The 121896-nt window shown below is 39.2% G+C and overlaps 1 protein-coding gene and 113 non-coding genes across 114 annotated transcripts; all 114 read left to right on the top strand.

Annotated features, from left to right (window-relative positions):
- Nucleotides 1-13263: 13263 nt before the first annotated feature.
- crybb1l2 (crystallin, beta B1, like 2) lies at nt 13264-20947 on the top strand. Its single transcript, XM_059329595.1, has 5 exons — nt 13264-13446; nt 14947-15065; nt 17157-17289; nt 18366-18508; nt 20776-20947. The coding sequence occupies exons 1-5, from the start codon at nt 13351-13353 to the stop codon at nt 20945-20947; spliced, it is 663 nt and encodes a 220-aa protein (XP_059185578.1). The 5' UTR covers nt 13264-13350.
- A 1589-nt stretch (nt 20948-22536) lies between these two features.
- On the top strand, nt 22537-22609 carry trnar-acg (transfer RNA arginine (anticodon ACG)). The gene has a single exon. It is a non-coding gene; the product is annotated as a tRNA-Arg (tRNA).
- A 387-nt stretch (nt 22610-22996) lies between these two features.
- Nucleotides 22997-23068, top strand: trnah-gug (transfer RNA histidin (anticodon GUG)). Its single transcript has one exon. It is a non-coding gene; the product is annotated as a tRNA-His (tRNA).
- A 216-nt stretch (nt 23069-23284) lies between these two features.
- Nucleotides 23285-23357, top strand: trnar-acg (transfer RNA arginine (anticodon ACG)). Its single transcript has one exon. It is a non-coding gene; the product is annotated as a tRNA-Arg (tRNA).
- Nucleotides 23358-23744: 387 nt separating this feature from the next.
- trnah-gug (transfer RNA histidin (anticodon GUG)) lies at nt 23745-23816 on the top strand. Its single transcript has one exon. It is a non-coding gene; the product is annotated as a tRNA-His (tRNA).
- A 216-nt stretch (nt 23817-24032) lies between these two features.
- On the top strand, nt 24033-24105 carry trnar-acg (transfer RNA arginine (anticodon ACG)). The gene has a single exon. It is a non-coding gene; the product is annotated as a tRNA-Arg (tRNA).
- A 387-nt stretch (nt 24106-24492) lies between these two features.
- trnah-gug (transfer RNA histidin (anticodon GUG)) lies at nt 24493-24564 on the top strand. Its single transcript has one exon. It is a non-coding gene; the product is annotated as a tRNA-His (tRNA).
- A 265-nt stretch (nt 24565-24829) lies between these two features.
- On the top strand, nt 24830-24902 carry trnar-acg (transfer RNA arginine (anticodon ACG)). The gene has a single exon. It is a non-coding gene; the product is annotated as a tRNA-Arg (tRNA).
- A 387-nt stretch (nt 24903-25289) lies between these two features.
- trnah-gug (transfer RNA histidin (anticodon GUG)) lies at nt 25290-25361 on the top strand. Its single transcript has one exon. It is a non-coding gene; the product is annotated as a tRNA-His (tRNA).
- A 226-nt stretch (nt 25362-25587) lies between these two features.
- On the top strand, nt 25588-25660 carry trnar-acg (transfer RNA arginine (anticodon ACG)). Its single transcript has one exon. It is a non-coding gene; the product is annotated as a tRNA-Arg (tRNA).
- Nucleotides 25661-26047: 387 nt separating this feature from the next.
- trnah-gug (transfer RNA histidin (anticodon GUG)) lies at nt 26048-26119 on the top strand. Its single transcript has one exon. It is a non-coding gene; the product is annotated as a tRNA-His (tRNA).
- Nucleotides 26120-26793: 674 nt separating this feature from the next.
- Nucleotides 26794-26865, top strand: trnah-gug (transfer RNA histidin (anticodon GUG)). The gene has a single exon. It is a non-coding gene; the product is annotated as a tRNA-His (tRNA).
- A 216-nt stretch (nt 26866-27081) lies between these two features.
- Nucleotides 27082-27154, top strand: trnar-acg (transfer RNA arginine (anticodon ACG)). The gene has a single exon. It is a non-coding gene; the product is annotated as a tRNA-Arg (tRNA).
- A 1146-nt stretch (nt 27155-28300) lies between these two features.
- trnah-gug (transfer RNA histidin (anticodon GUG)) lies at nt 28301-28372 on the top strand. Its single transcript has one exon. It is a non-coding gene; the product is annotated as a tRNA-His (tRNA).
- A 265-nt stretch (nt 28373-28637) lies between these two features.
- trnar-acg (transfer RNA arginine (anticodon ACG)) lies at nt 28638-28710 on the top strand. Its single transcript has one exon. It is a non-coding gene; the product is annotated as a tRNA-Arg (tRNA).
- Nucleotides 28711-29394: 684 nt separating this feature from the next.
- Nucleotides 29395-29467, top strand: trnar-acg (transfer RNA arginine (anticodon ACG)). The gene has a single exon. It is a non-coding gene; the product is annotated as a tRNA-Arg (tRNA).
- Nucleotides 29468-29615: 148 nt separating this feature from the next.
- On the top strand, nt 29616-29687 carry trnah-gug (transfer RNA histidin (anticodon GUG)). Its single transcript has one exon. It is a non-coding gene; the product is annotated as a tRNA-His (tRNA).
- Nucleotides 29688-29952: 265 nt separating this feature from the next.
- On the top strand, nt 29953-30025 carry trnar-acg (transfer RNA arginine (anticodon ACG)). The gene has a single exon. It is a non-coding gene; the product is annotated as a tRNA-Arg (tRNA).
- Nucleotides 30026-30412: 387 nt separating this feature from the next.
- On the top strand, nt 30413-30484 carry trnah-gug (transfer RNA histidin (anticodon GUG)). The gene has a single exon. It is a non-coding gene; the product is annotated as a tRNA-His (tRNA).
- A 226-nt stretch (nt 30485-30710) lies between these two features.
- Nucleotides 30711-30783, top strand: trnar-acg (transfer RNA arginine (anticodon ACG)). The gene has a single exon. It is a non-coding gene; the product is annotated as a tRNA-Arg (tRNA).
- A 1620-nt stretch (nt 30784-32403) lies between these two features.
- trnah-gug (transfer RNA histidin (anticodon GUG)) lies at nt 32404-32475 on the top strand. The gene has a single exon. It is a non-coding gene; the product is annotated as a tRNA-His (tRNA).
- Nucleotides 32476-32691: 216 nt separating this feature from the next.
- trnar-acg (transfer RNA arginine (anticodon ACG)) lies at nt 32692-32764 on the top strand. The gene has a single exon. It is a non-coding gene; the product is annotated as a tRNA-Arg (tRNA).
- A 387-nt stretch (nt 32765-33151) lies between these two features.
- Nucleotides 33152-33223, top strand: trnah-gug (transfer RNA histidin (anticodon GUG)). The gene has a single exon. It is a non-coding gene; the product is annotated as a tRNA-His (tRNA).
- A 6500-nt stretch (nt 33224-39723) lies between these two features.
- Nucleotides 39724-39796, top strand: trnar-acg (transfer RNA arginine (anticodon ACG)). The gene has a single exon. It is a non-coding gene; the product is annotated as a tRNA-Arg (tRNA).
- A 387-nt stretch (nt 39797-40183) lies between these two features.
- trnah-gug (transfer RNA histidin (anticodon GUG)) lies at nt 40184-40255 on the top strand. Its single transcript has one exon. It is a non-coding gene; the product is annotated as a tRNA-His (tRNA).
- Nucleotides 40256-41219: 964 nt separating this feature from the next.
- trnar-acg (transfer RNA arginine (anticodon ACG)) lies at nt 41220-41292 on the top strand. The gene has a single exon. It is a non-coding gene; the product is annotated as a tRNA-Arg (tRNA).
- A 387-nt stretch (nt 41293-41679) lies between these two features.
- Nucleotides 41680-41751, top strand: trnah-gug (transfer RNA histidin (anticodon GUG)). The gene has a single exon. It is a non-coding gene; the product is annotated as a tRNA-His (tRNA).
- A 227-nt stretch (nt 41752-41978) lies between these two features.
- On the top strand, nt 41979-42051 carry trnar-acg (transfer RNA arginine (anticodon ACG)). The gene has a single exon. It is a non-coding gene; the product is annotated as a tRNA-Arg (tRNA).
- A 387-nt stretch (nt 42052-42438) lies between these two features.
- On the top strand, nt 42439-42510 carry trnah-gug (transfer RNA histidin (anticodon GUG)). Its single transcript has one exon. It is a non-coding gene; the product is annotated as a tRNA-His (tRNA).
- A 964-nt stretch (nt 42511-43474) lies between these two features.
- Nucleotides 43475-43547, top strand: trnar-acg (transfer RNA arginine (anticodon ACG)). Its single transcript has one exon. It is a non-coding gene; the product is annotated as a tRNA-Arg (tRNA).
- Nucleotides 43548-43934: 387 nt separating this feature from the next.
- trnah-gug (transfer RNA histidin (anticodon GUG)) lies at nt 43935-44006 on the top strand. Its single transcript has one exon. It is a non-coding gene; the product is annotated as a tRNA-His (tRNA).
- A 226-nt stretch (nt 44007-44232) lies between these two features.
- trnar-acg (transfer RNA arginine (anticodon ACG)) lies at nt 44233-44305 on the top strand. The gene has a single exon. It is a non-coding gene; the product is annotated as a tRNA-Arg (tRNA).
- A 387-nt stretch (nt 44306-44692) lies between these two features.
- trnah-gug (transfer RNA histidin (anticodon GUG)) lies at nt 44693-44764 on the top strand. Its single transcript has one exon. It is a non-coding gene; the product is annotated as a tRNA-His (tRNA).
- Nucleotides 44765-45029: 265 nt separating this feature from the next.
- trnar-acg (transfer RNA arginine (anticodon ACG)) lies at nt 45030-45102 on the top strand. Its single transcript has one exon. It is a non-coding gene; the product is annotated as a tRNA-Arg (tRNA).
- Nucleotides 45103-45489: 387 nt separating this feature from the next.
- trnah-gug (transfer RNA histidin (anticodon GUG)) lies at nt 45490-45561 on the top strand. Its single transcript has one exon. It is a non-coding gene; the product is annotated as a tRNA-His (tRNA).
- Nucleotides 45562-45787: 226 nt separating this feature from the next.
- On the top strand, nt 45788-45860 carry trnar-acg (transfer RNA arginine (anticodon ACG)). Its single transcript has one exon. It is a non-coding gene; the product is annotated as a tRNA-Arg (tRNA).
- Nucleotides 45861-46247: 387 nt separating this feature from the next.
- On the top strand, nt 46248-46319 carry trnah-gug (transfer RNA histidin (anticodon GUG)). The gene has a single exon. It is a non-coding gene; the product is annotated as a tRNA-His (tRNA).
- A 984-nt stretch (nt 46320-47303) lies between these two features.
- Nucleotides 47304-47376, top strand: trnah-aug (transfer RNA histidin (anticodon AUG)). The gene has a single exon. It is a non-coding gene; the product is annotated as a tRNA-His (tRNA).
- A 148-nt stretch (nt 47377-47524) lies between these two features.
- Nucleotides 47525-47596, top strand: trnah-gug (transfer RNA histidin (anticodon GUG)). Its single transcript has one exon. It is a non-coding gene; the product is annotated as a tRNA-His (tRNA).
- Nucleotides 47597-47812: 216 nt separating this feature from the next.
- On the top strand, nt 47813-47885 carry trnar-acg (transfer RNA arginine (anticodon ACG)). Its single transcript has one exon. It is a non-coding gene; the product is annotated as a tRNA-Arg (tRNA).
- Nucleotides 47886-48272: 387 nt separating this feature from the next.
- On the top strand, nt 48273-48344 carry trnah-gug (transfer RNA histidin (anticodon GUG)). The gene has a single exon. It is a non-coding gene; the product is annotated as a tRNA-His (tRNA).
- Nucleotides 48345-48571: 227 nt separating this feature from the next.
- Nucleotides 48572-48644, top strand: trnar-acg (transfer RNA arginine (anticodon ACG)). Its single transcript has one exon. It is a non-coding gene; the product is annotated as a tRNA-Arg (tRNA).
- Nucleotides 48645-49031: 387 nt separating this feature from the next.
- On the top strand, nt 49032-49103 carry trnah-gug (transfer RNA histidin (anticodon GUG)). Its single transcript has one exon. It is a non-coding gene; the product is annotated as a tRNA-His (tRNA).
- Nucleotides 49104-49828: 725 nt separating this feature from the next.
- Nucleotides 49829-49900, top strand: trnah-gug (transfer RNA histidin (anticodon GUG)). Its single transcript has one exon. It is a non-coding gene; the product is annotated as a tRNA-His (tRNA).
- A 226-nt stretch (nt 49901-50126) lies between these two features.
- Nucleotides 50127-50199, top strand: trnar-acg (transfer RNA arginine (anticodon ACG)). The gene has a single exon. It is a non-coding gene; the product is annotated as a tRNA-Arg (tRNA).
- A 387-nt stretch (nt 50200-50586) lies between these two features.
- Nucleotides 50587-50658, top strand: trnah-gug (transfer RNA histidin (anticodon GUG)). Its single transcript has one exon. It is a non-coding gene; the product is annotated as a tRNA-His (tRNA).
- A 725-nt stretch (nt 50659-51383) lies between these two features.
- On the top strand, nt 51384-51455 carry trnah-gug (transfer RNA histidin (anticodon GUG)). The gene has a single exon. It is a non-coding gene; the product is annotated as a tRNA-His (tRNA).
- Nucleotides 51456-51681: 226 nt separating this feature from the next.
- Nucleotides 51682-51754, top strand: trnar-acg (transfer RNA arginine (anticodon ACG)). The gene has a single exon. It is a non-coding gene; the product is annotated as a tRNA-Arg (tRNA).
- Nucleotides 51755-52660: 906 nt separating this feature from the next.
- trnah-gug (transfer RNA histidin (anticodon GUG)) lies at nt 52661-52732 on the top strand. The gene has a single exon. It is a non-coding gene; the product is annotated as a tRNA-His (tRNA).
- A 439-nt stretch (nt 52733-53171) lies between these two features.
- Nucleotides 53172-53243, top strand: trnah-gug (transfer RNA histidin (anticodon GUG)). Its single transcript has one exon. It is a non-coding gene; the product is annotated as a tRNA-His (tRNA).
- Nucleotides 53244-53457: 214 nt separating this feature from the next.
- trnar-acg (transfer RNA arginine (anticodon ACG)) lies at nt 53458-53530 on the top strand. The gene has a single exon. It is a non-coding gene; the product is annotated as a tRNA-Arg (tRNA).
- A 385-nt stretch (nt 53531-53915) lies between these two features.
- Nucleotides 53916-53987, top strand: trnah-gug (transfer RNA histidin (anticodon GUG)). The gene has a single exon. It is a non-coding gene; the product is annotated as a tRNA-His (tRNA).
- A 677-nt stretch (nt 53988-54664) lies between these two features.
- Nucleotides 54665-54736, top strand: trnah-gug (transfer RNA histidin (anticodon GUG)). Its single transcript has one exon. It is a non-coding gene; the product is annotated as a tRNA-His (tRNA).
- Nucleotides 54737-54962: 226 nt separating this feature from the next.
- trnar-acg (transfer RNA arginine (anticodon ACG)) lies at nt 54963-55035 on the top strand. The gene has a single exon. It is a non-coding gene; the product is annotated as a tRNA-Arg (tRNA).
- Nucleotides 55036-55422: 387 nt separating this feature from the next.
- Nucleotides 55423-55494, top strand: trnah-gug (transfer RNA histidin (anticodon GUG)). The gene has a single exon. It is a non-coding gene; the product is annotated as a tRNA-His (tRNA).
- Nucleotides 55495-55710: 216 nt separating this feature from the next.
- trnar-acg (transfer RNA arginine (anticodon ACG)) lies at nt 55711-55783 on the top strand. The gene has a single exon. It is a non-coding gene; the product is annotated as a tRNA-Arg (tRNA).
- Nucleotides 55784-56170: 387 nt separating this feature from the next.
- trnah-gug (transfer RNA histidin (anticodon GUG)) lies at nt 56171-56242 on the top strand. Its single transcript has one exon. It is a non-coding gene; the product is annotated as a tRNA-His (tRNA).
- Nucleotides 56243-56928: 686 nt separating this feature from the next.
- On the top strand, nt 56929-57000 carry trnah-gug (transfer RNA histidin (anticodon GUG)). Its single transcript has one exon. It is a non-coding gene; the product is annotated as a tRNA-His (tRNA).
- A 439-nt stretch (nt 57001-57439) lies between these two features.
- On the top strand, nt 57440-57511 carry trnah-gug (transfer RNA histidin (anticodon GUG)). Its single transcript has one exon. It is a non-coding gene; the product is annotated as a tRNA-His (tRNA).
- Nucleotides 57512-57725: 214 nt separating this feature from the next.
- On the top strand, nt 57726-57798 carry trnar-acg (transfer RNA arginine (anticodon ACG)). The gene has a single exon. It is a non-coding gene; the product is annotated as a tRNA-Arg (tRNA).
- A 385-nt stretch (nt 57799-58183) lies between these two features.
- trnah-gug (transfer RNA histidin (anticodon GUG)) lies at nt 58184-58255 on the top strand. The gene has a single exon. It is a non-coding gene; the product is annotated as a tRNA-His (tRNA).
- Nucleotides 58256-58932: 677 nt separating this feature from the next.
- trnah-gug (transfer RNA histidin (anticodon GUG)) lies at nt 58933-59004 on the top strand. The gene has a single exon. It is a non-coding gene; the product is annotated as a tRNA-His (tRNA).
- A 226-nt stretch (nt 59005-59230) lies between these two features.
- Nucleotides 59231-59303, top strand: trnar-acg (transfer RNA arginine (anticodon ACG)). The gene has a single exon. It is a non-coding gene; the product is annotated as a tRNA-Arg (tRNA).
- A 387-nt stretch (nt 59304-59690) lies between these two features.
- Nucleotides 59691-59762, top strand: trnah-gug (transfer RNA histidin (anticodon GUG)). Its single transcript has one exon. It is a non-coding gene; the product is annotated as a tRNA-His (tRNA).
- Nucleotides 59763-59978: 216 nt separating this feature from the next.
- Nucleotides 59979-60051, top strand: trnar-acg (transfer RNA arginine (anticodon ACG)). Its single transcript has one exon. It is a non-coding gene; the product is annotated as a tRNA-Arg (tRNA).
- A 387-nt stretch (nt 60052-60438) lies between these two features.
- On the top strand, nt 60439-60510 carry trnah-gug (transfer RNA histidin (anticodon GUG)). The gene has a single exon. It is a non-coding gene; the product is annotated as a tRNA-His (tRNA).
- A 226-nt stretch (nt 60511-60736) lies between these two features.
- Nucleotides 60737-60809, top strand: trnar-acg (transfer RNA arginine (anticodon ACG)). Its single transcript has one exon. It is a non-coding gene; the product is annotated as a tRNA-Arg (tRNA).
- A 387-nt stretch (nt 60810-61196) lies between these two features.
- Nucleotides 61197-61268, top strand: trnah-gug (transfer RNA histidin (anticodon GUG)). Its single transcript has one exon. It is a non-coding gene; the product is annotated as a tRNA-His (tRNA).
- Nucleotides 61269-61484: 216 nt separating this feature from the next.
- Nucleotides 61485-61557, top strand: trnar-acg (transfer RNA arginine (anticodon ACG)). The gene has a single exon. It is a non-coding gene; the product is annotated as a tRNA-Arg (tRNA).
- Nucleotides 61558-61944: 387 nt separating this feature from the next.
- trnah-gug (transfer RNA histidin (anticodon GUG)) lies at nt 61945-62016 on the top strand. The gene has a single exon. It is a non-coding gene; the product is annotated as a tRNA-His (tRNA).
- Nucleotides 62017-62242: 226 nt separating this feature from the next.
- Nucleotides 62243-62315, top strand: trnar-acg (transfer RNA arginine (anticodon ACG)). The gene has a single exon. It is a non-coding gene; the product is annotated as a tRNA-Arg (tRNA).
- Nucleotides 62316-62702: 387 nt separating this feature from the next.
- Nucleotides 62703-62774, top strand: trnah-gug (transfer RNA histidin (anticodon GUG)). Its single transcript has one exon. It is a non-coding gene; the product is annotated as a tRNA-His (tRNA).
- A 216-nt stretch (nt 62775-62990) lies between these two features.
- Nucleotides 62991-63063, top strand: trnar-acg (transfer RNA arginine (anticodon ACG)). The gene has a single exon. It is a non-coding gene; the product is annotated as a tRNA-Arg (tRNA).
- A 387-nt stretch (nt 63064-63450) lies between these two features.
- On the top strand, nt 63451-63522 carry trnah-gug (transfer RNA histidin (anticodon GUG)). The gene has a single exon. It is a non-coding gene; the product is annotated as a tRNA-His (tRNA).
- Nucleotides 63523-63748: 226 nt separating this feature from the next.
- trnar-acg (transfer RNA arginine (anticodon ACG)) lies at nt 63749-63821 on the top strand. The gene has a single exon. It is a non-coding gene; the product is annotated as a tRNA-Arg (tRNA).
- Nucleotides 63822-64208: 387 nt separating this feature from the next.
- trnah-gug (transfer RNA histidin (anticodon GUG)) lies at nt 64209-64280 on the top strand. The gene has a single exon. It is a non-coding gene; the product is annotated as a tRNA-His (tRNA).
- Nucleotides 64281-64496: 216 nt separating this feature from the next.
- On the top strand, nt 64497-64569 carry trnar-acg (transfer RNA arginine (anticodon ACG)). Its single transcript has one exon. It is a non-coding gene; the product is annotated as a tRNA-Arg (tRNA).
- A 387-nt stretch (nt 64570-64956) lies between these two features.
- trnah-gug (transfer RNA histidin (anticodon GUG)) lies at nt 64957-65028 on the top strand. The gene has a single exon. It is a non-coding gene; the product is annotated as a tRNA-His (tRNA).
- A 226-nt stretch (nt 65029-65254) lies between these two features.
- Nucleotides 65255-65327, top strand: trnar-acg (transfer RNA arginine (anticodon ACG)). The gene has a single exon. It is a non-coding gene; the product is annotated as a tRNA-Arg (tRNA).
- A 387-nt stretch (nt 65328-65714) lies between these two features.
- trnah-gug (transfer RNA histidin (anticodon GUG)) lies at nt 65715-65786 on the top strand. Its single transcript has one exon. It is a non-coding gene; the product is annotated as a tRNA-His (tRNA).
- A 216-nt stretch (nt 65787-66002) lies between these two features.
- trnar-acg (transfer RNA arginine (anticodon ACG)) lies at nt 66003-66075 on the top strand. The gene has a single exon. It is a non-coding gene; the product is annotated as a tRNA-Arg (tRNA).
- Nucleotides 66076-66462: 387 nt separating this feature from the next.
- Nucleotides 66463-66534, top strand: trnah-gug (transfer RNA histidin (anticodon GUG)). Its single transcript has one exon. It is a non-coding gene; the product is annotated as a tRNA-His (tRNA).
- Nucleotides 66535-66760: 226 nt separating this feature from the next.
- Nucleotides 66761-66833, top strand: trnar-acg (transfer RNA arginine (anticodon ACG)). The gene has a single exon. It is a non-coding gene; the product is annotated as a tRNA-Arg (tRNA).
- Nucleotides 66834-67220: 387 nt separating this feature from the next.
- trnah-gug (transfer RNA histidin (anticodon GUG)) lies at nt 67221-67292 on the top strand. Its single transcript has one exon. It is a non-coding gene; the product is annotated as a tRNA-His (tRNA).
- Nucleotides 67293-68017: 725 nt separating this feature from the next.
- On the top strand, nt 68018-68089 carry trnah-gug (transfer RNA histidin (anticodon GUG)). Its single transcript has one exon. It is a non-coding gene; the product is annotated as a tRNA-His (tRNA).
- Nucleotides 68090-68315: 226 nt separating this feature from the next.
- On the top strand, nt 68316-68388 carry trnar-acg (transfer RNA arginine (anticodon ACG)). The gene has a single exon. It is a non-coding gene; the product is annotated as a tRNA-Arg (tRNA).
- A 906-nt stretch (nt 68389-69294) lies between these two features.
- Nucleotides 69295-69366, top strand: trnah-gug (transfer RNA histidin (anticodon GUG)). Its single transcript has one exon. It is a non-coding gene; the product is annotated as a tRNA-His (tRNA).
- A 439-nt stretch (nt 69367-69805) lies between these two features.
- On the top strand, nt 69806-69877 carry trnah-gug (transfer RNA histidin (anticodon GUG)). The gene has a single exon. It is a non-coding gene; the product is annotated as a tRNA-His (tRNA).
- Nucleotides 69878-70091: 214 nt separating this feature from the next.
- trnar-acg (transfer RNA arginine (anticodon ACG)) lies at nt 70092-70164 on the top strand. The gene has a single exon. It is a non-coding gene; the product is annotated as a tRNA-Arg (tRNA).
- Nucleotides 70165-70549: 385 nt separating this feature from the next.
- Nucleotides 70550-70621, top strand: trnah-gug (transfer RNA histidin (anticodon GUG)). The gene has a single exon. It is a non-coding gene; the product is annotated as a tRNA-His (tRNA).
- A 677-nt stretch (nt 70622-71298) lies between these two features.
- Nucleotides 71299-71370, top strand: trnah-gug (transfer RNA histidin (anticodon GUG)). Its single transcript has one exon. It is a non-coding gene; the product is annotated as a tRNA-His (tRNA).
- Nucleotides 71371-71596: 226 nt separating this feature from the next.
- On the top strand, nt 71597-71669 carry trnar-acg (transfer RNA arginine (anticodon ACG)). The gene has a single exon. It is a non-coding gene; the product is annotated as a tRNA-Arg (tRNA).
- A 387-nt stretch (nt 71670-72056) lies between these two features.
- trnah-gug (transfer RNA histidin (anticodon GUG)) lies at nt 72057-72128 on the top strand. The gene has a single exon. It is a non-coding gene; the product is annotated as a tRNA-His (tRNA).
- A 216-nt stretch (nt 72129-72344) lies between these two features.
- trnar-acg (transfer RNA arginine (anticodon ACG)) lies at nt 72345-72417 on the top strand. The gene has a single exon. It is a non-coding gene; the product is annotated as a tRNA-Arg (tRNA).
- Nucleotides 72418-72804: 387 nt separating this feature from the next.
- trnah-gug (transfer RNA histidin (anticodon GUG)) lies at nt 72805-72876 on the top strand. Its single transcript has one exon. It is a non-coding gene; the product is annotated as a tRNA-His (tRNA).
- Nucleotides 72877-73102: 226 nt separating this feature from the next.
- trnar-acg (transfer RNA arginine (anticodon ACG)) lies at nt 73103-73175 on the top strand. The gene has a single exon. It is a non-coding gene; the product is annotated as a tRNA-Arg (tRNA).
- Nucleotides 73176-73562: 387 nt separating this feature from the next.
- On the top strand, nt 73563-73634 carry trnah-gug (transfer RNA histidin (anticodon GUG)). The gene has a single exon. It is a non-coding gene; the product is annotated as a tRNA-His (tRNA).
- A 216-nt stretch (nt 73635-73850) lies between these two features.
- Nucleotides 73851-73923, top strand: trnar-acg (transfer RNA arginine (anticodon ACG)). Its single transcript has one exon. It is a non-coding gene; the product is annotated as a tRNA-Arg (tRNA).
- A 387-nt stretch (nt 73924-74310) lies between these two features.
- trnah-gug (transfer RNA histidin (anticodon GUG)) lies at nt 74311-74382 on the top strand. The gene has a single exon. It is a non-coding gene; the product is annotated as a tRNA-His (tRNA).
- Nucleotides 74383-74608: 226 nt separating this feature from the next.
- Nucleotides 74609-74681, top strand: trnar-acg (transfer RNA arginine (anticodon ACG)). Its single transcript has one exon. It is a non-coding gene; the product is annotated as a tRNA-Arg (tRNA).
- A 387-nt stretch (nt 74682-75068) lies between these two features.
- On the top strand, nt 75069-75140 carry trnah-gug (transfer RNA histidin (anticodon GUG)). The gene has a single exon. It is a non-coding gene; the product is annotated as a tRNA-His (tRNA).
- Nucleotides 75141-75356: 216 nt separating this feature from the next.
- On the top strand, nt 75357-75429 carry trnar-acg (transfer RNA arginine (anticodon ACG)). Its single transcript has one exon. It is a non-coding gene; the product is annotated as a tRNA-Arg (tRNA).
- A 387-nt stretch (nt 75430-75816) lies between these two features.
- trnah-gug (transfer RNA histidin (anticodon GUG)) lies at nt 75817-75888 on the top strand. The gene has a single exon. It is a non-coding gene; the product is annotated as a tRNA-His (tRNA).
- A 226-nt stretch (nt 75889-76114) lies between these two features.
- Nucleotides 76115-76187, top strand: trnar-acg (transfer RNA arginine (anticodon ACG)). The gene has a single exon. It is a non-coding gene; the product is annotated as a tRNA-Arg (tRNA).
- Nucleotides 76188-76574: 387 nt separating this feature from the next.
- On the top strand, nt 76575-76646 carry trnah-gug (transfer RNA histidin (anticodon GUG)). Its single transcript has one exon. It is a non-coding gene; the product is annotated as a tRNA-His (tRNA).
- A 687-nt stretch (nt 76647-77333) lies between these two features.
- On the top strand, nt 77334-77405 carry trnah-gug (transfer RNA histidin (anticodon GUG)). Its single transcript has one exon. It is a non-coding gene; the product is annotated as a tRNA-His (tRNA).
- A 687-nt stretch (nt 77406-78092) lies between these two features.
- On the top strand, nt 78093-78164 carry trnah-gug (transfer RNA histidin (anticodon GUG)). The gene has a single exon. It is a non-coding gene; the product is annotated as a tRNA-His (tRNA).
- Nucleotides 78165-78851: 687 nt separating this feature from the next.
- On the top strand, nt 78852-78923 carry trnah-gug (transfer RNA histidin (anticodon GUG)). Its single transcript has one exon. It is a non-coding gene; the product is annotated as a tRNA-His (tRNA).
- A 216-nt stretch (nt 78924-79139) lies between these two features.
- Nucleotides 79140-79212, top strand: trnar-acg (transfer RNA arginine (anticodon ACG)). Its single transcript has one exon. It is a non-coding gene; the product is annotated as a tRNA-Arg (tRNA).
- A 387-nt stretch (nt 79213-79599) lies between these two features.
- trnah-gug (transfer RNA histidin (anticodon GUG)) lies at nt 79600-79671 on the top strand. The gene has a single exon. It is a non-coding gene; the product is annotated as a tRNA-His (tRNA).
- Nucleotides 79672-79897: 226 nt separating this feature from the next.
- On the top strand, nt 79898-79970 carry trnar-acg (transfer RNA arginine (anticodon ACG)). Its single transcript has one exon. It is a non-coding gene; the product is annotated as a tRNA-Arg (tRNA).
- Nucleotides 79971-80357: 387 nt separating this feature from the next.
- On the top strand, nt 80358-80429 carry trnah-gug (transfer RNA histidin (anticodon GUG)). The gene has a single exon. It is a non-coding gene; the product is annotated as a tRNA-His (tRNA).
- A 725-nt stretch (nt 80430-81154) lies between these two features.
- On the top strand, nt 81155-81226 carry trnah-gug (transfer RNA histidin (anticodon GUG)). The gene has a single exon. It is a non-coding gene; the product is annotated as a tRNA-His (tRNA).
- Nucleotides 81227-81950: 724 nt separating this feature from the next.
- Nucleotides 81951-82022, top strand: trnah-gug (transfer RNA histidin (anticodon GUG)). Its single transcript has one exon. It is a non-coding gene; the product is annotated as a tRNA-His (tRNA).
- Nucleotides 82023-121896: the final 39874 nt, after the last annotated feature.

Here is a 121896-nt window from a genome sequence, read left to right as displayed (position 1 = left end):
CACAGAAGAGACAAAATGACAAAAAAAGAAAGAAAAAAAGACACAAAAACCCCCACAAATTACCAAAAAAGACATGAAATAAATAAAAAAGACACAACAACAGACACAAAATTACCGAAAAAGACACAAAAAGACAAAAAAAAGACGCAACATGAGCAAAAAAGACACAAAATGACCAAAAAGACACGAAAAAGACACAAATGACCAAAAAAAGACACAAAATAACTAAAAAAGACACAATAGACACAAAATTACCAAAAAAGACACTAAAAGACACAAAATGACTAAAAAAGACACAAAATGACCAAAAAGACACAAAATGAGAAGACAGACTAACCCCCCCCAAAAAACCCCACAGAAGACACAAAATAACTAAAGAAAGACACAACAGACACAAATGACCAAAAAAGACACAAAATAACTAAAAAAGACACAAAATGACCAAAAAAGACACGATTCAAAAATGGACAAAATAGCCCAAGACTCCAAAGAGTTTACTCATGAATTTTATTGTAGGGTATACAGCATTATCTGCTGGGAGACCCTCAACATGCTGAAGCAGCAACCTCCTGGTCTCCTGCCAGCACTGGAATATGTAGATTTGGTGCAATATTGGCCCCTTTCTATGCAAATTAGTCTCTTTTTGCCAAAACAGTCCAAATTACAAAGATCAGTGCTAACAGCCAGGTGTAGTTACAGTTAACCCTCTGGAGTGTCCAAAAGCTCCAAATCCAGACTTGTTGACTCCATCCAGACTAGAAAACAAAGCAGCGTGGAGTCCTACTGTAAATTTGCCTCTAAAGTTCTGGCTGTAAACTCCATGAGGCCAGTTTCAGTTTGATGATGATATACCAAGTAAAACTGGAGACAAGCTCAAATATATTTAGTATAAAATGATAGAACTGGATGTAACCCTCTTATATGTTTTATTTGACACCTTTGTTCACATTTGCAACATTTAAAATTATTAATTGAGTATGATAGTATGATATATAAAAAAAACACAAAATGAGAAGACAGAATGACCAAAAAAAAAACCCCACAGAAGACACAAAATTGCAAAAAAAGACACAAAAAGGACCCAAAAAAGACACAAAATTACAAAAAAGACACAAAAATGACCAAAAAGACAGAAAATGAGAAGACAGTATGAGAAAAAACAACAACACAGAAGACACAAAATCACCAAAAATAGACACAAAATGTCTAAAAAAACCCCCCCACAAAATGAGAAGACATAATGACCAAAAAAAAAGAACACAGAAGACACAAAATGACAAAAAAAAAGACACAAAATGAGAAGACAGAATGACCACAAAACAACACTGAAGACACAAAATGACCAAAAAAACATCAGCATCTTCATGAGTTTCCAGCTCAAACTCCCATGCACCACCCAGTTCTACTACAGCATTCCTGAAATATATATGAAGAGAGAAATGAATAAATAACTAGATTCTGCTGCTCCTGAGAAGGTTTCTGATTCAGTCTGGCTCCTGTTGTCTCCTCAGCTGATATATGCTGTATGAACCTGGACTGAGCACAATAACTTTTGGACGAGTCGATGATTGACACGAAGCAAAGTTATCCTTTTGTGTCTTGTGTGAAAATACACATATTAATCTTTGAAAACTTACTTTCTGCTGCATTAAAATGTGCTAAATCTGATCTATGAAACAGAAAAGCACGTCTGTCTCAATTGCATATCAGCTTTGGAGTAAATTAAGAGCTAGACCCTTTACAACTGATGCACTGGCCTCAAGAGTATTTATACTTTGGCACATGCACACTGTAAAAAAAATTCCGTTGCTTTTACAGAAAAAAATGGCAGCTGTGGTTACCAGAATAATTCTGCAAAAAATACAATACAAATGTAAACAACTTTACACCCTCCCTCTAAAGCACTGGCTTCAAACTCCAAGCCAGAAGTCATAGTATAAACATATAGAACTAAATGTTTTCCTCATTTTACATCTTATATGTTATATTTGTACTTTTGCATTTAAAAATTCTGCATTGAGCGTGATTGTGTTTTAAAAGGTACATTTTTTTTTGCATAATTTGCAAAATCAGATTTTATGTTGGAGGTTTTTTTTTCTTTCTTTATTTGGCTTCAAAATGTTCATCTAGTAAGTCAAAGTGAAAAAATAATTATCAGGTCATATAGGTGAGGTTGTGCGGAAAAAATGATACCAACATGGCGTGGTGAACATTTATAAGTGGCAGAATGAAAAGTATGCAAACAATGACACTATTTAGTAAATTATGGTCCCATTTAGAGTAAAATAGAAGATAAAATATGCTATAGGGTGTGGCTACCTGGTGACCAACAGGTCGTTACCATGGCAACATGTCAATCAGGATAGATGTAACAATGCGTATCCATGGCACTATGTTTTGAACGTGTTTTTTGTGTTTTAGTCTCAGCTGCAAAAATGTATATATGTGTATTTGCACTGTAATATCATTAAGGTAATATTCTTTGTGAATTAATCGCTATCAGCGACTGCCAACCATCCTTTGTGAATTCTAAAGCTAACGAAGGGACAATGAAGCTTTGTGAAGCATTTGATTTACTTTTTGACCCCACTAGATGGTCTTGGCTTAAAAAAAGGCTTTAGTTATGGTAACTGAGTGTGTTTTTAAACCCTTTGTTGAATAAAGAGCCCCATCTAGTGGGCTCCGTAAATAAAGCAAATACTTCATGAAGCTTTGTTGTCCCTTCACTAACTAAAACTATAGGTCCACAAACCAGTGGGTGGCATTATATGATAGTTTGTCCACTTCTTATATACAGTTGTTATATACTGTGTCTACAGTCTATGAGCTAAGAATAAACTTAATAAAGTTTTCTGAAAAAGTTTACCTTCATTTAACAGACATGTAGTGTATGAGGACGCATTTTTAGTCCTTATATCATGGGTCTCAAACTCGCGGCCCGCGGGCCAATTGTGGCCCTCGTGATGATATTTTGTTGTGTGTGGAAGGTCCCTTTAACTCCTTTTTTTTGGTAATTTTGTGTTCTATTTTTTTGTAATTTTGTGTCTTTTAAAAAAAAAAAAAAATTGTGTCTTTTTTAATAATTGTGTGTCTTTTTTGGTAATTCTGTGTCTTTTTTGGTAATTCTGTGTGTTTTTTGGTCATTTTGTGTCTTTTTTGGTCATTTTGTGTCTTTTTTTTGTAATTTTGTGTCTTTTTTTGGTCTTTTTTTTTGTAATTTTGTGTCTTTTTTTGGTCATTTTGTGTCTTTTTTTTGTAATTTTGTGTCTTTTTTTGTAATTTTGTGTCTTTTTTGGTCATATTGTGTCTTTTTTTTGTAATTTTGTGTCTTTTGGGTCATGTTGTGCCTTTTTTTGTAATTTTGTGTGTTTTTGTGTCCTTTTTTGGTAATTTTGTGTCTTTTTTAAGTAATTTAGTTTTTTTCTGTCATTTTGTGTCTTTTTTTTGGTCATTTTGATACTGCCTCCAGTGGCCCCCTGGTAATTTGAGTTTGAGACCCCTGCCCTATATGGATTGATATACTGATGGATAAACAGATGAATGGACTGATGGAGTGACCAACGGACAGATTTTCTGTTTTTTTAGTAGCATTGTCACACTAAACTTCTTTCCTTTACCCTTTAAACTTGGTTTTGCTCAGACAGAATGATGTCACATTGTCAAGTATTTTTGACTTTCATTTCCTCAGCAGAAGATCACAGACACAGAACATAAAACACCTGTATATTAAAGGCCTTTATGTGAAGTGTCAAATCTAATATCTCACTGCAGGCGCAATGAAGTGCTGTCTATCTATTCCTGGACACTGTGAAAGGAGATGAGTCAAACTTGAATTAAATTTGAAGGTTTTTTTATTCACACACTTCAGCCTTGCACCAGATTCTTATCAAAGGGCTTCTTTGAAGGGCAGGTTTTAATAGTTCACATGGGAAATTTCTCGACTTTTCTTGTTCTTTTTCATCTTTTCCCATCAGATCAGCTGCAGTATATTTTTACTCTTACAGCTAAGCAAACACGCTGTGATTCTATACAACAGGCTGCTCATTCTAAAAACACTGATCATCTACAAAACATGAAGGCAACAAGATAACCTTTTGGAATTATGTTCATGTAAGGCAGGGGCCTCAAACTCAAATTATCTGGGGGCCGCTGGAGGCAGTATCAAAATGACCAAAAAAGACACAAAATGACAGAAAAAAGACACAGAATTACCAAGAAAAGACACAAAATGACCGAAATAGGACACAAAATGACTAAAAAAGACACAAAATTACAAAAAAGGACACAAAATGACTGAAAAAACGCTAAATTACTAAAAAAAGACACAAAATGACCAAAAAACACACAGAATTACCAAAAAGACACAAACTTATTAGAAAAAGACACAAAATGACCCAGAAAAGACACAGAATGACCAAAAAAGACACAAAATTATTAACAAAGACACAAAATTATTTTGAAAAGACACAAAATTACCAAAAAAGACATGAGATTATTAAAAAAAGACATGAGATTATTAAAAAAAAAGACACAAAATTACCCAAAAAAGACACTAAATTACCAAAAAAAGTAATTAAAGGGACCTTCCACACACAACATGGTAAAGTGCCATTCATATAAAACTCACATTAAACTTTCATATCAAGGTGGGGGCCACAAAATATCATCACGAGGGCCACAATTGGCCCGAGAGTTCGAGACCCCTGATGTAATGTGAATGTGAAAAAGGTATAGTGCTATAAAACACATTCCAAGGATATAAAAGATATACATATACTGTATTGCAAATATTATATATATGTAATTTCAAAACTTTATTTGTTACAGTCTTTGAATGTTTCTTTCTAAACTACTTTATGCTGCCATTTTTCCTATAGTTTCTTTAGAAAAAGAGACCGTATATTTCAACTAGGGCTGGGCGATATATCGATATATAAAAAAGATATCAATATATTCTTAAATGTGATATGGAATTAGACCATATATTGCATATATTGATATAGTTCTTTTTTTTCTTTCTTTATATATAAATGCTGCCCTTACTAGGGTTTGTCATATTTAGTTCTTTTGTAATGTTTGTTATTCTTTTCTCATATAAATATATTTATTTCAGAAAAAGATTGGCCTATTTTATTTCATAGGGTATTTTTTTATTTAAGATCATTTTTTTAATCTAAATGTGCACTTCATGGAGCTTTGATTAAAAAAAAAAAAAAAGGTTGTCCTATTGTTATTCAATATTTATGTTCACTTAAACAAACGGTTTCAATAAAACTACTTGTGACATGTCATATTTGACTTGAACTGAACATTTGCTCTCACTTTGTGATTAAAATATCGGGATATATATCGCATATCGATATTCAGCCTAAATATATCGGGATATGGTTAAAAATGCATAGTCTTTTATACTACCAGTGTGTACGCAGTGTTATTTTAATGATCTATTATATGATTTAAAGGTATGTTATGTGACATTTCTGCATTTAAGTTTCTAAAAATGGTTAGACGTGTTGATTTGTCATCCAGTTTTTGAACCACATATTTACAATTCACATTTAAGATCTTGATCATTTTCATCATGTTACTATATATTATAAGTGGATGAAAAATGTAGATTTACATTGTATATCTTGATCTTTAGTTAACATAGAAACTAGCTGAGCAAACGTAATGACACGAGATTATTAAAAAAAGACACCAAAATTACCAAAAAAGACACAGAATTACCAAAAAAGACACAAAATTATTAAAAAACACACAAAAGTATTTAAAAAAGACACAGAATTACAAAAAAAGACACAGAATTACCAAAAAAGACACAAAATTATTAAAAAAAGACACAAAGTTATTAAAAAACACACAAGATTATTAAAAAGACACAAAAATTACCAAAAAAGACACAGAATTACCAAAAAAGACACAAAATTATAAAAAAAAGACACAAAGTTAATAAAAAAGACACAAAAATTAAATAAAAAAGACACAAAATTACTAAAAAAGACACAAAATTATTAAAAAAGACACAAGATTATTAAATAAGACACAAGATTATTACAAAAGACACAATATTACCAAAAAAATGGTTTGTAATTTTTGGTAATTGTATGTCTTTTTTTTTGGTATTTTTGACATGTTTTTTGGTAACTTTGGGCCTTTTTTGATAATTTAGTGTCTCTTGTTGAAATTTCACCCCCCTTTTTTTTTTTTTTTTTTTACATCTTTTTTTGGTCATTTGGTGTCTTTTTCTTAGTCATTAAATGTCCTTTTTTAGATTTTTTGTTGGTCTCTTATGTCTTTTTTCTGGTAATTCTGTGTCTTTTTTAAGTCATTTTATGCCTCCTTTTTAAAATGTCTTCTTGGGTGTTCTGTTGGGAAACATTTAAGGTTCATTGTTAGTCATTTTATGTCTTTCTTTTTGGTAATTTTGTATCTTTTTTTCTTTCTTTTTGGTAATTTTGTATCTTTTTTTCCTTTGTTTTTGGTAATTTTGTATCTTTTTTTCTTTCTTTTTGTAATTTTGTATCTTTTTTCCTTTCTTTTTGGTAATTTTGTATCTTTTTTTTCTTTCTTTTTGGTAATTTTGTATCTTTTTGTCTTTCTTTTTGGTAATTTAGTATGTTTTTTCCTTTCTTTTTGGTAATTTTGTATCTTTTTTTCTTTCTTTTTGATAATTTTGTATATTTTTTTCTTTCTTTTTGGTCATTTTGTATCTTTTTTTCTTTCTTTTTGGTAATTTTGTATCTTTTTTTCTTTCTTTTAGGTAATTTTGTATCTTTTTTCTTTCTTTTTGTTAATTTTGAATCTTTTTTCTTTCTTTTTGGTAATATTGTATCTTTTTTTCTGTGTTTTTGTTAATTCTGTATCTTTTTTTTCTTTCTTTTTCGTAATTTTGTATCTTTTTTCTTTCTTTGTGGTAATTTTGTATCTTTTTTCTTTCATTTTGGTAATTTTGTATCTTTTTTTTTCATTTTGGTAATTTTGTATCTTTTTTCTTTCATTTTGGTAATTTTGTATTTTTTGTTTCATTTTGGTAACTTTGTATCTTTTTTCTTTCATTTTGGTAATTTTGTATCTTTTTTCTTTCATTTCGGTAATTTTGTATCTTTTTTTCTTTCTTTTTGGTAATTTTGTATCTTTTTTTTTCTTTATGGTAATTTTGTATCTTTTTTGGTAATGTGAATCCTTTTTATACGTCTGCTAAAAGAAAGTTTATTTTTTATTTTTATCAATGTCCTTTTAGATGTCGGGGCGTGGTTGAATCTAGTCACGTCAGAATAACCTCCTCCAGTCGTGAATAGGAGACAGGATGCATAAATCAGACGTACTATGTCCCAGGGTTCCCACTGAACTTCTCCTGGCCTCAATCAAATTTCACTTTAGATGCAAGTGCACAATTCAGCTCTTCCCTCAGTCCTCCATTGACCTTTTGCCTGATGCTCACTTGAGCCCGACGATTCAAGGGAAATTCAAATTGCAGGATTAATGAGGCCACTGGATCCAAGACGAGTCGTTTTTAGCCTCTGGAGCTCATCTGGTGAAGAGCTGCAGCTCTCTTCTCCGTCGTGAACCCTTGATGTTACAGATGACGTGACCTCTGAGATATATTCGGCCACTTTGCTTTCTCCCTTGAGCACATTTTAGAATAGGCGCCTCATGGATGAACACTCACCCCGATATTCTACCAACCCACGCTAAAAATAAAAGGCAGAGGGCTTTAATTTAATAGCAGGGGTCTCAAACTCAAATTACCCGGGGGCCACTGGAGGCAGTATCAAAATGACACAAAAAAGACACAAAATTACAGAAAAAATACACAAAATGACTAAAAAAAGATGCAAAATTACAATTACAAATTACAAAAGAGACACAGAATTACCAAAAAAATACACAAAATTACTAAAAAAGACACAAAATGATTAAAAAAGGACACAAAATTACTAAAAAGAGACACCAAAATTATTTAAAAGGACACAAAATGACCAAAAAAAGACACAAAATGACTGAAAGAAATCACAGAATTACCAAAAAAGACACACAATTATTTAAAAAAGACACAAAATGACCAAAAAAAGACAGAATTACCAAAAAAGACACAAAATTATAAAAAAAAGAAACAAAATGACCCTAAAGACACAAAACAATTTAAAAAATACACAAAATTACCCAAAAGATACAAAATTACTAAAAGACACACAAGATTATTTTAAAAGACACAAAATTACCCAAAAAGACACAAAATGACCAAAAAACCCCACAAAATTACTAAACAAGACAAAATTATTCAGAAAAAGACAACATTACTAAAAAGAGACACAAAATTACCAAAAAAAGACACAAAATTACTAAAAAAGACACAAAATAAATAAAGAAAAATACATTAAATGACACAAAAAGACACTAAATGACCAAAAACCTCCACAAAATTACTAAAAAAGACAAAATTATTCAGAAAAAGACACAAAATTACTAAAAAAGAGACACAAAATTACCAAAAAAGACACAAAATTACTAAAAAAGAGACACAAAATTACCAAAAAAGACACAAAATTACTAAAAAAGACAAAATTATTCAGAAAAAGACACAAAATTACTAAAAAGAGACACAAAATTACTAAAAAGAGACACAAAATTACCAAAAAAAAAGACAAAATTACCAAAAAAGTAATTAAAGGGACCTTCCACACACAACACGGTAAAGTGCCATTCACATAAAACTCACATTAAACTTTTATATCAAGGTGGGGGCCACAAAACATCGTCATGAGGGCCATAATTGGCCCGCGGGCCGCGAGTTTGAGACCCCTGTTAATAGCCTTCTCCCTTAGTGATGACGAGGTTCAGATTATTGTCCATGCAACACTCTGAACCTCTTTGCTCAGGTTATTGCTTCTCTCCTCTTATTGCTTCTGTTATTGTTTGTCCCAGCGCCTCTTGATTACAGCGCTGATGGGAATAGTGTTGAATAATTTTGTGACAGGCTCTTAAAAGTGAACCTGGTCAGCCTGGCGGCCATTATTATCTAACTACTACTAGGGTGAGGGCTTTGCCTCTAACAGCACTCTCATTTAGTTCATGGATTCATGTCAGAATCAATATTAGGTCATTTTATCTGCCATCATTCGACATCATTTGATTCCAAACACAAATAATGTACAAAGCAGCTAATAACTTACTTCCAATTAATATACAAAACTTCTTTAAGGGTCGAAACGGGAGATGGGACGAGATATCAAATAACTTTTTTCTTTTCTTTTTTTTTTCTTTCTTTTTTTTCTCTTTTTTATTGTGCAATAATACAATACAGTGAATTAGACAGACAGGGATTGAATATCAAACAACGCCAATAATGGTACCCCTGTCTGTGTGTGTGTGTGTGTGTGTGTGTGTGTGTGCGCGTGTGCGTGTGTGCGTGCATTTTTCAGTTATAGATCTAGCAGTTAAGTATTAATATATGATAATAAATATTATGTATTATTATTAGACAGAGAAAACGTTACTACTAAAATGTAAATAGAACTAGAACATTTCCTCTGGTGAAATTGTGAAAGGGCCACACTGCCAGTGTGTGTACACTATGATGAGATTCTTCAGAGATTTCAAACAATTAATACTAGGAATGTTGTCATACTATATAATATACAAGGAGCACACCTACAACAAACATTCCTTTTCAAGTATTTATTTATACAGCAACCTATGACCTTTAACCTCAAAATGTGTGTGTGTGTGTCTGTGTGTGTAATGTGTATCTGGAGGAGTGTGCACGCTTACACGCGCAGTTGTGTGTGTAATTAAAATCACATAACGTTATCGTGTGTGTGTGTGTGTGTGTGTGTGCGTGCGTGCGTGTGTGTTTGAAGCATGTGCATCTGGAGGAGTGTGCACGCTTACGCCTATGTGTGTGTGTGTGTGTATCTGTAACTGGAATCAGAGCAAAGATCAAAGGCAATCAGAGCAGAGCAATCAACAGAATTAACTGCCACCAACTGCCAATGTTCCGGAACAGAGGTGGACAGACTGGAATTTCTGGCCTCGAACAGAAAGCCTTTTTGGCAAAACCATAATACCTATCATTGATCCGACTTCACTTTGAGTGTCCTGAGTTCTTCCTGAACGTCTACATATGTTTTTTTTTTTAAGAAAAATGAAAATATAGCTTTGTTAGAGCGATCTAAAAAAACTGTTACATCTCCCTTTTTCAGAAATGTTCCTGCGTTTTTAATATGGGAGCCAATGAGGCTGTTGGTGCATGTTGGTGGCGCATCTGTGCATCCTACGCCCAAACTATAACTCTGACAGCTTTACCAGAGGATTGTGAGTGAGAAGACAAATTTTCCTATGTTTCTATGTATAAATTATTTCTGTAGAGTGGAATTTGTGGCCTGGAGCGCAGTTTTACCACCAGTGACAGCACCTCTGGCTGCTGTCACTGTACCGGAACATTCAGGTGGCAGTTAATTATGTTGATTGCTCTGCTCTGATTGCTTTTGATCCTTTGATGTGATTCAAGTTACAGATACACGCACACACACATGCGCGCAAGCGCGCACACTTCTCAAGATACACATGCTTCAAACACAAACACACACACACACACACACACACACACACACAGGTAAGGTTATGTGATTTTAATTACACACACACACACACGCACACAGGTAACTTTATGCGATTTTCGTTACACACACAACTGCGCGCGTAAGCTCACACACACCTCCAGATACACATGTTTCGCTCTCTCTCTCTCACACACACACACACACACACACACACACACACACACACACACACACACACATTTTGAGGTTAAAGGTCATAGGTTGCTTGTTGTAGGTGTGCTCCTTGTATATAATATAGTATCATAACATTGCTAGTATTTAGTACTAGTATCTATCTATCTATCTATCTATCTATCTATCTATCTATCTATCTATCTATCTATCTATCTATCTATCTATCTATCTATCTATCTATCTATCTATCTATCTATCTCCCTGTCTCTCTCTCTCTCTCTCTCTCTGTCTCTCTCTCTCTTTGATGATGGGGGTATTTCTATTCTGTGGGGGCTGTGGTGAGCTCAGCGACTTTGCTTCTGTCTCTATAATCCCTCTCTCTGAGCGCCAGCGTATAAAAGCCCTGAGGGGCCTGGCCCACTCTCACACAGACCACCAGTCTCACCCTGAGTCTACTCCATACGCACACACTGCCACAGGTAAGACAGTGGACAAAAAAAACCCATACAGAACGAGCAAAGAACAGATAGAGAGCAAAAATAACCTGGTATAATACCTAAAAACAAGAAAAGTCTGCTGTAGTTTGAGCTCAAGATATGATAGTCAAACATTGTTGGTGAAATGTGAATTTATTTTTTGGACAAATCAATAAATCTCTTATACTCAGAGTTTATTCTGAGTATAAATTCTGCAAAAATAATGTTTAAATCTTGAGTGGTAGAACCTTAAATATAACTTTAAAATGTGTTTAATTTGGCAAAAACAGCATTTAAATGCATTAGAGTTTATTCTGAGTATAAATTATACTAAAATATTGTTTAAATCTTGACTGCTGGAACCTTAAATATAACTTTAAAAATGTGTTTAATTTGGCAAACATAGCATTTAAATGCATTAATGTTCCGTTTTTTTGTTTTTTTTCCAAAAATGTATTTCATTCATTAGCTGTCAATAAATCTCTTATACTGAGAATAAACATTACAGTTTATTCTGAGTATAAATTATGCTAAAATAATGTTTAAATCTTGACTGCTGGAACCTTTAATATAACTTTAAAAATGTGTTTAATTTGCCAAACACAGCATTTAAACTGCATTAATGTTCTATTTTTTAAAAAGTTTTTTTTAAAATTCTGGCTCAAAACTTAAAAGTTTAATACATAAATGTGTTTATATGTATGTTATATGCACGTGTTTTACTGAAGAATTCATTTGGGCTTTTTTGATGGTTTTTTTTGTCGGAAAGGGTTTCAAATTTTATTCTAAAATGGGCGAGATAATAACTTGTGTGGTGAAGTTTGATTTTAATTTGGCTTTGTTAGGGATGACATGTATGAAAATAATTAGGTTTTGGGGTGTGGAGGTTTGTATTTATTCCTACATTGTAAATAATCGCTGTGAAATCTACAGTTATTTACTGTATTATCCACAGTTCCTCACTGTGTTTGATTTTTACAGTATAGTGCTGTATAATTTACAATAAAAGTCGGTCCTTGTGACAAAATTACAGCCGTCAAAACATTACTGTAGAAAAAACACAGTAAACAGTGTAGTACTGTGAAAAGTAAAGTAAACTACTGTATTTTTCCATTTTTATCATAATTTTGATCAGAATCAGTCCTATACAAATGCTGTTTAAATAATTAACTTACAGTTTTTCATACAGAACACAGTATGGAAATCAATTGTAAAACAGTTAATATATTAATATTATTTTGTTTAGTGTATAGAGTAATCACTTGAAATTACTAATTATTTCTATAAAAAGTAATGATGAAATGATTATCAAATTAACAACATTGTTTACTGTGCTGTATTGCCATAAACAGTTCCATTAAACATCACAATGTTTAACTGTTTTTTATTCTTACAGTAAACTAATCAGTACTGTAAACACAACTAAAAAATCAGTGTTTAAATTTCTTTTTACAGTATAAAAAAGTACTGTAAATAAAAATACAGTAGTTCTACTGTAAATAATAATTACAGTAAGTTACTTGTTAATTGCTGCCAATAAGTTACTGTTAAAATCACAGTAAATTATTTACAGTGTAGACATTAAACTAACCTCTTCAAGAGACTATAGGGGTGAGCTAAACCAAATTTAATCTAAATTTCTGAATAAAGTATTATTTAATATTATTTCTGATGACTTTGCATTTAAAGAGGCACAAGAAAATATTATAATAAATAATTGAAACAAACTGTCTATACCATGGGTCTCAAACTTGCGGCTCGCTGGCCGATTGCGGCCCTCATGACGATATTTTGTGGCACCTTTAAAGGTCCCTTTAATTACTTTTTTTGGTAATTTTGTGTCTTTTTTGGTAATTTTTTATCTTTTTCAAAATAATTTTGTGTTTTTTTTAAATAATTTAGCGTCTTTTTTAAAAATAATTTTGGGTCATTTTTTTAAGTGATTCTGTGTCTTTTTTTGGTCATTTTGTGTCTGTTTTTGGTCATTTTGATACTGCCTCCAGGTAATTTGAGTTTGAGACCCCTGGTTTAACCCCTCCTTCCCGCCCTTATTATTATTTTTAAACAGTCCATAAATGTGACAATAAAATTCAAAACTGATTTAAATAATTTTTTTTCTTCTCTTCTCAGTCATCATGTCTGCCGGAGGAGAGAAATCCAAGTCTGCTTCCCAGACTGACGGGAAGGCAGCTCAGAACAAGATGTCTGAGATGGGCATGATGTCTTACAAGGTACACACACACACACACACACACACACACACACGCCCCACATGTATAGCTGCTGATCAAACATCACATATAGACCATACGGCCTTCTGCACAGCGTGTGAAGCAGCTGGCTTCACATTAACAGTTTACCTTCATCACGAGCTGCTGCAGCTCAGTGAGGGGGCGGCCCACAACTACAACACATAGAAAAATATACCAGGGGAGGCTCCTGCACTGAAAAAAAAAAGAAATAAATAACTAGAATTAAGCAAATACATACATTTTTTTTTCCAGTGCCTAGATATTTTTTAGATATATAGATATATTAGAACTTTTTTTAAAGAATTCTTACAAATAAAAATGTACTTACTGCACTGGCAGATAATTTGACTTGTTTCGAGCATGCATTTGCTTAATTCTAGTGATTTATTTCTTATTTTTTTGTCAGTTGGTTTTTGCAGTGTACATGCAACTAAAACTCTCAACTGGAACCAATATTTTAGGTAAAAACTCATCATATTCAACGGTTGAATAGCTTCAAAAGCATAAAAAAGCTCATGATGCCAATCCTAAAAACAAGTCTTTAAACAATAAGATATATAAAATAAGCACATAATAATAATAATACTAATAATTTAATGAACACTGCAAAAAAGGTGTTTCTAAAAACCAGATAAAAACACTAAATCTGGAGGAAAAAACAACAACTTTTGATTTAGAAGTGTTAGATAATGTATCTTGTTTTAAGAGTTAATTTATTATTTCACATTTTTTGCAGTGAGCACATAAAGCTATGGTCAGTAGGTAAATTATACTCAAAACAATATAGTTAAGATAACATTGCTAGATAGAAGAGCAACACATTCACCTCATTCTCCTCTCAATCTTTGTATATTTTACAACCTGGTCTCACAGGAATCCGTGAAATAGCCACAGATTTGCTTAACTCAAAATCCGTGGAATAGCCACGGAATCACTCAAATTTCCGTGAAACTGACACAGATTTTGCTACAATGCAAGTTAATGACAGTCATATCCCGTGGCTATTCCAACATACAAAGTGATTATGTACATTCACTGAGTGAATATTTAGAAAATAAAACATATATTTCTCGCTAGAAATGTGATCAAAATCCATTTTTATGCAGAAACTAAGTCAAAATATTTCACTAGAAATGAGAGAACTGTCCGCCATGTTTTTTGTTCTGACCGCCGGGACCTTGAAAGTCACGTGACTTGGAACAAACCAATAGGAAAAAATATCCATGGAGTAGCCACGGGATATGACTCTCATTAACTTGCATTGTAGCGAAATCCGTGTCCGTTTCACGCAAATTTGAGTGATTCCGTGGCTATTCCACGGATTTTGAGTTAAGCGAATCTGTGGCTATTTCACGGATTCCTGTGAGACCAGGTTCCTATTTTAGAAACACAGTCTTTCTATCTTATTTCTGCTCTCCTCGTGTGTTGCATTGACTTTGAAACCACCTCTAACTCTCTTTACTTCCCTCCAACCACCAGATGTGTGTGTACGACCAGGAGAACTTCCAGGGCCGCTGCATCGAGATCAACGGAGAGTGTATGAATGTGTGTGACATGGGGATGGATCGGGTTCGCTCCCTGCGCGTCGACTGTGGACCGTAAGTACCTGGAGCTGCACGTTAACAGACATAAACACCCACCTGTCAGTAATCACACCACTGTACCGACACCCACACTCCTCTGAGCTCAGGAGATGGTTTACAAATTATACCTCTCCATTATGTGACACTTCACATGTGAAGCAGGAAGCTGATGCTTTTATCCTGAGAGATCAGCAGAGAGAGCAGCAGCACAATGAACTTCACTACAGGAACTAATATCAGGACAGGAGCTAATATCAGGACAGGAACTAATAACAGGACATGAACTAATATCAGGACATGAACTAATATCAGGACATGAACTAATATCAGGACAGGAACTAATAACAGGACATGAACTAATATCAGGACATGAACTAATATCAGCACATGAACTAATAACAGGACATGAACTAATATCAGGAATATCAGGACATGAACTAATATCAGGACATGAACTAATAACAGGACATGAACTAATATCAGGAATATCAGGACATGAACTAATATCAGGACATGAACTAATACCAGGACATGAACTAATATCAGGACAGGAACTAATATCAGGACAGGAACTAATATCAGGACATGAACTAATATCAGGACATGAACTAATATCAGGACAGGAACTAATACCAGGACAGGAACTAATACCAAGACATGAACTAATAGCAGGACAGGAACTAATATCAGGACATGAACTAATATCAGGACATGAACTAATATCAGGACAGGAACTAATACCAAGACATGAACTAATAGCAGGACAGGAACTAATATCAGGACATGAACTAATACCAGGACATGAACTAATATCAGGACATGAACTAATACCAGGACATGAACTAATACCAGGACATGAACTAATACCAGGACATGAACTAATAACAGGACATGAACTAATATCAGGACAGGAATTAATAACAGGACGAAGCAACAAACAGCAGTGCTGAAGTTTTCCACCTCAACATATTAATCAATCAATTATGGATCAAATGTATCAATGTGGACCAATGAGAATAAAATACCAATTAAGGAGATGAGCTCTGGATGGTATAAAACACTGCAAATTATTTGTTTCTTACCAAGATAAAAAAAAACCTTTAGATTTAGAAGTGTTACATATTTTTTTTCAAGATCAGATTTTATGTTTTCTTTTGTTTCTTTTGGGTTTTTATCAAGTTAGTCAAAGTTAAAAATTAATTATCAGGACATATAGGTGAGGTAACGCTGAAAAAACTGATACCAACATGGTATGGTGACAATTTTTTTACTGATTTTTAAAAGACGTAATAGCCAAATATTTCAGAGGGTTAACATAATAACTAAACGGTTTACACAAGAGGAAAAATTCCAATGTTTTCTGAAAGATGAGAAGTTTCTCTTTACAGCCAATATGGTGTCATTAGGGTAATTTCAGGGTAACATCTCCCAGAAGCTCACAAAGCAGGAATACACACACTCAGCAGTGGATAAATAGAAACACTGGATTATGTCTGAAAAAAGTTGACAAAGATGAAAAAGAAGGACATTTTCACTATAATTTTAGTTGGTTTTAGTTAGTTTTGTAACCACAAAATACAGTTTCAGTTAGTTATAATTTTAAGAAAAACCTCTTGTTTTTATTTTTATTTCAGTTAACAAAATGTTTTTACAATTCTCGTTTTTGTCATTTTGTTATTTTTCGAACAAATAATCGAGTACATCAGGGATGGGCAACTGGAGGCCCGGGGGCCACAGACAACTACATGCATTTGAGCATGAAGCCTTAAAAGTGCAGTGTAAAAATGCACAAAATGACTTCTCGCAATTAATGTTGGTCTGCTGTTCTTGCACTGAAAAAAAGAAATCACATTAAGTGGTTATATTATATTATATATAATATAATATATATATATATATATATATATATATATATATATATATATATTATATTTTCAAACTTCAGAAAGCTCATAAAGTTTTGAGATGAATAAATAGATATTTGGGTGTAAAATCACCATGGTGCTCTTTCATAAGGCTATGAACTGCTTGTCCATCATCCTCAGAAGGTATTATCTGCCTCCCCTCTTGCCCTCGTGACCTTTCCTTCCTTCATTGCCTCCTCAGCTTCGTGGGCTTTGAGCAGATGAACTTCTGTGGAGAGATGTTCATCCTGGAGAAGGGCGAGTACCCCCGCTGGGACTCTTGGAGCAACTGCCAGAAGAACGACTACCTGCTGTCCTTCAGGCCCGTCCGCATGGTAAAACCTGCTGTCTGTCTGTCCTCATAGGGAACAAGTAGAATAGAATAGAATAGAATAGAATAGAAATGCCTTTATTGTCATTGTACATAGCACAAAGAAATTAGAGTGCAACTCCCATAGTGCAAAAGAATAAATAATTGAATGGCAAGAAAAAAATACTGAATATAGAATAAATATATAATAACATGTTGTGTTTTTTCAATAATTTTAACATCTATTTCTGGTCATTTTGTGTCTTTTTTAGTCATTTTAACATCTGTTTTTGGTTATTTTGTGTCTATTTTGATAACTTTGTGTGCTTTTTGGTCATTTTTACATCTACAGTCATGGAAACATTCTTGATAATAGCCAAAATCATTATGAATAAAACCATGTTGTGTTATGTCACTGCGATAAACCCAAGACTAGGAAAAGACTGATATGAAACAATGCAGATTCTTGTTTAACCATTTTTACATCTATTTTTGGTCAATTTGTGTCTTTTCTGATCATTTTAACATCTATTTTTGGTCAATTTGTGTCTTTTTTTAGTCATTTTCACATCTATTTTGGTCATTTTGTGTCTTTTTAAAAAATCATTTTAACATATATTTTTGGTAATTTTGTGACTTTTTCGATAATTTTAACTTCTATTTTTGGTCGTTTTGTGTCGTTTTAGTCATTTTTACATCTATTTTTGGTAATTTTGTGTCTATTTTGGTCATGTTGTGTCCTTTTTGATCATTTTAACATCTATTTTTGGTCAATTTGTCTCCATTTTGATAATTTTGTGTCATTTTTTGGTAATTTCTACATCTACAGTCATGGAAACATTCTTGATAATAACCAAAATCATTATGAATAAAACCATGTTGTGTTACGTCACTGCGACAAACCCAAGACTAGGAAAAGACTGATGAAACAGAGCAGATTACTACCTTAAACTTAACGATGGAGATGACTCCTGTAAAACTCCTAGATTTACTAAAGATTTTCTGTTTTTATTCTGGGACTGGGAACATCTTTTGGTGTAAGTCATCTTCTATTTATCCTTGTTTGTTTCCTCCTCTTTCTCCTTCACCACCACCTCGTAGGACCCTGAGAAGCACAAGATCTGCCTGTACGAGGTCGGAGAGTTCAAGGGTCGTAAGATGGAGATCATGGACGATGACGTCCCCAGTCTGTTCTCTTACGGTTTCACCGACCGCGTGGGCAGCATCATGGTCAGCTGTGGAACGTGAGTAGAGTGGCGATATTTCACGAGTTGTTACACTTGACGACAAGTCACAATAATTGTTGGAAGTAACTTTTTTATGGGTAATCTTCCTAAGACTTAGATTGTACAATTGATACCACTAAACTGAGCCAAAATACATTTAGTTAACATTTATTTAATATGCTGCGATTCGGTTTAATTTAAAATAATGTCTACTGTCTTACTCCAGTCTTTATGCTAAGCTAAGCTAACCAGCTATTAGCGTATTTATTGCAGAGAATAATCCGTCCTGCCACGGAGAGAGAGGAGCCGTCCACTGCTGGTTTTGATGATTTTACATATTTATATTTTGGGGTAATTTTACTTATTTCTGGGTTCATTTTACACATTATTTGGGGTAATTTTAAAAAATTTTTTCGATTAATTTGACATATTTTTGGGGTAATTTTACATATTTTTTTCAGTAAATTTTACATATTTTTTCAGTTAATTTTACATATTTATTGGGTAATTTAACATATTTTTGGAGGTAATTTTACATATTTTTTTGGTTAATTTTACATATTTTTTTGGTTAATTTTACATATTTTTGGGGTAATTTTACATATTTATTGTGTAATTTTACATATTTTTTTTGTTAATTTTACATTTTGTTTAGTTAATTTTACATATTTATTGGTTAATTTTACATATTTATTGGGTAATTTTACATATTTTTCCATGGAGCTGTAACTCCGTCTGATCAAATCCTTTTTCTATTTCTAGCCTCTAACTGTCAAATAATACATTATTCAACAGTGTCAACAACAAACATTTACACCCTGCTTTTGTAACAGCTTCACAAAAAAACCCCACATCTCCATGTAGAGCCGAATATGTCAGACAGTCTCGGTCACAGTTTGTCGTCATTCTCAGACTAGCAGAGACAGCAGCATATTTACCAGCGATGTGAGAGCTGTGGAAGCGAGTTCAGGAATAGAGGTTTTTCATCAGCAGCTTGCCGAGGGTGTCATGAACGTCAGCAGCTCAGTGTGTCTGACTCTGTCGGTGTTCTCGGAGGTGTGGCGACAGCAGACACTGTTTCTTAAATGCTGTGATTACTTCATTCGCCGCACTCCCCGCTGTCTGAAACATCTGTGGTGCAGCATCTGACAGCATGACAAACAGATCGATGTCTTAATCTGTTTGCTGTTTACTCTCCCTCTACATCTGTGCCACTGCTATCTTTCTCTCACATTTTAATCATCTGTTACTTAATATTTCAACCTTGTGTTTTTAAGATAAACTAATTTTCTGCTAATTATCTCAGATCAATTTTGCACCACTTTCTTCTGGAGTCTGGGGCTATTTTGGCTGTTTTTAAATCCTTTTCATTCTGCCTGTATATAACACTTACGTAAATGTTCACCACGGTATGTCGGTATCTTATTTTTATCAGCACACCCTCACCTTTATGATCGGATAATTATTTTTTCACTTTGACTTACTGGATCAACATTTCAAACCCAAAGAAACACAACAGAATGTTGCACAAAACACAAGTTGCATATAAGACATAAAATGAGAATAACATCTAGTTCTATATTTTTATATTAAATATATTTGACCTTATCTCCGGTTTTACTTGGGCCCCGTTTACACGAAGGGAAAACGCAGATATTTCCATGCGGTTTGGGCTCTCATTTACACAAAACCCCCATTTTTATCACAGAAAACGATTATTTCCAAAAACTCCGGGCAAAGTGGGAAATTTTGACGTATGGACATTGCCTGCCAACGTCACCCCCGCCAATTTTGGATCCAACCTGGGCAAACTGCGGTCTGGTGGACAAACTTCGAGAAAGAAGTCGTCCTCCCGGAGGAATGGCATGAGATGTTGTTGTTGTTGATTCTGAGGATTCTGATTGGCTTGCATGGCTTTATCCTTCTTACTACACTGTAGGGACACTAATAGGTTTGGCATAGTTATAATGGTGCTCAACGATGTATTTATGCGGGTTGATGTAAATGACAACTGTTTTGAAAATGGATGGGGGGAAATATTTGTTTCTCTAAATACCCTGCTATGTATAAACGTGGCCTTGGCCTATCATCATCAAACAAAAACTGGCCTCATGGAGTTTTAAGCCAGTGTTTTAGAGGGAAGTTGATGGCAGGGAAACACACTTGAAACAACATTTGATAATGTTGGCGTGATTGGTGACTCCAGAGGGTTAAAAGAAATTTCAGATTCCACACACAGCTTCACACAAATTGATATTCTCTTCTCTTCCTCTGTCTCTCCCCAGCTGGGTGGGTTACCAGTTCCCCGGCTACCGTGGCAGCCAGTTCCTGCTGGAGAAGGGCGACTACAAGCATTTCAATGAGTTCGGAGCTCGCTGCCCCCAGATGCAGTCCATCAGGCGCATCCGTGACATGCAGTGGCACCCTCACGGCTGCTACACCATGTCCTCCAAGTGAAACCCAGCGAGGGCGAGGAAGAGAGGGATCGGAGGAGAAACTGAGGCCGAGGGTGGGCCCAGGGATGGAGGAGGAGGCAGTGGAGGGAGGGCGAGGAAGGAGAGAAGGAGGGAGAGGGTGTAATATTTTCTCCTCTGTTCCTAAATCCCCTACCGGTCTGAATACAGGATGGAGGGAATACACTAGGCTGTTATTTTTAGTTGTTGGAACATTGTAATCTGGTGAGCAATGAAAAGTTATTCAAAGTGAAGAAGATAATTACACGGGCCGTAGAGACTGGATCGGATCATAAAGGCTCTCTCCATTTTTGTTCTCCATCTCCGTTTGTCAGCTCCTTTCTCCCCACTTCTCCTTCTCTCCCTCCCTCTCTCCCCCTCACACACTTCACATTAGAGCCTCACTGAGGGTGAGGGGGGGTGGGGGGGGCACCAGTTTTTGGATTTGTTTGTGTTTGTGTGGTGGGGGATCTGAGATGGAAGGAAGCCAAAACAACAAAAGAAGAAGTGGTGGTTATTTCTCTCTGTTCAGATCCTGCAGGCACATAAACCCCTTAACCCCAATTAATAAAGCATCTCACATCCTGCTCCACTTGAAATGACTTCTTATTTGACAGATACGGCTGTGATATGTATGTCCCAGAAGCATGGTTGTGATATTTCCGGCAGATGTCGGGGGGTGTACATTCATCAGGTGAACAGAAATACAACTTTAACCATCTGGAGTCTCCAAAAGCGCCAAAGCATGGCTTCTCCATCACATCCAGACGTAAAAACAAAGCAGACCAAAAAAAGACAGAAAAATGACTTAAAAAAAGACACAAAATGACCAAAAGAAGACACAAAAAGACACAAAATAACCAAAAAAGACACAAAAAGATACAAATGATGAAAAAAGACACAAGATAACCAAAAAAAGACACAACAGAGAAAAATTACCAAAAAACACAGAAAAGACTCAAATGACCAAAAAAGACACAAAATGACCAAAAGAAGACACAAAAAGACACAAAATAACCAAAAAAAGACACAAAAAGATACAAATGTTAAAAAAAGACACAAGATAACCAAAAAAAGACACAACAGAGAAAAATTACCAAAAAACACAAAAAAGACTCAAATGACCAAAAAAGACACAAAATGACCAAATAAGACACGAATAACCAAAAAAGACACAAAATTACCAAAAAAAGACACAAAAAAGACACAAATGACCAAAATCGACACAAAATGTACAAAAAAGACACAAAATAACTAACCAAAATTTGACCCTGAAAAAAGAAAGAGCTGTTGGACTGTCATTTGTTCGACTAAATATGGGACACCCATTCAGATAAAAGACTAGTACCTTTGAGGATTCGAATCCGGGTCACGGCAGCAGCGTGAACCTCTGCTTGTTTCTCCATCAGTTGTGCCATTTTACATAGCTTTAAACTGGACAGCTGAAGCAGAAAGTCCTGTAAAAGGTCCCATACTCTCTTACTTGATCGGCCATTTGACTCTCCTACTCTCCACAAGTCAGACACTTTGAACATTTGTGTGAAAGATGAACTGCTCCCACTACCCGGCTGCATTTTGAGTTCATCAAATGTAGGGCTAGTGGCGCAATGGATAACGCGTCTGACTACGGATCAGAAGATTCTAGGTTCGACTCCTGGCTAGCTCGTACAAGTCTTTAGCTTCAAAGCACTTGTGCTGAATATGAAAAGAATTCTCGTCCACAATGGGTATGTCAAATTAGCATCACAAAAGAATGAAATGATTGGACAAAGTCTCTAACATGTGATGAAATTCCTCTGCAGCCCTTAGCTTCAGTCAGTCTAAGGTACCATAAAGTCACATTGGATTTTCTGATTTTACACCCTTATTATGAGTTTTTTCAACAACCAAATGGGACCCTGAAAAAAGAAAGAGCTGTGCTCGTAAAACATATGTTGGACTGTCATTTGTTCGACTAAATATGGGACACCCATTCAGATGAAAGACGAGTACCTTTGATGGCCAGAGCTCCAAATATGCGATCACAACACCAAGGCACTCAGCGTCTGACATGGCCGTGATCGTATAGTGGTTAGTACTCTGCGTTGTGGTCGCAGCAACCCCGGTTCGAATCCGGGTCACGGCAGCAGCGTGAACCTCTGCTTGTTTCTCCATCAGTTGTGCCATTTTACATAGCTTTAAACTGGACAGCTGAAGCAGAAAGTCCTGTAAAAGGTCCCATACTCTCTTACTTGATCGGCCATTTGACTCTCCTACTCTCCACAAGTCAGACACTTTGAACATTTGTGTGAAAGATGAACTGCTCCCACTACGCGGCTGCATTTTGAGTTCATCAAATGTAGGGCTAGTGGCGCAATGGATAACGCGTCTGACTACGGATCAGAAGATTCTAGGTTCGACTCCTGGCTGGCTCGTACAAGTCTTTAGCTTCAAAGCACTTGTGCTGAATATGAAAAGAATTCTCGTCCACAATGGGTATGTCAAATTAGCATCACAAAAGAATGAAATGATTGGACAAAGTCTCTAACATGTGATGAAATTCCTCTGCAGCCCTTAGCTTCAGTCAGTCTAAGGTACCATAAAGTCACATTGGATTTTCTGATTTTACACCCTTATTATGAGTTTTTTCAACAACCAAATGGGACCCTGAAAAAAGAAAGAGCTGTGCTCGTAAAACATATGTTGGACTGTCATTTGTTCGACTAAATATGGGACACCCATTCAGATGAAAGACGAGTACCTTTGATGGCCAGAGCTCCAAATATGCGATCACAACACCAAGGCACTCAGCGTCTGACATGGCCGTGATCGTATAGTGGTTAGTACTCTGCGTTGTGGTCGCAGCAACCCCGGTTCGAATCCGGGTCACGGCAGCAGCGTGAACCTCTGCTTGTTTCTCCATCACTTGTGCCATTTTACATAGCTTTAAACTGGACAGCTGAAGCAGAAAGTCCTGTAAAAGGTCCCATACTCTCTTACTTGATCGGCCATTTGACTCTCCTACTCTCCACAAGTCAGACACTTTGAACATTTGTGTGAAAGATGAACTGCTCCCACTACGCGGCTGCATTTTGAGTTCATCAAATGTAGGGCTAGTGGCGCAATGGATAACGCGTCTGACTACGGATCAGAAGATTCTAGGTTCGACTCCTGGCTAGCTCGTACAAGTCTTTAGCTTCAAAGCACTTGTGCTGAATATGAAAAGAATTCTCGTCCACAATGGGTATGTCAAATTAGCATCACAAAAGAATGAAATGATTGGACAAAGTCTCTAACATGTGATGAAATTCCTCTGCAGCCCTTAGCTTCAGTCAGTCTAAGGTACCATAAAGTCACATTGGATTTTCTGATTTTACACCCTTATTATGAGTTTTTTCAACAACCAAATGGGACCCTGAAAAAAGAAAGAGCTGTGCTCGTAAAACATATGTTGGACTGTCATTTGTTCGACTAAATATGGGACACCCATTCAGATGAAAGACGAGTACCTTTGATGGCCAGAGCTCCAAATATGCGATCACAACACCAAGGCACTCAGCGTCTGACATGGCCGTGATCGTATAGTGGTTAGTACTCTGCGTTGTGGTCGCAGCAACCCCGGTTCGAATCCGGGTCACGGCAGCAGCGTGAACCTCTGCTTGTTTCTCCATCACTTGTGCCATTTTACATAGCTTTAAACTGGACAGCTGAAGCAGAAAGTCCTGTAAAAGGTCCCATACTCTCTTACTTGATCGGCCATTTGACTCTCCTACTCTCCACCAGTCACACTTGGTTGTTGGTCGGCCATTTGACTCTCCTACTCTCCACCAGTCACACACTATGACCTACTAATGTGAAAGACTAGCTGCTCCCACTACCCGGCTGCATTTTGACTTTAACAAATGTAGGGCTAGTGGCGCAATGGATAACGCGTCTGACTACGGATCAGAAGATTCTAGGTTCGACTCCTGGCTAGCTCGTACAGGTCTTTAGCTTCAAAGCACTTGTGCTGAATATGAAAAGAATTCTCGTCCACAATGGGTATGTCAAATTAGCATCACAAAAGAATGAAATGATTGGACAAAGTCTCAAACACGTGATGAAATTCCTCTGCAGCCCTTAGCTTCAGTCAGTGTAAGGGACCATAAAGTCACCTCGGATTTTCTGATTTTACACCCTTATTATGAGTTTTTTCAACAACCAAATGGAACCCTGAAAAAAGAAATAGCTGTGCTCGTAAAACATATGTTGGACTGTCATTTGTTCGACTAAATATGGGACACACATTCAGATAAAAGACGAGTACCTTTGATGGCCAGAGCTCCAAGTATGCGATCACAACACCAAGCCACTCAGTGTCTGACATGGCCGTGATCGTATAGTGGTTAGTACTCTGCGTTGTGGTCGCAGCAACCCCGGTTCGAATCCGGGTCACGGCAGCAGTGTGAATCTCTGCTTGTTTTATGTTGTTTCTCGATAAATTGCACCATTTTACATAGCTTTAAACTGGACAGCTCAAGCAGAAAGTCCTGTATTAGGTCCCATACTCTCTGACTTGATCGGCCATTTGACTCTCCTACTCTCCACCAGTCAGACACTTTGAACATTTGTGTGAAAGATGAACTGCTCCCACTACGCGGCTGCATTTTGAGTTCATCAAATGTAGGGCTAGTGGCGCAATGGATAACGCGTCTGACTACGGATCAGAAGATTCTAGGTTCGACTCCTGGCTAGCTCGTACAAGTCTTTAGCTTCAAAGCACTTGTGCTGAATATGAAAAGAATTCTCGTCCACAATGGGTATGTCAAATTAGCATCACAAAAGAATGAAATGATTGGACATAGTCTCTAACATGTGATGAAATTCCTCTGCAGCCCTTAGCTTCAGTCACTCTAAGGTACCATAAAGTCACATTGGATTTTCTGATTTTACACCCTTATTATGAGTTTTTTCAACAACCAAATGGGACCCTGAAAAAAGAAAGAGCTGTGCTCGTAAAACATATGTTGGACTGTCATTTGTTCGACTAAATATGGGACACCCATTCAGATAAAAGACGAGTACCTTTGATGGCCAGAGCTCCAAATATGCGATCACAACACCAAGGCACTCAGCGTCTGACATGGCCGTGATCGTATAGTGGTTAGTACTCTGCGTTGTGGTCGCAGCAACCCCGGTTCGAATCCGGGTCACGGCAGCAGCGTGAACCTCTGCTTGTTTCTCGATCAGTTGTGCCATTCTACATAGCTTTAAACTGGACAGCTGAAGCAGAAAGTCCTGTAAAAGGTCCCATACTCTCTGACTTGATCGGCCATTTGACTCTCCTCCTCTCCACCAGTCAGACACTTTGAACGATTGTGTGAAAGATGAACTGCTCCCACTACGCGGCTGCATTTTGAGGTCATCAAATGTAGGGCTAGTGGCGCAATGGATAACGCGTCTGACTACGGATCCGAAGATTCTAGGTTCGACTCCTGGCTAGCTCGTACAAGTCTTTAGCTTCAAAGCACTTGTGCTGAAGATGAAAAGAATTCTCGTCCACAATGGGTATGTCAAATTAGCATCACAAAAGAATGAAATGATTGGACAAAGTCTCTAACACGTGATGAAATTCCTCTGCAGCCCTTAGCTTCAGTCAGTCTAAGGGACCATAAAGTCACATCGGAATTTCTGATTTTACACCCTTATTATGAGTTTTTTCAACAACCAAATGGGACCCTGAAAAAAGAAAGAGCTGTGCTCGTAAAACATATGTTACTGTCATTTGTTCGACTAAATATGGGACACCCATTCAGATAAAAGACGAGTACCTTTGATGGCCAGAGCTCCAAATATGCGATCACAACACCAAGGCACTCAGTGTCTGACATGGCCGTGATCGTATAGTGGTTAGTACTCTGCGTTGTGGTCGCAGCAACCCCGGTTCGAATCCGGGTCACGGCAGCAGCGTGAACCTCTGCTTGTTTCTCCATCAGTTGTGCTATTCTACATAGCTTTAAACTGGACAGCTGAAGCAGAAAGTCCTGTAAAAGGTCCCATACTCTCTGACTTGATCGGCCATTTGACTCTCCTCCTCTCCACCAGTCAGACACTTTGAACGATTGTGTGAAAGATGAACTGCTCCCACTACGCGGCTGCATTTTGAGTTCATCAAATGTAGGGCTAGTGGCGCAATGGATAACGCGTCTGACTACGGATCAGAAGATTCTAGGTTCGACTCCTGGCTAGCTCGTACAAGTCTTTAGCTTCAAAGCACTTGTGCTGAAGATGAAAAGAATTCTCGTCCACAATGGGTATGTCAAATTAGCATCACAAAAGAATGAAATGATTGGACAAAGTCTCTAACACGTGATGAAATTCCTCTGCAGCCCTTAGCTTCAGTCAGTCTAAGGGACCATAAAGTCACATCGGAATTTCTGATTTTACACCCTTATTATGAGTTTTTTCAACAACCAAATGGGACCCTGAAAAAAGAAAGAGCTGTGCTCGTAAAACATATGTTAGACTGTCATTTGTTTGACTAAATATGGGACACCCATTCAGATAAAAGACGAGTACCTTTGATGGCCAGAACTCCAAATATGCGATCACAACACCAAGGCACTCAGTGTCTGACATGGCCGTGATCGTATAGTGATTAGTACTCTGCGTTGTGGTCGCAGCAACCCCGGTTCGAATCCGGGTCACGGCAGCAGTGTGAACCTCTGCTTGTTTTATGTTGTTTCTCGATAAATTGCACCATTTTACATAGCTTTAAACTGGAAAGCTCAAGCAGAAAGTCCTGTATTAGGTCCCATACTATCTGACTTGGTCGGTCATTTGACTCTCCTACTCTCCACCAGTCACACACTATGACCTACTAATGTGAAAGACTAGCTGCTCCCACTACGCGGCTGCATTTTGAGTTCATCAAATGTAGGGCTAGTGGCGCAATGGATAACACGTCTGACTACGGATCAGAAGATGCTAGGTTCGACTCCTGGCTAGCTCGTACAAGTCTTTAGCTTCAAAGCACTTGTGCTGAATGTGAAAAGAATTCTCGTCCACAATGGGTATGTCAAATTAGCATCACAAAAGAATGAAATGATTGGACAAAGTCTCTAACATGTGATGAAATTCCTCTGCAGCCCTTAGCTTCAGTCAGTCTAAGGTACCATAAAGTCACATTGGATTTTCTGATTTTACACCCTTATTATGAGTTTTTTCAACAACCAAATGGGACCCTGAAAAAAGAAAGAGCTGTGCTCGTAAAACATATGTTGGACTGTCATTTGTTCGACTAAATATGGGACACCCATTCAGATAAAAGACGAGTACCTTTGATGGCCAGAGCTCCAAATATGCGATCACAACACCAAGGCACTCAGCGTCTGACATGGCCGTGATCGTATAGTGGTTAGTACTCTGCGTTGTGGTCGCAGCAACCCCGGTTCGAATCCGGGTCACGGCAGCAGCGTGAACCTCTGCTTGTTTCTCCATCAGTTGTGCCATTTTACATAGCTTTAAACTGGACAGCTGAAGCAGAAAGTCCTGTAAAAGGTCCCATACTCTCTTACTTGATCGGCCATTTGACTCTCCTACTCTCCACCAGTCACACTTGGTTGTTGGTCGGCCATTTGACTCTCCTACTCTCCACCAGTCACACACTATGACCTACTAATGTGAAAGACTAGCTGCTCCCACTACCCGGCTGCATTTTGACTTTAACAAATGTAGGGCTAGTGGCGCAATGGATAACGCGTCTGACTACGGATCAGAAGATTCTAGGTTCGACTCCTGGCTAGCTCGTACAGGTCTTTAGCTTCAGAGCACTTGTGCTGAATATGAAAAGAATTCTCGTCCACAATGGGTATGTCAAATCAGCATCACAAAAGAATGAAATGATTGGACGAAGTCTCAAACACGTGATGAAATTCCTCTGCAGCCCTTAGCTTCAGTCAGTCTAAGGGACCATAAAGTCACCTCGGATTTTCTGAATTTACACCCTTATTATGAGTTTTTTCAACAACCAAATGGAACCCTGAAAAAAGAAATAGCTGTGCTCGTAAAACATATGTTGGACTGTCATTTGTTCGACTAAATATGGGACACCCATTCAGATAAAAGACGAGTACCTTTGATGGCCAGAGCTCCAAGTATGCGATCACAACACCAAGCCACTCAGTGTCTGACATGGCCGTGATCGTATAGTGGTTAGTACTCTGCGTTGTGGTCGCAGCAACCCCGTTCGAATCCGGGTCACGGCAGCAGTGTGAATCTCTGCTTGTTTTATGTTGTTTCTCGATAAATTGCACCATTTTACATAGCTTTAAACTGGACAGCTCAAGCAGAAAGTCCTGTATTAGGTCCCATACTCTCTGACATGATCGGCCATTTGACTCTCCTACTCTCCACCAGTCAGACTTTTTTAACATTTGTGTGAAAGATGAACTGCTCCCACTACGCGGCTGCATTTTGAGTTCATCAAATATAGGGCTAGTGGCGCAATGGATAACGCGTCTGACTACGGATCAGAAGATTCTAGGTTCGACTCCTGGCTAGCTCGTACAAGTCTTTAGCTTCAAAGCACTTGTGCTGAAGATGAAAAGAATTCTCGTCCACAATGGGTATGTCAAATTAGAGAGACGAGTACATTTGATGGCCAGAGCTCTAAATATGCGATCACAACACCGAGGGACTCAGTGTCTGACATGGCCGTGATCGTATAGTGGTTAGTACTCTGCGTTGTGGTCGCAGCAACCCCGGTTCGAATCCGGGTCACGGCAGCAGCGTGAACCTCTGCTTGTTTCTCCATCAGTTGTGCCATTCTACATAGCTTTAAACTGGACAGCTGAAGCAGAAAGTCCTGTAAAAGGTCCCATACTCTCTGACTTGATCGGCCATTTGACTCCCCTACTCTCCACCAGTCACACTTGGTTGTTGGTCGGCCATTTGACTCTCCTACTCTCCACCAGTCACACACTATGACCTACTAATGTGAAAGACTAGCTGCTCCCACTACGCGGCTGCATTTTGAGTTCATCAAATGTAGGGCTAGTAGCGCAATGGATAACGCGTCTGACTACGGATCAGAAGATTCTAGGTTCGACTCCTGGCTAGATCGTACAAGTCTTTAGCTTCAAAGCACTTGTGCTGAATATGAAAATAATTCTCGTCCACAATGGGTATGTCAAATTAGCATCACAAAAGAATGAAATGATTGGACAAAGTCTCAAACACGTGATGAAATTCCTCTGCAGCTCTTAGCTTCAGTCAGTCTAAGGTACCATAAAGTCACATTGGATTTTCTGATTTTACACCCTTATTATGAGTTTTTTCAACAACCAAATGGGACCCTGAAAAAAGAAAGAGCTGTGCTCGTAAAACATATGTTGGACTGTCATTTGTTCGACTAAATATGGGACACCCATTCAGATCAAAGACTAGTACCTTTGATGGCCAGAGCTCCAAGTATGCGATCACAACACCAAGGCACTCAGTGTCTGACATGGCCGTGATCGTATAGTGGTTAGTACTCTGCGTTGTGGTCGCAGCAACCCCGGTTCGAATCCGGGTCACGGCAGCAGTGTGAACCTCTGCTTGGTTTATGTTGTTTCTCGATAAATTGCACCATTTTACATAGCTTTAAACTGGAAAGCTCAAGCAGAAAGTCCTGTATTAGGTCCCATAATCTCTGACTTGATCGGCCATTTGACTCTCCTACTCTCCACCAGTCAGACATTTTGAACGATTGTGTGAAAGATGAACTGTTCCCACTACGCGGCTGCATTTTGAGTTCATCAAATGTAGGGCTAGTGGCGCAATGGATAACGCGTCTGACTACGGATCAGAAGATTCTAGGTTCGACTCCTGGCTAGCTCGTACAAGTCTTTAGCTTCAAAGCACTTGTGCTGAAGATGAAAAGAATTCTCGTCCACAATGGGTATGTTAAATTAGCATCACAAAAGAATGAAATGATTGGACAAAGTCTCTAACACGTGATGAAATTCATCTGCAGCCCTTAGCTTCAGTCAGTCTAAGGGACCATAAAGTCACATCGGAATTTCTGATTTTACACCCTTATTATGAGTTTTTTCAACAACCAAATGGGACCCTGAAAAAAGAAAGAGCTGTGCTCGTAAAACATATGTTAGACTGTCATTTGTTCGACTAAATATGGGACACCCATTCAGATAAAAGACGAGTACCTTTGATGGCCAGAGCTCCAAATATGCGATCACAACACCAAGGCACTCAGTGTCTGACATGGCCGTGATCGTATAGTGGTTAGTACTCTGCGTTGTGGTCGCAGCAACCCCGGCTCGAATCCGGGTCACGGCAGCAGCGTGAACCTCTGCTTGTTTCTCCATCAGTTGTGCTATTCTACATAGCTTTAAACTGGACAGCTGAAGCAGAAAGTCCTGTAAAAGGTCCCATACTCTCTGACTTGATCGGCCATTTGACTCTCCTCCTCTCCACCAGTCAGATTGTGTGAAAGATGAACTGCTCCCACTACGCGGCTGCATTTTGAGTTCATCAAATGTAGGGCTAGTGGCGCAATGGATAACGCGTCTGACTACGGATCAGAAAATTCTAGGTTCGACTCCTTGCTAGCTCGTACAAGTCTTTAGCTTCAAAGCACTTGTGCTGAAGATGAAAAGAATTCTCGTCCACAATGGGTATGTCAAATTAGCATCACAAAAGAATGAAATGATTGGACAAAGTCTCTAACACGTGATGAAATTCCTCTGCAGCCCTTAGCTTCAGTCAGTCTAAGGGACCATAAAGTCACATCGGAATTTCTGATTTTACACCCTTATTATGAGTTTTTTCAACAACCAAATGGGACCCTGAAAAAAGAAAGAGCTGTGCTCGTAAAACATATGTTAGACTGTCATTTGTTCGACTAAATATGGGACACCCATTCAGATAAAAGACGAGTACCTTTGATGGCCAGAGCTCCAAATATGCGATCACAACACCAAGGCACTCAGCGTCTGACATGGCCGTGATCGTATAGTGGTTAGTACTCTGCGTTGTGGTCGCAGCAACCCCGGCTCGAATCCGGGTCACGGCAGCAGCGTGAACCTCTGCTTGTTTCTCCATCAGTTGTGCTATTCTACATAGCTTTAAACTGGACAGCTGAAGCAGAAAGTCCTGTAAAAGGTCCCATACTCTCTGACTTGATCGGCCATTTGACTCTCCTCCTCTCCACCAGTCAGATTGTGTGAAAGATGAACTGCTCCCACTACGCGGCTGCATTTTGAGTTCATCAAATGTAGGGCTAGTGGCGCAATGGATAACGCGTCTGACTACGGATCAGAAAATTCTAGGTTCGACTCCTTGCTAGCTCGTACAAGTCTTTAGCTTCAAAGCACTTGTGCTGAAGATGAAAAGAATTCTCGTCCACAATGGGTATGTCAAATTAGAGAGACGAGTACATTTGATGGCCAGAGCTCTAAATATGCGATCACAACACCGAGGGACTCAGTGTCTGACATGGCCGTGATCGTATAGTGGTTAGTACTCTGCGTTGTGGTCGCAGCAACCCCGGTTCGAATCCGGGTCACGGCAGCAGCGTGAACCTCTGCTTGTTTCTCCATCAGTTGTGCCATTCTACATAGCTTTAAACTGGACAGCTGAAGCAGAAAGTCCTGTAAAAGGTCCCATACTCTCTGACTTGATCGGCCATTTGACTCTCCTCCTCTCCACCAGTCAGACACTTTGAACGATTGTGTGAAAGATGAACTGCTCCCACTACGCGGCTGCATTTTGAGTTCATCAAATGTAGGGCTAGTGGCGCAATGGATAACGCGTCTGACTACGGATCAGAAGATTCTAGGTTCGACTCCTGGCTAGCTCGTACAAGTCTTTAGCTTCAAAGCACTTGTGCTGAAGATGAAAAGAATTCTCGTCCACAATGGGTATGTCAAATTAGCATCACAAAAGAATGAAATGATTGGACAAAGTCTCTAACACGTGATGAAATTCCTCTGCAGCCCTTAGCTTCAGTCAGTCTAAGGGACCATAAAGTCACATCGGAATTTCTGATTTTACACCCTTATTATGAGTTTTTTCAACAACCAAATGGGACCCTGAAAAAAGAAAGAGCTGTGCTCGTAAAACATATGTTAGACTGTCATTTGTTCGACTAAATATGGGACACCCATTCAGATAAAAGACCAGTACCTTTGATGGCCAGAGCTCCAAATATGCGATCACAACACCAAGGCACTCAGTGTCTGACATGGCCGTGATCGTATAGTGGTTAGTACTCTGCGTTGTGGTCGCAGCAACCCCGGTTCGAATCCGGGTCACGGCAGCAGTGTGAACCTCTGCTTGTTTTATGTTGTTTCTCGATAAATTGCACCCTTTTACATAGCTTTAAACTGGAAAGTGTTAAAATAATTGATTATTTTCTATATTGGTATGTGATTTTATGCTTTATTTCTCTGTTCTCTGTCTCTGTTCTCTGTTCTGACGCAGGTCACTATCAAAGGTCAAACCTTGACTGTAATAAATATCTCTATGCATTTATATTAAGTCAGACAATATGATTTGATACACTGATTGTGTTTGTGTGTTAATATTGATGTAGAAAACTATGATTACTTTAATTACATATATTCCATTTGCTTAAACTGATTAAGATTCTATAACTCACAAAGAATGACATCCAGATATATTGATGCAGAGTTTTTGCTGTGTGTGTATGTGTGTCTGGAGAGGAGGGCCACAGAAGGCCAAGTGAAAGTCCCGTGTGAAAATGTCTGTAAGTCATAACAAGGAAAAATGTTTGTGCTAACAAGTTTGTTAGCAGGCCAAAAGGCCTTGTCCTGGGTAGCAGTGATTGTATTGCCCAGGTGGCCTGATGTGTGACGGTATGAAAGAAGACTGGCGAATGAGCGGATCAGGAAGGCGGGACTTCCTGGAAGAAATCAACCAGCATGTTTTGTAAACAATTGTAAGGTTATTTTAATGGGTTCCAGGGAGGGAGACGTGGTTCAGACTTCACGAACTGAAAACACGTCTGTTTGTATTCAGGGACATGAGTTAATTTTGAACCCGGAGATCTCTGTAAAGTGCACATTTTTTGACGTATTGTAATAAAACTTTTGTTAAACTGAGAAACTTGGACGTTCTCCAGCTCTTCATTTCCCCATCAAAGAATGCGCAGAAAAATGGTGAGGTTTTTTCTGTTGGTGACAGATTTTTTCTGTCGGTGACAGATTATCAATTTTCAAGGTTTCCTCATGCAATTTTTCTAACAAATGGTGACCCTGACGTGATGGGGAATGGAAGCTGGAGGACGTGAGTATTAAAATTAATTTTTTATATATGCTTGATCTGAAATTTAACCTGTAATTCTCTTTGGAAATAGATAACAGCCTGAATTATTGCTGATACCACTGACATCCAGACTTTGTTGACAACAGCAGGGTACCCTAAAAAAGGAAGGTGAGCACAAACCTTTTTAATAAAATCTGTGCAAATTGGCCTAATTGCAAAATTGAGTTGTTGTCAATAGAAAACAGATGTCATAGTTAGAAATACAATACGTCAAGAAGATTTATTGACTTATAAAAAATAACAAAAATAATAAAAAAATAAATAAAACAAATAAAACATTTTATTTTAATTAAAAATTAAAATAGAATAAAATAAAAATAGAAGAAAGAGGGGGCATACGACTGTCCAGCTCGAAGACAGGGGATAACGGTCCCGCTGTAAGGCCTTTTTGATGTAAAGGGGGACCGGGGTGTCTCGCCGAAAACAGGGATCCGCGGTTGGAGTCCGCTGTATAAACTGCAGAAAAGGTGGATTACGTGATTTTAATCCAGCCTGAAGACAGAGAATACGGTTCTCTGTGTTGATTTTAAAGGGGGATTTTCTTTTTAGAAAATCCGGCCAAAAATCAGGAGGCAAAGTGTCTCGCTGTATTTCTCCAATCAATATTCCAATCAAAATGTTTGAATTAAGACTGTTCTAATCAAGAAGTTTTATTAACATGTGTGTTTATAGAATAATCAATCAGAGTGATTAATGAAGGATTGAAATGTATGGGCTGGGTCTTTTCTCATAGAGTGAATTTAAAGATTACACGTCTTGTGTGTCTACTCTGAGAAATGTCTGTGGGTATTGTGGGAGGTTTGTTTTAATAATTGATGACTCTGTCAAGATTGTATTTAAAACTGTGTGCGAACTGAGTTAACTCCAAGTGTCTGAGCGCAACATTTCTTTTAAATGTTGTAGAAGCTTCTCAGTCTGGTTCATAACACGGGGCAATGCGTCCAATACAATCTCTGACTCAGCATGGGTTGCAAAGTAATTTATCTGAACATATATATCATAGAAAAAAAGGTTCTGCATTTCATTCAATGGAGTAAAAATTTGGAATGGGATGTGTGAAGAATTAAACACTTCAAAGTCAAATTTAAAGAGCATGTCTTCACTCAATATAGGGATGAAAATAGGTGTGTGAGATGAAAAGTGTGTGCTGCGTGGGTGTGTGTGTGGGGGATGGTATCAGGTGGTGTAGGTTAATAATGGTGATAATAAGTTTAAATACTACATTACTATGTGTTATACATACAAAAATATAGGTGGAAGTATCCACACACTGGTCAAGGCCAGTCACTACCCTGCTTGTACTTAAAATTTGGATATTTTTCTTTTAAAAATATACTAAGTCTTACTTTAAATTCCTTTTGCTGGAGATACATCTTTAATTTACTGTTAGTACAAATTTTAATGCAGTACGTGTAAAAAAAAAAAATTGTTTTTGTTTGTTTGTTTGGTTGTTTTTCCATTTAAATAAGGGTATGAATAATCCTTACACCACTGCTCAAAGTTTAAGAGACTGTTTCTGTCTTGACCTTCCCCCAGAAGTTGTTTTGAGCATGTCTGTGTGAGTGAAACGTTTTTGAGCGTGTCTGAGTGTGTGATTTCTGTAATGAATGTTGAAAGAGGGTGATAAGTTTTCACTACATATTTAAAAAGTACTATTCCAGATTTGTAATAAGTACAAAATAATTGGGACACCTGCACAATCTAATGAAATATTCATGTCCAGTAAAACAGCTTTGCCAGTTTCTATTTTGGTTAAAATTTTACCTGCTCAGTTTTTATTGTATTTTATTTTTACAAAGTCAAAGGTGATTGATTGACTTGTTCTGTAGTCACTTTGTTTTACTTAATATATTTGATAAAATGTATTCAATATAAATGTGTCCTTGATTTTGAGGCAGTTGTTTAAGTAACTTTAAATATAAAAATGTTTGAGAAGTATTCTACTTATTTTGATCATATTAAATATAATCTTTATGTGTATGTAATTCTAAATCAAGAGAATTTTGTCTGTTCCTAATTGACAGGCACTTCCTTGCGTGCCAACTGTTGCCTCATTTTTTATTGAGTAGCTATTGTTTTTTGTTTTTACAATGTACAGATATATAAAGTGTTCTTATATTTTTGAGTAAAATGATGTTCTTGTTTATGAAAAAACAAATAGACTTTACTTAATTTGGTTAAATAAATATAATTTAAAACTTGGGTGGAATGGAATTAAGTAAATGTTACTTAATATCTTCAGAACTGTTATGTTTTATGGAATATAAAATTTACTTGATACTTGCAAGTGAGTGTTACTTGATATTGCAGCATTACATTTTACTGAAATCATTTGTGTGCAAATACTGAGAATATATTTTTTAAGTAAATCTTTTGAGTTATTTTCAGGGTGGAGAGAGAAAAGAGAGAAGCAGGCAGAGAGACAGAGGCTCCAAGGTTGCCTGGTGTTGTTCTCTCCTTCAGGCCTGATTGTTTTGTTTATGGAGACATAACATTTTTCTTTTCAAATTAACAGTTACACTCACTTACCTATTCTGACTTTTATCTTTGGTTTATGTTTTTTTGTTTTCCTTTATGAGTTATGTTTTGGGTTGAGGAGTTTTTTGTTTTTTTTCCTGCTCTGTGTGGAAGCGTAGTATAATTATAATTTACTGGTGTGCAGAATGTTACTGTAATGTAAACAAATGTTCCCCTGTGAGGCCAAGTGGCGTTACCCCTTTGGGTTTCGTCTTATTTTTTGTTTTACTAGTGCTGTGGTGGCTCTGGTTAGAGCATTTGTCTCGGGGGCACATCATGGTCAAGGGGAAGTGGCCAGTTCTGGTTGCTTCACCTCGCCATGAGTTTCAGTGTTTAAATACCCACCGCTGGTCACCACATGAAGACTAGGGTTGAGATTAGCTAGATAGTAATGGTCAGGTAGTCAGCTAGAGGGGAGCCTTGTTTACTGTCCAGGCCATAGTGTTTGGCTGGTTGTGTATTGATTTTTTGCACACACCCAAGTATGACAAGTGTTGATGAGTTATTTTTTATTTTTATTTTGTTCTTTATTTTTTATTTCTCCTTTCAGTGGAGCTTGTTGGCTTTCTGCACAAAAAAGCAGCTGTTAAAAATAGCACAACATTTTGGCCTTGACGTTGGTGACAAAATTATAAAAGACAGAGTGAAACTTGTCTTGAAGGCCAGTTAAAAAAATTAAAAATTAAAAAATAAAAGAGGGGGGATTTATCAGAAGTCCCGTCAGCATGTTTAAATTTTGTCCATTCATTATATTGCAAATATATATTTATATAGCAAATTGCAGCCGTTTTAAATGCAGTCTGTTTTTACCCCATTGGTCAGAGTTATGTTTTGGAACTGATATAGATTGTTAACGAAAGTTGCTCAACTTACTGTGTAAGTTGATGTGATATCTTGCTAAAAGATAGATGACAGGTGGTTGAAATCAAGTGAGTGTAATAGATGGAAAAGAGTACGTAGGGGAAGAGAGACAAAAAAGAAGGTATTAGTATGTGTTGACAAGAGAAGAAAAGATTGGGCAACTTGCTTGCTACGAACTGTATGTAATTAAAAAAATTTTTTTTTTGGATGTTTGAACTCACAATCTGCCTGAATTTATATTCTTGCCCCAACATTTCATGCAATTTATTCTCCGATACTGATTCAGTGTACTGAGATATTTTGTTACATTTTGGTTTCATTTCCACTGAGTGTGCTTCACTATTCTACAGTAAATGTTTTAAAGGGCCAGCCACTGAGGGTGAAAGGGGGGTGCCCCTGGATTTACCACAGTTGGATCATGTGTCCTTTTGCTGTACATTAACTGCACTGGAAGCCTTCTGTCCACACAGGTCCAGGAGACATGACAGCTCCAGACAGAGAAAAGCTCGGGTAAGAGTGTAAGACTCTCCGAGAGTGTGTGTGTGGCTGAAGGTCATCAACAGGAAGTGGACAGAACCATGTTGGGCAAGTCCATATCAGGTTAAAAAAGAGCTGTGAGAATCATACATTCATGAAAAAAATCATATTCATATAATCAATTGTTTTTGACATTATATACTGCAAAAATTTTTTTGGGATAAATGGGTACAGAAAGATTGTTTTGGATACGGCTGTGTTTGTGTTTGGCTCTGCTATCTCTCTTTATAGTGCTTCCTGTTCTGTGTCACCTGGAGCCGAGGGGGAGAGTGGACGGTGGTAATATTACTATATTATGTACAGAAATTGACATATTGATGACACAAGCATAGTGGTGTTGTGTGTTGTGTGTATTTCTCATATCTGTTCTGTCTGTGTTTTGCATCTCCATGGTTATCGAAGGTAAAACCCTTTCCCCATATCAAATGACATTAATCCACTCTGAAATGCTTTGCTGCTCACTGATATTGCTACTATTCATAATTTTGTTTGAGTTGGCCTAATGAATGTTAGGCCAAAAGAGGGAATTGTTAAAATAATTGATTATTTTCTATATTGGTATGTGATTTTATGCTTTATTTCTCTGTTCTCTGTCTCTGTTCTCTGTTCTGACGCAGGTCACTATCAAAGGTCAAACCTTGACTGTAATAAATATCTCTATGCATTTATATTAAGTCAGACAATATGATTTGATACACTGATTGTGTTTGTGTGTTAATATTGATGTAGAAAACTATGATTACTTTAATTACATATATTCCATTTGCTTAAACTGATTAAGATTCTATAACTCACAAAGAATGACATCCAGATATATTGATGCAGAGTTTTTGCTGTGTGTGTATGTGTGTCTGGAGAGGAGGGCCACAGAAGGCCAAGTGAAAGTCCCGTGTGAAAATGTCTGTAAGTCATAACAAGGAAAAATGTTTGTGCTAACAAGTTTGTTAGCAGGCCAAAAGGCCTTGTCCTGGGTAGCAGTGATTGTATTGCCCAGGTGGCCTGATGTGTGACGGTATGAAAGAAGACTGGCGAATGAGCGGATCAGGAAGGCGGGACTTCCTGGAAGAAATCAACCAGCATGTTTTGTAAACAATTGTAAGGTTATTTTAATGGGTTCCAGGGAGGGAGACGTGGTTCAGACTTCACGAACTGAAAACACGTCTGTTTGTATTCAGGGACATGAGTTAATTTTGAACCCGGAGATCTCTGTAAAGTGCACATTTTTTGACGTATTGTAATAAAACTTTTGTTAAACTGAGAAACTTGGACGTTCTCCAGCTCTTCATTTCCCCATCAAAGAATGCGCAGAAAAATGGTGAGGTTTTTTCTGTTGGTGACAGATTTTTTCTGTCGGTGACAGATTATCAATTTTCAAGGTTTCCTCATGCAATTTTTCTAACAAAAGCTCAAGCAGAAAGTCCTGTATTAGGTCCCATACTCTCTGACTTGGTCGGCCATTTGACTCTCCTACTCTCCACCAGTCACACACTATGACCTACTAATGTGAAAGACTAGCTGCTCCCACTACGCGGCTGCATTTTGAGTTCATCAAATGTAGGGCTAGTGGCGCAATGGATAACGCGTCTGACTACGGATCAGAAGATTCTAGGTTCGACTCCTGGCTAGCTCGTACAAGTCTTTAGCTTCAAAGCACTTGTGCTGAATATGAAAAGAATTCTCGTCCACAATGGGTATGTCAAATTAGCATCACAAAAGAATGAAATGATTGGACAAAGTCTCTAACATGTGATGAAATTCCTCTGCAGCCCTTAGCTTCAGTCAGTCTAAGGTACCTTAAAGTCACATTGGATTTTCTGATTTTACACCCTTATTATGAGTTTTTTCAACAACCAAATGGGACCCTGAAAAAAGAAAGAGCTGTGCTCGTAAAACATATGTTGGACTGTCATTTGTTCGACTAAATATGGGACACCCATTCAGATAAAAGACGAGTACCTTTGATGGCCAGAGGTCCAAATATGCGATCACAACACCAAGGCACTCAGCGTCTGACATGGCCGTGATCGTATAGTGGTTAGTACTCTGCGTTGTGGTCGCAGCAACCCCGGTTCGAATCCGGGTCACGGCAGCAGCGTGAACCTCTGCTTGTTTCTCCATCAGTTGTGCCATTTTACATAGCTTTAAACTGGACAGCTGAAGCAGAAAGTCCTGTCAAAGGTCCCATACTCTCTTACTTGATCGGCCATTTGACTCTCCTACTCTCCACCAGTCACACTTGGTTGTTGGTCGGCCATTTGACTCTCCTACTCTCCACCAGTCACACACTATGACCTACTAATGTGAAAGACTAGCTGCTCCCACTACCCGGCTGCATTTTGACTTTAACAAATGTAGGGCTAGTGGCGCAATGGATATCGTCTGACTACGGATCAGAAGATTCTAGGTTCGACTCCTGGCTAGCTCGTACAGGTCTTTAGCTTCAAAGCACTTGTGCTGAATATGAAAAGAATTCTCGTCCACAATGGGTATGTCAAATTAGCATCACAAAAGAATGAAATGATTGGACAAACTCTCAAACACGTGATGAAATTCCTCTGCAGCCCTTAGCTTCAGTCAGTCTAAGGGACCATAAAGTCACCTCGGATTTTCTGAATTTACACCCTTATTATGAGTTTTTTCAACAACCAAATGGAACCCTGAAAAAAGAAATAGCTGTGCTCGTAAAACATATGTTGGACTGTCATTTGTTCGACTAAATATGGGACACCCATTCAGATAAAAGACGAGTACCTTTGATGGCCAGAGCTCCAAGTATGCGATCACGGCAGCAGCGTGAACCTCTGCTTGTTTCTCCATCAGTTGTGCCATTTTACATAGCTTTAAACTGGACAGCTGAAGCAGAAAGTCCTGTAAAAGGTCCCATACTCTCTTACTTGATCGGCCATTTGACTCTCCTACTCTCCACCAGTCACACTTGGTTGTTGGTTGGCCATTTGACTCTCCTACTCTCCACCAGTCACACACTATGACCTACTAATGTGAAAGACTAGCTGCTCCCACTACCCGGCTGCATTTTGACTTTAACAAATGTAGGGCTAGTGGCGCAATGGATAACGCGTCTGACTACGGATCAGAAGATTCTAGGTTCGACTCCTGGCTAGCTCGTACAGGTCTTTAGCTTCAGAGCACTTGTGCTGAATATGAAAAGAATTCTCGTCCACAATGGGTATGTCAAATCAGCATCACAAAAGAATGAAATGATTGGACAAAGTCTCAAACACGTGATGAAATTCCTCTGCAGCCCTTAGCTTCAGTCAGTCTAAGGGACCATAAAGTCACATCGGAATTTCTGATTTTACACCCTTATTATGAGTTTTTTCAACAACCAAATGGGACCCTGAAAAAAGAAAGAGCTGTGCTCGTAAAACATATGTTAGACTGTCATTTGTTCGACTAAATATGGGACACCCATTCAGATAAAAGACCAGTACCTTTGATGGCCAGAGCTCCAAATATGCGATCACAACACCAAGGCACTCAGTGTCTGACATGGCCGTGATCGTATAGTGGTTAGTACTCTGCGTTGTGGTCGCAGCAACCCCGGTTCGAATCCGGGTCACGGCAGCAGTGTGAACCTCTGCTTGTTTTATGTTGTTTCTCGATAAATTGCACCCTTTTACATAGCTTTAAACTGGAAAGCTCAAGCAGAAAGTCCTGTATTAGGTCCCATACTCTCTGACTTGGTCGGCCATTTGACTCTCCTACTCTCCACCAGTCACACACTATGACCTACTAATGTGAAAGACTAGCTGCTCCCACTACGCGGCTGCATTTTGAGTTCATCAAATGTAGGGCTAGTGGCGCAATGGATAACGCGTCTGACTACGGATCAGAAGATTCTAGGTTCGACTCCTGGCTAGCTCGTACAAGTCTTTAGCTTCAAAGCACTTGTGCTGAATATGAAAAGAATTCTCGTCCACAATGGGTATGTCAAATTAGCATCACAAAAGAATGAAATGATTGGACAAAGTCTCTAACATGTGATGAAATTCCTCTGCAGCCCTTAGCTTCAGTCAGTCTAAGGTACCTTAAAGTCACATTGGATTTTCTGATTTTACACCCTTATTATGAGTTTTTTCAACAACCAAATGGGACCCTGAAAAAAGAAAGAGCTGTGCTCGTAAAACATATGTTGGACTGTCATTTGTTCGACTAAATATGGGACACCCATTCAGATAAAAGACGAGTACCTTTGATGGCCAGAGGTCCAAATATGCGATCACAACACCAAGGCACTCAGCGTCTGACATGGCCGTGATCGTATAGTGGTTAGTACTCTGCGTTGTGGTCGCAGCAACCCCGGTTCGAATCCGGGTCACGGCAGCAGCGTGAACCTCTGCTTGTTTCTCCATCAGTTGTGCCATTTTACATAGCTTTAAACTGGACAGCTGAAGCAGAAAGTCCTGTAAAAGGTCCCATACTCTCTTACTTGATCGGCCATTTGACTCTCCTACTCTCCACCAGTCACACTTGGTTGTTGGTCGGCCATTTGACTCTCCTACTCTCCACCAGTCACACACTATGACCTACTAATGTGAAAGACTAGCTGCTCCCACTACCCGGCTGCATTTTGACTTTAACAAATGTAGGGCTAGTGGCGCAATGGATATCGTCTGACTACGGATCAGAAGATTCTAGGTTCGACTCCTGGCTAGCTCGTACAGGTCTTTAGCTTCAAAGCACTTGTGCTGAATATGAAAAGAATTCTCGTCCACAATGGGTATGTCAAATTAGCATCACAAAAGAATGAAATGATTGGACAAACTCTCAAACACGTGATGAAATTCCTCTGCAGCCCTTAGCTTCAGTCAGTCTAAGGGACCATAAAGTCACCTCGGATTTTCTGAATTTACACCCTTATTATGAGTTTTTTCAACAACCAAATGGAACCCTGAAAAAAGAAATAGCTGTGCTCGTAAAACATATGTTGGACTGTCATTTGTTCGACTAAATATGGGACACCCATTCAGATAAAAGACGAGTACCTTTGATGGCCAGAGCTCCAAGTATGCGATCACGGCAGCAGCGTGAACCTCTGCTTGTTTCTCCATCAGTTGTGCCATTTTACATAGCTTTAAACTGGACAGCTGAAGCAGAAAGTCCTGTAAAAGGTCCCATACTCTCTTACTTGATCGGCCATTTGACTCTCCTACTCTCCACCAGTCACACTTGGTTGTTGGTTGGCCATTTGACTCTCCTACTCTCCACCAGTCACACACTATGACCTACTAATGTGAAAGACTAGCTGCTCCCACTACCCGGCTGCATTTTGACTTTAACAAATGTAGGGCTAGTGGCGCAATGGATAACGCGTCTGACTACGGATCAGAAGATTCTAGGTTCGACTCCTGGCTAGCTCGTACAGGTCTTTAGCTTCAGAGCACTTGTGCTGAATATGAAAAGAATTCTCGTCCACAATGGGTATGTCAAATCAGCATCACAAAAGAATGAAATGATTGGACAAAGTCTCAAACACGTGATGAAATTCCTCTGCAGCCCTTAGCTTCAGTCAGTCTAAGGGACCATAAAGTCACCTCGGATTTTCTGAATTTACACCCTTATTATGAGTTTTTTCAACAACCAAATGGAACCCTGAAAAAAGAAATAGCTGTGCTCGTAAAACATATGTTGGACTGTCATTTGTTCGACTAAATATGGGACACCCATTCAGATAAAAGACGAGTACCTTTGATGGCCAGAGCTCCAAGTATGCGATCACAACACCAAGCCACTCAGTGTCTGACATGGCCGTGATCGTATAGTGGTTAGTACTCTGCGTTGTGGTCGCAGCAACCCCGGTTCGAATCCGGGTCACGGCAGCAGTGTGAATCTCTGCTTGTTTTATGTTGTTTCTCGATAAATTGCACCATTTTACATAGCTTTAAACTGGACAGCTCAAGCAGAAAGTCCTGTATTAGGTCCCATACTCTCTGACATGATCGGCCATTTGACTCTCCTACTCTCCACCAGTCAGACTTTTTTAACATTTGTGTGAAAGATGAACTGCTCCCACTACGCGGCTGCATTTTGAGTTCATCAAATGTAGGGCTAGTGGCGCAATGGATAACGCGTCTGACTACGGATCAGAAATTTCTAGGTTCGACTCCTGGCTAGCTCTTACAAGTCTTTAGCTTCAAAGCACTTGTGCTGAATATGAAAAGAATTCTCGTCCACAATGGGTATGTCAAATTAGCATCACAAAAGAATGAAATGATTGGACAAAGTCTCTAACATGTGATGAAATTCCTCTGCAGCCCTTAGCTTCAGTCAGTCTAAGGTACCATAAAGTCACATTGGATTTTCTGATTTTACACCCTTATTATGAGTTTTTTCAACAACCAAATGGGACCCTGAAAAAAGAAAGAGCTGTGCTCGTAAAACATATGTTGGACTGTCATTTGTTCGACTAAATATGGGACAACCACTCAGATAAAAGACTAGTACCTTTGATGGCCAGAGCTCCAAATATGCGATCACAACACCAAGGCACTCAGTGTCTGACATGGCCGTGATCGTATAGTGGTTAGTACTCTGCGTTGTGGTCGCAGCAACCCCAGTTCGAATCTGGGTCACGGCAGCAGCGTGAACCTCTGCTTGTTTCTCCATCAGTTGTGCCATTTTACATAGCTTTCAACTGGACAGCTGAAGCAGAAAGTCCTGTAAAAGGTCCCATACTCTCTTACTTGATCGGCCATTTGACTCCCCTACTCTCCACCAGTCACACTTGGTTGTTGGTTGGCCATTTGACTCTCCTACTCTCCACCAGTCACACACTATGACCTACTAATGTGAAAGACTAGCTGCTCCCACTACGCGGCTGCATTTTGAGTTCATCAAATGTAGGGCTAGTGGCGCAATGGATAACGCGTCTGACTACGGATCAGAAGATTCTAGGTTCGACTCCTGGCTAGATCGTACAAGTCTTTAGCTTCAAAGCACTTGTGCTGAATATGAAAATAATTCTCGTCCACAATGGGTATGTCAAATTAGCATCACAAAAGAATGAAATGATTGGACAAAGTCTCAAACACGTGATGAAATTCCTCTGCAGCTCTTAGCTTCAGTCAGTCTAAGGTACCATAAAGTCACATTGGATTTTCTGATTTTACACCCTTATTATGAGTTTTTTCAACAACCAAATGGGACCCTGAAAAAAGAAAGAGCTGTGCTCGTAAAACATATGTTGGACTGTCATTTGTTCGACTAAATATGGGACACCCATTCAGATCAAAGACTAGTACCTTTGATGGCCAGAGCTCCAAGTATGCGATCACAACACCAAGGCACTCAGTGTCTGACATGGCCGTGATCGTATAGTGGTTAGTACTCTGCGTTGTGGTCGCAGCAACCCCGGTTCGAATCCGGGTCACGGCAGCAGTGTGAACCTCTGCTTGGTTTATGTTGTTTCTCGATAAATTGCACCATTTTACATAGCTTTAAACTGGAAAGCTCAAGCAGAAAGTCCTGTAAAAGGTCCCATACTCTCTGACTTGATCGGCCATTTGACTCTCCTCCTCTCCACCAGTCAGACACTTTGAACGATTGTGTGAAAGATGAACTGCTCCCACTACGCGGCTGCATTTTGAGTTCATCAAATGTAGGGCTAGTGGCGCAATGGATAACGCGTCTGACTACGGATCAGAAGATTCTAGGTTCGACTCCTGGCTAGCTCGTACAAGTCTTTAGCTTCAAAGCACTTGTGCTGAAGATGAAAAGAATTCTCGTCCACAATGGGTATGTCAAATTAGCATCACAAAAGAATGAAATGATTGGACAAAGTCTCTAACACGTGATGAAATTCCTCTGCAGCCCTTAGCTTCAGTCAGTCTAAGGGACCATAAAGTCACATCGGAATTTCTGATTTTACACCCTTATTATGAGTTTTTTCAACAACCAAATGGGACCCTGAAAAAAGAAAGAGCTGTGCTCGTAAAACATATGTTAGACTGTCATTTGTTCGACTAAATATGGGACACCCATTCAGATAAAAGACGAGTACCTTTGATGGCCAGAGCTCCAAATATGCGATCACAACACCAAGGCCCTCAGTGTCTGACATGGCCGTGATCGTATAGTGGTTAGTACTCTGCGTTGTGGTCGCAGCAACCCCGGTTCGAATCCGGGTCACGGCAGCAGTGTGAACCTCTGCTTGTTTTATGTTGTTTCTCGATAAATTGCACCATTTTACATAGCTTTAAACTGGAAAGCTCAAGCAGAAAGTCCTGTATTAGGTCCCATACTATCTGACTTGGTCGGCCATTTGACTCTCCTACTCTCCACCAGTCACACACTATGACCTACTAATGTGAAAGACTAGCTGCTCCCACTACTTGGCTGCATTTTGAGTTCATCAAATGTAGGGCTAGTGGCGCAATGGATAAAGCGTCTGACTACGGATCAGAAGATGCTAGGTTCGACTCCTGGCTAGCTCGTACAAGTCTTTAGCTTCAAAGCACTTGTGCTGAATGTGAAAAGAATTCTCGTCCACAATGGGTATGTCAAATTAGCATCACAAAAGAATGAAATGATTGGACAAAGTCTCTAACATGTGATGAAATTCCTCTGCAGCCCTTAGCTTCAGTCAGTCTAAGGGACCATAAAGTCACCTCGGATTTTCTGAATTTACACCCTTATTATGAGTTTTTTCAACAACCAAATGGAACCCTGATAAAAGAAATAGCTGTGCTCGTAAAACATATGTTGGACTGTCATTTGTTCGACTAAATATGGGACACCCATTCAGATAAAAGACGAGTACCTTTGATGGCCAGAGCTCCAAGTATGCGATCACAACACCAAGCCACTCAGTGTCTGACATGGCCGTGATCGTATAGTGGTTAGTACTCTGCGTTGTGGTCGCAGCAACCCCGTTCGAATCCGGGTCACGGCAGCAGTGTGAATCTCTGCTTGTTTTATGTTGTTTCTCGATAAATTGCACCATTTTACATAGCTTTAAACTGGACAGCTCAAGCAGAAAGTCCTGTATTAGGTCCCATACTCTCTGACATGATCGGCCATTTGACTCTCCTACTCTCCACCAGTCAGACTTTTTTAACATTTGTGTGAACGATGAACTGCTCCCACTACGCGGCTGCATTTTGAGTTCATCAAATGTAGGGCTAGTGGCGCAATGGATAACGCGTCTGACTATGGATCAGAAGATTCTAGGTTCGACTCCTGGCTAGCTCGTACAAGTCTTTAGCTTCAAAGCACTTGTGCTGAAGATGAAAAGAATTCTCGTCCACAATGGGTATGTCAAATTAGAGAGACGAGTACATTTGATGGCCAGAGCTCTAAATATGCGATCACAACACCGAGGGACTCAGTGTCTGACATGGCCGTGATCGTATAGTGGTTAGTACTCTGCGTTGTGGTCGCAGCAACCCCGGTTCGAATCCGGGTCACGGCAGCAGCGTGAACCTCTGCTTGTTTCTCCATCAGTTGTGCCATTCTACATAGCTTTAAACTGGACAGCTGAAGCAGAAAGTCCTGTAAAAGGTCCCATACTCTCTGACTTGATCGGCCATTTGACTCTCCTCCTCTCCACCAGTCAGACACTTTGAACGATTGTGTGAAAGATGAACTGCTCCCACTACGCGGCTGCATTTTGAGTTCATCAAATGTAGGGCTAGTGGCGCAATGGATAACGCGTCTGACTACGGATCAGAAGATTCTAGGTTCGACTCCTGGCTAGCTCGTACAAGTCTTTAGCTTCAAAGCACTTGTGCTGAAGATGAAAAGAATTCTCGTCCACAATGGGTATGTCAAATTAGCATCACAAAAGAATGAAATGATTGGACAAAGTCTCTAACACGTGATGAAATTCCTCTGCAGCCCTTAGCTTCAGTCAGTCTAAGGGACCATAAAGTCACATTGGAATTTCTGATTTTACACCCTTATTATGAGTTTTTTCAACAACCAAATGGGACCCTGAAAAAAGAAAGAGCTGTGCTCGTAAAACATATGTTAGACTGTCATTTGTTCGACGAAATATGGGACACCCATTCAGATAAAAGACGAGTACCTTTGATGGCCAGAGCTCCAAATATGCGATCACAACACCAAGGCACTCAGTGTCTAACATGGCCGTGATCGTATAGTGGTTAGTACTCTGCGTTGTGGTCGCAGCAACCCCGGTTCGAATCCGGGTCACGGCAGCAGTGTGAACCTCTGCTTGTTTTATGTTGTTTCTCGATAAATTGCACCATTTTACATAGCTTTAAACTGGAAAGCTCAAGCAGAAAGTCCTGTATTAGGTCCCATACTCTCTGACTTGGTCGGCCATTTGACTCTCCTACTCTCCACCAGTCACACACTATGACCTACTAATGTGAAAGACTAGCTGCTCCCACTACGCGGCTGCATTTTGAGTTCATCAAATGTAGGGCTAGTGGCGCAATGGATAACGCGTCTGACTACGGATCAGAAATTTCTAGGTTCGACTCCTGGCTAGCTCTTACAAGTCTTTAGCTTCAAAGCACTTGTGCTGAATATGAAAAGAATTCTCGTCCACAATGGGTATGTCAAATTAGCATCACAAAAGAATGAAATGATTGGACAAAGTCTCTAACATGTGATGAAATTCCTCTGCAGCCCTTAGCTTCAGTCAGTCTAAGGTACCATAAAGTCACATTGGATTTTCTGATTTTACACCCTTATTATGAGTTTTTTCAACAACCAAATGGGACCCTGAAAAAAGAAAGAGCTGTGCTCGTAAAACATATGTTGGACTGTCATTTGTTCGACTAAATATGGGACAACCACTCAGATAAAAGACTAGTACCTTTGATGGCCAGAGCTCCAAATATGCGATCACAACACCAAGGCACTCAGTGTCTGACATGGCCGTGATCGTATAGTGGTTAGTACTCTGCGTTGTGGTCGCAGCAACCCCAGTTCGAATCTGGGTCACGGCAGCAGCGTGAACCTCTGCTTGTTTCTCCATCAGTTGTGCCATTTTACATAGCTTTCAACTGGACAGCTGAAGCAGAAAGTCCTGTAAAAGGTCCCATACTCTCTTACTTGATCGGCCATTTGACTCCCCTACTCTCCACCAGTCACACTTGGTTGTTGGTCGGCCATTTGACTCTCCTACTCTCCACCAGTCACACACTATGACCTACTAATGTGAAAGACTAGCTGCTCCCACTACCCGGCTGCATTTTGGATTTAACAAATGTAGGGCTAGTGGTTCAATGGATAACGCGTCTGACTACGGATCAGAAGATTTTAGGTTCGACTCCTGGCTAGATCGTACAAGTCTTTAGCTTCAAAGCACTTGTGCTGAATATGAAAATAATTCTCGTCCACAATGGGTATGTCAAATTAGCATCACAAAAGAATGAAATGATTGGACAAAGTCTCAAACACGTGATGAAATTCCTCTGCAGCTCTTAGCTTCAGTCAGTCTAAGGTACCATAAAGTCACATTGAATTTTCTGATTTTACACCCTTATTATGAGTTTTTTCAACAACCAAATGGGACCCTGAAAAAAGAAAGAGCTGTGCTCGTAAAACATATGTTGGACTGTCATTTGTTCGACTAAATATGGGACACCCATTCAGATCAAAGACTAGTACCTTTGATGGCCAGAGCTCCAAGTATGCGATCACAACACCAAGGCACTCAGTGTCTGACATGGCCGTGATCGTATAGTGGTTAGTACTCTGCGTTGTGGTCGCAGCAACCCCGGTTCGAATCCGGGTCACGGCAGCAGTGTGAACCTCTGCTTGGTTTATGTTGTTTCTCGATAAATTGCACCATTTTACATAGCTTTAAACTGGAAAGCTCAAGCAGAAAGTCCTGTATTAGGTCCCATACTCTCTGACTTGATCGGCCATTTGACTCTCCTACTCTCCACCAGTCAGACATTTTGAACGATTGTGTGAAAGATGAACTGTTCCCACTACGCGGCTGCATTTTGAGTTCATCAAATGTAGGGCTAGTGGCGCAATGGATAACGCGTCTGATTACGGATCAGAAGATTCTAGGTTTGACTCCTGGCTAGCTCTTACAAGTCTTTAGCTTCAAAGCACTTGTGCTGAATATGAAAAGAATTCTCGTCCACAATGGGTATGTCAAATTAGCATCACAAAAGAATGAAATGATTGGACAAAATCTCTAACACGTGATGAAATTCCTCTCCAGCCCTTAGCTTCAGTCAGCCTAAGGGACCATAAAGTCACATTGGATTTTCTGATTTTACACCCTTATTATGAGTTTTTTCAACAACCAAATGGGACCCTGAAAAAAGAAAGAGCTGTGCTCGTAAAACATATGTTGGACTGTCATTTGTTCGACGAAATATGAGACACCCATTCAGATAAAAGACGAGTACCTTTGATGGCCAGAGCTCCAAATATGCGATCACAACACCAAGGCACTCAGTGTCTGACATGGCCGTGATCGTATAGTGGTTAGTACTCTGCGTTGTGGTCGCAGCAACCCCGGTTCGAATCCGGGTCACGGCAGCAGCGTGAACCTCTGCTTGTTTCTCCATAAGTTGTGCCATTTTACATAGCTTTAAACTGGACAGCTGAAGCAGAAAGTCCTGTAAAAGGTCCCATACTCTCTTACTTGATCGGCCATTTGACTCTCCTACTCTCCACCAGTCACACTTGGTTGTTGGTCGGCCATTTGACTCTCCTACTCTCCACCAGTCACACACTATGACCTACTAATGTGAAAGACTAGCTGCTCCCACTACCCGGCTGCATTTTGACTTTAACAAATGTAGGGCTAGTGGCGCAATGGATAACGCGTCTGACTACGGATCAGAAGATTCTTGGTTCGACTCCTGGCTAACTCGTACAGTTCTTTAGCTTCAAAGCACTTGTGCTGAATATGAAAAGAATTCTCGTCCACAATGGGTATGTCAAATTAGCATCACAAAAGAATTAAATGATTGGACAAAGTCTCAAACACGTGATGAAATTCCTCTGCAGCCCTTAGCTTCAGTCAGTCTAAGGGACCATAAAGTCACCTCAGATTTTTTGATTTTACACCCTTATTATGAGTTTTATCAACAACCGAATGGAAACCTGAAAAAAGAAATAGCTGTGCTCGTAAAACATATGTTGGACTGTCATTTGTTCGACTAAATATGGGACACCCATTCAGATAAAAGACGAGTACCTTTGATGGCCAGAGCTCCAAGTATGCGATCACAACACCAAGCCACTCAGTGTCTGACATGGCCGTGATCGTATAGTGGTTAGTACTCTGCGTTGTGGTCGCAGCAACCCCGGTTCGAATCCGGGTCACGGCAGCAGTGTGAATCTCTGCTTGTTTTATGTTGTTTCTCGATAAATTGCACCATTTTACATAGCTTTAAACTGGACAGCTCAAGCAGAAAGTCCTGTATTAGGTCCCATACTCTCTGACTTGATCGGCCATTTGACTCTCCTACTCTCCACCAGTCAGACACTTTGAACATTTGTGTGAAAGATGAACTGCTCCCACTACGGGGCTGCATTTTGAGTTCATCAAATGTAGGGCTAGTGGCGCAATGGATAACGCGTCTGACTACGGATCAGAAGATTCTAGGTTCGACTCCTGGCTAGCTCGTACAAGTCTTTAGCTTCAAAGCACTTGTGCTGAAGATGAAAAGAATTCTCGTCCACAATGGGTATGTCAAATTAGAGAGACGAGTACCTTTGATGGCCAGAGCTCCAAATATGCGATCACAACACCAAGGCACTCAGTGTCTGACATGGCCGTGATCGTATAGTGGTTAGTACTCTGCGTTGTGGTCGCAGCAACCCCGGTTCGAATCCGGGTCAGGGCAGCAGTGTGAATCTCTGCTTGTTTTATGTTGTTTCTCGATAAATTGCACCATTTTACATAGCTTTAAACTGGACAGCTCAAGCAGAAAGTCCTGTATTAGGTCCCATACTCTCTGACTTGATCGGCCATTTGACTCTCCTACTCTCCACCAGTCAGACACTTTGAACATTTGTGTGAAAGATGAACTGCTCCCACTACGCGGCTGCATTTTGAGTTCATCAAATGTAGGGCTAGTGGCGCAATGTATAACGCGTCTGACTACGGATCAGAAGATTCTAGGATCGACTCCTGGCTAGCTCGTACAAGTCTTTAGCTTCAAAGCACTTGTGCTGAATATGAAAAGAATTCTCGTCCACAATGGGCATGTCAAATTAGCATCACAGAAGAATGAAATGATTGGACAAAGTCTCTAACATGTGATGAAATTCCTCTGCAGCCCTTAGCTTCAGTCAGTCTAAGGTACCATAAAGTCACATTGGATTTTCTGATTTTACACCCTTATTATGAGTTTTTTCAACAACCAAATGGGACCCTGAAAAAAGAAAGAGCTGTGCTCGTAAAACATATGTTGGACTGTCATTTGTTCGACTAAATATGGGACACCCATTCAGATAAAAGACGAGTACCTTTGATGGCCAGAGCTCCAAATATGCGATCACAACACCAAGGCACTCAGCGTCTGACATGGCCGTGATTGTATAGTGGTTAGTACTCTGCGTTGTGGTCGCAGCAACCCCGGTTCGAATCCGGGTCACGGCAGCAGTGTGAACCTCTGCTTGTTTTATGTTGTTTCTCGATAAATTGCACCATTTTACATAGCTTTAAACTGGACAGCTCAAGCAGAAAGTCCTGTATTAGGTCCCATACTCTCTGACTTGATCGGCCATTTGACTCTCCTACTCTCCACCAGTCAGACACTTTGAACGATTGTGTGAAAGATGAACTGCTCCCACTACGCGGCTGCATTTTGAGTTCATCAAATGTAGGCGCAATGGATAACGCGTCTGACTACGGATCAGAAGATTCTAGGTTCGACTCCTGGCTAGCTCGTACAAGTCTTTAGCTTCAAAGCACTTGTGCTGAGGATGAAAAGAATTCTCGTCCACAATGGGTATGTCAAATTAGAGAGACGAGTACCTTTGATGGCCAGAGCTCCAAATATGCGATCACAACACCAAGGCACTCAGTGTCTGACATGGCCGTGATCGTATAGTGGTTAGTACTCTGCGTTGTGGTCGCAGCAACCCCGGTTCGAATCCGGGTCACGGCAGCAGCGTGAACCTCTGCTTGTTTCTCCATCAGTTGTGCCATTCAACATAGCTTTAAACTGGACAGCTGAAGCAGAAAGCTTTAAAAGGTCCCATACTCTCTGACTTGATCGGCCATTTGACTCTCCTCCTCTCCACCAGTCAGACACTTTGAACGATTGTGTGAAAGATGAACTGCTCCCACTACGCGGCTGCATTTTGAGTTCATCAAATGTAGGGCTAGTAGCGCAATGGATAACGCGTCTGACTACGGATCAGAAGATTCTAGGTTCGACTCCTGGCTAGCTCGTACAAGTCTTTAGCTTCAAAGCACTTGTGCTGAATATGAAAAGAATTCTCGTCCACAATGGGTATGTCAAATTAGCATCACAAAAGAATGAAATTATTGGACAAAGTCTCTAACGTGATGAAATTCCTCTGCAGCCCTTAGCTTCAGTCAGTCTAAGGTACCATAAAGTCACATTGGATTTTCTGATTTTACACCCTTATTATGAGTTTTTTCAACAACCAAATGGGACCCTGAAAAAAGAAAGAGCTGTGCTCGTAAAACATATGTTGGACTGTCATTTGTTCGACTAAATATGGGACACCCATTCAGATAAAAGACGAGTACCTTTGATGGCCAGAGCTCCAAGTATGCGATCACAACACCAAGCCACTCAGTGTCTGACATGGCCGTGATCGTATAGTGGTTAGTACTCTGCGTTGTGGTCGCAGCAACCCCGGTTCGAATCCGGGTCACGGCAGCAGCGTGAATCTCTGCTTGTTTTATGTTGTTTCTCGATAAATTGCACCATTTTACATAGCTTTAAACTGGACAGCTCAAGCAGAAAGTCCTGTATTAGGTCCCATACTCTCTGACTTGATCGGCCATTTGACTCTCCTACTCTCCACCAGTCAGACACTTTGAACATTTGTGTGAAAGATGAACTGCTCCCACTACGCGGCTGCATTTTGTGTTCATCAAATGTGGCGCAATGGATAACGCGTCTGACTACGGATCAGAAGATTCTAGGATCGACTCCTGGCTAGCTCGTACAAGTCTTTAGCTTCAAAGCACTTGTGCTGAATATGAAAAGAATTCTCGTCCACAATGGGTATGTCAAATTAGCATCACAAAAGAATGAAATGATTGGACATAGTCTCTAACATGTGATGAAATTCCTCTGCAGCCCTTAGCTTCAGTCAGTCTAAGGTACCATAAAGTCACATTGGATTTTCTGATTTTACACCCTTATTATGAGTTTTTTCAACAACCAAATGGGACCCTGAAAAAAGAAAGAGCTGTGCTCGTAAAACATATGTTGGACTGTCATTTGTTCGACTAAATATGGGACACCCATTCAGATAAAAGACGAGTACCTTTGATGGCCAGAGCTCCAAATATGCGATCACAACACCAAGGCACTCAGTGTCTGACATGGCCGTGATCGTATAGTGGTTAGTACTCTGCGTTGTGGTCGCAGCAACCCTGGTTCGAATCCGGGTCACGGCAGCAGTGTGAACCTCTGCTTGTTTTATGTTGTTTCTCGATAAATTGCACCATTTTACATAGCTTTAAACTGGACAGCTCAAGCAGAAAGTCCTGTATTAGGTCCCATACTCTCTGACTTGATCGGCCATTTGACTCTCCTACTCTCCACCAGTCAGACACTTTGAACATTTGTGTGAAAGATGAACTGCTCCCACTACGCGGCTGCATTTTGAGTTCATCAAATGTAGGGCTAGTGGCGCAATGGATAACGCGTCTGACTACGGATCAGAAGATTCTAGGTTCGACTCCTGGCTAGCTCGTACAAGTCTTTAGCTTCAAAGCACTTGTGCTGAATATGAAAAGAATTCTCGTCCACAATGGGTATGTCAAATTAGCATCACAAAAGAATGAAATGATTGGACATAGTCTCTAACATGTGATGAAATTCCTCTGCAGCCCTTAGCTTCAGTCAGTCTAAGATACCATAAAGTCACATTGGATTTTCTGATTTTACACCCTTATTATGAGTTTTTTCAACAACCAAATGGGACCCTGAAAAAAGAAAGAGCTGTGCTCGTAAAACATATGTTGGACTGTCATTTGTTCGACTAAATATGGGACACCCATTCAGATAAAAGACGAGTACCTTTGATGGCCAGAGCTCCCAATATGCGATCACAACACCAAGGCACTCAGCGTCTGACATGGCCGTGATCGTATAGTGGTTAGTACTCTGCGTTGTGGTCGCAGCAACCCCGGTTCGAATCCGGGTCACGGCAGCAGCGTGAACCTCTGCTTGTTTCTCCATCAGTTGTGCCATTCTACATAGCTTTAAACTGGACAGCTGAAGCAGAAAGTCCTGTAAAAGGTCCCATACTCTCTGACTTGATCGGCCATTTGACTCTCCTCCTCTCCACCAGTCAGACACTTTGAACGATTGTGTGAAAGATGAACTGCTCCCACTACACGGCTGCATTTTGAGTTCATCAAATGTAGGGCTAGTGGCGCAATGGATAACGCGTCTGACTACGGATCAGAAGATTCTAGGTTCGACTCCTGGCTAGCTCGTACAAGTCTTTAGCTTCAAAGCACTTGTGCTGAAGATGAAAAGAATTCTCGTCCACAATGGGTATGTCAAATTAGCATCACAAAAGAATGAAATGATTGGACAAAGTCTCTAACACGTGATGAAATTCCTCTGCAGCCCTTAGCTTCAGTCAGTCTAAGGGACCATAAAGTCACATCGGAATTTCTGATTTTACACCCTTATTATGAGTTTTTTCAACAACCAAATGGGACCCTGAAAAACGAAAGAGCTGTGCTCGTAAAACATATGTTAGACTGTCATTTGTTCGACGAAATATGGGACACCCATTCAGATAAAAGATGAGTACCTTTGATGGCCAGAGCTCCAAATATGCGATCACAACACCAAGGCACTCAGTGTCTGACATGGCCGTGATCGTATAGTGGTTAGTACTCTGCGTTGTGGTCGCAGCAACCCCGGTTCGAATCCGGGTCACGGCAGCAGTGTGAATCTCTGCTTGTTTTATGTTGTTTCTCGATAAATTGCACCATTTTACATAGCTTTAAACTGGAAAGCTCAAGCAGAAAGTCCTGTATTAGGTCCCATACTCTCTGACTTGATCGGCCATTTGACTCTCCTACTCTCCACCAGTCAGACACTTTGAACATTTGTGTGAAAGATGAACTGCTCCCACTACGCGGCTGCATTTTGAGTTCATCAAATGTAGGGCTAGTGGTGCAATGGATAACGCGTCTGACTACGGATCAGAAGATTCTAGGATCGACTCCTGGCTAGCTCGTACAAGTCTTTAGCTTCAAAGCACTTGTGCTGAATATGAAAAGAATTCTCGTCCACAATGGGCATGTCAAATTAGCATCACAGAAGAATGAAATGATTGGACAAAGTCTCTAACATGTGATGAAATTCCTCTGCAGCCCTTAGCTTCAGTCAGTCTAAGGTACCATAAAGTCACATTGGATTTTCTGATTTTACACCCTTATTATGAGTTTTTTCAACAACCAAATGGGACCCTGAAAAAAGAAAGAGCTGTGCTCGTAAAACATATGTTGGACTGTCATTTGTTCGACTAAATATGGGACACCCATTCAGATAAAAGACGAGTACCTTTGATGGCCAGAGCTCCAAATATGCGATCACAACACCAAGGCACTCAGCGTCTGACATGGCCGTGATTGTATAGTGGTTAGTACTCTGCGTTGTGGTCGCAGCAACCCCGGTTCGAATCCGGGTCACGGCAGCAGTGTGAACCTCTGCTTGTTTTATGTTGTTTCTCGATAAATTGCACCATTTTACATAGCTTTAAACTGGACAGCTCAAGCAGAAAGTCCTGTATTAGGTCCCATACTCTCTGACTTGATCGGCCATTTGACTCTCCTACTCTCCACCAGTCAGACACTTTGAACGATTGTGTGAAAGATGAACTGCTCCCACTACGCGGCTGCATTTTGAGTTCATCAAATGTAGGCGCAATGGATAACGCGTCTGACTACGGATCAGAAGATTCTAGGTTCGACTCCTGGCTAGCTCGTACAAGTCTTTAGCTTCAAAGCACTTGTGCTGAGGATGAAAAGAATTCTCGTCCACAATGGGTATGTCAAATTAGAGAGACGAGTACCTTTGATGGCCAGAGCTCCAAATATGCGATCACAACACCAAGGCACTCAGTGTCTGACATGGCCGTGATCGTATAGTGGTTAGTACTCTGCGTTGTGGTCGCAGCAACCCCGGTTCGAATCCGGGTCACGGCAGCAGCGTGAACCTCTGCTTGTTTCTCCATCAGTTGTGCCATTCAACATAGCTTTAAACTGGACAGCTGAAGCAGAAAGCTTTAAAAGGTCCCATACTCTCTGACTTGATCGGCCATTTGACTCTCCTCCTCTCCACCAGTCAGACACTTTGAACGATTGTGTGAAAGATGAACTGCTCCCACTACGCGGCTGCATTTTGAGTTCATCAAATGTAGGGCTAGTAGCGCAATGGATAACGCGTCTGACTACGGATCAGAAGATTCTAGGTTCGACTCCTGGCTAGCTCGTACAAGTCTTTAGCTTCAAAGCACTTGTGCTGAATATGAAAAGAATTCTCGTCCACAATGGGTATGTCAAATTAGCATCACAAAAGAATGAAATTATTGGACAAAGTCTCTAACGTGATGAAATTCCTCTGCAGCCCTTAGCTTCAGTCAGTCTAAGGTACCATAAAGTCACATTGGATTTTCTGATTTTACACCCTTATTATGAGTTTTTTCAACAACCAAATGGGACCCTGAAAAAAGAAAGAGCTGTGCTCGTAAAACATATGTTGGACTGTCATTTGTTCGACTAAATATGGGACACCCATTCAGATAAAAGACGAGTACCTTTGATGGCCAGAGCTCCAAGTATGCGATCACAACACCAAGCCACTCAGTGTCTGACATGGCCGTGATCGTATAGTGGTTAGTACTCTGCGTTGTGGTCGCAGCAACCCCGGTTCGAATCCGGGTCACGGCAGCAGCGTGAATCTCTGCTTGTTTTATGTTGTTTCTCGATAAATTGCACCATTTTACATAGCTTTAAACTGGACAGCTCAAGCAGAAAGTCCTGTATTAGGTCCCATACTCTCTGACTTGATCGGCCATTTGACTCTCCTACTCTCCACCAGTCAGACACTTTGAACATTTGTGTGAAAGATGAACTGCTCCCACTACGCGGCTGCATTTTGTGTTCATCAAATGTGGCGCAATGGATAACGCGTCTGACTACGGATCAGAAGATTCTAGGATCGACTCCTGGCTAGCTCGTACAAGTCTTTAGCTTCAAAGCACTTGTGCTGAATATGAAAAGAATTCTCGTCCACAATGGGTATGTCAAATTAGCATCACAAAAGAATGAAATGATTGGACATAGTCTCTAACATGTGATGAAATTCCTCTGCAGCCCTTAGCTTCAGTCAGTCTAAGGTACCATAAAGTCACATTGGATTTTCTGATTTTACACCCTTATTATGAGTTTTTTCAACAACCAAATGGGACCCTGAAAAAAGAAAGAGCTGTGCTCGTAAAACATATGTTGGACTGTCATTTGTTCGACTAAATATGGGACACCCATTCAGATAAAAGACGAGTACCTTTGATGGCCAGAGCTCCAAATATGCGATCACAACACCAAGGCACTCAGTGTCTGACATGGCCGTGATCGTATAGTGGTTAGTACTCTGCGTTGTGGTCGCAGCAACCCTGGTTCGAATCCGGGTCACGGCAGCAGTGTGAACCTCTGCTTGTTTTATGTTGTTTCTCGATAAATTGCACCATTTTACATAGCTTTAAACTGGACAGCTCAAGCAGAAAGTCCTGTATTAGGTCCCATACTCTCTGACTTGATCGGCCATTTGACTCTCCTACTCTCCACCAGTCAGACACTTTGAACATTTGTGTGAAAGATGAACTGCTCCCACTACGCGGCTGCATTTTGAGTTCATCAAATGTAGGGCTAGTGGCGCAATGGATAACGCGTCTGACTACGGATCAGAAGATTCTAGGTTCGACTCCTGGCTAGCTCGTACAAGTCTTTAGCTTCAAAGCACTTGTGCTGAATATGAAAAGAATTCTCGTCCACAATGGGTATGTCAAATTAGCATCACAAAAGAATGAAATGATTGGACATAGTCTCTAACATGTGATGAAATTCCTCTGCAGCCCTTAGCTTCAGTCAGTCTAAGATACCATAAAGTCACATTGGATTTTCTGATTTTACACCCTTATTATGAGTTTTTTCAACAACCAAATGGGACCCTGAAAAAAGAAAGAGCTGTGCTCGTAAAACATATGTTGGACTGTCATTTGTTCGACTAAATATGGGACACCCATTCAGATAAAAGACGAGTACCTTTGATGGCCAGAGCTCCCAATATGCGATCACAACACCAAGGCACTCAGCGTCTGACATGGCCGTGATCGTATAGTGGTTAGTACTCTGCGTTGTGGTCGCAGCAACCCCGGTTCGAATCCGGGTCACGGCAGCAGCGTGAACCTCTGCTTGTTTCTCCATCAGTTGTGCCATTCTACATAGCTTTAAACTGGACAGCTGAAGCAGAAAGTCCTGTAAAAGGTCCCATACTCTCTGACTTGATCGGCCATTTGACTCTCCTCCTCTCCACCAGTCAGACACTTTGAACGATTGTGTGAAAGATGAACTGCTCCCACTACACGGCTGCATTTTGAGTTCATCAAATGTAGGGCTAGTGGCGCAATGGATAACGCGTCTGACTACGGATCAGAAGATTCTAGGTTCGACTCCTGGCTAGCTCGTACAAGTCTTTAGCTTCAAAGCACTTGTGCTGAAGATGAAAAGAATTCTCGTCCACAATGGGTATGTCAAATTAGCATCACAAAAGAATGAAATGATTGGACAAAGTCTCTAACACGTGATGAAATTCCTCTGCAGCCCTTAGCTTCAGTCAGTCTAAGGGACCATAAAGTCACATCGGAATTTCTGATTTTACACCCTTATTATGAGTTTTTTCAACAACCAAATGGGACCCTGAAAAAAGAAAGAGCTGTGCTCGTAAAACATATGTTAGACTGTCATTTGTTCGACGAAATATGGGACACCCATTCAGATAAAAGATGAGTACCTTTGATGGCCAGAGCTCCAAATATGCGATCACAACACCAAGGCACTCAGTGTCTGACATGGCCGTGATCGTATAGTGGTTAGTACTCTGCGTTGTGGTCGCAGCAACCCCGGTTCGAATCCGGGTCACGGCAGCAGTGTGAATCTCTGCTTGTTTTATGTTGTTTCTCGATAAATTGCACCATTTTACATAGCTTTAAACTGGAAAGCTCAAGCAGAAAGTCCTGTATTAGGTCCCATACTCTCTGACTTGATCGGCCATTTGACTCTCCTACTCTCCACCAGTCAGACACTTTGAACATTTGTGTGAAAGATGAACTGCTCCCACTACGCGGCTGCATTTTGAGTTCATCAAATGTAGGGCTAGTGGTGCAATGGATAACGCGTCTGACTACGGATCAGAAGATTCTAGGTTCGACTCCTGGCTAGCTCGTACAAGTCTTTAGCTTCAAAGCACTTGTGCTGAATATGAAAAGAATTCTCGTCCACAATGGGTATGTCAAATTAGCATCACAAAAGAATGAAATGATTGGACATAGTCTCTAACATGTGATGAAATTCCTCTGCAGCCCTTAGCTTCAGTCAGTCTAAGGTACCATAAAGTCACATTGGATTTTCTGATTTTACACCCTTATTGTGAGTTTTTTCAACAACCAAATGGGACCCTGAAAAAAGAAAGAGCTGTGCTCGTAAAACATATGTTGGACTGTCATTTGTTCGACTAAATATGGGACACCCATTCAGATAAAAGACGAGTACCTTTGATGGCCAGAGCTCCCAATATGCGATCACAACACCAAGGCACTCAGTGTCTGACATGGCCGTGATCGTATAGTGGTTAGTACTCTGCGTTGTGGTCGCAGCAACCCCGGTTCGAATCCGGGTCACGGCAGCAGCGTGAACCTCTGCTTGTTTCTCCATCAGTTGTGCCATTCTACATAGCTTTAAACTGGACAGCTGAAGCAGAAAGTCCTGTAAAAGGTCCCATACTCTCTGACTTGATCGGCCATTTGACTCTCCTCCTCTCCACCAGTCAGACACTTTGAACGATTGTGTGAAAGATGAACTGCTCCCACTACACGGCTGCATTTTGAGTTCATCAAATGTAGGGCTAGTGGCGCAATGGATAACGCGTCTGACTACGGATCAGAAGATTCTAGGTTCGACTCCTGGCTAGCTCGTACAAGTCTTTAGCTTCAAAGCACTTGTGCTGAAGATGAAAAGAATTCTCGTCCACAATGGGTATGTCAAATTAGCATCACAAAAGAATGAAATGATTGGACAAAGTCTCTAACACGTGATGAAATTCCTCTGCAGCCCTTAGCTTCAGTCAGTCTAAGGGACCATAAAGTCACATCGGAATTTCTGATTTTACACCCTTATTATGAGTTTTTTCAACAACCAAATGGGACCCTGAAAAAAGAAAGAGCTGTGCTCGTAAAACATATGTTAGACTGTCATTTGTTCGACGAAATATGGGACACCCATTCAGATAAAAGATGAGTACCTTTGATGGCCAGAGCTCCAAATATGCGATCACAACACCAAGGCACTCAGTGTCTGACATGGCCGTGATCGTATAGTGGTTAGTACTCTGCGTTGTGGTCGCAGCAACCCCGGTTCGAATCCGGGTCACGGCAGCAGTGTGAATCTCTGCTTGTTTTATGTTGTTTCTCGATAAATTGCACCATTTTACATAGCTTTAAACTGGAAAGCTCAAGCAGAAAGTCCTGTATTAGGTCCCATACTCTCTGACTTGATCGGCCATTTGACTCTCCTACTCTCCACCAGTCAGACACTTTGAACATTTGTGTGAAAGATGAACTGCTCCCACTACGCGGCTGCATTTTGAGTTCATCAAATGTAGGGCTAGTGGTGCAATGGATAACGCGTCTGACTACGGATCAGAAGATTCTAGGTTCGACTCCTGGCTAGCTCGTACAAGTCTTTAGCTTCAAAGCACTTGTGCTGAATATGAAAAGAATTCTCGTCCACAATGGGTATGTCAAATTAGCATCACAAAAGAATGAAATGATTGGACATAGTCTCTAACATGTGATGAAATTCCTCTGCAGCCCTTAGCTTCAGTCAGTCTAAGGTACCATAAAGTCACATTGGATTTTCTGATTTTACACCCTTATTGTGAGTTTTTTCAACAACCAAATGGGACCCTGAAAAAAGAAAGAGCTGTGCTCGTAAAACATATGTTAGACTGTCATTTGTTCGACTAAATATGGGACACCCATTCAGATGAAAGACCAGTACCTTTGATGGCCAGAGCTCCAAATATGCGATCACAACACCAAGGCACTCAGTGTCTGACATGGCCGTGATCGTATAGTGGTTAGTACTCTGCGTTGTGGTCGCAGCAACCCCGGTTCAAATCCGGGTCACGGCAGCAGCGTGAACCTCTGCTTGTTTCTCCATCAGTTGTGCCATTCTACATAGCTTTAAACTGGACAGCTGAAGCAGAAAGTCCTGTAAAAGGTCCCATACTCTCTGACTTGATCGGCCATTTGACTCTCCTCCTCTCCACCAGTCAGACACTTTGAACGATTGTGTGAAAGATGAACTGCTCCCACTACACGGCTGCATTTTGAGTTCATCAAATGTAGGGCTAGTGGCGCAATGGATAACGCGTCTGACTACGGATCAGAAGATTCTAGGTTCGACTCCTGGCTAGCTCGTACAAGTCTTTAGCTTCAAAGCACTTGTGCTGAAGATGAAAAGAATTCTCGTCCACAATGGGTATGTCAAATTAGCATCACAAAAGAATGAAATGAGTGGACAAAGTCTCTAACACGTGATGAAATTCCTCTGCAGCCCTTAGCTTCAGTCAGTCTAAGGGACCATAAAGTCACATCGGAATTTCTGATTTTACACCCTTATTATGAGTTTTTTCAACAACCAAATGGGACCCTGAAAAAAGAAAGAGCTGTGCTCGTAAAACATATGTTAGACTGTCATTTGTTCGACGAAATATGGGACACCCATTCAGATAAAAGATGAGTACCTTTGATGGCCAGAGCTCCAAATATGCGATCACAACACCAAGGCACTCAGTGTCTGACATGGCCGTGATCGTATAGTGGTTAGTACTCTGCGTTGTGGTCGCAGCAACCCCGGTTCGAATCCGGGTCACGGCAGCAGTGTGAACCTCTGCTTGGTTTATGTTGTTTCTCGATAAATTGCACCATTTTACATAGCTTTAAACTGGAAAGCTCAAGCAGAAAGTCCTGTATTAGGTCCCATACTCTCTGACTTGATCGGCCATTTGACTCTCCTACTCTCCACCAGTCAGACATTTTGAACGATTGTGTGAAAGATGAACTGTTCCCACTACGCGGCTGCATTTTGAGTTCATCAAATGTAGGGCTAGTGGCGCAATGGATAACGCGTCTGATTACGGATCAGAAGATTCTAGGTTTGACTCCTGGCTAGCTCTTACAAGTCTTTAGCTTCAAAGCACTTGTGCTGAATATGAAAAGAATTCTCGTCCACAATGGGTATGTCAAATTAGCATCACAAAAGAATGAAATGATTGGACAAAATCTCTAACACGTGATGAAATTCCTCTCCAGCCCTTAGCTTCAGTCAGCCTAAGGGACCATAAAGTCACATTGGATTTTCTGATTTTACACCCTTATTGTGAGTTTTTTCAACAACCAAATGGGACCCTGAAAAAAGAAAGAGCTGTGCTCGTAAAACATATGTTGGACTGTCATTTGTTCGACTAAATATGGGACACCCATTCAGATAAAAGACGAGTACCTTTGATGGCCAGAGCTCCCAATATGCGATCACAACACCAAGGCACTCAGTGTCTGACATGGCCGTGATCGTATAGTGGTTAGTACTCTGCGTTGTGGTCGCAGCAACCCCGGTTCGAATCCGGGTCACGGCAGCAGCGTGAACCTCTGCTTGTTTCTCCATCAGTTGTGCCATTCTACATAGCTTTAAACTGGACAGCTGAAGCAGAAAGTCCTGTAAAAGGTCCCATACTCTCTGACTTGATCGGCCATTTGACTCTCCTCCTCTCCACCAGTCAGACACTTTGAACGATTGTGTGAAAGATGAACTGCTCCCACTACACGGCTGCATTTTGAGTTCATCAAATGTAGGGCTAGTGGCGCAATGGATAACGCGTCTGACTACGGATCAGAAGATTCTAGGTTCGACTCCTGGCTAGCTCGTACAAGTCTTTAGCTTCAAAGCACTTGTGCTGAAGATGAAAAGAATTCTCGTCCACAATGGGTATGTCAAATTAGCATCACAAAAGAATGAAATGATTGGACAAAGTCTCTAACACGTGATGAAATTCCTCTGCAGCCCTTAGCTTCAGTCAGTCTAAGGTACCATAAAGTCACATCGGAATTTCTGATTTTACACCCTTATTATGAGTTTTTTCAACAACCAAATGGGACCCTGAAAAAAGAAAGAGCTGTGCTCGTAAAACATATGTTAGACTGTCATTTGTTCGACGAAATATGGGACACCCATTCAGATAAAAGATGAGTACCTTTGATGGCCAGAGCTCCAAATATGCGATCACAACACCAAGGCACTCAGTGTCTGACATGGCCGTGATCGTATAGTGGTTAGTACTCTGCGTTGTGGTCGCAGCAACCCCGGTTCGAATCCGGGTCACGGCAGCAGTGTGAATCTCTGCTTGTTTTATGTTGTTTCTCGATAAATTGCACCATTTTACATAGCTTTAAACTGGAAAGCTCAAGCAGAAAGTCCTGTATTAGGTCCCATACTCTCTGACTTGATCGGCCATTTGACTCTCCTACTCTCCACCAGTCAGACACTTTGAACATTTGTGTGAAAGATGAACTGCTCCCACTACGCGGCTGCATTTTGAGTTCATCAAATGTAGGGCTAGTGGTGCAATGGATAACGCGTCTGACTACGGATCAGAAGATTCTAGGTTCGACTCCTGGCTAGCTCGTACAAGTCTTTAGCTTCAAAGCACTTGTGCTGAATATGAAAAGAATTCTCGTCCACAATGGGTATGTCAAATTAGCATCACAAAAGAATGAAATGATTGGACATAGTCTCTAACATGTGATGAAATTCCTCTGCAGCCCTTAGCTTCAGTCAGTCTAAGGTACCATAAAGTCACATTGGATTTTCTGATTTTACACCCTTATTGTGAGTTTTTTCAACAACCAAATGGGACCCTGAAAAAAGAAAGAGCTGTGCTCGTAAAACATATGTTAGACTGTCATTTGTTCGACTAAATATGGGACACCCATTCAGATGAAAGACCAGTACCTTTGATGGCCAGAGCTCCAAATATGCGATCACAACACCAAGGCACTCAGTGTCTGACATGGCCGTGATCGTATAGTGGTTAGTACTCTGCGTTGTGGTCGCAGCAACCCCGGTTCAAATCCGGGTCACGGCAGCAGCGTGAACCTCTGCTTGTTTCTCCATCAGTTGTGCCATTCTACATAGCTTTAAACTGGACAGCTGAAGCAGAAAGTCCTGTAAAAGGTCCCATACTCTCTGACTTGATCGGCCATTTGACTCTCCTCCTCTCCACCAGTCAGACACTTTGAACGATTGTGTGAAAGATGAACTGCTCCCACTACACGGCTGCATTTTGAGTTCATCAAATGTAGGGCTAGTGGCGCAATGGATAACGCGTCTGACTACGGATCAGAAGATTCTAGGTTCGACTCCTGGCTAGCTCGTACAAGTCTTTAGCTTCAAAGCACTTGTGCTGAAGATGAAAAGAATTCTCGTCCACAATGGGTATGTCAAATTAGCATCACAAAAGAATGAAATGAGTGGACAAAGTCTCTAACACGTGATGAAATTCCTCTGCAGCCCTTAGCTTCAGTCAGTCTAAGGGACCATAAAGTCACATCGGAATTTCTGATTTTACACCCTTATTATGAGTTTTTTCAACAACCAAATGGGACCCTGAAAAAAGAAAGAGCTGTGCTCGTAAAACATATGTTAGACTGTCATTTGTTCGACGAAATATGGGACACCCATTCAGATAAAAGATGAGTACCTTTGATGGCCAGAGCTCCAAATATGCGATCACAACACCAAGGCACTCAGTGTCTGACATGGCCGTGATCGTATAGTGGTTAGTACTCTGCGTTGTGGTCGCAGCAACCCCGGTTCGAATCCGGGTCACGGCAGCAGTGTGAACCTCTGCTTGGTTTATGTTGTTTCTCGATAAATTGCACCATTTTACATAGCTTTAAACTGGAAAGCTCAAGCAGAAAGTCCTGTATTAGGTCCCATACTCTCTGACTTGATCGGCCATTTGACTCTCCTACTCTCCACCAGTCAGACATTTTGAACGATTGTGTGAAAGATGAACTGTTCCCACTACGCGGCTGCATTTTGAGTTCATCAAATGTAGGGCTAGTGGCGCAATGGATAACGCGTCTGATTACGGATCAGAAGATTCTAGGTTTGACTCCTGGCTAGCTCTTACAAGTCTTTAGCTTCAAAGCACTTGTGCTGAATATGAAAAGAATTCTCGTCCACAATGGGTATGTCAAATTAGCATCACAAAAGAATGAAATGATTGGACAAAATCTCTAACACGTGATGAAATTCCTCTCCAGCCCTTAGCTTCAGTCAGCCTAAGGGACCATAAAGTCACATTGGATTTTCTGATTTTACACCCTTATTATGAGTTTTTTCAACAACCAAATGGGACCCTGAAAAAAGAAAGAGCTGTGCTCGTAAAACATATGTTGGACTGTCATTTGTTCGACGAAATATGAGACACCCATTCAGATAAAAGACGAGTACCTTTGATGGCCAGAGCTCCAAATATGCGATCACAACACCAAGGCACTCAGTGTCTGACATGGCCGTGATCGTATAGTGGTTAGTACTCTGCGTTGTGGTCGCAGCAACCCCGGTTCGAATCCGGGTCACGGCAGCAGCGTGAACCTCTGCTTGTTTCTCCATAAGTTGTGCCATTTTACATAGCTTTAAACTGGACAGCTGAAGCAGAAAGTCCTGTAAAAGGTCCCATACTCTCTTACTTGATCGGCCATTTGACTCTCCTACTCTCCACCAGTCACACTTGGTTGTTGGTCGGCCATTTGACTCTCCTACTCTCCACCAGTCACACACTATGACCTACTAATGTGAAAGACTAGCTGCTCCCACTACCCGGCTGCATTTTGACTTTAACAAATGTAGGGCTAGTGGCGCAATGGATAACGCGTCTGACTACGGATCAGAAGATTCTTGGTTCGACTCCTGGCTAACTCGTACAGGTCTTTAGCTTCAAAGCACTTGTGCTGAATATGAAAAGAATTCTCGTCCACAATGGGTATGTCAAATTAGCATCACAAAAGAATTAAATGATTGGACAAAGTCTCAAACACGTGATGAAATTCCTCTGCAGCCCTTAGCTTCAGTCAGTCTAAGGGACCATAAAGTCACCTCGGATTTTTTGATTTTACACCCTTATTATGAGTTTTATCAACAACCGAATGGAAACCTGAAAAAAGAAATAGCTGTGCTCGTAAAACATATGTTGGACTGTCATTTGTTCGACTAAATATGGGACACCCATTCAGATAAAAGACGAGTACCTTTGATGGCCAGAGCTCCAAGTATGCGATCACAACACCAAGCCACTCAGTGTCTGACATGGCCGTGATCGTATAGTGGTTAGTACTCTGCGTTGTGGTCGCAGCAACCCCGGTTCGAATCCGGGTCACGGCAGCAGTGTGAATCTCTGCTTGTTTTATGTTGTTTCTCGATAAATTGCACCATTTTACATAGCTTTAAACTGGACAGCTCAAGCAGAAAGTCCTGTATTAGGTCCCATACTCTCTGACTTGATCGGCCATTTGACTCTCCTACTCTCCACCAGTCAGACACTTTGAACATTTGTGTGAAAGATGAACTGCTCCCACTACGGGGCTGCATTTTGAGTTCATCAAATGTAGGGCTAGTGGCGCAATGGATAACGCGTCTGACTACGGATCAGAAGATTCTAGGTTCGACTCCTGGCTAGCTCGTACAAGTCTTTAGCTTCAAAGCACTTGTGCTGAAGATGAAAAGAATTCTCGTCCACAATGGGTATGTCAAATTAGAGAGACGAGTACCTTTGATGGCCAGAGCTCCAAATATGCGATCACAACACCAAGGCACTCAGTGTCTGACATGGCCGTGATCGTATAGTGGTTAGTACTCTGCGTTGTGGTCGCAGCAACCCCGGTTCGAATCCGGGTCAGGGCAGCAGTGTGAATCTCTGCTTGTTTTATGTTGTTTCTCGATAAATTGCACCATTTTACATAGCTTTAAACTGGACAGCTCAAGCAGAAAGTCCTGTATTAGGTCCCATACTCTCTGACTTGATCGGCCATTTGACTCTCCTACTCTCCACCAGTCAGACACTTTGAACATTTGTGTGAAAGATGAACTGCTCCCACTACGCGGCTGCATTTTGAGTTCATCAAATGTAGGGCTAGTGGCGCAATGTATAACGCGTCTGACTACGGATCAGAAGATTCTAGGATCGACTCCTGGCTAGCTCGTACAAGTCTTTAGCTTCAAAGCACTTGTGCTGAATATGAAAAGAATTCTCGTCCACAATGGGCATGTCAAATTAGCATCACAGAAGAATGAAATGATTGGACAAAGTCTCTAACATGTGATGAAATTCCTCTGCAGCCCTTAGCTTCAGTCAGTCTAAGGTACCATAAAGTCACATTGGATTTTCTGATTTTACACCCTTATTATGAGTTTTTTCAACAACCAAATGGGACCCTGAAAAAAGAAAGAGCTGTGCTCGTAAAACATATGTTGGACTGTCATTTGTTCGACTAAATATGGGACACCCATTCAGATAAAAGACGAGTACCTTTGATGGCCAGAGCTCCAAATATGCGATCACAACACCAAGGCACTCAGCGTCTGACATGGCCGTGATTGTATAGTGGTTAGTACTCTGCGTTGTGGTCGCAGCAACCCCGGTTCGAATCCGGGTCACGGCAGCAGTGTGAACCTCTGCTTGTTTTATGTTGTTTCTCGATAAATTGCACCATTTTACATAGCTTTAAACTGGACAGCTCAAGCAGAAAGTCCTGTATTAGGTCCCATACTCTCTGACTTGATCGGCCATTTGACTCTCCTACTCTCCACCAGTCAGACACTTTGAACGATTGTGTGAAAGATGAACTGCTCCCACTACGCGGCTGCATTTTGAGTTCATCAAATGTAGGCGCAATGGATAACGCGTCTGACTACGGATCAGAAGATTCTAGGTTCGACTCCTGGCTAGCTCGTACAAGTCTTTAGCTTCAAAGCACTTGTGCTGAGGATGAAAAGAATTCTCGTCCACAATGGGTATGTCAAATTAGAGAGACGAGTACCTTTGATGGCCAGAGCTCCAAATATGCGATCACAACACCAAGGCACTCAGTGTCTGACATGGCCGTGATCGTATAGTGGTTAGTACTCTGCGTTGTGGTCGCAGCAACCCCGGTTCGAATCCGGGTCACGGCAGCAGCGTGAACCTCTGCTTGTTTCTCCATCAGTTGTGCCATTCAACATAGCTTTAAACTGGACAGCTGAAGCAGAAAGCTTTAAAAGGTCCCATACTCTCTGACTTGATCGGCCATTTGACTCTCCTCCTCTCCACCAGTCAGACACTTTGAACGATTGTGTGAAAGATGAACTGCTCCCACTACGCGGCTGCATTTTGAGTTCATCAAATGTAGGGCTAGTAGCGCAATGGATAACGCGTCTGACTACGGATCAGAAGATTCTAGGTTCGACTCCTGGCTAGCTCGTACAAGTCTTTAGCTTCAAAGCACTTGTGCTGAATATGAAAAGAATTCTCGTCCACAATGGGTATGTCAAATTAGCATCACAAAAGAATGAAATTATTGGACAAAGTCTCTAACGTGATGAAATTCCTCTGCAGCCCTTAGCTTCAGTCAGTCTAAGGTACCATAAAGTCACATTGGATTTTCTGATTTTACACCCTTATTATGAGTTTTTTCAACAACCAAATGGGACCCTGAAAAAAGAAAGAGCTGTGCTCGTAAAACATATGTTGGACTGTCATTTGTTCGACTAAATATGGGACACCCATTCAGATAAAAGACGAGTACCTTTGATGGCCAGAGCTCCAAGTATGCGATCACAACACCAAGCCACTCAGTGTCTGACATGGCCGTGATCGTATAGTGGTTAGTACTCTGCGTTGTGGTCGCAGCAACCCCGGTTCGAATCCGGGTCACGGCAGCAGCGTGAATCTCTGCTTGTTTTATGTTGTTTCTCGATAAATTGCACCATTTTACATAGCTTTAAACTGGACAGCTCAAGCAGAAAGTCCTGTATTAGGTCCCATACTCTCTGACTTGATCGGCCATTTGACTCTCCTACTCTCCACCAGTCAGACACTTTGAACATTTGTGTGAAAGATGAACTGCTCCCACTACGCGGCTGCATTTTGTGTTCATCAAATGTGGCGCAATGGATAACGCGTCTGACTACGGATCAGAAGATTCTAGGATCGACTCCTGGCTAGCTCGTACAAGTCTTTAGCTTCAAAGCACTTGTGCTGAATATGAAAAGAATTCTCGTCCACAATGGGTATGTCAAATTAGCATCACAAAAGAATGAAATGATTGGACATAGTCTCTAACATGTGATGAAATTCCTCTGCAGCCCTTAGCTTCAGTCAGTCTAAGGTACCATAAAGTCACATTGGATTTTCTGATTTTACACCCTTATTATGAGTTTTTTCAACAACCAAATGGGACCCTGAAAAAAGAAAGAGCTGTGCTCGTAAAACATATGTTGGACTGTCATTTGTTCGACTAAATATGGGACACCCATTCAGATAAAAGACGAGTACCTTTGATGGCCAGAGCTCCAAATATGCGATCACAACACCAAGGCACTCAGTGTCTGACATGGCCGTGATCGTATAGTGGTTAGTACTCTGCGTTGTGGTCGCAGCAACCCTGGTTCGAATCCGGGTCACGGCAGCAGTGTGAACCTCTGCTTGTTTTATGTTGTTTCTCGATAAATTGCACCATTTTACATAGCTTTAAACTGGACAGCTCAAGCAGAAAGTCCTGTATTAGGTCCCATACTCTCTGACTTGATCGGCCATTTGACTCTCCTACTCTCCACCAGTCAGACACTTTGAACATTTGTGTGAAAGATGAACTGCTCCCACTACGCGGCTGCATTTTGAGTTCATCAAATGTAGGGCTAGTGGCGCAATGGATAACGCGTCTGACTACGGATCAGAAGATTCTAGGTTCGACTCCTGGCTAGCTCGTACAAGTCTTTAGCTTCAAAGCACTTGTGCTGAATATGAAAAGAATTCTCGTCCACAATGGGTATGTCAAATTAGCATCACAAAAGAATGAAATGATTGGACATAGTCTCTAACATGTGATGAAATTCCTCTGCAGCCCTTAGCTTCAGTCAGTCTAAGATACCATAAAGTCACATTGGATTTTCTGATTTTACACCCTTATTATGAGTTTTTTCAACAACCAAATGGGACCCTGAAAAAAGAAAGAGCTGTGCTCGTAAAACATATGTTGGACTGTCATTTGTTCGACTAAATATGGGACACCCATTCAGATAAAAGACGAGTACCTTTGATGGCCAGAGCTCCCAATATGCGATCACAACACCAAGGCACTCAGCGTCTGACATGGCCGTGATCGTATAGTGGTTAGTACTCTGCGTTGTGGTCGCAGCAACCCCGGTTCGAATCCGGGTCACGGCAGCAGCGTGAACCTCTGCTTGTTTCTCCATCAGTTGTGCCATTCTACATAGCTTTAAACTGGACAGCTGAAGCAGAAAGTCCTGTAAAAGGTCCCATACTCTCTGACTTGATCGGCCATTTGACTCTCCTCCTCTCCACCAGTCAGACACTTTGAACGATTGTGTGAAAGATGAACTGCTCCCACTACACGGCTGCATTTTGAGTTCATCAAATGTAGGGCTAGTGGCGCAATGGATAACGCGTCTGACTACGGATCAGAAGATTCTAGGTTCGACTCCTGGCTAGCTCGTACAAGTCTTTAGCTTCAAAGCACTTGTGCTGAAGATGAAAAGAATTCTCGTCCACAATGGGTATGTCAAATTAGCATCACAAAAGAATGAAATGATTGGACAAAGTCTCTAACACGTGATGAAATTCCTCTGCAGCCCTTAGCTTCAGTCAGTCTAAGGGACCATAAAGTCACATCGGAATTTCTGATTTTACACCCTTATTATGAGTTTTTTCAACAACCAAATGGGACCCTGAAAAAAGAAAGAGCTGTGCTCGTAAAACATATGTTAGACTGTCATTTGTTCGACGAAATATGGGACACCCATTCAGATAAAAGATGAGTACCTTTGATGGCCAGAGCTCCAAATATGCGATCACAACACCAAGGCACTCAGTGTCTGACATGGCCGTGATCGTATAGTGGTTAGTACTCTGCGTTGTGGTCGCAGCAACCCCGGTTCGAATCCGGGTCACGGCAGCAGTGTGAATCTCTGCTTGTTTTATGTTGTTTCTCGATAAATTGCACCATTTTACATAGCTTTAAACTGGAAAGCTCAAGCAGAAAGTCCTGTATTAGGTCCCATACTCTCTGACTTGATCGGCCATTTGACTCTCCTACTCTCCACCAGTCAGACACTTTGAACATTTGTGTGAAAGATGAACTGCTCCCACTACGCGGCTGCATTTTGAGTTCATCAAATGTAGGGCTAGTGGTGCAATGGATAACGCGTCTGACTACGGATCAGAAGATTCTAGGTTCGACTCCTGGCTAGCTCGTACAAGTCTTTAGCTTCAAAGCACTTGTGCTGAATATGAAAAGAATTCTCGTCCACAATGGGTATGTCAAATTAGCATCACAAAAGAATGAAATGATTGGACATAGTCTCTAACATGTGATGAAATTCCTCTGCAGCCCTTAGCTTCAGTCAGTCTAAGGTACCATAAAGTCACATTGGATTTTCTGATTTTACACCCTTATTGTGAGTTTTTTCAACAACCAAATGGGACCCTGAAAAAAGAAAGAGCTGTGCTCGTAAAACATATGTTGGACTGTCATTTGTTCGACTAAATATGGGACACCCATTCAGATAAAAGACGAGTACCTTTGATGGCCAGAGCTCCCAATATGCGATCACAACACCAAGGCACTCAGTGTCTGACATGGCCGTGATCGTATAGTGGTTAGTACTCTGCGTTGTGGTCGCAGCAACCCCGGTTCGAATCCGGGTCACGGCAGCAGCGTGAACCTCTGCTTGTTTCTCCATCAGTTGTGCCATTCTACATAGCTTTAAACTGGACAGCTGAAGCAGAAAGTCCTGTAAAAGGTCCCATACTCTCTGACTTGATCGGCCATTTGACTCTCCTCCTCTCCACCAGTCAGACACTTTGAACGATTGTGTGAAAGATGAACTGCTCCCACTACACGGCTGCATTTTGAGTTCATCAAATGTAGGGCTAGTGGCGCAATGGATAACGCGTCTGACTACGGATCAGAAGATTCTAGGTTCGACTCCTGGCTAGCTCGTACAAGTCTTTAGCTTCAAAGCACTTGTGCTGAAGATGAAAAGAATTCTCGTCCACAATGGGTATGTCAAATTAGCATCACAAAAGAATGAAATGATTGGACAAAGTCTCTAACACGTGATGAAATTCCTCTGCAGCCCTTAGCTTCAGTCAGTCTAAGGGACCATAAAGTCACATCGGAATTTCTGATTTTACACCCTTATTATGAGTTTTTTCAACAACCAAATGGGACCCTGAAAAAAGAAAGAGCTGTGCTCGTAAAACATATGTTAGACTGTCATTTGTTCGACGAAATATGGGACACCCATTCAGATAAAAGATGAGTACCTTTGATGGCCAGAGCTCCAAATATGCGATCACAACACCAAGGCACTCAGTGTCTGACATGGCCGTGATCGTATAGTGGTTAGTACTCTGCGTTGTGGTCGCAGCAACCCCGGTTCGAATCCGGGTCACGGCAGCAGTGTGAATCTCTGCTTGTTTTATGTTGTTTCTCGATAAATTGCACCATTTTACATAGCTTTAAACTGGAAAGCTCAAGCAGAAAGTCCTGTATTAGGTCCCATACTCTCTGACTTGATCGGCCATTTGACTCTCCTACTCTCCACCAGTCAGACACTTTGAACATTTGTGTGAAAGATGAACTGCTCCCACTACGCGGCTGCATTTTGAGTTCATCAAATGTAGGGCTAGTGGTGCAATGGATAACGCGTCTGACTACGGATCAGAAGATTCTAGGTTCGACTCCTGGCTAGCTCGTACAAGTCTTTAGCTTCAAAGCACTTGTGCTGAATATGAAAAGAATTCTCGTCCACAATGGGTATGTCAAATTAGCATCACAAAAGAATGAAATGATTGGACATAGTCTCTAACATGTGATGAAATTCCTCTGCAGCCCTTAGCTTCAGTCAGTCTAAGGTACCATAAAGTCACATTGGATTTTCTGATTTTACACCCTTATTGTGAGTTTTTTCAACAACCAAATGGGACCCTGAAAAAAGAAAGAGCTGTGCTCGTAAAACATATGTTAGACTGTCATTTGTTCGACTAAATATGGGACACCCATTCAGATGAAAGACCAGTACCTTTGATGGCCAGAGCTCCAAATATGCGATCACAACACCAAGGCACTCAGTGTCTGACATGGCCGTGATCGTATAGTGGTTAGTACTCTGCGTTGTGGTCGCAGCAACCCCGGTTCAAATCCGGGTCACGGCAGCAGCGTGAACCTCTGCTTGTTTCTCCATCAGTTGTGCCATTCTACATAGCTTTAAACTGGACAGCTGAAGCAGAAAGTCCTGTAAAAGGTCCCATACTCTCTGACTTGATCGGCCATTTGACTCTCCTCCTCTCCACCAGTCAGACACTTTGAACGATTGTGTGAAAGATGAACTGCTCCCACTACACGGCTGCATTTTGAGTTCATCAAATGTAGGGCTAGTGGCGCAATGGATAACGCGTCTGACTACGGATCAGAAGATTCTAGGTTCGACTCCTGGCTAGCTCGTACAAGTCTTTAGCTTCAAAGCACTTGTGCTGAAGATGAAAAGAATTCTCGTCCACAATGGGTATGTCAAATTAGCATCACAAAAGAATGAAATGAGTGGACAAAGTCTCTAACACGTGATGAAATTCCTCTGCAGCCCTTAGCTTCAGTCAGTCTAAGGGACCATAAAGTCACATCGGAATTTCTGATTTTACACCCTTATTATGAGTTTTTTCAACAACCAAATGGGACCCTGAAAAAAGAAAGAGCTGTGCTCGTAAAACATATGTTAGACTGTCATTTGTTCGACGAAATATGGGACACCCATTCAGATAAAAGATGAGTACCTTTGATGGCCAGAGCTCCAAATATGCGATCACAACACCAAGGCACTCAGTGTCTGACATGGCCGTGATCGTATAGTGGTTAGTACTCTGCGTTGTGGTCGCAGCAACCCCGGTTCGAATCCGGGTCACGGCAGCAGTGTGAATCTCTGCTTGTTTTATGTTGTTTCTCGATAAATTGCACCATTTTACATAGCTTTAAACTGGAAAGCTCAAGCAGAAAGTCCTGTATTAGGTCCCATACTCTCTGACTTGATCGGCCATTTGACTCTCCTACTCTCCACCAGTCAGACACTTTGAACATTTGTGTGAAAGATGAACTGCTCCCACTACGCGGCTGCATTTTGAGTTCATCAAATGTAGGGCTAGTGGCGCAATGGATAACGCGTCTGACTACGGATCAGAAGATTCTAGGTTCGACTCCTGGCTAGCTCGTACAAGTCTTTAGCTTCAAAGCACTTGTGCTGAATATGAAAAGAATTCTCGTCCACAATGGGTATGTCAAATTAGCATCACAAAAGAATGAAATGATTGGACATAGTCTCTAACATGTGATGAAATTCCTCTGCAGCCCTTAGCTTCAGTCGGTCTAAGGTACCATAAAGTCACATTGGATTTTCTGATTTTACACCCTTATTATGAGTTTTTTCAACAACCAAATGGGACCCTGAAAAAAGAAAGAGCTGTGCTCATAAAACATATGTTGGACTGTCATTTGTTCGACTAAATATGGGACACCCATTCAGATAAAAGACGAGTACCTTTGATGGCCAGAGCTCCAAATATGCGATCACAACACCAAGGCACTCAGCGTCTGACATGGCTGTGATCGTATAGTGGTTAGTACTCTGCGTTGTGGTCGCAGCAACCCCGGTTCGAATCCGGGTCACGGCAGCAGCGTGAACCTCTGCTTGTTTTATGTTGTTTCTCGATAAATTGCACCATTTTACATGGCTTTAAACTGGACAGCTCAAGCAGAAAGTCCTGTATTAGGTCCCATACTCTCTGACTTGGTCGGCCATTTGACTCTCCTACTCTCCACCAGTCAGACACTTTGAACGATTGTGTGAAAGATGAACTGCTCCCACTACGCGGCTGCATTTTGAGTTTATCAAATGTAGGGCAAGTGGCGCAATGGATAACGCGTCTGACTACGGATCAGAAGATTCTAGGTTCGACTCCTGGCTAGCTCGTACAAGTCTTTAGCTTTCAAAGCACTTGTGCTGAAGATGAAAAGAATTCTCGTCCACCATGGGTATGTCAAATTAGCATCACAAAAGAATGAAATGAATGGACAAAGTCTCTAACACGTGATGAAATTCCTCTGCAGCCCTTAGCTTCAGTCAGTCTAAGGGACCATAAAGTAACATCGGAATTTCTGATTTTACACCCTTATTATGAGTTTTTTCAACAACCAAATGGGACCCTGAAAAAAGAAAGAGCTGTGCTCGTAAAACATATGTTGGACTGTCATTTGTTCGACTAAATATGGGACACCCATTCAGATAAAAGACGAGTACCTTTGATGGCCAGAGCTCCAAATATGCGATCACAACACCAAGGCACTTAGCGTCTGACATGGCCGTGATCGTATAGTGGTTAGTACTCTGCGTTGTGGTCGCAGCAACCCCGGTTCGAATCCGGGTCACGGCAGCAGCGTGAACCTCTGCTTGTTTTATGTTGTTTCTCGATAAATTGCACCATTTTACATGGCTTTAAACTGGACAGCTCAAGCAGAAAGTCCTGTATTAGGTCCCATACTCTCTGACTTGGTCGGCCATTTGACTCTCCTACTCTCCACCAGTCAGACACTTTGAACGATTGTGTGAAAGATGAACTGCTCCCACTACGCGGCTGCATTTTGAGTTCATCAAATGTAGGGCAAGTGGCGCAATGGATAACGCGTCTGACTACGGATCAGAAGATTCTAGGTTCGACTCCTGGCTAGCTCGTACAAGTCTTTAGCTTTCAAAGCACTTGTGCTGAAGATGAAAAGAATTCTCGTCCACCATGGGTATGTCAAATTAGCATCACAAAAGAATGAAATGAATGGACAAAGTCTCTAACACGTGATGAAATTCCTCTGCAGCCCTTAGCTTCAGTCAGTCTAAGGGACCATAAAGTCACATCGGAATTTCTGATTTTACACCCTTATTATGAGTTTTTTCAACAACCAAATGGGACCCTGAAAAAAGAAAGAGCTGTGCTCGTAAAACATATGTTGGACTGTCATTTGTTCGACTAAATATGGGACACCCATTCAGATAAAAGACGAGTACCTTTGATGGCCAGAGCTCCAAATATGCGATCACAACACCAAGGCACTTAGCGTCTGACATGGCCGTGATCGTATAGTGGTTAGTACTCTGCGTTGTGGTCGCAGCAACCCCGGTTCGAATCCGGGTCACGGCAGCAGCGTGAACCTCTGCTTGTTTTATGTTGTTTCTCGATAAATTGCACCATTTTACATGGCTTTAAACTGGACAGCTCAAGCAGAAAGTCCTGTATTAGGTCCCATACTCTCTGACTTGATCGGCCATTTGACTCTCCTACTCTCCACCAGTCAGACACTTTGAACGATTGTGTGAAAGATGAACTGCTCCCACTACGCGGCTGCATTTTGAGTGCATCAAATGTAGGGCAAGTGGCGCAATGGATAACGCGTCTGACTACGGATCAGAAGATTCTAGGTTCGACTCCTGGCTAGCTCGTACAAGTCTTTAGCTTTCAAAGCACTTGTGCTGAAGATGAAAAGAATTCTCGTCCACCATGGGTATGTCAAATTAGCATCACAAAAGAATGAAATGAATGGACAAAGTCTCTAACACGTGATGAAATTCCTCTGCAGCCCTTAGCTTCAGTCAGTCTAAGGGACCATAAAGTCACATCGGAATTTCTGATTTTACACCCTTATTATGAGTTTTTTCAACAACCAAATGGGACCCTGAAAAAAGAAAGAGCTGTGCTCGTAAAACATATGTTAGACTGTCATTTGTTCGACTAAATATGGGACACCCATTCAGATGAAAGACCAGTACCTTTGATGGCCAGAGCTCCAAATATGCGATCACAACACCAAGGCACTCAGTGTCTGACATGGCCGTGATCGTATAGTGGTTAGTACTCTGCGTTGTGGTCGCAGCAACCCCGGTTCAAATCCGGGTCACGGCAGCAGCGTGAACCTCTGCTTGTTTCTCCATCAGTTGTGCCATTCTACATAGCTTTAAACTGGACAGCTGAAGCAGAAAGTCCTGTAAAAGGTCCCATACTCTCTGACTTGATCGGCCATTTGACTCTCCTCCTCTCCACCAGTCAGACACTTTGAACGATTGTGTGAAAGATGAACTGCTCCCACTACGCGGCTGCATTTTGAGTTCATCAAATGTAGGGCTAGTGGCGCAATGGATAACGCGTCTGACTACGGATCAGAAGATTCTAGGTTCGACTCCTGGCTAGCTCGTACAAGTCTTTAGCTTCAAAGCACTTGTGCTGAAGATGAAAAGAATTCTCGTCCACAATGGGTATGTCAAATTAGCATCACAAAAGAATGAAATGATTGGACAAAGTCTCTAACACGTGATGAAATTCCTCTGCAGCCCTTAGCTTCAGTCAGTCTAAGGGACCATAAAGTCACATCGGAATTTCTGATTTTACACCCTTATTATGAGTTTTTTCAACAACCAAATGGGACCCTGAAAAAAGAAAGAGCTGTGCTCGTAAAACATATGTTAGACTGTCATTTGTTCGACGAAATATGGGACACCCATTCAGATAAAAGACGAGTACCTTTGATGGCCAGAGCTCCAAATATGCGATCACAACACCAAGGCACTCAGTGTCTGACATGGCCGTGATCGTATAGTGGTTAGTACTCTGCGTTGTGGTCGCAGCAACCCCGGTTCGAATCCGGGTCACGGCAGCAGTGTGAATCTCTGCTTGTTTTATGTTGTTTCTCGATAAATTGCACCATTTTACATAGCTTTAAACTGGAAAGCTCAAGCAGAAAGTCCTGTATTAGGTCCCATACTCTCTGACTTGATCGGCCATTTGACTCTCCTACTCTCCACCAGTCAGACACTTTGAACATTTGTGTGAAAGATGAACTGCTCCCACTACGCGGCTGCATTTTGAGTTCATCAAATGTAGGGCTAGTGGCGCAATGGATAACGCGTCTGACTACGGATCAGAAGATTCTAGGTTCGACTCCTGGCTAGCTCGTACAAGTCTTTAGCTTCAAAGCACTTGTGCTGAATATGAAAAGAATTCTCGTCCACAATGGGTATGTCAAATTAGCATCACAAAAGAATGAAATGATTGGACATAGTCTCTAACATGTGATGAAATTCCTCTGCAGCACTTAGCTTCAGTCAGTCTAAGGTACCATAAAGTCACATTGGATTTTCTGATTTTACACCCTTATTATGAGTTTTTTCAACAACCAAATGGGACCCTGATAAAAGAAAGAGCTGTGCTCGTAAAACATATGTTGGACTGTCATTTGTTCGACTAAATATGGGACACCCATTCAGATAAAAGACGAGTACCTTTGATGGCCAGAGCTCCAAATATGCGATCACAACACCAAGGCACTCAGCGTCTGACATGGCCGTGATCGTATAGTGGTTAGTACTCTGCGTTGTGGTCGCAGCAACCCCGGTTCGAATCCGGGTCACGGCAGCAGTGTGAACCTCTGCTTGTTACTCCATCAGTTGTGCCATTTTACATAGCTTTAAACTGGACAGCTGAAGCAGAAAGTCCTGTAAAAGGTCCCATACTCTCTTACTTGATCGGCCATTTGACTCTCCTACTCTCCACCAGTCACACTTGGTTGTTGGTCGGCCATTTGACTCTCCTACTCTCCACCAGTCACACACTATGACCTACTAATGTGAAAGACTAGCTGCTCCCACTACCCGGCTGCATTTTGAATTTAACAAATGTAGGGCTAGTGGCGCAATGGATAACGCGTCTGACTACGGATCAGAAGATGCCCGGTTTGACTCCTGGCTAGCTCGTACAAGTCTTTAGCTTCAAAGCACTTGTGCTGAATATGAAAAGAATTTTCGTCCACAATGGGTATGTCAAATTAGCATCACAAAAGAATGAAATGATTGGACATAGTCTCTAACATGTGATGAAATTCCTCTGCAGCCCTTAGCTTCAGTCAGTCTAAGGTACCATAAAGTCACATTGGATTTTCTGATTTTACACCCTTATTATGAGTTTTTTCAACAACCAAATGGGACCCTGAAAAAAGAAAGAGCTGTCCTTGTAAAACATATGTTGGACTGTCATTTGTTCGACTAAATATGGGACACCCATTCAGATAAAAGACGAGTACCTTTGATGGCCAGAGCTCCAAATATGCGATCACAACACCAAGGCACTCAGCGTCTGACATGGCCGTGATCGTATAGTGGTTAGTACTCTGCGTTGTGATCGCAGCAACCCCGGTTCGAATCCGGGTCACGGCAGCAGCGTGAACCTTTGTTTGTTTCTCCATCAGTTGTGCCATTTTACATAGCTTTAAACTGGACCGCTGAAGCAGAAAGTCGTGTAAAAGGTCCCATACTCTCTTACTTGATCGGCCATTTGACTGTCCTACTCTCCACCAGTCACACTTGGTTGTTGGTCGGCCATTTGACTCTCCTACTCTCCACCAGTCACACACTATGACCTACTAATGTGAAAGACTAGCTGCTCCCACTACCCGGCTGCATTTTGTATTTAACAAATGTAGGGCTAGTTGCGCAATGGATAACGCGTCTGACTACGGAGCAGAAGATTCTAGGTTCGACTCTTGGCGAGCACGACAAGTCTTTAGCTTCAAAGCACTTGTGCTGAATATGAAAAGAATTCTCGTCCACAATGGCTATGTCAAATTAGCATCACAAAAGAATGAAATGATTGGACAAAGTCTCTAACACGTGATGAAATTCCTCTGCAGCCCTTAGCTTCAGTCAGTCTAAGGTACCATAAAGTCACGTTGGATTTTCTGATTTTACACCCTTATTATGAGTTTTTTCAACAACCAAATGGGACCCTGAAAAAAGAAAGAGCTGTGCTCGTAAAACATATGTTGGACTGTCATTTGTTCGACTAAATATGGGACACCCATTCAGATAAAAGACGAGTACCTTTGATGGCCAGAGCTCCAAATATGCGATCACAACACCAAGGCACTCAGTGTCTGACATGGCCGTGATCGTATAGTGGTTAGTACTCTGCGTTGTGGTCGCAGCAACCCTGGTTCGAATCCGGGTCATGGCAACAGTGTGAATGAATGGACCGTTTACATTGTTTCTAAATGTTCCTCCATTCTCTGCTTCGTTTTTTTTTTTGTTGGCAAAATTTCACGTACAGGGCCTCATACTCTCTGACCGGTTTTTGACTCACTCACTCTCTCTTTCTTTGTCTCTTTCTTTCTACCTCTCAGGTTTTTTAAGCCAGGTAATAGGGGCCAATTTCAAGTACGGTGTGTTCACAAACACCATCCAACAAAATACAATATCATACCTTTATCTACTAGACACAAGATATCTTCTCTTAAAATGCCAATTCTCAGTGGATGTGATTGAGGTTTCATGTTTTCACATAAGACTTGTATGTGATGTAAACCTAATCACTGGAATGGCACATTAGATTTAAGTTGCATTAACGTAAATGTAAAGGAGTATGACCTCCTGCCAGACTTATTCCACAATGCTATTTTCTTAAAAATTAAACATCTGTCTCATTCTGTCTTTAAAAAAAAGCATCTTTATTGATGGACTTGAAATAACTAGAGGAATCGACCAGCTCACTGGATTTGGTATTGCTGGAGCAATTTTAGATTTTTTATCCTCTGTCCTCGCACACTGTAATCAGTCAACATAATGCTTTGTGCAGAGGCACATATTTGATTTCTACTGATGGAACAATTTGGACCAACATTACTAATGTGTTAAAGAAAAAAGCAAATTTCTCTACCACAGCACTCTCCCTAAAACTACATTCATTTCATTTGATGCATTATTTATCTTTCTAACCAAAGAGAATATTGATGCTTGGCACTGTCTGCAAACATCAGCATGAAAATGGACTTGACCACATTTTAGTAATACTCTGTCTCCATTTATAACATCCATTAAATTCTGCACTGCTTACTTCATCCCCTACATCTGATCAAGTATTCAAATATACCAAACTACATCATTCATAATGTCATATGAACATTCCCTCTGTGTGATGTGGCTGACCCACGGAGTGACGTTGGTGATGATGAGCTTTTTATAGAACAGGGCTTTGAAATGACTGAGAGTGCTTCAAATCATGAAAATATAATGAGGCAAGTTTCAGTAAACTGCATTAGAGTATATTCAATCATTGTTAGCTCAGAAATTATGCGTACAGTACATCAATATGATTCACCAGTCCTTTCATTGCCTCTTTTTCTCTCTCACCAACCTGTTGACGAAACCATTTTCCATTTAAACACAACAAAACATACGCACAGTCTGATGAGAAATTATCCAAAAATAATATCTACATAATAGCATGTTTCTTCCCACTGTTTCAAAAGTGTGTCAGCTCTGCATAGTGGGTTCAGGGTCACTATTGTAATTCTCCAGTGCACAATATCCCAAACACCAATGCTAATGCAGAAAACAGTTTGATGTAGTTTATTCATCACAGTGATTCTACAATCACCTAGATACCCAGAGAGACATGGAAAACAGAGTCTGATGTCTGTAAAGTTTGGCAGTTTGGCAAAATACTGTGTCGAGTCCATTAATTTTACAAAACACAGAAAGTTCTCCCAACACACCTGCACTAGCTGTTGCAATCCAACAAAAATACCTTTAAAAAATTTAGTTCAGTCATGGTTAATTCTGTGTTCGACAGGTGTTGCCAAAGCCCCCTTTTTCAAATACTATTCCTTGACTGAAAAGGTGTTATCAGCCTCAAAGATATGTGTTAGAAAGGAGCCTGCTGCAACTACTAACTGTTTTAGAAAGACATTATCAATTATTCACACTAGTGCAGTGCCAGTAGGAAGCATGTATTCATATAGTGGGAGATTAGGTCGATTTTTCAATTATTGCCAAATGAGGTTCTGTGTGAAAGTGGGATGTACAATGAGGTGTAATACTCTTGCGTAGTGTTAATATACAAAGTGTATATTGGGTAATACATGAATGTACATTGAGATAGAAAGAGACACAGAAATAGTTATTTTAAGAAAAAGAAACTTAATCATTCAACATGGTTAGACATATATACAGACACAGATATAGGAGGGATTTATTGATAACTATTGTGTTTTATATATTGTGGCTTTTAGCAGGACACTGCAGAGAGTTGAACCCCATTCCACTGATGCGGAAGAAAGGGCTTAAATCTCTGCTTAGCATGCTAATCGTGAGGTAGCACATTACGCAGTGCTGCACTAAAAGTACATTAACATTGAACCCAATTAGCTGATATACTATATTGCATGTAAGTATCTCATATCAAATGATTATGGGCATTATGCTAAGCAACATGAATGTCATCCCTGAATTACATAGTAATGCAACATAAGAAATGAATAAAGCTAAATCTCTCTATTAGCGATTAGCATGCTAATCGCTAATAACAGAATGTGCACATTACATGCAGACCACTTCAATGTCTGCAACTCCATAAAACACTTACTTTTCATAAGGTACCACACCATCCAGCACATACACATTGAACATTGATATTCACTGGAAACTATTTGAATATTATTGGAAAATTGAACCTTGTGGTGCACTTTAAAACTCCTAAAGGCTAAATAGACTTATAGATGAGATGAGTCAGGGTGGAAATCCAGAGTGAATTGTGTTAATGACCAGGTGTAGGCCTAACACACAATGGGGCGGAGCTCCCCTAAAAGGGGACGGAGCTCCCCTAGAAGGCATCCTATCGAAAACAGTGCAATGCCGCAAAATGTCCTACGTAATAATGTCAAAAACTTCAAAATCGAGGATGCACACCTTCGAGCCATGCGCAAACCACATACGAAATCTTAGGTCAGTCTGACTAACACGTCATCATCTTAAATATGTACGCATAATGTTTGTTATGTAATTTAAGTTTCATTTTCATAATCCATACGGGACATGAACAGTGGTCTCCACCCCAACCTCCTCCCTACATGGACTATGACAGTCTTTATATTATGTCACCTGACTTTCTATGTTTCTGTCATAATGACTATGGTCACTAGAGGTTGCTGCATAACAGTATTTGTAAATTGACCATGTAAATAGATGATGACAGCCTTCTGAACCAATTTCATGGTTGCCCATAAAATTGGAATAAAATATATATATATATTTTTTACCTCTTTCCATGATTGTGACAATGTGATTTATTCTTGACAGAAAAAGTGTATATCTCCTCAAAATTGTATTAATCAATCTGAAAATGAAAAAACACAGTGAAAGGGTCAAAATTATGAGACCACACCGAGTAATCAACGGTAGTCACGCCCCAAATCATACGATTCTTTATCTTCTATTTTCTTCTTAATGGGGCCATTATTTACACTATTAACATCAGATTGTTTTGAAGAAGATTTTTACTAGCAATTGAGACCATAGTGTTGTCCTTAAAAAATTCTGAGGTAATAAATTAAGTAAGAAGTTTTCTAATTTTGTATTGAAATGAATAGACTGAAATTTTTCTGCAGCCGCTGCCAGCGCCCCCTGCTAGAATTTTCAGTAGAATGCAGCTTAAGGCACTTCCTGGTTTGCCTCACTGCTCAGACCCGGAGGCTGCTGCCTGGTGTAGTCACATATGCAATCCGTTGGTTTGTGGACTGAGGATCAAAGCACAAAATTTCCCATGGTAGTGACCTGTCAATCACAAGGTAGCCACACTCTAAAGCATTACCCTACTTCATTATCTATCTATTTTCCTCTGAATGGGATGATAGTTTACATAATGAACACGATGCTGTATGGTGGAAGACGTGAATCTAGCCATTACAACAGTAACTCACTCAGAAAATCTTTACTGTGGTATTAAATCAACTCACAAGTAGTGTCATTTTCTCATAGACTTCTTTTTGCAACCAACCCTGCTGACCATGAGAAAGAATGCAGGTATAAGGCACCTATAAGGATGATAATTCAATCACATTCACATTCAAAGCTAGTGGCAATTGGTGTTTATGTCCCAAACTGGGCAGCACTAGTCAACTGCTTGTCAATCCAATGTCCGAGTATCAAGGTGGAAAGATATTTTGGGGCATCCAGGGTTCTGGATCCAAACTTCCTATTGATTTGTTTCTGCACAGACAGTGTTGGAACACTTCAAAGTTTTACTGGCTGAATATAAAATACAGACTCAATGATTAAAAAGTTAGTGATGATCGTGAATTCCTAATGAGCAAAACACATTCGATCACTCCCTTAAAATGTTGCCTGCGTCTCTGATGTCAGAATGAATTTTACTTTATATTCTATCGACTCCTGTAAATAATTGATACATTTTGCATTTTTAATCAATTCATGCTCTGATTCTGGGTCAATATGATGTGCCTTCTGAATATGTGCAGCTCTGATTAGGCTGGTTTGTAGTTATTGCTATAAAAGTTAATGCACTGAAAATAGATGTCCCATGAAATGTTTTTCTGGTGACAAAGCAATGACGATTCAAACCACGTAGATGCCCTATGGGCGGCGAGGCGGTACGTGGTTGGCACAACCAACCCAGTACTTTCCTCTGGGAAACCTCCCTGTGTCCTGTTGTTGGCCAGAAATAGTGTTTTTTAAGACTTGCTCTGACCTTAATAAAGTGTTGAAAAAGTAATTTGAAAATGTTCAATGAAAAACACTGTCGAATTGCATCAGAAATAGGGCGTAAAATTAAAAATGTAATATCACCTTAGCAGATGCTTTTAATTACCATAAATCAAGGAATAGTACAAAACTTTTAAACTGTAGAAAACACAGTTTTTTTTCATGCAAAATGAAAGGAGGGATACCATAATGTCACAAGGACACAATCACCCTGAAAATAAAAGGACTACTCAGTCTAAATTACAGTTGTTTTACTGATATTTACATTTAAATTTACAGTAGGAAACCCATTCATGGTATTTTTTTACGTCGAAGTTCTGTCAACCACAGCTGCTGGTATTTTACCATAAATTAAACAGATTTTTACAGTGCGATTTAATTTACCTCAACAGTATATCACGTTTTTTTTTTACAGTGCATTGTAAGGTTTGCTGTGTACAACAGTTAACCTGCTAGTAATGGGCCACCAATTGCTGTATTCATACAGTGTTGCTACATTAACATTTTCTAACTGTGTTTCTTATAATAAACTACTGAAAAGTTTTCTTCATATTCATATCGAACTACTGTAAACTGCATACATGTGCTGTGGATAATCACTCTTTAAAAGGGCGCCACAGGAATGAGTTCTTAAACCCAGAAGTAAGTTAGCATGTTAGCACCCTGGGGTCTAACCTCTAAAATTCAATGAGGATTTTGAATGGGTTTTTGGTTAGAAGCCTGAAATAAGGTCTGTGGTTAACACAAGCTTAAGGGATGCTCAAGGTTTGTTGTATAAAAAAACAAGTCATACAATACGTTAGTACATACCCCCACTGAGTCTTGATGTGTCCTTAAAAAGGCGGTTGCTGACATGTGGCTAAGTGAGGCTAATGTGGTTGTCGGAGACATTCAACATCATCACACCGGACACGGACAGAAACTCTCTCACTAGTTCACCTCACAGCCTCTTGTCATGTTTTTGCTTTTGCAGACTCTTGTAGGTTGTACATTATGTTATTTAACATTTTATAAGGCTAAGGATTTGCTAGCTTGTCAGCTGGTTAGCTTGCCGAAGTCTGAAGAATTACAACTGTGACGTTGAAGCATAGACTGTATATAAATAATGGACATAGTCACCATGACATCACCCATTGGTTTGTGGACATCCCGTTGGAAGCATCGAGTTCAGATATCAGGTGATCTTAACCCATATTTGGACTGTGGAGGAACGAGAGGGATCTGATCACTGACTACATGCCTCTCTACACCTCAACCTGACTGAGAGAAGTCGCTGCTAATTCATGTTAGCATTAACTGGAGCATTAACTGGGACGTTAGTTTTGGCTAGCAAAAAACAAAATGTATGTTACTTAGCGACTCCTTGGAGTGTCTGTTAGTCCAACCAAACGCTGAACAAGACATTTTTACTGAACAAAACGATCAAATAAACTGTCATTTAGTGAAAATACAGTGAAAGGGTCAAAGTTATGAGACCAAACCGCTAAACGTCCTTTTTTATATCTATATAACGTTACATATAACTTTATTGACACATTGCTGTGGATATGCATTGTTCTGCTTCTCTCCTGATGATGGCTCTCCTTGTTAGCCACCATTTTGTATTGAAATGAATGGACAGACATTTTTGCAGCTGCCGTCAGCGCCCACTGTTGGAATTTTTGGTAGAATGCAACTTAAGGCACTTATTGGTTTGCCTCCCTGCTCAGACCCGGAGGTTGCCGCCTGCGTTCAAGTCATGCGACGTGTTGTAGTTTGCTATAGCATAACGTTAGGTTTTTACTTTCATAAGCTGCATTAATGCCCCAAACATTAAAAAAAAGTGGTGTTTTTTTGTGAAGTTTACCCTGCTGAACAAAATCTGTAAACATCAGAAATGTGTGTTTGCCACAGAGCTTATTTTCTGCAATGATCCAAAATCCAATGCAAAATCCCATTCCCGAATTCTCAATAGACCCCATGGAGATGCTACTTCCAGGTTGACCTACAAAAATATGTCATTTCATTTTCTCTATATATCTGTGGTCCAGTATTTCTAGTACAGTCCATTATTCTGGAGAAACATATGATTGTTGAGTCTTATTCCCATCTATTGGTATTTGCCAAGCTAAATAGGCCTACTAATGCTTCCTGAGTTAGTGTTCTGGTACTACTAATAACCAAATGTGTCAAAATTAATATTTGATGACGTGGGAATGAACAACTGACAATCTTCCTCCTGTACCACATACTGCACCTTTGAACATCTAGCACAAAAGAGCATGAGACAAGTGACAGCTTTATGTAACAGAACATTTAATTATAGATAGATACATTAATGGAATAAAATATTAGACCATTGTTTTCTTCAATTTCTTGTTAATTTTAATGCCTGGTACAACTAAAGGTAAACAATTTTGGACAATTAAAATGATAACAACAAAAACAGCTCATGAGAGTTTAATTCAAGAGCTGATATATATCCTTTTTTTATGGTTATCACCATCAATTGTGTCTTTTTATTTGTCATTATACGTCTTTTTGGTAATTTTTTTTGTCTTTTTTGGACATTTAGTGTATTTCTTTGGTCAATTTGTGTCTTTTTTGTCATTTTACATATTTTTTGGTCATTTTGTGTCCTTTTTTGGTCAATTTGTGTCTTTCTGGTAATTTTATGTCTTTTTTTTTGTCATTTTACGTCTTTTTTTGTCATGTTGTGTTTTTTTTGGTCATTTTACATATTTTTGGTCAATTTGTGTCTTTTTTTGGTAATTTTACATCTTTTTTGGTCTTTTTGGTCAATTTCTGTCTTTTTTTGGTTATTATGATTTTGGTTATTGTCAAGAAAACCATGGAAAATGTCTAGATATCAGCTCTCTCATGAGCTATTTTTGTTGTTATCATTATATTTCTCTAAACAAATGTATTCTTTATTTGTACCAGGCATTAAATAAACAAGAAAACAAGGGTAGCCTAATATTTTTTTTCCATGACTGTAGCATCTGTATCATTATAGTATCATGGAATCAATGCTTGCTGCCATGAAGATTCAGATATGGCTCCACCCCCTCGGCAACTCTCCTCAGGCAGCTAATTGACTGGCAGGCGTGGGTAATTCATTTATGAGAACGAATTGAAACTCTTAGTTATTACATGAATGAATATTGCACAATTAAAGGAGACCTCCAAGATACAGTGGTTACAGCTGCAGCACTGTCACCACATGTAGGAGGTGAGAGCAACAGAAATAGCAAAACCAATACGAGCTCTCTCTGTTGAAACATGAACATTATGACACTTGAAGAAACATAACCTCATTGCATTTTCCTGTTTGTGTTATAGACATTTTTGTTCTTTTAAACCTCAGAAATCCTCAGAATCACAGATATGACTCCAGTAAGAAGACTGAATATTTTTTAGCATATATTCAGTTTTAACCGTTTGTAGTTTTGAGCTATTTTATCCGCTTTTAAAACCCTTTTCATTCTGCCTCTATAAACCACCTAAATGCAATGTTTTTGCCATGCCATGTTGGTATTATTTTTTTAGCATAACCTCACCTATATGACCTGATAATTAGTTGAGTATGAATATTGTGTTTTTTTTTTACTTAACACACAATTATTAATTTAATTTAAAAAAAGACAAAAAAGGCCAAAAAAAGACACAAAATGACCAAAAAAGACACAAAATTACTAAAAAAAGACAAAAGGACTGAAAAAACACTAATTACTTAAAAAAGACACAAAATGAAAAAGAAAATACACAAAATGACCAAAAAATACACAGGATTACCAAAAAAGACACAAAATTATTAAAAAAAAAAAGACACAAAATTACCCCCAAAAAAGGACACAAAATTACAAAAAAAAAAGACACAAAATTATTTTTTAAAAAAGGACACAAAATTACCACAAAAAAAAGACACAAGATTACCAAAATAGACACAAAATTATTTTTAAAAAAGTAATTAAAGGGACCTTCCAAACACAACACGGTAAAGTGCCATTCATATAAAACTCACATTAAACTTTCATATCAATGTGGGGGCCACAAAATATCATCACGAGGTCCGCAATTGGCCCGCGGGCCGCGAGTTTGAGACCCATGACATAGAGAGTCCGGCTGCTAATGGTGCGTTCAAGGTCTACACGAATGTCAGAATTATCAACGTTATTCCGAGCTACAAGTTCTGACTTGAAGTGTGAATTAAACACACCATAAGGCGACAAACATCGCCAGTAAAACAGAGGATTAATGTTCCGTTAGTTAGACTTATTTACATTGCAGCACATAGAGAGTCCAGCGGCTAATGGTGCGTTCAAGTTCTACACGAATGTCAGAATTTTCAACGTTGTTCCGACCTCCAAGTTCCGACTTTCAGTGTTAATTGAACACACCATACGGCGTTACGGTAAGAACGAGTTTGACCCACCTTCAAAATAAAAGCAAACACATGTAGCTTTCAAAATAAGAGCACATGGATGTGTTAGCAGAAGCCACCACAGATTTTACAAGAAAACTGTCAAAATATGACACCTTAAATAAAACATACAACAACCCTAATTCTCCTTTACAATAATTCATCAAAATATGCAATGATTAAGATTGATTAGTGGCATTATAATGTGCAAGAAGCACCAAATTTAGGCTTTTAGGGCAAACATTTCAGGAAAAAAAAATCCTGTGGGAAACACTGGTTTTAAAGGCTTGACAGACTGGACAGATAAGAAATTGCCCAGCAGTATGTTGAGGGTAATGAAAGGAGGAGAGATGATTTTGGGTCATGCTTCAAGTCAATAAATTTGTTTGGTTGCACTGGAAATTTCATGTACAAATGTTTAAATAAAACATTTTGGTTCAGGCATGGAGTGGGGAAATAACTCATTGAGTTGAAATCATTTGCTAACAGCAAAAATCCCATCTGCGCCCCTGCCTCCCTGACTAAAGCACTTCTGTATCAGCTTCTGAAGCTGCGGCAAAAAAACCCCAACATATTCCCATGCAGTCCCATTCCAGAAATAAACTCTCATTTTTGCAGCTCGGCTCGATTCCTCTTTTCAGATTACGGAGTGAAAGGCACACTTCACCTGTCACACTGCCACCCGGTGTAGTTGTGTCTATAAATACACTGAGATAAGACACCTACAAGGTGCTATGAGACTGTGCAGTTAAATATGGATCGGAGGAGTATTGACGTCAGACTGACACACACACACACACACACACGCACACACACATGCATATACGCACATACACACATATGGACGTTCATACATGAGTAGACCCGAGCACACACATTCAGACACACACACACACACACACACACACACACACACACACACACACAAACACACACACACGCCTTATTTCCAGCCCTGCCTCTGATGTCATTCTGTGAATTGGGACTGTCTCAGCAGCAGGGCATTATGGGATAGCTTATAAGAGCTTAATGACTCCTTAAGGTGCAATACTGCTAAATAATGGGTAGAGAGAATGAGAGAGAGAGATGAACACATACACACCATCACACACATACACATCCGCCCCAATCTCCACCTTCTCACTTCCATTTCCAGCACTTTCTCTCTCTCCATCTGCTTATTTAGCGGCTCTGAACGCCTGATTGGCTGCTCAGATGGCTGGTCATTCACCATCACCGATAAAAAGACATGTCCTATTAATTAAAAAGATTCTCGAAGATGAAGTGTGTCCTCCAACTTTCTTTGTCAATCTTTATTCCCCCAGTGTATTTATACTCCCAGAGGGTGGAGGTCACTGTGTTATGGAATGGATTTACAACAACACTTCTATTTTCAGTTTCTGTGGAAACGGTTTCAATAGCTGATTCACAGTTAGGAGCTTCGTTACTGTAAGGACAACTCTCTTTAGACTATAGACTCGTAAAGTGGAATTTAATGAGATATTTAAAATTACAGCCACATCTGATTCTTCTGAGAGCATGAGCTGAGAATGAATGAATGAATGAATGAATGAATGAATGAATGAATAAATAAATAAATAAATAAATAAAAGTGAAGTCATTTGTAAAAAAAAGGGGGAATTAATGAATTAGAATGAAAGAAAGAAAGAAAGAGAAAGAAAGAAAGAAGGAAAGAAAAAAACAGTGAAAGAAAGAAAGAAGGAAAGAGAGAGAAAGACAGACAGAAGGAAACAAAGAAAGAAAGAAGGAAAGAGAGAGAAAGACAGACAGAAGGAAACAAAGAAAGAAAGAAAGAAAGAAAGAGAGAGAGAGAGAAAAAAGAAAGAAAGGAAGAAAGAGAAAGAAAGAAGGAAACAAAGAAAGAAAGAAAGAAAGAAAGAAAGAAAGAGAGAAAAAGAAATAAAGGAAGAAAGAGAAAGAAAGAAGGAAACAAAGAAAGAAAGAAAGAGAGAAAAAAGAAATAAAGGAAGAAAGATAAAGACAGACAGACAGACAGACAGAAGGAAACAAAGAAAGAAAGAAAAAGAAAGAAAGAAAGAAAGAAAGAAAGGATGAAAGAAGGAAAGAAAGAGAAAGACAGACAGAAGGAAACAAAGAAATAAAAAGAAAGAAAGAAAGAAAGAGAAAGACAAAAAGAGAAAGAAGGAAAGAAAGAGAAAGAAAGACAGAATGAAACAAAGAAAGAGAGAAAGAGAAAGAAAAAGGAAAGAAAGAAAGCAAAAGAAAGACGGAAGGAGAAAGAAAGAAAGAAAGCAAGAAAGAAAGAAAGAAAGAAGGAGAAAGAAAGAAAGAAAGAGAAAAAAAAGAAAGAAAGAAAGAGAAAGACAGACAGACAGAAGGAAACAAAGAAAGAAAGAAAAAGAAAGAAAGAAAGAAAGAAAGAAAGAAAGGATGAAAGAAGGAAAGAAAGAGAAAGACAGACAGAAGGAAACAAAGAAAGAAAAAGAAAGAAAGAAAGAAAGAGAAAGAAAAAAGAGAAAGAAGGAAAGCAAGAGAAAGAAAGACAGAATGAAACAAAGAAAGAGAGAAAGAGAAAGAAAAAGGAAAGAAAGAAAGCAAAAGAAAGACAGAAGGAGAAAGAAAGAAAGAAAGAAAGAAAGAAAGAAAGAAAGAATGAAAGAAAGAAAGAAAAAGGAAGAAAGATTATCTTACTTATATTATACTTATCTTCATTGTCATCTGTCATCTCAAGACTAATTTCTTTCAACAATATTTTAACGCCCCCATATTTTGCATTTTGGAAGAAAACTTAATTATGCCACCGTCAAGTGGAATTTAATCACTGAAACTGTAGTCATACCCATATTGTTCTCCAGAGAGCTGTTCTATGAAACCTGACTATTTAATACGTAAATAAATATCATAATAAAAATGATGCGTATGCAATAACAGGGAAACTAATGAATGACTTCATTCAAGTGATAGAAAGTGATCATCAAAACTCTAGTCAGAGTCGTATCCTTTACCCGGGAGCTGCTGTATGGAGGACCAAACTTGACTCATTGAAAATGAATAAACAAAAGGGAAGAATTAATAAATGTTGTTGAATTAGGTCACTCAAAACAGTGCATAAATGAATAAATCTGACAGCTAAAATTGCTGAAAAATAGAAATAATAATGTTAATCAAATTATTCAGCCCAGTTGCCAGAAAAAAAAGTTGCCGTTTTTCGTTCCTGCAAACCACAGATGCGTTGAAATTAGGGATGTGCCATATCGTATCATTCACGATAATATTGGTATATTTTTTTTTGTTAAAAAAAATGCATATCATGACATTGGCAACGTTAAGTAAAAAAAAAAAAAAAAGTTACTTACTCCCTGTCGCTAAACACATGCAGCTTTCAAAATAAGAGCACAGTGTGTTAAGAGAATCCACCACAGAATTTACAAGAAGACTGTCAAAATAAGTTGCCTTAAATAAAACATACAAGAACCTTTATTCTCCTTTACAGCATTTAATTAAAAACATGCCCCTGGAACCCCTAAATGGTTATTTTTATGAATTGATCATACTCAAGAGTCAAGAGTAATTTTTTTTGTATTTGGCAACTGTTGAGATTTGCACTTCAAACTACATTTTTATGTATTTACTAATATCGTCAATAATATTGTTATCGCAAAAATAGCCTGCAATATCGTGATATTCTTTTAGGGCCATATCGCCCAACCCTAGTTGATATAAACATTTTTCTGAAACTAGACTATCACCCATTTGTCCTCCATGTAAAACATAAAGTACATTTTAAGTTGCTTTTGTTTAAGTTAACCTCTAAAATATTTTCAGTATGTAATAAATAAATCAAGACGAGGTCAAAACCGAGTATACCGAGACCATGTCAATGTGATTTTGCAGGAAATGTGTTACAGGAATAGTTAATGCTAGTGTCTATGAGGTGAATATTTTAGATATTAGTAGTATTAAGTAATTCATTTTTCATTATCCGTAACTACATATCCGCACTCAGGTCGTGTGGGGCCAGGTTGCCAGACTATCGCAGGGCTGATACATAGAGACAGACAATCACACTCTCATTCACACCTACGGGCACCGTGTAGCCCTTTGCACCACCGTGTAGCCCCCTGCACCACCGTGTAGCCCTTTGCACCACCGTGTAGCCCTCTGCACCACCGTGTAGCCCTCTGCACCACCGTGTAGCCGTCTGCACCACCGTGTAGCCCTCTGCACCACCGTGTAGCCCACTCAACCACCGTGTAGCCCTCTGCACCACCGTGCAGCCCACTAAACCACGTGTAGCCTCTGCACCACCGTGTAGCCCACTAAACCACCGTGTAGCCCGCCTCACCACCGTGTAGCCGTCTGCACCACCGTGTAGCCGTCTGCACCACCGTGTAGCCCACTCAACCACCGTGTAGCCGTCTGCACCACCGCGTAGCCCGCCGCACCACCGTGTAGCCGTCTGCACCACCGTGTAGCCCGCCGCACCACCGTGTTGCATCCCCACCACCGTGTAGCCCTCCGCACCACCGTGTAGCCGTCCGCACCACAGTGTAGCCCTAGTAATAATACACTTAATTATATAAATATAAATAACCCCTTGTCACAGATCAAATAGGATTCCATACTATTAAATGTATCAATCTCCACTGAGGGTGAGACACGGAAAGCTAGTGATAGCTGCTAAGCTCTTGCTCAGTGTGTTAAATGTTTCCTCCCCGCCAACTTTACTGATAATGGTACTAAGTATGTAATAAGTATGGTGCATAAGTTGTGTTGGAAGCAAGGCTTCGTGACCTGGAAGTACGGCTCCACAGCATGGAATCCCAATCAGTAACTTTATTTGCTGCAGTTACCCCATAGCTGGTGCTGTAAAACCCAATGTTGCTCTTTTGTTATCATTAATAATTTTTCCTTTTCAATACGACAAAGATTTGTTTGTTCGTTTTTTATTTAGATCCCCATTAGCTTTTGCAAAGCAGCACCTATTCTTCCTAGGGTCTATCATCATATTTCAGTGTGACAAATAAAATGTAGGAATACACAGAAAGATAACAGACATGACATACCTTATATGAATACATAACATGTATGTAATTACATTTTACATAAAAAATGGCTGCATCAATTAAAGATGATATTTAGATCATGACTTCTAAGTTGTTGGTTTTTTTTTTTTTTAAAGCTATACAGATTTAATTGAGTAATATGATAAGGGAGTGAGTTCCACTGTTGCATTGCCACTATAGTCTCCTCAATCACTAGTAAAAAAAATCAATTTCAAGATAATCTGATGTTAATAATGTAAATAATGGCCCCATGTAGAATAAAATAGAAGATAAAGAATCGTTTGATTTGGGGCGTGGCTACCTTTGATTGACAGGTCACTAACAAGGGGAGCCGTCATCAGGAGAGAAGCAGAACAATGTGTATCCATGGCAACGTGTCAATAAAGTTGTAGTTTTTTAAAAAGAGACGTTAACTGCCACAAAGAGGCCACAAACCAATGGATGACGTCACGGTCACTACGTCCATTATAAAAAAAAAATTGTCATTTTTGTCATTTTGATATTTAGTTTAGTTTTTCTTATTATTTTCAGTCTAACATGTATTTATGTATATCTTTATTTTAATGTATTTATTAATGAGTTAATTTGCTCATTTGTATTTATTACTCTATTAATTTCCTTGTTAATAAGCCATGTTTGGTCCTCCGTACCTCAGGCTGATGATGTTATCTGCCTTCCCACTAAGTGCACTGTAACTGTTTCTCAGCAGACTTAATGAGTTTAGTCAGATTTGCAGGCAGATCAAATGAAATCACAGAGCAGATGATTCTCCACGTTGTTTATTGCTATGAAAGCCACAGATTTCTGCCGGCAATCAAAATGTGTCATCGGTACTATTTATACTATGATATTTTTTAATACAGTCCTACATGATTAATCATTACAGTAAGTTGGAAGCTGCCATTGTTACATGCAGGGATTGTGATGTATAAGTTCGGAAACAGCTTGCACACGTATGTTGAGTAGGAGTGGAACACAATTTTAGTCTCATTGTCCAATTATGAGTAATGTTAAGTCATTAATGTAAGTTGGAGGAAAAAGGAGGAGTTATCGGACCATATGGAGGAAGAACTTTCCTTCTCTCCTCCTCGCTCTACCATTCTTTGGAGCTTTTTTTTGTCTACTTCCGTTCAGCAGCCACACAAATGAACTATGCACAAATTAATTTGCACATGTTTCGCTCCTTTGCAAGCAAACACACACACAAGCGCATGCATTTTTTCTTAACCTGACAGTTGGTGTGCGTCATGGCATGTTGATGCTCATTCAGAGCCTCTCTGAAAAAGTCTCTGGCTGACTGTTGAGTGATGTAAGATTGATATGTAACTCCTCTTCTTTCTGCTCAGACAAATCAGTGGGTGTGTTGAGCTTTCAGGAAGATGGATGGGGTAGAGACGGAGAGGGAAGATGTGGGAATAATACAACGCTGATTATGTTTTTAGTTTTCTTGACATGTTTTACACCACAGCGGGAGATTAAAAATGTAGCTGGCAGGTATTTCGGCACTGTGTGACAGGGGATAAGTTTTAGACAGGCTACCTGTTTCGCTCCATGAGGGATGATACATTTTTTTCCTGTGTCTGTCTCCAGCCTTTAACAAACTCTTGCTCCCTCTTTGCATCCCTAACAAGACCCCCTGTGTCTGTCTGTCTGTTTTCCTCTCTCATATCATCACCGTCTCTCTCTCTCTCTGCAGCCCAGGCCTTTTTTTTCCCACTTTAGTTTACCGAGTCTTCATTACGTGCCTATCTGCGTCACGCATGAGGCATGCCTGAGGGTTAAAAATAAAAGATGAAAGGGAAACAGACGGATGCAGGGAGAGAGGAGAGGCAGACTGATGACTAGGGGTGAGGATATGGACGGGAGAGGTGGGAGGACCGGCCTTCGAAGCAATAGGCTGCAGATGAAGAATAATAAATCCAGCCATTAACCCTTAATAGGGCACTCATTGAAATACTTGCAAATTCCAAATTTCAACCCTAGAGAATACTGGAGGATATTACATACAGCCAGAATGTGTAAAAAACAACAACATACGGACCCAGGGGAGGGGGGTAATATTTTGAGAAAAAAGTTTACGAGATTAAAGTGGCAAATCTACGAGAAAAAATGCCCAGATTTAAAGTATCTGCAAGAAAAAAAGTTTCTTTCACTAAATCTGCGACTTTTTTGCGCAGATTTGCCACTTTAAATCTCTTAAATCTGCGACTTTTTTTCTTGTAGATTTGATACTTTTTTCTCTAAATATTACAAATCCATGTGGTTCTATGACCTCACAGAGAGACACAGGGACCCCGTTTTGGTATCCACTGAAGTTACCAAATATAGTTATTCGCTCGATAAAGGGTAAACCCTTAATATTGCACTCATTGAAATACTTGCAAATTCCACATTTCAACCCTAGAGAATATAGGAGGATATTACATACAGCCAAAATGTGTAAAAAAAACATACGGACCTGGGGGAGGGGGGTAATATTTTGAGAAAAAAAGTTTACGAGATTAAAGTGGCAAATCTACAAGAAAAAAATCGTAGGTTTATGAGATTTAAAGTGGTGAATCTACAAGAAAAAAGTTTTTTTCACTTTCTTCTCGTAAATCTGCGACTTTTTTCGCGCAGGTTTGCAACTTTAAATCTCTTAAATCTGCGACTTTTTCTCTTGTAGATTTGCCACTTTCATCTAGTACATTTGCAACTTTTTTTCTCTAAATATTACAAATCCATGTGGTTCTACGACCTCACAGAGAGACATGGCGGCCCCATTTTGATATCCACTGAAGTTACCAAATATAGTACTCCCCATCATGCCATGCATCACCTGTGAATGGCTGTGTCAGCGGGTGACATGGATCCTGAGTGATGGGAGATAATGGGCAGAAATGTCATGTGTTTCTGTCTTCACCAAGCAGGGCCGAATGATGACATAGAACCGTCGAAACTGAAAACAAGTTTTTGAAAGTCAATTCTGGGTCATTTCTGAGTTCTTTCACAAGCTTACTTTTTATTCTTTACACAACTTCTGACACATTTTGTGTGTAGAAGTGTAACACCTTGAGGCCCTTGTAGAATAGACTGGGAATGTGTTTGAGAATGCATGCTGCTGTCCCAACCTGATTGATTTCATGTCAGGCCCGTTCGTCCCTCTGGTTGCTAGGAACAACCACACTTTCGACGTGATCAGAAAACAGTTCATACCCTTGCACCAACTTGGCAATATAAACTTACTAGGGCAAAAAACAACAACAACAAACTGCTGAGCTCTTACTGAGTCTAGCTTTTTCCACTTTCTCTGCAGTGCGTATACAGCTATTCTGATCTGGAAGCTGAGCTCATATTTGCTGTGAGAGTTTTATTAAACAAATTCATTTAGATTGGAACTAGGAGGGCAAATAATAACAATAATAATCTTAAATTCTATTTATAGGGCGGTTTTCAGGGTACACAAAACACTTTACAGTTAAACAGTTAAAATGCAGTTAAAGACAAAACACACAATTAAAATCAACAACAATGGTCACACATTAACCCTTTATCGGGCGAAGAACTATATTTGGTAACTTCAGTGGATATCTAAATGGGTCCCCATGTCTCTCTGTGAGGTCGTAGAACCACATGGATTTGCAATATTTAGAGAAAAAAGTTGCAAATTTACTAGATGAAAGTGGCAAATCTACAAGACAAAAAGTCACAGATTTAATAGATTTAAAGTGGCAAATCTGCAAGAAAAAAAGTGAAAAAAACAACAACTTTTTTTCTTGCAGATTCACCACTTTAAATCTCATAAATCTGCACATTTTTTCTCGTAGATTTGCCACTTTAATCTTGTAAACTTTTTTCTCAAAATATGACCCCCCTCCCCTGGGTCCTTATGTTTTTTTTTTTTTTTACACATTCTGGCTGTATGTAATATTCTCCAGTATTCTCTAGGGTTGAAATTTGGAATTTGCAAGTATTTCAATGAGCGGCAGAGTTCTGGATGTACTGGAGTTTGTTGAGTAATTTGGAGGAAATACAATATGCTATTAGAGTAGTCTAGTCTGGAGGTGATAAAGGCGTGGATCAGTGTTTCTGCGGCGGGGAAGGAGAGTGATGGACTGAGACGGGCAATGTTCTTCAGGTGCAAAAAGGCAGTTCTGGTGATTTGGTTGCTGTGGTGCTCATAAGAAAGGTTGAAGATGACTCCCAGGTTACGGATGTGGGGGGACAGAGTGGAGTTGTCGATGGTGAGGTTGACATTTTCTGTGGTTTTCATGCAGGATTTTGGACCAGTGATTATGACGTCTGATTTGTCACAGTCAAGTTTCAGAAAGTTTGTTTGCATCCTCCGCCAAGGCCAATGGTGCATTCACATGCTTCTTGAATGTGTTCATAAGCTTCAAGTCATAATGTGTAAACAACTTGGACGCTATGATGAAGATATGTGGTATTTTATTGCTCAGATCACTTAAACAACACATTGATAGCTGAAAAAATGATTAGACCACCCTTTTCTTCAATTTCTTGTTCATTTCAAGGCCTGATGCAACTAAAGCTACATTTGTTTGGACAAATATAATGATAACAACAAAAATAGCTCATAAGAGATTAATTTAAGAGCTGATATCTGGACATTTTCCATGGTTTTATTGAAATTGGTTTTGGTTGTTATTAAGAAAACCATGGAAACTGTCTAGATATCAGCTCTTAAATTAATCTCTTATGAGCTATTTTTGTTGTTATCATTTTGTTTGTCAAAACAAATGTACCTTTCGTTGTAAGGCATTAAAATGAACAAGAAATTGAAGAAAACAAGGTGGTCTAATCATTTTTTCCATGACTGTATGTACCTACATTTGCCAACTTCCCGCTTCATTTGTTCTCAACATAAACTGTTCTGTGTAAAGAACAATGTAATTTGAAAACAACATGGACGCTCTGATGAAGATATGTGGTATTTTATTGCTCAGACCGCTTAACCTTTGTGTAGTCTTAGTATTCTATGCACTCCCCTTGTCCTAAAGGGTAAAAAAATGACCCGACATTACTAACTGAACTCCTAATATAAAGCAGCGTCATTGTATTTAAAACCCCTAATCTATTTTCCACAAAGAAACAACCTGTCTTTCATCAAAAACTTTGTGAGTACCTAGATTTTCCCTTTTCACAGTCCAGAAAAACTGAAGGGAAAATATGACTTTTAGGCATTACAGTTATACAGATTAGCAACAAAATACTAACCAACGATAAATAAGGATTAAAATGTATGAAAAGTCAAAATTCTGTCATAAATAAAGATCATTTATTGTTCTTTTTGTTGGTCATTTTTTGACCCTTAAGACAACACAAGGGTTAAACAACACATTGGTAGCTGTTTCCAGTATGCAGAACTTTGACGAGCAGATCAGGTGATCTATAAAACATGTACCTACTATTGCCAATTTTCTGAATATTTGTTCCCACTTCATTTATTCTTAACATAGACTGTTCACCTGCATTCAACCATAGCTGGCTCAAACATGATCGGTCAATATTCCTTGGACTACAAAACCATAACTCTTCAGATAACAACAGTTGTCTACAGATTCTGCATTCATATTCAAATATCTCTTAATAGAGATTAGGGTGTAACGAGATCTCTCGAAATCAGTCTTGCGCGATTTGAGTTATCCAAACTTCTATTTGTGACGTGGAGAGTAAGAACGAATCGAAGTGGCACAGTCCTCCTGCAGCAGTCTCTCCCAGCTGCAGACAAATTGCTAATAAGCTCTGTAGCAGTACAGTTTGTATGTGCTAACATGCTAACAGTTAGCTCTGTAGCAGTACAGTGTGTATGTGCTGCTGCTGCAGGAGGTGTTCACTCAGCGATCTCTGTTTGTTTACAACAAGCACCGGACACTCTGTGCACAGTTAGCGATGCCGGTTAATTCACGATCCCTATGTTTATGATAATTAGCCATGTTGCTTTGTTTATGATCAGCTGCTGATGTTGTGCACAGTTAGCGACAGCGGCTACAGTTGCTTCTCCCGTGTTTAATCCCTCGTGTATGTGATCACGGTCGAAACTGTCGCTAAGCGATTACGTGACGATCGAAAACCAAACGTCACCTCCATAGTCTCATTAATCCCTCTGGGGGACTTTATTTTTTTATTTATCTTATTTTAACTTTTATAAATTTTGGTTTTAGTTTCAATTTGTGGAAGAAGTTTATTAAAAGCTCATGCTTACATCATGCATGTAAAGAGTTATAATAAAACATTTCAAAATGCATATGCAACTTGGTTAAATAAAAGTCTGTTGGTCCAGTCATATATTTTGTCATTGTAGTTTTCTTAAAATCTCGTCTTGTCTCGTTCTCATGAACCCAATATCTCGTCTCGTGAGCTGAGAGTATCGTCACACCCCTAGAGGGTACACCCTGTTGATAGTGTCAACTTCATGGTGTGGAAGTGTGGATGGATGTGGAGTTTGTTCTTCAGCTTTTATCTTATTCTGTCTCACAGCTTGGATCTGAATTTTTGTTTTTATATTTGTCAGTGTGTGTGATGTTCCAGGGTTGGTGTTGAATTTTTAGTGACAGTGCTGTCAAAGACAAAAGATAAAGCACCTCCAAGGATTTGGCTGCTGTCACATTTGGAGATGGCACATATATACCTGCACTCTTACTGTATGTATGTGCAGTGGTATAACATGCCAAGTCTAAACTGAAGGCTTGTATCATCCGGTTGTTATCTATAATTATAAGTGTGGTACTTAAATAAACAATATAAATGTTCACTTGCTAGATTATATGTATATATGGGCAACTCTGTTTTGTACCAGGCTGTAAACATGGTTATTTCTGCTGTAAAGTTGTTCCTTTTTTTTTTTTTTTTTTACATCTCTGGGGTCTGTGGGGATTGTCTCGCTTTTGGTGCCAGCCTCAAGTGGCCAGTTGAGGAACTGCAGATTTTGGCAGTTTGACATTAACCCCTAACCCAGTGCCTATATATTTATTTTTTCACCGTGTAAGTGTTGTGTCTTTAGTCTTTAATAGTCAGATGCAAATATGATTTAACCCTACAAAAATCTAACAAAAGGTTTCAAAGTTTCATTCAATATATTCAAAGATGAATTTCCTGAACGGCATGCCATTATATATATATATATATATATATATATATATATATATATATATATATATATATTCTGTTCCTCTCTTCTACAGCGTCCATTACAAGAACATGCACATGGCAAATAATGCAAATTAGATGATGATGTAATTAAGAGACTTTTAGGACAGCCAATAGCTACTTTCCTTACTGAGGAGCTGACAACACTGATTCATAGTTATTATTTTGTATCAGCTCTTGATGCTGTGGTAGGAGAAAGAGCTTCACTGAGTGGCGGCTCTTTTGTTTCACTAGACATGGAGGAAACGTGCAGCACGTGGCATCGCTACAGTCTCTGACCTCACAGGACGGTTAGAATGTTTTTGTTATTTTTGTTATTTATAAGAATCAATGCGTCAAATGATTTGGACCGTTTTTTTTGAACATGTGAGTCAAGCAGAGCCCTGTTAAGATGGCACAGTTTAAATGAAAGTCAAAGAACAGACCACAACACAGTATTAAAACTATAAAGTTACAACCCAAATCTACTTTGTTATAAGATCTGCAGTGAAAGAAAGAGTGAGAAAATGAATCAAAGAGCATATCGATGTTCCTTTTTGTTTTCTTTATTATCAGACATCTAATTACACTGCCTAGGTACAGCGTGAGAAACACTTGTCAGATCTTAAGGACTGCTAAAAAAAAGGGTCCCGTCTTCAATACAGCCTTGAGTTCTCTGTCTCTCTCTCTGTTGACTCCATCCAGACTAGAAAACAAAGCAGCGTGGAGCCCTACTCTAAATTTACCTCTAAAGTTTTGGCTGTAAACTCAATGAGGCCAGTTTCAGTTTGATGATGATATACCAAGTGAAACTGGAGACAAGCACAAATATATTTAGTATAAAATGATAGAACTGGATGTAACCCTCTTATATGTTGGATTTGACACCTTTGTTCACATTTGCAATATTTAAAATTCTTTATTGAGAGTGATAGTGTTTTGAAAGTTAAAAAAAAAGATTCAAAATCACATTTTATGTTGGACTAAAGGACTAAAAAAGACACAAAATGACCATAAAAAGACACAAAATGACTAAAAGAAGACAAAAAATGACACATGACCAAAAAAAGAGACACAAAATGACCGAAAAATCTTAATTCAAAAAATCTTGTCAAGTGAAATTATCTGTCCATGCAGCAAGATCATTTCCCTCAGATTTAGTGTTTTTATCTTGTTTTAGACACACCTTTTTGCAGTGCAATGTACACCACCTTCTCCTCACATATGTATTAAGTTTAATTTATGCTGTGAAGTTTAATTTATGCAGTGAAGGGTGTCTGCAGGTCTTTCCTATTTCTATTTTAATCCCAATGTCCCAATGTGTTTTTCTCACTTCCCCAGGCCTGTTAGTCTGTAAGATAATATATTCCTAAACACTCTTTGCACTGGGCTTTCATTCTGGAGGAGCAGTCGGTGCTTAATTGATTTGGCAAGTAAAATAGGCCATTTAATTAAATGTAACTGAAAGAGATAAAAAAAGAGCACCCTGAAGTAGGTGAGGGAACATTTTCACAAGACCAAATACCAAGACCTTACACCTGAGGGTAAGTGTTAATAAGAAACTGTGCAGACGTAGACTCATACGCACAAACAGGTAAAACAAGCACTGATGATATTGGGAAGGGGTTGATGACGTTAGGCAGGCAAATGTGAGGATTGTGAGAAAAGCAGAGGGGAAAAGAAGAATAAATCAATAAACTTAAGTTAATCCACTGACAGTGTTCGTTGGAAGTGCTCTAATCCTGCCAGTAAAGCTTCAGAGAACTGAATCAAACAGATGGACGGACAGATTGATGCTGAAACAAATCAAATACTGGAGCAAATCAGAGGAAAGAACAACACAATGTCTATGTCATTCAATAGAAGATAAGTGATCACCATGGCCTGGTCTGGAAAGTACAATTTAACCCTCTGTAGTCTCCAAAAGCTCCAAATCCAGACTTGTTGACTCCATCCATACTAGAAGACAAAGCAGCGTGGAGCCCTACTGTAAATTTACCTCTAAAGTTCTGGCTGTAAACTCCATGAGGCCAGTTTCAGTTTGATGATGATATACCAAGTAAAACTGGACACAAGCTCAAATATATTTAGTATAAAATGAAAGAACTGGATGTAACCCTCTTATATGTTATATTTGACACCTTTGTTCACATTTGCAACATTTAAAATTCTATATTGAGCATGATAGTGTTTTGAAAGTAAAAAAACAGATTCAAAATCACATTTTATGTTGGACTAAAAGACTAAAAAAGACACAAAATGACAAAAAAAGACACAAAATGACTAAAAAAGAAGAAAAAAGACACAAAATGACTGAAAAGACACAAAATAACAAAAAAAGACACAAAAAAGACACCAAATGACACAAATGACCAAAAAAGACACAAAATAACTAAAAAAGACACAAAAAAAGAAACAAAAAAGACAAAAAAGACACAAAAAAGACACAAAATAACAAAAAAAGACACAAAAAACACAAATGACCAAAAAAGACACAAATGACCAAAATAGACACAAAATGACTTAAAAAAAAGACACAAAATGACAGAAAAATACACAAAATGACCAAAAAAGACACACAATGACTTACATAGGCACGAAAAGACATGAAAAGGATAAAAAAAAAATGGAGAAAATAGCCCCAGACTCCATAGAGTTAAAGCAATTAGGCTAGCAAAAAAGTAGGTTTCTATTTGGTCTCTGCATGATGAGGAAAGTACTAAATCCTCTGCTGTGAGAAATATTTCTCTCTGTGTGAAATCTAAGATAATATCAAGAAAGCAGAGCCACTTCCTGTCTGTGAAGGACCAGCTGCTGTGATTGCTGTAAATAAACATTAAGAGGTGCACTGGATGCCTGCGGGGAAATCTGGAATCCATTTAATTTAATCTAATGCTGGATTAAAGAAATACAGCGGGGCTGAAAATAAAGAGATACACACAGCAGGTAATGTCTTTTTAGAAGGATTTTAATGCTGTGCAACATTTCGAGCACCAGGCAACGTGTCCTCATACAAGTCAAGTCAAATCATGTTTATTGGTATAGCCCATTTCATACACAGAACGGTAGCCCAATGTGCTTCACATAATCAATCACACATTACAATGTCTACATTCACATATTAAAATGTCTAAATGTCATGTCATAAGAGGTCAGATCAATTAAAATGGTTAAAATAATTTGAATTTTTAAAAAATGAAGACATGGGAATTTACAGGGAACATATAACACAGAAATGACAAATGCAAAATAAATAACGAGAAAATTTCCTCTGGGGAAAAGTCCTTTGTGAAAGGGCCACGGGGGCTACTGCTGGTGTGTGTACACTACGATGAGATTCTTCAGAGATTTCAAACTATGCCCTTTAACCTCAAAATGTGTGTGTGTGTGTGTGTATGTGTGAAACGTGTATCTGGAGGAGTGTGCGCACTTACACGCGCATTTGTGTGTGTAGCGAAAATCGCATAAAGTTACCTGTGTGTGTGTGTGTGTGTGTGTGTGTGTGTGTATGTGTGTGCGCGTGTGTGTCTGAAGCATGTGTATGCATGTGTGAGGAGTGTGCACCCTTACGCGCATGTGTGTGTGCGTGTATCTGTAACTGTAATCACATCAAAGGCAATCAGAGCAATCAACAGAATTAACTGCCACCTGAATGTTCCGGCACAGTGACAGCAGCCAGAGGTAGACAGACTGGAATTTGTGGCCTCAAACAGAAAGCATTTTTGGCAAAACCATAATACCTATCATTGATCTGACTTCACTTTGAGCGTCCTGAGTTCTTCCTGAACGTCTACATATGTTTTTTCCTGAAAAATGAAAAAATAGCTTTGTTAGAGCGATCTAAAAAAAACTGTTACATCTCCCTTTTTCAGAAATCTTCCTGCGATTTTAATATGGGAGCCAATGAGGCTGTTGGTGCGTGTTGGTGGCGCATCTGTGCGTCCTACGCCCAAATTATAATTCTGACAGCTTTACCAGAGGATTGTGAGTGAGAAGACTACTTTTCCTACGTTTATATGTATAAATTATCTCTGTAGAGTGGAATTTGCGGCCTGGAGTGTAGTTTTCAAATTTATTTTTGACAATTTTTTCTCTCCCTCTACACTCTGGCGATGATGTCACACACTGTGACGCGAACATTCCGTGCAATACACACCCATTATAATCTCAGAATTTGTCCAAAAATGATCATGGTCATTGAACAGGGATTGATAAAAAACTATATGACCTATCGAAACGTGGATTTTTTTTCACCCCGAGCACTGTGCTTGGTGCGATTGCCCCGTGGCCCTAATTACAAAACAAATGAATAAAAGCAAAATAGCAAAACACTCAGGAGGACAAAGCCTCTGTGGTACATTCTACCAAAAATTCCAGCAAGGGGGCGCTGACGGCAGCTGCAGAAGCATTTTGTTCCATTCGTTTCAGTGCCAAATGGGAAAACTTCTCACTTGATTTATTACCTCAGATTTTTTTATTTTTAGGACAACACTATGGTCTCAATCACTAATAAAAATCTTCTTCAAGACAATTTTATGTTAGACCTAAAACGTCTGTAAAAAATGCCTTTAAAACCTATCGGCGATTTTCAAATTCCTACTAAATAATCGATTTTTCAGCATCTGTAGCAGATAGAAATGAAATTCGAAAAAAGTATTTGAGATCTTATACCTGTGGCTTTCATGGGAAGTTGAGTTCATTTGTCCAAACCTTCAATAAAGTTTTTTAAAAAATCAACGTGTTGCATTTCGACATTCCCACACATTTTTTTTTGTTTTGTTTCCTTAACTTTCTGTTTTTAGATTTTAGAGTTTTTATAACTATTTTTTTTGTTTTTATGTTTTTTTAGTATTTTTTTGTTTTCATTGTTTTTATTTATTGCTATATTTGTGTATGATTTTTATTGTATTTTAATAACTATACAGCACTTTGGTCAACTGAGGTTGTTTTTAAATGTGCTCTATAAATAAACTTTGACTTGACTTGAGTTGACTAAGCAATGTGATATCAGTAACCCATAAGAAGCCCGTGTAACAAACACTTTAAATCTTCTATAATCTCTCATATTTAGCTTTAATTTAGCAATTATTTAAAAAAGACACAAAATAATTTTAAAAAGACACAAAATCACCAAAAAAAGGACACATAATTACTTAAAAAAGACACAAAATAATTTAAAAAAAAGACACAAAATTACTAAAAGACACACAATTGTTAAAAAAAGACACAAAAAGACACACAATTATTTAAAAAAGACACAAAATTACTAAAAAAGACACAAAAGTATTTTTAAAAAAGACACAAAATTACCCATAAAAGACACGAAATGAATAAAAAAAATTGTGCAAAAGCTCAATAACAGAAAGATATTACCTATATTTAATAGCTTCAACACAGGCCAGAGAACAGAGGGCCGTTACCGTGGCAACAGACACACCTCTACTACAGCATCCCGTCAGCTTCGCTGCTGACGTCACACAGGACAGGGCACAATGAGGGGGCTAATTGAAATGCACCTGTTTATCTAAGACAGGCGTCTCAAACTCACATTCCCTGGGGGCCGCTGGAGGCAGTATCGAAATGAACAAAAATACACAGAATTACAAAAAAAGACACAATTATTTTAAAAAGACACAAAAAGACACAAAATTACACAAAAAGACACAAAATTACACAAAATTACCAAAAAAGACACAAAATTACAAAAAAAAGACACAAAATTACAAAAAAAGACACAGAATTACCAAAAAGACACAAAATTATATAAAAAAAATAAAGTCATTAAAGGGACCTTCCACACACAACACGTTAAAGTGCCCTTCATATGAAACTCATATTAAACTTTGATAAAAAAATTTCACAAAATGACCCAAAAAATACACAAAAGGCCCCAAAAAACACAGAAAATGACCAAAAAAGACACGAAATTACAAAAAAGACAAAAATGGCCAAAAAACACAGAAAATGACCAAAAAAGACACGAAATTACAAAAAAGACAAAAATGGCCAATAAACATACAAAATGACAAAAAAAGACACAAAAGTACTAAAAAAAGACACAAAATGTTCGAAAAAAACACTAAATTACTTAAAAAAAACACACAAAATGACAAAAAAGACACAGAATTACAAAAAAAAAGACACAGAAATACCAAAAAAAGACACAAAATTACCAAAAAAAGACACAGAATTACCAAAAAAAAAAGGAATTAAAGGGACCTTCCACACACAACATGGTAAAGTGCCATTCATGTAAAACTCACATTAAACTTTCATATCAAGGTGGGGGCCACAAAATATCGTCACAAGGGTTGCAATTGGCCCGCGGGCTGCGAGTTTGAGACCCAGGATGTACATATATGTGTGTAGGAGGAAATGAACATTGCTTTTGCTTTTTTTGTCACCATTGTCGAGGACTGTGGAGAACTCTTTTTTCCGCGTCGTAGCCAGGCGATTGATCCGCCTCGTGTGAGAATAAAAGTTGCAGGTACAGATGAAGTGTGAGATCAATAAAGACACGCTGTGTGTAATGGAGAAAAGACGCCCTGTGGTGTTTACTCCTCCAACATAATTTTGTTTTCATTCAGTGTTGTACCCATTGAAACACACCGTGTCTGTCCTTGATACGTGACATTACAGGAAAAGCAGATCATCGTCTTGTATATTACTCTCTTTTTTTTCCTTTAATGGACAGTGACACATACATCAAAGGCTCCTGTTTGAAACAAAAAGGGACACTGAGTCATTGTCATGGTTACAGTTATGTAGCAACAGGCACAGATCACACACACAATGCTTGATTCATATGGTGAAAACATGTAGAACACCAATAATATAATGATGTTGAAAAAAACAAAGATGTATGTCCCAGTGCATGCTGGGAAGCTTTCTTGTTTATTCCTTCTTTTTAAAATTAAATATTTTCGACATTATTCTCATAATTAATTAAATATTTTCGACTGTATTCTCATAATTAATTTAATTTTTAAGACTTTATTCTTGTAATTAATTAATTAAATATTTACAACTTTATTCTCGCAATTAATTCAATATTTTCAACTTTATTCTCGTAATTAATTCAATATTTTCAACTTTATTCTCATAATTAATTAAATATTTTCGACTTTATTCTTGTGATTAATTAAATATTTACGATTTTATTTTCCTAGTTAATTAAATATTTTAAACTTTATTCTCATAACTAATTAAATATTTAAGACTTTATTCCTGTAATTAATTAATTAAATATTTATGACTTTATTCTGGTAATTAATTAAATATTGAAGATTTTATTCTTGTAATTAATTCAATTTTTTTCAACTTTATTCTCGTAATTAATTAAATATTTTCAACTTTATTCTCATAATTAACTCAATATTTAATACTTTATTCTCTTAAGTAATTAAGTATTTATGACTTTAACAAAAATGTATGTCCCAGTGCATGTTGGGAAGCTTTCTTGTTAATTTTTCCATTTTTTTTATGTCAAATTTAGTTGTGGATTGTACAAAGTGAGCGAGTGATACATACATTAATAGAGTGTGTGAGACTCGGAGAGCGTGTGGAGGGAAAAGCTCTCATGTATTTGGTAATTTGCGAGTGAGAGGACACTGAACACATTAGCTGTGAAGAGAAACAGAGCAAGTGACTGATAGAGTGAGTGAGGGAGGAAGAGGAGGAGGAGGAAGAGGAGGAGTAGGAGAGGAGACAATATTGATCTGAGCACATGCAAACACACATATGGCTGAGTGTTATACAATTGTTGTGCTGGAGGACAGGAAGTTGCAATGACCAAAGAAAGAAGAAGAGCGAGTTCAGCCAGTTTGCTGTTGAAAAGCCTTTAAAGTAGATAGTTTATAGTTCTATAGAGCCACGTTACAAACAGCTCACAGCACAGAGAATAGTATGTGTGAGCCATGTGTACATATAGGTCACTGCAGTGCACTGCACTCCAAGGAGATCCTTTACCTTCCTTATAATACATGTCCATGTTACTGATAAATATATATATATATATATATATATATATATATATGCTATGTGCTTGTAATCTGAGGTAGAGAATATTAGAGCTCACAGCTCCAGATAAAGCATGTTTCAATTAGTTTGTGGTAATTACAAATTTGTTTTGTAATATTGCATTGAATGCACTGTTCAGAGTACAGAGGAGAAATTTAAATGTATTTATACGACTGAGTATTAAGGGTAAAACACACACACACACACACACACACACACACACACACACACACACACACACACAAACACACCACCAATGTCACAACTAAATGACAAAATACTGAAAATGAATAAAATATGTTTCTTAAATGTACAACGGAGTATTAAGTCCTCATTTAGAAAAAGAAAAAAAAACAAGGAGAATAAAGTCATTAATTATTGTAAAGCTAATTATGAGAATAAAGTTGTAAATATTGAATTAATTAGGAGAATAAAGTTGAAAATATTGAATTAATTACGAGAATAAAGTCGTAAATATTTAATTAATTGCGAGGATTAAGTAAAAAATATTTAATTAATTACGGGAATAAAATCTAAAATATTGAAACACTTTATTCTCGTAATTAACTAAATACTTTAGTGTTGCAAAGATGAGTGAAAGTCTGAAAAAGAAGTCGCATTTGGATGCATTTTGACACATGTGACAACATGAAAACACAGTGGAGGATTAATAAAGTGAAGCTCTCCTATCGAGCCGGTTCCACTAATAACTTACAGGCATTAGAGAATTGAACATCCAAAAGTTCAGTTGGAAGATAAAAGGCAAGCTAGCATGCTGCTTCTGCTAACACTACTCCACCTGTTGCTGCTGACATTAAAATGTCAATAACTGTCCTTTTTAATTTCTATGCTTAGGTTTAGACAATTTGCCCAGAATATACAGATAAGGTTCACATCTTCACTTAGACATAGCTCTGGTAAAACTTGATTGTAGGTAGAACAGTTTACGTGAAACTATGAACAGGAACCATGCTGCTGTCATACAATTAATAATCCATAACCAGTCAGAAATTAAATAAGTAAATTACAAAACAATTTTACCAGTGAGATCAAATAAAGTCTGCTCTCTTTGGGGCTATGAATAAAATCCAGTTGTTCCAAATTTGGTAAAAATTGTCTGAATGGGGTTAAACCATCTCCTTATAATTGTTTTCTTTTTGTAGCTGCATTATTATAAAGATTGTGATGCACTGAAGCAGTCCATGCAAATCATTGTATTCAATTAGCACATTGTGCAGCTCCACGTGGTTACATGCTGCATACTTAAAAAAATCAGTCTTGTGAATAAGTATTGTGTATAATCAAATTACAACAAAGTGCACCAGTTAGTTTGTTGTAATTAAACTAAACACATCCAATCTGCAGAGGGTGGTATTTCAGAATATACTGTATAACTGCAGAATATAATAGGCGGGTGCATATATAAAAAAAAACACCTAACCCTAAAAAAATTCTAACAAAAGGATTCTCAGCCTTTTTTCTTGTAGTATTAGATGTCCTTAATAACATACTAAAAGTTTACCAAAATCTGACCAGAACGAGTCATTTTCAAGATCCAACACTAGACAAAGACATATGAGAAAGAAGAAATGTGTAATTAGTGAAGGGAAACTGTAAAGTGTCTGTGGTGAAGGTGCTCATTAGGAAGGCTCACTGGAACTGATCACATTTTTGTGGTTGGAAATGTAATAAATAATACGAGGAAGCTAATAAAGTTCAATTAAATTCATGCATGTTATTCATTTTTCAGAATATATGTACCACACATATGACCTGAATGAATGAGTTGGAAATTATGTAAATACATGTCCAAAATGAACATATCTATTGGATCAAATAATCATCTAGTGATATTCTCAATAGCTTCAAATGATTCTTTCATCCAGATAATGTAGATTTTGATAATGTAGACCTTCTGAGTGGCTTGGAAGATATATTGGTTCTCATAGATTTTACATGAGAAGTAAAAGAAGTCTTTAAACAAATAATAATTAAATAAGCACATAATAAAAAATATAAAATAAAACAATAATAATAACATGTGTAACATGTGTATCTGGAGGAGTGTGCGCACTTATGCACGCATTTGTGTGTGTGTGTGTGTTTATGTGTAACTAAAAACACATAAATTTACCTGTGTGTGTGTTTGTGTGTGTGTGAAGCACGTGTATCTGGAGAATGCGCGCTTACTCACGCATGTGTGTGTGTGTGCGTGTATCTGTAACTGTAATCACATCAAAGCATCAAAGGTGTTGGGGTCGACCAATCAGAGCAGAGCAATCAACAGAATTAACAGCTGTGGAATCTTCTAGCACAGTGACAGCAGCCAGAGGTGGACTGACTGGAATTTCTGGCCTCGAACAGAAATATTTTTTGGCAAAACCATAATACCTATCATTGATCCGACTTCATTTTAAGCATCCTGAGTTCTTCCTGAACATCGACATATGTTTTTATTTTTAGAAAAATGAAAAAATAGCTTTGTTAGAGCGATCTAAAAAAACTGTTACATCTCCCTTTTTCAGAAATCTTCCTGCGTTTTTAATATGGGAGCCAATGAGGCTGTTGGTGCGTGTTGGTGGATCATCTGTGCGTCCTACGCCCAAACTATAACTCTGACAGCTTTACCAGAGGATTGTGAGGGAGAAGACTAATTTTCCTACGTTTCTATGTATAAATTATTTCTGTAGAGTGGAATTTGCGGCCTGGTGTGCAGTTTTCTAATTTATTTTTTGACAATTTTTTCTCTCCCTCTACACTCTGGCAATGATGTCACACACTGTGACACGAACATTCCGTGCAATACACACCCATTATAATCTCAGAATTTCTCCAAAAATTATCATGGTCATTGAACAGGGATTGATAAAAAAACGATATGACCTATCGAAATGTGGATTTATACACCGATACACAAGACTTGTGTCTACTGTTTAAAGTTCAAATGGAGTCTCTAGGTGAAATTATGCCGGAGAAGTAGACGTTTAAAAATCTCCAATTATTGTTCTTTTTCACTCATTTGTTTCCGGCCGTCCCATTCACTTCAATGCAAAGTCGCGAAAAATTCATATTCCGTAGAGAAAAGTAATAGCACACGTTTTGATATATAATTGTGCGGGACGAAATTGTGTCCGGGAAAAGAAGGAAGAAGAAAAAATCCACAGTATAACAATAGTGCAGCACTGGTCCCTACAGCAATAGCTGTAGGGACCAGTGCTCGATGCGATTGCCCCGTGGCCCTAAAAACACAAAAGGGATGACGTCCTCCCCAAAAGCCTGATAACTTGCCTTGCCTTATAAGAAGAAAAAACTAATTATATTTCACTCCTGTAGCCATTGTGCTGCTGCAGACTGTGTGCCAGTGTGTGGAAAGAAAGCAGCAGTATATGGTGAAGCGGAAGTGGTGACGCCAAGGGACAGAACGAATGAAACACACAGGCAAAAAGGGAGGGAGCGCTGGAAGACAAAGAGAATAGACGATGTAGGAGAGGGGAGGTGAGGCAAGACGCTGAAGAATAGCACGTTGACAATTGGACTGGGTGTGAAAGATGCTGCTGCCTCTGTGAGAGAGACGGGGCCGTGCAGATGAGACATGTTAGATAGTTTCCTACATCACAACAAGACACACTGAGTCACCTCAGTCACTTTGTCTCAGTCTTCATGTGCGTGACTCTACGCTGTCTGTCTCTCAACTATCTGTGTCTTTTCCTGTTGTGTCCATGTGTGCTCATCCTCCTGTTCTTTCTCCCACATCCTCATTAGCGTCACCCAATGGGACACAAACACAAGTTGTGCTGTGGTTTTTTTTTTTGTGTTTCACTAATGAGATGTAAAAGGCGTCCTGCCTCCCAGAGTGTCCTTATTAAACCGACAGCGCTGCAGGATGTTAATAAAGAAAGGCTGGATGTTTGTAAGCCAGTGTGAATTGTGCAAAAGGGGGCTTCAGCTCAATAACAGAAAGATATTACCTATATTTAATAGCTTCAACACAGGCCAGAGAACAGAGGGCCGTTACCGTGGCAACAGACACACCTCTACTACAGCATCCCGTCAGCCTCGCTGCTGACGTCACACTGGACAGGACACAATGAGGGGGCTAATTGAAATGCACCTGTTTATCTAAGACAGGGGTCTCAAACTCACATTCCCTGGGGGCCGCTGGAGGCAGTATCAAAATGACCAAAAATACAGAGAATTACCAAAAAAGACACAATTATTTTAAAAAGACACAAAAAGACACAAAATTACACAAAAAAGACACAAAATTACCAAAAAACACACAAAATTTAAAAAAAGACACAGAATTACCAAAAAGACACAAAATTATTAAAAAAAAAAAAAGTAATTAAAGGGACCTTCCACACACAACACGTTAAAGTGCCATTCATATAAAACTCACATTAAACTTTCATAAAAAACTTTCACAAAATGACCCAAAAAATACACAAAAAAACACACAAAATGACCAAAAAAGACACAGAATTACAAAAAAAGACAGAATTACCAAAAAAAAGTAATTAAAGGGACCTTCCACACACAACACGGTAAAGTGCCATTCATATAAAACTCACATTAAACTTTCATATCAAGGTGGGGGCCACAAAATATCATCACGAGGGCCACAATTGGCCCGTGGGCCGCGAGTTTGAGACCCCTGCTCTAAGATAAGACCCCTGCAGGTCGCTGCAGTGACTCAGTCGTCACTCGGTAACTAGCAGCGGACCAGAGAGGTGCAGACAGACAGACAGATAAAGGCAGATGGACGGAGAGCGGCTGGCAGATGTGCAGGAGTGGGTGTGAGCCGGGGAAGCCTCGGTTTGTTTCTGTGTGGGGATTACACACACACACACACACACACACACACACACAAACACACAAACACAAGGTGGCCATGATGATGATCACACTCATTGATGAGACGGAGCCTACACAGTAACACAGAGCCGCTGTGTGGGTGACAACACAACACAGATTGACTGACACTCGCTGGTGGCATTTAGACAAAGTTCCAGCTTCAGCATGAAAAAACGCACGTGTATGGACACACACATTTGCACAGCTGGTGCTGTGGGTGTGTGTGAAGGGGAGGCCTGTGAGGTGTTGGTCCCGGATGGCCGGTGGGAGCAAAAAAAACGTCCAGATAAGGACGAAGCAGGAGGTGTGAGGGAACAGCAACACAGAGCCAGTAATGGAGCCCCTCACTTACTCATTTGTTTATGAAGCCTGTGGCTCAGTTGGCTCCGTGTGTGTGTGTGTGTGTGTGTGTGTGTGTGTGTGTGTTACATGTGACTGTTTCTTCCCTGGTTTACTCATCTGTTGATCCGGCTGTGTGTTACTATGAATGGGTTCACTTGTGTTGTTTATGGCTCCTGTTCTGAGCAGCAATCGACATTCATTTTCATTTTATTATTATTATTATTATTATTAATAATAATTGTGTAAGTGTTAATGTGATCACAAAGCTGTGAAGGGAAGACTATAAAACACCCCCCACTTTTATGTGTTTTGGTGATTTTTTGGGGGTAATTTTTTGTCTTTTTGTGTCTTTTTTTGGTGTTTTTGTGTGTGTGTTGTTTTTTGTCTTTTTTTGTCTTTTTTGTGATTTTACGTCTTTTGTTTCTTTTTTAGTCATTTTTATGGTAACTTTTTGTCTTTTTTTGTCTTTTTTTGGTGATTTTACGTCTATTGTTTCTTTTTTGGTATTTTTTGTGATTTTACGTCTTTTGTGTCTTTTTTGGTAATTTTTTTTGTATTTTTTTTTTTCTTTTTAGGTCTTTTTTGTGATTTTATGTCTTTTAAGTCTTTTTATGTCTTTTTTGTGATTTTATGTCTTTTGTTTCTATTTTGGTCATTTTACGTATTTTGTTTCTTTTTTGGTCATTTTGTCTCTCTTGGTAATGTTGTGGGTTGTTTTGGTAATTTTTTTTTTCATTTTGTGTCACTTTTGTAAATTTTTTGTCTTTTTTGCTCATTTTGTGTCTTTTTGTGTCTTTTTACATCTTCTTTTGGTCACAAAATGACCAAAAAAGACAAAAAAAATTACAAAAGTGACACAAAATGAACAAAAAATGACCAAAACAACCCACAAAATTACCCAAAAAGATATAAAAATGACCCACAAAATACTATGCACTTGCTGTTGGGACCAAGGACCTTTTATGTCTTTTTTTGGTATTTTTTTGGTCTTTTTATGTCTTTTTTGTGATTTTACGTCTTTTGTTTCTTTTTTGGTCATTTTACGTCTTTTTGTGTTTTTTTTGTGTCTTTTCTGTCTTTTTTTTTGTTCATTTTGTGTCTTTTTATGTCTTTTTACATCTTCTTTTGGTCACAAAATGACCAAAAAAAGACAAAAAAATGTACACCAAAGTGACACCAAATGAACAAAAAAGACAAATAAATATACTATTATGAAAGAAAACATGTTCTTGAAGCTGCACTTTTATCCCTGTAGTGTCTCTTCATACAGCAAAAGGTCTTTACGCAAGCATTTGTACAAAATGTTACAGAGACGGAGCCTTCAAAACCAACTAATCAATGATCAGATGAAGCAAAGTGGCTCATGCATTAGACTAAAGGAAACAGGACATCTAACAAGTACTTAGCAGAGCACTGTTCTGCACGGATCTTAAAAGCTGACGTCATCTTTAAAGCTGCATCAAACTCTTGAGTTGTAAATGTTTCCGTCCTATTCAGAATATGATGTTTACTTTGTATCCTGTAAGGATCTCCTTTGTAATGCAAGGCCCTAATATCTGTCTGCGGCTTCTTTTCATCTTTCATAAATGCACAAATTGGAAAAAAAATGCTTTTTCTTTTATTAATGTAGAGCAAGAAGACTATTAATCACTGGCTGGCAGAAAAATATACAATATACAGATATACAGAGTGACCACAAAGATAAAAACACATATGATGTAATACAAAGCAATACAATGCACCTGCAAGTAGAACTAATGTAGTTGTTTTGTTTGTTTATTATCTTTTTCATATTCTTATTGTAATTTCTACATTTTCTTTATTTCTTTATATTTATATTTTCTTTATTATATTTATATATTATTTTCTTTATATTCTTTTGTAATAATGCTATAATAGTGACATTTGTATTTCAAATCTTGAAACATTCCTTCATATTAAATATTTCAGTTTGTTTTCCATTATAAGTTTTTTTGTTTAGACTAACATCATATAAGCTTAATAATATGATGAATTAGAAACATGGCATACATATTTCAATTTATTATATATTATCAGAAAATACATGTAATAGCGATAATAATAATAATACATATTTGTGAATAATACAGGAGCATCTCATTACATTAGATCAGGGGTCTCAAACTCAAATTACCTGGGGGCCGCTGGAGGCAGTATCAAAATGACCAAAAAAAAGACACAAAATTACTACAAAAAGACACAAAATGACAGAAAAAAACTAAATTACTTAAAAAAGACACACAATGACCAAAAAATACAAAAAAGACTAAAAAAAGACACAAAATGACCAAAAAAAGACACAAAAAGACACAAAATTACAATAAAATACACAGAACGACTACACAAATTCACAAAATGACCAAAAAAGACACAGAATTACCAAAAAAGAAACACAATCATTAAAAAAAAGACACAAAATTACCAAAAAAAGTAATTAAAGGGACCTTCCACACACAACACGGTAAAGTGCCATTCTCACATTAAAATCTCATATCAAGGTGGGGGCCACAAAATATTGTCACGAGGGCCACAAGTTTGAGACCCATGCATTATAATATCATATAAGAGTTTATTTATGTCACTAATTCGATTAAAAAAATGAAATAACACATTATATAGATCCATTACACACAGAATGAAACATTTCATGTCTTCATTTATTTAATTTCTTCTAATTATAATGATTATGGCTGACATTTAATAAAGACCTAAAATTCAGTGTCTCAAAAAAATGTTAATATTACAAAAGACCAATTTTAAAAAGTCTGTTTAATATGTAAATGTTGGTCTCTGAATAGTGTGTCCATCTCTATGACTTCATAACTTCATAATTGACTTTTTATTTTATGAATTTTTTAATCTCAAAATTTCAACTTTTTTATCTTATAATTATGACCTTTTTTTATTTCATTATTTAAACTTTTTATCACAAAATCACAACTTTTTATGTCATAATTTTGACTTTTATCTCATAATTTCAACTCTAATCTCATAATTATGACTTTTACCTCAAAATTTGAATGTTACAAAAGACCCATTTTAAAAAGTATGTTTAATATGTAAATGTAAAAGTATGAACATCTATATGACTCAATACTTGGAAATGGACTTTTCCATCATATTCTAATATATTGAGATGATTCTGTATATCCCATATTAAAGTAGCTGGGACACTGTGGAAAAACACAATAAATAACAGAATGCAATGATCTGCAAAACCGTTTCTGACCTACATTCAATTAAAGACAGTAAACAGATGAGATGATCTGCTGCCAGTAGCAGGAGATCATTTTGGGAAAACTGCTGTGATTCATATTGCATTAATAATGTATGTAGGGCTGGGCGATATGGACCAAAAGTCATATCCCCATATATATATTTAGGCTGAATATTGATATATCCTGATATTTTTTATCACAAACTGAGAGAAAATGTCAAATATGACATGTCACAAGTAGTTTTATTATTATTATTAATAATAATAATAATAATAATAATAATAATAATAATGATAATTAAATAAATAGAAGGAAAAAAAAGGGACCCCCCCCCCCCCCCCCCCCCCCAACTTGGATCTCTATAAAACTATTACAGGACATGAGAGACCATGTTTTATCTATATCAATATCCAATCCACTTTATTTATATAGCACAATTTCAGCAAACACAAAGTGTTTCCAAAGTGCTGCACAATAATAAATAGATAACACAATACAAAGAGATGTAGTAAACAATAGAACAGTAAAATGCAATAAGATAAAATAAATTAAAAATAGGATAAAAATAAATTTAACAAAATGTAAAATGTACTGCCTGCACAAAGTAAAATATGCACTTATACAAATAAAAACTAAAAATCATAAAATCAACATAAAATCATATATATGCTATATATGCGATATTGCCTAACTCCATATCACATTTAAAAATATATCGATATATCACAAAAATTTCACAATCTAAAGCATCTTAAATCAGTTAACCATCTGGAGTCCACGAAAGCGCCGGAGCATGACTTCCTCATGGCGTCAAAAAAAGACACAAAATGACCAAAAAAAGATACAAAATGACAAAAAAGACACTAGCTAAAAAAGGACACAACAACAGACACAAAATGACAAAAAAAGACACAAAATGACAAGAAAAAAGACACAAAATGACAAAAAAGACACTAACTAAAAAAGGACACAACAACAGACACAAAATGACAAAAAAAGACACAAAATGACAAGAAAAAAGACACAAAATGACAAAAAAGACACAAAATGGCCAAAAAATACACCAAAAATACACAAAATGACAAAATAGACACAAAATAACTAAAAAGAGACACAACAACAGACACAAAATGACCAAAAAAGACACAAAAAGACACAAAATGACTAGAAAAAAGACACAAAATGACCAAAAAAGACACAAAATTACAAAAAAGACACAAAATGACAAAAAAAAGACACAAAATTACAAAAAAAGACACAAAAAGACATGAAAAGGTTTTCAAAAATGGACAAAATAGTCCAAGACTCCATTGAGTTAACATCACCTGGCTGGCGCTTGACTCAGCCCATTGACTCCATCTATAAATGATCCGATCAATGAAAAGCCAAAGCCAGTTATATTTATCACACTATATGTTTGTCATGCTGAAGCTTTAACACAAGCAGCGACAGCTTGAGGCACAGACACACACTGACACAGACTTAAAGTGGCTGCATGTGAAGGCATCTGCTGTGTTTTACTGTCTTTCTGCTTAACGGCCTCATTACCATCCATCAACCTAATTAATGATATCTGAACCTGTGTAATAAAAACAGAAGAACTGCTTGTAACGAGCCCCATTCACTCTTATGAATGAATCTGTTTAATGTCCGGAAAAATATCTCCATCATTAATTCATCATTAATTACGTTTTGCATTTTTTAATCCTTTTCATGTCATTTTGTGTCTTTTTTTTTGTGATTTTGTGTGTTTTTTTGGTCATTTTGTGTCTCTATTGGTCATTTTGTCTTTTTTAAGTCATTTTGTGTCTTTTTTAGTCCTTTAGTCCAACATAAAATTTTATTTTTAAAAACTTTTTTTACTGTCATTTTTTGTCCGTTGTTGTGTCTTTTTTAGTTATTTTGTGTCTTTTCTTAATCATTTTGTGTCTTTTTTTAGTTATTTTGTGTCTTTTTTTGTCATTTTGTGTCATTTTGTGTCTTTTCTTAATCATTTTGTGTCTTTTTTTGTCATTTTGTGTCTTTTTTAGTCATTTAGTCCAACATAAAATGTGATTTTGAATTATTTTTTTTAACTTTCATAACACTATCATGCTCAGTAAAGAATTTGAAATGTTTCAAATGTGAACAAAGGTTGCAAGCTTTTGTAGACTCCAGAGGGTTAATGGTCCAAACAAATGATTGTAGCATGTATGTCATATTTAACCCTCTGGAGTCTTATAGGGCTATTTTGTCCCTTTTTTAATCCTTTTCATGTCTTTGTAAGTCATTTTGTGTCTTTTTTGTGTGTCCTTTGTGTCT

Source organism: Centropristis striata, chromosome 1, assembly GCF_030273125.1.
Source record: "Centropristis striata isolate RG_2023a ecotype Rhode Island chromosome 1, C.striata_1.0, whole genome shotgun sequence".
Taxonomy (NCBI): domain Eukaryota; kingdom Metazoa; phylum Chordata; class Actinopteri; order Perciformes; family Serranidae; genus Centropristis; species Centropristis striata.
Note: the sequence above shows the minus strand (reverse complement) of the source record. Positions and strands in the feature narration are given on the sequence as shown.

What these genes read in the sequence shown, in the direction of transcription:
- crybb1l2 (XM_059329595.1), top strand. Translation starts at nt 13,351, where the DNA reads ATGTCTGCCGGAGGAGAGAAATCCAAGTCTGCTTCCCAGACTGACGGG. An exon ending in CTGCGCGTCGACTGTGGACC is followed by an intron (nt 15,066 to 17,156) that starts GTAAGTACCTGG and finishes TTGCCTCCTCAG; the next exon opens with CTTCGTGGGCTTTGAGCAGA. An exon ending in CCTTCAGGCCCGTCCGCATG is followed by an intron (nt 17,290 to 18,365) that starts GTAAAACCTGCT and finishes ACCACCTCGTAG; the next exon opens with GACCCTGAGAAGCACAAGAT.